Here is a 134,530-nt window from a genome sequence, read left to right as displayed (position 1 = left end):
TGTGTGACCCTGGACAAGTCACTTCACTTATCTGGGCCTCAGTTACCTCATCTGTAAAATGAGGATTAAGACTGTGAACTCCACAGGGGTCAACCTGACTACCTTGTATCTACCCCAGAGCTTAGAAGAGTGCTTGGCACATAGTAAGCGCTTAATAAATACCATAACTATTATAATTATACAAGATCATTAGGTCCCACATGGGGCTCACATTGTAAGTCGGAGGGAGAACAGGTATTGAATCCCCATTTTACAGATGAAGGAACTGAGGCGCAGAGAAATGAAGTGACTCACTCAAGGTCATACGGCAGGCAAGTGACAGAGGCAGAATTAGCGTTCAAGTGCTTTGACTCCCAGGCCCATGCTTTTTCTACTAGGCCACACTGCTTCTCATCAATATCATCGCCGATGCTACTATCAGAAGCCATTCCATAACACCAGAAATGGCTTCGGCTTCCACGATCCCCAACACCTTCCGAGTCACACCTCTGCACAGGAATCCCAGGCCTCCCGGCCCCAGAAACAATAGAAAACTCTCTCCCCACTGCTAGGAGATCAGGATGTAGGGAAGGGGGGCAGATAGGATTTCTGCAAGCTCAGCTCCTCCTGGGGGGGGACGGCTGCCAAAACTCTTCTCTGGATTAGCATCTCAGGATGCTGGGAGAAAGGGGAAGGCAGCAGTGGGGAGTAGGAGGGGGCTTCACTTTGAGCCAAAGATCTCTGGTAATTGGTCACTTGCCCCTGGACAATATTAATAATTAATAATTATGGTACTTGTCAAATGCTTACCTTGTGTCAAGCACTGTTCTAAACGCTGAGATAGATACAAGTTAATCGGGTTGGACACAGTGCCTGTCCCACATGGGGTTCATACTCTTAATCCCCATTTTAAAGATGAGGTAACTGAGGCACATGGAAGTTAAATGACTTGACCAAGGTCACACAGCAGGCAAGTGATTGAGCCGGAATTAGAACCCAAGTCCTTCTGACTCCCAGGCCCGTGCTCTTATCCGCTATGCCACACTGCTTCTCAAGGGGCTGACCTCAGGTGGGCTAGTCCAAGAGGATCAGGATTTCCTAGGGGAGTTGGGCCCATCCGCTCAGATGGGGCCGGATGAGCCCAGCCCCGTCCCAAGACCCTCACCACCACCTGGTCATCCCACTTTCGAACCCAGCAGCTCGCCGTGCCCGGGCCCCTAGACCCCTAGGCTCCCAGGTCCCTGCACCTGACTTGTGGCCACCACAAAATACATCTGTCCAAATGGAAGGGCACCTCTCTCAGTACTATATTATTATATTGTTATATCGTACTCTCCCCAGAGCTTAGTACAGTGTTCTGCACACAGTAAGCACCCAGTAAATACAGTTGACTGATTGACTGACTACTGGCAGGGCACCTCCCTCAGTCCTGGCAGGCTCCACCCTATCGGTGCACAGCGTTGACTGCTGAGGTGGGCACACAGAGTTTTTCTGATCCACTGTCCAAGCTGCACAGACCATTGTAGCTGGCTAGGAGGACGTGAGCTGGCAAGCCAAGCTGCTCCTACTTTGATACCCACATCCTTCCTCTAGCCTGGAACTTCCTCCTTTCCATATTCGCCAGACCACCACTCTCTCCACCTTCAAAGTTTTATAAAGGTCACATCTCCTCCAAGGGTCCTTCCCTGATTAAGCCCTCTTTTCCCCGGCTCCCTCTCCTTTCTGCAGTGTGTATGCACCTGGATCTGTCACCTTTGGGCATTTGATATTGATCCTCCCCCAATCCCACAGCACTTATGTACGTATCTATAAAGCATATATCATAAATTATTTATTGATATTAATATCTGTCTCCCCCTCTAGATTGTGAGCTTGTCGTGAGCGGGGAAAATGTCTACCAACTCTGTTGTACCGTACTCTGCCAAGTGTTTAGTATAGAGTTCTGTACATAGTAAGCGTTCGATAAATACCATTGACGATGATATCCCTTCCTTAGACCAAACTAAGGGTATATCACTCAGCGTCCACCTTCTCTCTGCTCAAACCCTCCCCAGTGGTGTCCAGCTGCAACCAGAGAAGGCGAAGACCTCTGACCACTGGCATGGAGGCTCTGCCTCTGCCGGTCCTACCCATCTCCCCCACCCATCTCCCCTGCCCCCATCCCACAGCTCACATTGTTTTGGTCCCTGGGACTCCCCACCTACCCAAAATCAGCCAGACCTCAGCCCTCCCCTCTTTCAAAGCTCCCAAAAACTTACATGTCCTCCAACAAGCCTCCCCACGCCCATCATCCCCAGCCACTCTTCGACCCCTGCCACGCTACATCAGCCTCCAGCACGAGGGGACTTATTGACGCCTGTCCTCAGACCTGGGGAGAAGGCATGAATATCTGACCGAACGTTCGATTTGTATTTTTCTGTTTTCAATGTTTGGGAATATTTCTAGATTCCTCCATTACGCTGTAAACTCCTCGACAGCAGGGGACATGGCTTGTGCTTCGGCTGTACTTCTCCACCTTCTCCGTACAGTGCACTGCACTACACTTGGTGGTCGCTCACTACATCCACCTCTTCCTCCTCCTCCTCCTGTCCCATCACATTCTGGATATCTTCAGCCCTGGGCAGGCCTACCAGGTGCACTCCTGAAAACTCCCCAAGGATCCTGGGGGTGGGGACCCAAAGGGCGACTCTTTGCTGCAGACAGCAGCCCAGGTCTCCCCTTCCCGACCACCCCATTCCGTCTCTCCCCCTCCCCAGCTCCTTTGTTATAGAGCCAATAGCCACACAAACAGCCACTTCATCCACCACTCCATTGACCCAAACCACGCAGGTGGCCAAGAGACCATTAGGTCCATTCCCCCGCCTCGGAGCTGGAAGTAGCAGCGTGGCTTAGTGGCAAGAGCATGGCCATGGGAGTCAGAGGATGGGGGTTCTAATCCCGGCTCCACCACTTGTCTGCTGCATGACCTTGGGCAAGCCAATTAACTTCTTTGTGCCTGGGTTACCTCATCTGTAAAATGGGAATTGAGACTGTGAGCCCCACATGGGACGATCTGAATACGCTGTGTCTACCCGAGTGCTTAGAACAGTGCTCGGCACATGGTAAGCACTTAAATGCAAAAATTATTATTATTATCATTAGTCCTGAGGCCAGAGAGACCGAAGAACCTCTCAACCGGCCCCCAGCTAGGGACCCTCAGAACAGGGGCCCTCACAGCTCTCAAGTCTACCTGAAGCATTCTGGGAAGCCCTCACCCCACCAGAGAGTCCAAGCCAGAACCCAAGCAGGCGACGCGTCCTCCGCTGTGGTGGCTCTGATGCCGGCGCTTGTCTCGACACCCCCATCGGGGCAGACGGGCAGATGGGCGGGAGGCCGCCGGGCTCCTCTCTCTCTCCCCCCACCCTCGCCGACGGCCCTTTCCAACAGGCTCTCCTTTATCGGGGCTTAATGTCCAACGTGATTTAATCGCAAACACATGGCTCATAAATAGCGGCTGTCATGTCCCATTAGCTGCATATGGAGAAGTACAAGTCAATAAACAAAGGTTGTGGCATAAATCTACCTTGAGCACATAATACCTCGAATAAGAAAATAGGACCATGTGTGTCCTCTGACCCGGAGAGCCTGGAAATGGGAACTTGGGGTATTGTCTCCTACTTTCAAAAATGTTCAAAATGTTCCTGGGGAATTACAGACCCAGGCAGGGTCCTGCTCGCACAACACCACCGCCCCCGACGCCGCCCGGCCGGCCAGTGCCCTGGGCTGGGAGATGACCGGGCACCTGCTCGTCACAGCTCAGCCTCTGGCTTGACATTAAAGGGGAGGGTCTGCCCCACAAAGACCAGACTGACCGCTTCCCTTAACAGAGCCCTCCCTAGAAGCCTCAGGTACTTACAGTTTCCTTTTTAAGAGGGAGGAGGCAGAGAGGGAAGGAGAAGAGATGGAGGAAGGGAAGGAGGGAGGGAGGGAGAGAGGGAAGGGAGAAAGAAGAGAGGGAGGGAGGAGGGAGCAAGGGAAGGAAGGAAGCTCTCCTTCTTCCATCAAATACTCCCCATCTCACCTAACAGATCTCTTCATTCCTCTGCCCCAGCAAATGTCCTTATGGTCCCCCCAACCCCCCGGGCTCTGGATTCTCCACCTCCAGGCCCTCACTCACAGATTGACAGCTTAGAATGTCTCCCTCCCTTCCACCCCCCATCCAAAAAGCCATCTTCTCCCCAGGACCAAAGCCTTCTTGAAATCCCACCTCCTCTGGGAAAATTTTCCCAGGTGTTTTTCTTGTTTTTTTAGGAGTTTTCTTAATGGTATTTGTTAAAGACTTAGTATGTACCAGAGACTGTACTAAGCGCTGGCCTGGTTACAACTTAATTACATTGAATGCAGTCCATCTCCCAAATGAGAAGCAGCATGGTCTATTGGATAGAGCACGGGTTTGGGAGTTAAAATGACCTGGGTTCTATTGCCGGCTTGCCCAGAGTCTCACAGCAGACAAGTGGGGGAGTCACTAACTTCCCTGGGCCTCAGTTAACTTCTCTGTACAATGAAGGTTAAGAGTCTGAGCCCCATGTGGGACAGGGACTGTGTCCAAACTGATTAGCTTCTATCTATCCTAGTGCTTAGTGTTTGACAATACCAACAGCATCATCATCATCATTATTATTATGGAGCTCACGATATTAATCCCCATTTTCAGATGAGGTTTCTGAGGCCCAGAGAAGTGAAGTGACTCACCCAAGGTCACATTTATTATTATTATTATTATTATTATTATATTTGTTAAACATTTACTATGTGCCAAGCACTGTTCTAAGCGCTGGGGTAGATACAAGGTAATCAAGCTGTCTGTGAGAAGACAAGTGTTGGATTTAGGATCAAAACCCAGGTTCTTCTGACTTCCAGGCCCATGGTCTATCCACTAAGCCATGCTGATTGTCTAACAGAGTTCCTGTTATAACTCCAACTCCCCATATCATTAGCGGCCCGACGACCACTCTCCAACCCTTCCAGATGGATTCGCACCTTCCCTCAACACCACTGTCTATCTGTGGAATCAATCGCACCATCGATTACCTAGCCCGCTTACTCTATTGGTCGATACTTTTACGTCTCTTCTTTCTCCTCCTTTGGAGGGTCAGCCCCTCCATGCGTCTCTCGCTCTTTGCCAAGCTCTGGGCCCAGTCCCTGCCCCCAGGAGGCACTCAATAAATACCATGACCACCAAATAGACTGTAAGGCAATCAATGGCATCTACGGAACACTTACAGTGTGCGGAGCACTATACTATGTGCTTACTAATGGCGGTACCTATTAAGCACTTACTCTGTGCCAAGCACTGAACTAAGTGGTGAGGTAGACATGCAAGACAATTAGGTCAAACACAGTCCCTGCCTCTTACGGGGCTCACGGTCCAAGTTAGAAGAGAGAACAGTTATTGAATCCCCATATTACAGATGAGGACACTGAAGCACAGAGAAGTGAAGTGATGTGATTAAGGTCAAAGAGCAGGCAAGCGGTTGAGCTGGAATTTGAACCCAGGTCCCCTGACTCCCAGGTCTGGGCTCTTCCCACTAGGCCACACTGCTTCTAAAGCGAAGTAAGCCGTGGCCCCAAGGTGCTAAATGGAGGAGACAGCAGCTCTACCATTCTTCACAAAGCCAGATGAGGAAACTGAGGACAAAAGAGGTAAAGTGACTTGCCCAAAGTTACACAGCAAGTACGGGGCAGAGCCAGGTTAGAACCCAGGTCTCCTGACACTCAGCTTCACTCTCTTCCCCCAGGCTACACTGCAGTCTGGCAGTCTTCAAGGCTCTCCATCACCTTGCCCCTTCCTACCTCTCCTCCCTTCTCTCTTTCTACCACCCACCCCGCACGCTCCGCTCCTCCGCCGCCCACCTCCTCACCGTCCCTCGGTCTCGCCTATCCCGCCGTCGACCCCCGGGTCACGTCCTCCCGCGGTCCCGGAACGCCCTCCCTCCTCACCTCCGCCAAACCGATTCTCTTTCTCTCTTCAAAACCCTACTTAAAACTCACCTCCTCCAAGAGGCGTTCCCAGACTGAGCTCTTCTTCTCCCTCTACTCCCTCTGCCATCCCCCCTTTACCTCTCCGCAGCTTAACCCTCTTTTTCCCCTTTTCCCTCTGCTCCTCCACCTCTCCCTTCCCATCCCCACAGCACTGTACTCGTCCGCTCAACTGTATATATTTTCGTTACCCTATTTATTTTGTTAATGAATTGTACATCGCCTTGATTCTATTTAGTTGCCATTGTTTTTACGAGATGTTCTTCCCCTCGACTCTATTTATTGCCATTGTTCTCGTCTGTCCGTCTCCCCCGATTAGACTGTAAGCCCGTCAAACGGCGGGGACTGTCTCTATCTGTTGCCGACTTGTTCATCCCAAGCGCTTAGTACAGTGCTCTGCACATAGTAAGCGCTCAATAAATACTATTGAATTGTGGAGAAGGTGAGGGTCCGGGGCTGGAGAGGTGGGTGTGGAAGTGCAGTCAGCCACAGTGGAGGTGTGCAGAGATAGTCATTGTACAGCGAGAAAAGTGGGAGCCCTCAACCAATCAATCCATCAATCGATCAATCATATTTATTGAGCCTTTACTGTGTGTAGAGCATTGTACTAAGCACTTGGAGAATCCAGTAGAACAGAGTTGGTTAGACACGTTCCCTGTCCACAACAAGCTTAAGTCTAGAGGAGGAGACGGAACTAATATAAAGAAATTACCAATATGGATGCAAGTGCTATGGGGCTGAGGGAGGGGTGAATAAAACGCGCAAAATAAAGTGCAAGGGGGATACAGAAGGGAGTGGGAAACGAGGAAATGAGGGCTCGGGGGGAAGGCCTCTTGGAAGTATACCTTTAATAAGGCTTTGAAGGTGGGGAGAGTGATCGTCTGCCATATATGCAGAGGGTGGGAGTTCCAGGCCAAAGGCAGGTCATAGGCGAGAGGTCCGAGGCAAGATAGATGAGATGAAGGTACAGGGAATAGATTGGCATTGGCTTTCACAGTCCTCCTTGGTGGGTCCCTCAGTGAAGGGTCCGGTCTCCCGGGAAGGTCCCAGGACCCAAACCCTTCAAGCTTCCCCTTCACACAGGGTGGGGCGAGTTGTAAGCATTCCTCCTTCGAACCCCTTTTTAAGCCATTCCCTGGAAGGTACCGCCACCACCGCTCGCCTGGAGAGAGCAGAACGGCCCCTCTCCAGTGAGCTGGGAAGGTCAGAAGGGGGTGCAGCCCCCCAGGGAGCTGTCGGTGCAGCCCCCCGGGGAGCTCTCTGGGCAGAGGCCCTCAGCACGGACAGATCCCAGGTCTCCCTCACCCATCCTCCCTGGGGCCTTGTCCTTCCAGGTCCAGAGGCTGGGCTGAGACGAGAGGCTGGCAGGGGTTTGATCTGACAAGGATGGTAAAGAGATTAAAAAAGGGAAAGTCCCTATGACCCCACAGGCCTAATCTAGTCATGACCAGAATCAACAACCCTCTCTATCCTAGGGGATTCCCCTCTTCCTATCACAGGGGCCCCTGGCTGTCTCTGGGGTCAACCAGTCAATCCATCAGTTGTATTTATTGAGCACTTAATATGTAATATGTATATTAAGCACTTGGGAGAATACAATCTAACAGACACATTCCTTGCCCACAACAAGCTTACAGTCTAAAGGGGGAGACAGATATTGATAGTAATAAATAAATTATGGATATGGACATAAGTGCTGTGGGACTGAGGGAGCTGTGGAGGGAGGTGAATAAAGGGAGCAAATCAGAACGATGCAGAAGAGAGTGGGAGAAAAGGAAATAAGGGTTTATTCAGGGAAGGCTTCTTGGAGGAGACGTGACTTCAATAAGGCTTTGAAGGTGGGGTGAGGAACTGGGGAGCCATCGAGCATCTGAGTTCCGGAGAGGTGGCCTGTGGGCAACCCCAACCACTCACCTTTCTGTCCTTCTCTTTGACTTCCTCTTCACAACCTCTGCGCTCCCAGAGAGGGCTCTCCCTCATTACCCAGGAGATTCAACACATTAATCCTGAGCCCACCTGGATAGGTGGCTGACAGGAGGTTGGGAGGCTTCTCTCCAAGTGACTTAGATAGTACATTTCTTCCCAAATCTCTCCCACCCCAAATGCATTATCCCAGGGATGGGGTTCTGGTTAACCAAAAAACAAATAAACCCTCTCCTCTCTCCATAGTATTTAAATGAACCAGTCAGTCAGGGGGGCTTTTAGTAGCTATTCAACTCCTCCCTCCCTTTCTTTGTATTGTACTAATGTATTAGTGTAGTGTATTAGTTACTCTGAATGAATAGCTCTCCCAAACCAGTCAATCTCCTTGCTTCTCTGAGTTCCAAGTTCAGGGCATTTTCAGAACAGTGTCACCTGAGACCTACACAGTTGAGAAGCAGCATGGCCTAGTGGAAAGAGTCTGGGCCTGGGAGCCCAAAGACCTAGGTTCTAATCTCGGCTCTGACACTTCTCCGCTGTGAGGCCCTGGGCAAGTCACTTAGCTTTCTTAAGTCTCTTAAATCACTTAACTTTCCTCATCTGTAAAATGGGGATTCAATAATTTCCATTCATTCATTCGTTCAGTCATATTTATTGAGCGCTCACCGTGTGCAGAGCACTGTACTAAGTACTTGGGAGAGTACACTATAACAATAAACAGACACATTCCCTGCCCATAAGCTTGCATTTAGCGGGAGAGACAGACATTAATATAAAGAAGTGACAGATATGGACATAGTTGCTGTGGGGCTGGGAGGGGGAAAGAACAGAGGGAGCAAGTCAGGGTGACAGAGAAGGGAGTTGGAGAAGAGGAAAGGGGGACTTACTCAGGGAAGGTCTCTTGGAGGAGATAGGCCTTCAATTAGGTTTTGAAGGCAAGGAAAGTAATTGTCTATCAGCAATAACTGTTCTTCCTCTTACTTAAAAGGTGGGCCCTATGTTGGACAGGGGGTTGGTCTGAACTGATCTACCCCAGGGCTTAAAGCTGTGCTTGACATATAATAAGCACTTAATAAATACCACTAATATTATGATGAGATGATAATGATAATGATTAAGTGAATGAGGTTCATTCTAAAAGTGTCCCCATTTGGAAAAGAAGCCCTGTCTCAACCCCACAGTTCTCTTCATCTCTCCCCATACCTCCCCGGCCCCATCCCCATCCAAACACCTGAAATGGGTTGCCTCCCTCTCCTCTCCTCCCTCTGAGGCCTGGCTTTCAATCCCTTGACTCCCCCAGACTGCCCCAGACTCCCCCAGGTTGCGCTCTCCAAGGCCACTGACAACCTCCTTAGAGCCAGACTCCTCTGTCCCAACCACTCCCTCCGCCTCAATACTATCAGGACTCACTTTTATGGACTCCTTTGTTGGCTGGCAGCTCCTCCTTCTTCTCCTCCTCCTCCTCCTCCTCTGGGGAGTATGAGCGGCATAATCCCCACCAGGCTCTGCTCTAGATCCTCTCTTATCCCACAGGGAGCTCATCCGCTCACACAGCTTCAGCTCCCACCTCTAAGCTGGTAACTCCCATTCGTTCGTTCATTCATTCAATCGTATTTACTGAGCGCTTACTGTGTGTAGAGCACTGAACTAGGCACTTGGGACAGTACAGTATGACAGTAAACGTACACATTTCCTGCCCGTATCGAGCTAACAGTCTGTCCAGTCTTGCCCTCTCATCTGCACTACAATCCCCTATCAACTCTTGCCTTCAAGACAACTCAGTCAGTCAGTGGTATTTCTTGACTGCTCGCAGTGTGCTGAGCACTGTGCTAAGCGCTTAAGAAAGTTCAGTACAACAGAGTTGGTAGACACGTTCTCTGTCCACAAAGGGTTCAATCTCCAGTGAGGAACACATCACCCCTTTAATGTCCTGCTTGCACCTCAAATTCACTGAGCCTAAAACAGACCTCCTCATATTTCACCCTAACTTTCCCATCTCCGTCAACCGCACCACACCATCCTTCCCATTCCAGAAGCCCACAGTTGGAGTCAACCTCAATTCTTTGCCATCATTCAACTCTCACATTCATTCTCCTCCTACACATCCTGCTGTTTTTTCCTGGCCAACTCCCAGCTCCATCCTTTCTTGCCTACCAATCTGCTGCCATGCTGGATCAAGTCCCAAGAAGCAGTCCTGAGAATCCAAAGAAGAAGCATGGCCTAGTGGATAGAGCACAGGCCTGGGAGTCAGAAGGACTTGGTTCTAATCCCAGCTCCATCACCTGTCTGTTGTGTGACTTTGAGCAAGTCACTTCACTTCTCTGGGCCTCAGTTCCTTTATCTGTAAAATGGAGACTATGACTGTGAGTCCCACATGGAAGAGGGACTGTGTTCAATCCCATTCGCTTGAATCCACCCCAGAGTTTAGTACAGTGCCTGGCACATAAGTGCTAAATACTACAAATAATATTATCATTAGTAAATTTACGACCACTGCCAGACTAAAGCATTAGCCTCCTCACTAGCCTCCCAGCCTGCAACCTCTCCCCACCTTCAAACTGTACTCCATGCTACTGCCGCTGCAAGGATCCTCTTTCCAAAGTGTTGCTCGGCCTAGCTATGTCTCTCCTCCCCCTCAAACCCTCCCCTGGTTCCCTGTGTCTCTGGATCAAATGAAAACTATCTACTTTAGGACTCTCCGCCACCTGGCCCACCCCACTATCTGCTCTCTTCACCTACTATTCCCCAAATCCCTGTGCGTCTTCCTCCCAAATCAACCTTCTAGTTGTTCCTCACTGGCAACTCTCCGGCCTCCAGTCCTTTGCCCACCTTCTTCCCCTGGCTTGGAATTCCCTCCCTCCCCACAACAGACAGACCACAGCTCTCCTCAGCTCTCCCCAATAAGCGCTCAATAGATTGGTGATTAATTGATTACCAAATACCATATATAAAAGAAGCCACAGCCAATCATTTGGTAGAACCTGAGCACACTGCCAATCTCTGTGATTTGAAATACCAAAGACTCACTAACTACACAACATGAGAAGGAGCAAAGTAATTCAGGAGAAGCAAAGTAATTCACTCTTCCGTGATGAGCTAAAACAGGGTTAGGCCACTGCCTGGTATCCAGGGGAAAGAAAAAAAACCCCTTGGTCTCTTGGTCAAAGAGTTTGCGACCCAGCAGGAGAGACTCATTCACTCATTCATTCATTCAATCGTATTTACTGAGCACTTATTCTGTGCAGAGCACTGTACTAAGCTCTTTGGAAGTACAATTCAGCAAAAGAGACAATCCCTGCCCTCAATGGGCTCACAGACTAATAGGGGGAGACAGCAAAACAAGTAAACAGACATCAGTAGCATCATTATAAATAAACAGAATTATAGCTATGTACACATCATTAATAAAAATAAATAGAATTGTAATTATAAATATGTACACATATACACAAGTGCTGTGGGGCAGGGAGGGGGGCAGACCAAAGGGAGCAAGTCGGCAGGATGGGGAGGGGAGGAGGACCAGAGGAAAAGGGGGGCTTAGTCAGAAGGCCTCCTGGAGGAGGTGAGCTTTCAGTAGGGCTTTGAAGGGGGAGAAATGTGCTAGTTTGGCAGATTTGAGAAGGGAGGACATTCCAGGCCAGAGGTAGGACGCGGGCCACAGGTCGACAGCAGGACAGGGGAGAACGAGGCACAGTGAAAAGGTTAGTACCACAGGAGCGGAGTGAGCAGGCTGGGATGGAGAAGGAGAGAAGAGAGGCGAGGTAAGAAGGGGCAAGGTGATAGAGAGCTTTGAAGCCAATGGTGAGGAGTTTTTGATTGATGTGGAGGATGATAGGCAACCACTGGAGATTTTTGAGGGGAGGGTGATATGCCCAAAACGTTTCTGTGGAAAGATAATCCAGGCAGCAGAATGGAGTATAAACTGAAACGGGGAGAGACAGGAGATTGGGATATCAGAGAGGATGCTGATGCAGTAATCCAATCAGGATACGATGAGAGATTGTACTAACGTGGTAGCGTTTTGGACTGAGAGGAAAGGGTGGATCCTGGCAATGTTGTGAAGGTGAGACTGGCAGATGATGAAGATGAGATGGATCGGATTGTGGGGTGAGTGAGAGATCGGAGTCAAGGATGACACCAAGATTGCAGGCTTGGGACACAGGAAGGATGGTAGTACCGTCCACAGTGACGGGAAAGTCAGGGAGAGGACAGGGAGAGATGGTAGATGTTGGTTCATCCATGATGAATGAGAAACAATGAGTAGCAACAGAGTACAATAGGCTCCACTCTGCTCTCCCCGTCCTTGGTTTTTCCACCACCTCCAACTGCAGAGATCTCTATTTCCTCCTCCTTGAACCTGGAAAACTTCCTTAGTCCCAGGCCCGGGACTCTCATCTGGTTCTCTTCCCACTCTTTCCCCTGTTCAGTTCCGGCCTTTTTACTCTCTCTTCTGCCATCCCACATTTCCTCTTGCCTCCAAGACCACGCCGCTTCGACGTCCCGCTGACGGCTTCAATTCAAGGAGCCCAGAACTGAACTTCTCATCTTCCTTTCTCCACCCACTCCTCCTCCTAACTCTCCCATCTCAATCAGTGGTAGTTACTGAGTGTTTACTAAACCCATCTCTCTCATTACCACCACCACTGCCACCCCTGCCCTGAGAGCCCAGCTACCACTCTGCTGGGGGGACTAGAGAAGGGGTAGGGGGCAGGGGAGCTTCTAGGATGAGAACCAAAGACTGATCCTGCGGGGAGTCATGGCGAGCTCACTCCTGGCCCCACACGCCTTGCCCCGTGGAAAAATCAAATCCAAACTCACTGTCCAGGAGGCTTGGCTTGCCCCAACTAATCAATCGATCAACAGTATTGCTGGGCAGGTACTAGCATCCTGGACAACACCCTCACCTCGCTTGCCCCACACCCTCACCTCGCTTGCCCCCCATCAGTTCCAATGCAGACCGGTGCCGCTATGTTGAGTTAAACATATGACATATATATCATATGTTTAACTCCCCAGCCCGCCTCTCCAGGCGCCCACCATCACGTGTTCTAGCCTGCCAGGCCCCTCGCGGTCCCACCTGTCTCCATTCCACACTTCACTCAGCTGCCCAGATCAATCTGGTGAAATATTCTTCTGCTCACATCGCATCATTCCTCAGGAGCCTCAAGTGGTAGCCCATTCCTCTGGCCAACAAACAGAAGGCCCTGGATCAGCTCTCACCTCCCTACTTATCCTCGCTCCTCTCCCATTCATTCATTCAGTTATATTTATTGAGTGCTTACTGTGTGCCGAGCACTATATTAAGCGCTTGGGAAGTACAATTCAACAACAAATAGAGACAATCCCTACCCAACAACCCCATCACACCCCAGCCTGCAGGTTTCCTTCCCCTCTAACACACACACACTGGTCCTCACTCTCTCACTTTCACCCGCTTGCCCGCGCCCTCCCTCTTGCCTGGGGCTTCCACCTGGCAGGTGGACCACTGCTCCGATCACCTTCAAAGCCCTTCTGAAGTCCCATCTGTTTCAGGAGGCCTTCCCCGATTCCTCTCTCTCATCTCCCCCGTCCATATCCCCTACAGAATCCTGTCAGCACCTCCAGTTCAACTGACGACTTGAGTATTTATGCCACGCCCAAAGTTTCCACTATCCCCAGCAAGTATGTCCATTTCTTTACACTTGACCGCTTACTCCTGTCTGCAGTTCATTTAGCCCAGCCTCCCCGCATTAGACCGTATGTTCCCTGAAGGCAGGGACCACGTCTACTAGCTCTGCTGTCTTCTCCCAGGCGCTCGGCACAGGAATCTATGCACACTAAGCCCAACCGTCCGATCGTGGATGAGCTGGGTGACTGTTCTCCCCCACAGCCCCACGAACTCCCAGGGTACTTCACTCGGCATCATCCCGGGGCTCGGTGTGGTTCCATCCCGTGCTGGGCAGAGCAGAGGAAGGGGCAGGCCACGAGGAGGGGGTTTTCCTCCTCTCTGCTCCACCACCACACCCTGCAATCACAAAGGTCAAATCTCCGCGTAAGCCACGGGTCCTTCTGGGGGTGAGCGATCCTGGCGCCCCGGCTCCCCTTTCTTCAGAAATCAGCGGGGAGCCACTGCCCGCGTTCCGATGCCGCTGAAAGACGCTACCTCTTCCTGCCAGAGAAATATCCGGTTTCTTAAGCCCGATGCAAGATATTTGAAACTTGTAGGCCTTCAAATGAACACCAGCTCTAGGCATCTGGCATTCCAGAGAATTAATATTTAAACTTATCATGAAAAATGGAGCTGGATGTGAGCATGAACTATTTCACAATGTGTCCGCATTAGAAAACGATTTGGCTTCGCCTGGGAAACTCTCGTGTCCTACCCCGACTCGGCATTCTGGCAAGATAGAGCGCATTCACCCAGTACAGAGCTCAGTTGAAACTGCTTCTATTTCCCCCAAGTGCCCTGGGAGTTCGATAGGTTTGGAAAGTGGAAGAGATCAAATTTCATTTCTATGCTACACTTAAAATCGTATTATCTTCCTCTGCCTTGAGGGTTGCGGACTCCAGCGCCTTTAAACCGCTGAACCTCGGCCAATTGTGTAAAAAGCCACGGATCAACCAGGTCTTCCCCCAGCCCGCTCAGCCCTGCTCGCCTCCATGAGGTCTCAGGGCGGCCCCGCCCCCTGGCCCTCACCACGGTAGGAGAGAATATTAAACTATTTGGAATAAAAATTAAGCTTCCATTTGCACCGTGGACCCTGCCCTCCTCTCCCGGCACGTGTAATTTATTTAGAGAGCCGAGAGCAGGCCGCATACATCATCTCCTGTTTTACAAACTTCTAGTAGGTATTAAATGCCAGGCCCCCGGAGACATTTCAAATAGCTCAGCCAAGTTCCAAAGAAAACCAAAGCTCCAGCCCCTCAAGAGCTTAAAACAACAATCGAGATGGGTATTAAAAAGTTAGTTTTACAATATTTGATGATGAATAGTTAAAGACTTGTTTTCTGCCAAATGGAGCCAAGAAAAAACCGAAAGAATCCTTGCGGTTGCTGAGAGGAGAAGGTGGCAGCGCGCTCTCTCCTCCTGGATCCTCCCAGCTGCGGCGGCCTTCAGCGCCGGCTCTGGCCGCGGCTCCGGTTCCAGCGCCGGCGGCTCCGAACCCTCTCCCCCAGGGCCAGGCCTCAGGCCGCAGAAGGACGGCCCAGTTGGGCCCTAGCCAGCCCCGGGGTGGCCCTGTGACGGGGCTGGCTCTCCTTGCTGTTGGACAGGTCAGTTCCTCAAAGGCTCTCTGAGCTCCGCTTGGTCCAGGAGCAGCAGCGGGGCAGTGGCAGCCACGGCCACCGTCCGCCTCTGGCGTGCAGACAGTGCCATCCCCTGCCCCAGACAGTTGGGCCGAGAGAGGTAGGACACCGTGACCTAAACGGACCCGCCGACTGAGGACGGGTCCCACTGCCCACCATTAGGACCGAGAGGAAGACTGCCCTAACAACCCGGACCCCCGGGCAGCCGTGCGTGCAGCAGAGGACAGGCTCCGTGCGGGCCCGCTGTGTGTCAGCCCTTGTACTAAGCCCTGGGGAAAGATACAACGCCATCAGGTCGGACACGGTCCCTGTCCCACATCCCCAATTTACACATGAGGAAACTGAGGTACAGAGAAGCTGAGTGACTTGCCTAAGGTAACACAGCAGTTCAGTGGCAGAGGCAAAATTAGAACCCAGGTCTCCTGATCCCCGGGATCCTTCCACTAGGTGGTCCTGTTTTGCCCTGGGGAAGAGCTAAGGGGGGGGGGGCCTTGGGTCGCAGAAGAGGCTGGTGAATTCATTCAATCATTCACCCGTATTTACTGAGCACTTACTGTGTTCAGAACACTGTACTGAGCACTTGGGAAAGTACGACACGACAATATACAGTGACGTTCCCCACCCACAGTGAGCTTACAGTCCGGAGGGATGACCCCTTGCCAGCCAGATGTCTGCGCGGGAGTGCGGTGATGAGCCCGAGGGCAGTCTGGGGGTGCTGGGATCGCTGCCCCGGTCCTTCCCAGTCCCTGGATGGGAAAACCAAAAACTCAAACTGGTCTCAGGAATGGGGACAAATCGGCCCGAGTAGCCAGGAATGGCAGCGTGGCTCAGTAGAAAGAGCCCGGGCTTGGGAGTCGGAGGTCGTGGGTTCGAATCCCGGTTCCGTCGCTTGTCAACTGTATGACTGGGCAGGTCACTTAACTTCTCTGTGCCTCAGTTACTTCATCTGTAAAATGGGGATTAAGACTGTGAGCCTCATGTGGAACAACCTGATTACCCTGTATCCACCCCAGCGCTTTTAGTGCTCTGCACATAGTAAGCACTGAAAAAATACCAACATTATTATTATTACTATTATTAACTGCCGCCTGCTCCAGCCCAAGGTAACAGCTGGTCCGGCTACTGGTCCGACTGCAGCTTCGTCTGGGCTCAGGGCTGAACAACCCTCGGCTCCACCTTAGTATCCGAGCGCTGGCTGGAGCCGGAACCGCGGCCCCACACTCGCTGGAAAACGAAGGTTTTCTCTGCCGGCAAAGTGAGGAAATACCCCGAGATGAGGGAGGATGGAGGTCGGAGAGGGAGGATGGGAGGGAGGACGAAGAGGGAGGAAGGCTGGGGGAGACGGAAGGGGGTGGACGGAGGGGAAGGAGGAAGGACAGAGGGAGGAGGGGGCGGAGAGGGAAGGGGGCCGAGGCGGGGAGGGGCGGAGGACCGGGCCCAGAGGACGGAGGATGGAGAGGAGAGGAGGGGAGGAGAGAGGAGGGGAAGGGGGTCGGAGGAGAGGGAGGCCTCAGAGGGGTGGGTGGAGGAAGGAGTAGAGGGGGAGGGAAAACAGAGCAGGGAGGATGGAAGGGAGCATTTATTACCAGCGTTTAGAACAGTGCTTGGCACATAGTAAGCGCTTAAATGCCACCATCATTACATCTATAATTCTATTGATTTATATTGATGCCTATTTACTTGTTCTGATGTCTATCTCCTCCTCCTCTACACTGTTGTGGGCAGGGATCGTCTCCCTTTATTGCTGTATTTTCTTTTCCAAGCGCTTAGTACAGTGTTCTGCACACAGTACGCGCTCAATAAATACGTGTTCTGCACACAGTAAGCGCTCAATAAATACGAATGAATGAATGAATGAATGAATGAATGAATGAATGAATGAATGAATGAATGAATGAAGGGGAGGGAGAACGGAGGGGAAGGAGAGGAAGGACCAAGGGTTCGGGGGGGGGGGGGAGGGAGAATGGAAGGGGGGGATGGAGAGGAGGAGGGACGGAGAGGGAAGGATGGAGGTCAGAGGAGAGACGGAGGGGGAGGATGGAGGGAGGAGGGGGGAGCAGAGAAGGAGGGAAAGGAAGGATGGAGGGAGGGAGGGAGGGAGGGAGGGAGGGAGGGAGGGAGGGAGGACGGCGCGGGAGGGAGGACCGAGTCGGGGGAGGCAGCGGAGAGAAGGAAAGGGGAGAAGGCGAGCCCGGGGAAAGGGAGGCAGGCGACCTCACACAGAGGAAAAGGACAGGTCCCCTGCACCGGCCCGCGGCCCCCTGCGCCCCCCTGCACCGGCCTGCCGTGACCCTGGAGTCCGGCGGCCGCCCGTTCGGCCGCAGCTGATCAGGTCCCTCCCTGGGCTGTGCGAGACGCCCCTATCTGAGCAGATCCGCTCTCTTCAGGCCCCACGCGTCGTCCCCGGGAGATGAGACGGGGCGAGGGGCTGGAACGGCACTCAGTGCTCAGCGCTTAGAACAGTGCTTGGCACATAGTAAACGCTTAACAAATGCCATTATTATCATTATTATTATTAAGAGATGGAGCGGGGGACCCGTTGTTGGTAGGAATCGTCTCTGTTGCCGATTGTACTGTCCAAGCGCGTAGTACAGTGCTCTGCACACAGTAAGCGCTCCATAAATACGATTGAATGAATGAATGAACTTCGCTCGAAATGACCCCGCGGAGACAGAGGGCAGGACGGACGGGCAAGGGACAGCTGGGCCAGTCGCCCCTCCCCAGCTCCCGGGCCCACGGCCGTGCGGGCCGACAGGCGGGCTGGTCCTCCATCCGCCACACCTCGACTCCCCCCCCCCCGGCCCCTTCCAGGGCGGAAAGGACCCTCGGGGTCTCGCACACACGGGCCCCCTCCCACCCACCTCCCCTCCACACCCACTGGGAGAGGCAGCATGGCGTAGTGGATAGGCCGCGGGTCGGAGAGTCAGAAGGTCGTGAGTTCTAATCCCGCTCTACCACTTGCTGTGACCTTGGGCAAGTCACTTCACTTCTCTGGGCCTCAGTTCCCTCATCTGTCAAATGGGGAATGAGATTGTCAGCCCCACGTGGGACAGGGACCGTGTCCGACCTGATCGGCTCGTCTCCACCCCAGCGCTTAGTCCTGTGTCCGGCACATGGTAAGCGCTTAACAAATACGATAGTTATAATAGTTATTATTATTATTACTATTACCTCTTCGTACCTGCGCTTCGGGGGTTTCGCTCCCTGCCTGGCTGCCGCCCAAACCGCAACCCCGACAGCTCTACGCGCCCTGGAAGGGTTAGGACGCGGTTTCCACGTCGTGGTCCCGGTCCCCTTCCTCCTCCTCGACTTCCCCCTCCCCTTTGTTCCGGCTGGCGGCCGTTTGCTCCAAAACCTTCAGATCCGTCACCCGGCTTCCCTCTTTCCCGCCCCCCACCCCAAACCCGAAGATCGAACGCCTCCGGTTCGGGGATCAAGAGGTGGGCCGGGTCTTGTCTGGGGGGACGGGGGTCGCCCAAAGCCCCTGACGGGGAGGGAGGGGGCTCCCCGCCCCGGCCCCACGGGCCCCGGAGAAACCCTCTCCGCTCCGGGAAATTCATTCAAGCGGGCCCCGAGAGGGGTAGGGCAACTTCCAAATAAAGACTTGAAAATCCTACCCAAAAAAGGACCGAAGAACATGTTTTAAAATTTCAGTTTCTCCCTTTTTCTAGGATGCTGGCCAAAAATCACGAAATAAAACCAAGGCAAATGATGATAATTATGCAACATTCAAACAAAGAACATTAGAAATTTTTTTAATGAGTCACGGCGCACTTATGCCTGTAATGGGGTTTTACAGCTCTGTAAAAGTGTGCAGACTTATTTATTTAGTTTTGCGCACACACACAGGCGCACACATACGCATCAGCACATACTCACGAGGCAGAGCCCGAAAGTAGAAGAGGTGGAGATCAGGCGAGGTTTTTCTACACGCAGCAAAATGTAAAAAGCAAAACCACAGCAGAGAAGAAAAAAGAAAGAAAAAAAGAAAAAAGTGACCGAAAGCGCCTGCGGAGAGAAAATGCCTATCGATTCCGCTCGGACCGTGACCGTGTCCTGCAGCCGGGAGCCCAGCGGAGGCTCGGATCTGGCCCGAATTTCTTCCTCTCCTTTGAAACTTCATTCATTTATTCAATCGTATGTATTGAGCGCTTACGAGGTGCAGACCACTGTACTAAGCGCTTGGGAAAGTACGACGCAACAATAAACGGGGACAATTCCCGACCCAAAGCGAGCTTACGGTCTAGAGGCGGGGAGACAGACATCAATCCAAATAAATAAAATTACAGCCAAAACTTCAAAGCATCTGGCGCGGAACGGTTGGGGATTGTGGACTGTAAGGAATCAAGTGCCGCACACTCCCTCCCCCGCCCTCCAAAACACATCCTACACAAGTAGTCCTGTACGTTTCGCTCAGCGAGTAGCACGACAACTGCTCGTGTCCAGTACAGCCGTTCCCCGGCCCATCAGCCGGCCTTCCTCGCTTCCCCGTTCCCGTCCCCACGAATCCCAGATCGGGAGCCTTCTCCCCATCGCCACCGGGACAGCTGTGCGTTTCCGAACTGTCCCTGCCCCTAAGACGAAACTGTATACGACAAAAAAAAAAAAGGCTGGTGGACAACTTTAAAGGCCTCTAGTCGCCTTCCCCCCCACACACACACGCCCCTGGAGCTGCGGGGGCCGATGGCGCGACCCTAACAGACGCATCGAGGCCCAGCCAACAACAGCTTCTCCTCCTTCTGCCCGGAACCCTTGCATCCTTCCATTCCAATAGCCTCTTATTCTCATTTTCATTCATTCTCATTCTCAATCTTTCAGTCTCTTTCTCCCTCACCGGCAGAGAAAAAGCGACACGGAACCTTCCACCTGGCTTTTCCCTCTCGGGGTCAGAGGGCCCGCCCGGCCCCTCGGGACCCCAGAGGCACCAGAATCTCACCGCTTAGGGATGGATGGTGGGGTTTCGTGGAACTGTGGGTTTGCCCCGGGAGCTCTCTCCATCCTTACGACCCAGACAGTAATTAATAATGATGGTGTTTGTTAAGCGTTTACTATGTTGTCAAGCACTGTTCTGAGCGCTGGAGTGGATACGGGGTAATCAGGCTGTCCCACGTGGGGCTCACAGCTTTAATCCCCATTTTATAGATGAGGTAACTGAGGCACAGAGAAGTGATTTACCCAAGGTCACACAGCCGACAAGGGGTGGAACTGGGATTAGAACACAAAACCTCTGGTGCCCTGGCCCGAGCTTTCCCCTCTAGGCCATGCTGCTTTCCTGCCGCCTCTCTGCTCGCCCGTGCCCTTCCTTGACACCCCACCGCATCAGCTCAGCACCGCGCTCTTGGGGAAGGCACGGCGAGAGTTGAAGGGGGGAAAAAAAGGGCAGCAGCTCCACCCGAACCACCTTGGCAGCCAGCGTGGAGCGAGGGGAGGCAGGTGGCAGTGCCAAGCCGGCCAAAGCAGGGATGCCTCTGCCTCAGACCTGCTGCCGCTTTGTTTAAAGACTCAGAAGATGGAGCGCGGGGAAGCCGGACTCGGTCCATTCTGGATGACGGAGAAGAATCCCTCCTTGAGGGGGAAAGAGTGGCCCGCCAAAGACGCAAAAGCTACTTTAAGTCTTGCCCAGAGCACCACTCGCCCGTGTGTTGAATGAATGTGTATCGTTGTGGTTTGGATAAATAAACTGGGGGAGTGGGGGGCAGAGCGATCCGCCTGTCCTTGCGTCATTAACGAGCTAACTTCTCCATCAGATAGATTCCGGACTGGAAGATTTGTAGTGACGGGGATGGAAATGAACACGTTTCATTCAATTGAAATTGCTTTTCAAAGCCCAGTTCTCTGCGCTCCCAAACCTCGTGAGCCGCTGGGATTTTCCTAGCTGGAAGAGGACACGTGTCTTTCATTTGCTACGACTCTAGTGTAGTAGACTCTCCCGAGCACTTAGTACAGAGCTCTGCACACAGTAAGCCCTCCGTAAATACCACGGATTGATTGACACGCTCGCACTTTCCAAATGAACACTCGCTCGGTGTCGACCACGTGGTAAAACACACACGTTCAGCCTTCTTCAAAATCGACATGTCCTCCCTCCGAGCAGAGAGTTCCCACTCACCGGCTGTCGGAGGAAGGAGCAGGGCTTAAACAGCTTAAACGCGGAGAAAGTCTTTTTCCAAGAGGCTGATTCTCTTAAGCCTCCGGTTAGTTATCTCTCAGAAATGTGGACCCGATAATTATTAACTCTGTTGGGCTAAGGTGGTTCTCTGGCATCAGGACCAGAGCACCTTCTCTCTCTGCTAAGGGCTAGTCCCGCCGGACCGATAACGACAACATAGCGCGCACAACTGAGCAGAGCACTGACAGCCAAGCAGTTTTGGACCGGGGCGCCAAACGGGCTGAATTTCCGATCCGGGACCTGGTTTCGGTGGAAACCGTCGCGGCCGAGGGGGAGAAGGGAGAGCCGAAGACGGGAAGCATCCCCTTTAGCAGACATGGAGAGGCAATCTTAGTGATAGGTGTGCGTGTGTGTGAGAGAGTGTGAGCTGCCCCACCGGGGCGATAGCTCTGCCTGCGCCCGATGCCCCCAGACCACCTCCATTCTGAGCTTACGGGCGGATCCGAAAACGTTCTTATCCCAGACAAGTTTTCTATTAACTCCCTCGGCGCCTTCCACTTTCCCAAGGGATTTGGCTGGCCGGCTTTCCGGGGAATGGGAATTGACAAAAGAGCGTTCGGAAGGAGGCTGCGGTGGCCTACGAAGAGGAGGGAATAAGCCTCAGGCGGCGGGTCCAAGCACCCCCAGCCCCCTATTCGAGGCTCCCCGCTACTCGCTGAGCGTAACCGTGTAGTCCTCTCCCCGTTGACTCTACCGAAAGGACACCTATCAGTGAGGCTCCGCCGCCAAAACGGGGGGAAGGGACAACGGGAGAGAGAGGGAGAATGGGGATAGTTTTTTGGGGTGGGGTGGGGGAAGGGGAGGGGGAAAGGAGAAGAGGCCGTCCCGGGCAGCCTCCTCGCCGGGCACTCACCCTGCCGCGCACTCACCCTTGGAGCCCGGGAGTTTGTGCTGGAAACAGTCTCTGATGCCCTTGGGGCCTTGCAACTCTGGGGCTGCGGGCATTTCCAGGGTTCGGTGCATCTTGGGGGTGCGGTGCGGCTCTGGGGCGCCGTGTAGCTCCGGGGCGCGGGGCGGCCCTCCGGGACACCTGGGTCTCGGGCCGAGCAGGGGCAGCGCCGTCTCCCTGGGGTCACCCGCCAGCTGGGACCCGCGGCCGCCGGCGCCCACCGTGATCCTGGCGGGCGGGGGGCGGTCCCGGGGGGCTCGGCCCGGGATGTCCGGGAAGGAGGCGGCGGCGGCGGCGGCACAGTGCATGGCTCAGCCCCGAGGCTCCAGCTCCTGGGGGAGCGAGGCAGAGCAGGGGGGCGTCACCCGCGGGGTCGAAGGAGCCGGCGAACCCCGACCCCCAGCACGACCCCTCTCCAGCTCTCGGGACGGGGCGGCCGGACCTTTAGTCCCCCCCCCCCCCCCCCCGCGGTTACTGCGCGCCAGGAGGAAGAGGTGTCCCCGGGAAAATCGGGGGCTCAGGCCCCCACCGGCCTCTGCCGCAACTCGACACCCCTCGGTGGGGACCCGCAGTTCCCAACCGTCCCCGGGCCCCGGCGAGGGGCATCCCCCGGTCCTTCTACCCCGCTTCCCCCGCAAACCGGTCACCCGGGACCGGTGCGCCGCACTGACTCCCCTCGGCCTGGTCAGCCCACCCCCAAAACTCCTCCAGGCTCGTCGGCGTGGTCGTTCCCGTCCCGGGCCCGGCTCTTACCTTCTAAGCGCCGGCCCCCGGCCCGTCCCCCGGCCCGTCCCCCGGCCCGTCCCCCGGCCCGTCCCCCGGCCCGTCCTGGCGGCCCTGGGCGGCTCCCGGGGGGCGGGACCTCGGCTCCGACGGGCGGGGGCGGCCACCAGTACCCGCCCGGGGCTCCCGCCCCCGGCCCGGCCCTTGGCCAATCCCCGGACCCCCCGCCCCACCCTCCCCCAACGCGCCTCTGGAGAGGGGAGGGGGCTGAACGCCCCCCACCCCCCCCACAGCCTTCCCAGCCCCGCTGCCCCTTCGAGCCGTAATAACAATAATGATAATTACGTTGATGGTCCTTGTTGATAACGATAATGATGATGGAATCTGTTAAGCGCTTACCTTGAATACAAGGTTGTCCCACGTGGGGCTCACAGTCTTAATCCCCATTTTCCAGATGAGGTCACCGAGGCCCAGAGAAGTGAAGTGACTTGCCCAAAGTCACCCAGCTGACAAGCGGCGGAGCGGGATTAGAACCCATGACCTCTGACTCCCAAGCCCGGGCTCTTTTCACTGAGCCGCGCTTGTTAAGCGACTCCTACGTGCCAAGCACCCTTCTAAGCGCCGGGGAAGACACAAGCTCATCAGGTTGGACCCAGTCCCTGTCCCTCATGGGGCTCACACTCTTAATCCCTATTTTACAGATGAGGTAACTGAGCTCATGAGGTAACTATTATCATATAATAATAACGATGATGACGGTACTTGTTAAGCGCTTATTACGCACCAAAGCACCCTTCTAGGCGCTGGGGAAGATGCAAGTTGAGTTGGACACAGTCTCTGTCCCTCATGGGGCCCACACTCAATTCCCATTTTACAGATGAGGTAATTGAGGCCCAGAGAAGTGAAGTGACTTGCCCAAAGTCACTCAGCAAGCATGGGGCAGAGTCGGAATTAGAACCCAGCTCCTTCTGACTCCCAGGCCCTTGCTCTATCCACTAAACCACGCCGCTTCCCTGTGAACCCCTTACCTTCAGCGGCGGCTGCTTCTCTCACCGCTCAGGATCACTGTTAAAACGGAGAGATTGGGGAATTAACAATAATAATAATCATTGTGGTACCTGTTAAGCGCACTGCTCTAAACGCTGGGCTAGATACCAAGTGATCAGGTTGCCCCACATGGGGCTCACAGTCTTAATCCCCATTTTCCAGATGAGGTCACCGAGGCCCAGAGAAGTGAAGTGACTTGCCCAAAGTCACCCAGCTGACAAGCGGCGGAGCGGGATTAGAACCCATGACCTCTGACTCCCAAGCCCGGGCTCTTTTCACTGAGCCGCGCTTGTTAAGCGACTCCTACGTGCCAAGCACCCTTCTAAGCGCCGGGGAAGACACAAGCTCATCAGGTTGGACCCAGTCCCTGTCCCTCATGGGGCTCACACTCTTAATCCCTATTTTACAGATGAGGTAACTGAGCTCATGAGGTAACTATTATCATATAATAATAACGATGATGACGGTACTTGTTAAGCGCTTATTACGCACCAAAGCACCCTTCTAGGCGCTGCGGAAGATGCAAGTTGAGTTGGACACAGTCTCTGTCCCTCATGGGGCCCACACTCAATTCCCATTTTACAGATGAGGTAATTGAGGCCCAGAGAAGTGAAGTGACTTGCCCAAAGTCACACAGCAAGCATGGGGCAGAGTCGGAATTAGAACCCAGCTCCTTCTGACTCCCAGGCCCTTGCTCTATCCACTAAGCCACGCCGCTTCCCTGTGAACCCCTTACCTTCAGCGGCGGCTGCTTCTCTCACCGCTCAGGATCACTGTTAAAACGGAGAGATTGGGGGATTAACAATAATAATAATCATTGTGGTACCTGTTAAGCGCACTGCTCTAAACGCTGGGCTAGATACCAAGTGATCAGGTTGCCCCACATGGGGCTCACAGTCGTAATCCCCGTTTTACAGATGAGGGAACTGAAGCACAGAGAAGTTGAGTGACTTGCTCAGGGTCACACGGGCGAGATTAGAACTCACGCCCTGACTCCCAAACCCACGCTCTTTCCACTAAGCCACGCTGGGAAGGAGTGGATAGAGGGAAGGACGGAGGGAAAGCGGGCATTTCAAGCAGGGCAGAGTCAAGGTCAGGGGCGGTAAAGACAGCAAACAGGCTGACTAAAGCGAAATACAGAGTGGGAGCTGGGGTGGAGTGGGAGAAGTGAATAAGTAGGAGCGAAGGAGCTGATGGAGACTCCAAGCCGACGGCCCGCAGGTGTGTCTGATGCGAGAAGTCAGCTGAAGTCGGTCAGTCTGTGGCTGTGGCCGCGTGTCTTGGGGAGACTGGGAGTTCAGGGAAACTGAGGAATGGCCACTAGTTTCTGCCTCCCTACACTGCGGGCAGCTGGCTCTCCCCAGCAGCACCAATTGGCCGATCATCCCCAAACCAAACTCCGGAATGGTCCACGGGACCGGTCCCTGCCGACCATCCTGTCACTTACTGGCCAGTCTGCTGCTGGGACCCACTAGGCGAGGGGGGTGGCTTGGGGGCTGGCGACAAGGTAGGAGGTGTGGACCATGGGCTGCCATAAGGCTTGGGGCCAGGGTGGAAGGTGCGGGACGAGATCGCGCGCCAAGCGTGGACCGGGGGCCCGTGGCCAAGTGGGAAATGTGAGACAAGGGGGGAAGGTGAGACAGGAAGTGTGCTTGGAGAGATAGCACGGTTACTGGCTGGACCACAGGGCTCCGTGTCAGCAGGCCCTGGGTTCTAATCCCAGCTCTATCACTTCTCTCACTCATTCAATCGTATTTATTGAGTCCTTACTGTGTGCAGAGTACCGTACTAAGTGCTTGGGAAATCATAACGATGTTGGTATTTGTTAAGTGCTTACTATGTGCCAAGCACTGTTCTAAGCGCTGGGGGGATACAAGGTAATCAGGTTGACCCACGCAGGGCTCACGGTTCTTCATCCCCATTTGAGAACTGAGGCACAGAGAAGTACAATTTAACAATAAACGGCGACATTCCCTGCCCATAATAGGCTTATAGTTGGGGGGGGACGGACGACGCTTGCCTGCTGGGTGACCTTGGGCAAGTCACTTAACTTCTCTGTGCCTCAGTTACCTTTATCTGTAAAAAGGGGATTAAGACTGAACCCCATGAGCCTGTGAACTGCGCCCAACCCGATTGGTTGTAGCTACCCCAGTGCTTAGAACAGTGCCTGGCACATAGTAAGTGCTCAACGAATACTGTTAAAAAAAAAAGTGCGGGTTGGGGGCAGGTGCAGCGACGAAGGTGAGGGGTGCACAAATCGGGGGCTGGTGGCGAGGTGGGGGCCGACGCAGGAGGTGCGGGCTGGGGGTGATGAGGACACACCCACAGCTCAATCCTCGGTGAGTCTGGGGGTACAGCCCCTCTACCGCCCGCCTAAGCCTCAGGCAAAGCTTGGGGGGGGGGGGGGCTCGTGAATCACGAGCACGTTAAACAGACGGCCCCTGGTGCTCTGCCCCATCCAGCCCCACCTCCCACATGGCCCAGGCCCTCCGGGTGGGCAGCTTCCAGAGGTCACTTGGAGCGGCGGCCGCTGTTGGACTCTGGGGCACCCCTACCCGCTCGAGCCCTTCCGGACGACACCGCAACCCACTGGCTTCACCACAAGAGCAGGAAACCTTCCTCCTCGACAGAAACAAAAGCAAACTTCCCGGAAACAGACAGCGCGGGCCAGACGTGCCTGTGAGCCGGATTTACATCTGCAAGTATTAGACACAGTTGAGGTTGAGGATTTATTTCCATTCCCGCCCTGCCAGGGTCAGAGAGTACCGAGGACCCAAAACGGTGTCACGGAGGCTTCTGTGAACAACAGGCGGGAAATAAATCCAGCAGCTGCCCTGGGGCCCCTGGCTGAGGCTGCCTCGGGGTCCCGACGGAGGTTATCCGAGGGTCCCAGGGTAGGCCGCCCAGGGGTCTTGGCCAAGGCGGCCCAGGGCCCGGCCGATGCCGCCTGGGAGCCGGGCAGGGGCTGCCCGGGGGTCTCGGTGGAGGCCGCCCGGGGCACCCGGCGGGGGCTGCCCGGGGACCCTGTTGGACGTTGCCCTGCCTACCAGGTGGTACCGCCCCCGCCTGTTAAAAGGAGACCTGGAGGTTCGTCGGCAGCGCTCACCTCTCCCTCTCCAGAAGAGGCTATTCCTCAAACCCTCGGCCCCTCTGATAACCCCACAATTCTAAAGGGATGGGGAACCTCTCTGCCCCCCGCCCCAGCCTGCCCCGGCTCGGGCCCCACCGGCCCAGGTGAAACATGGACCGGGGCAGCCGGCTAGTCGATCGCACTTCACCAGGGTGCACTTTAACCCGGCAGATTCAGACAGGACTTTCAGGGTAGGGTGTCTCTGGCCCGGGACCAACGGCAGCCGGGCGGGTGGGATCGGTGCCAGAGAAGGCCCTTGAGGCACTTTGGACCTTTAGTTTTACTGGTGGCTTGATAGCAAAAACAGTCTCTTGATCCTAAGGAATATCTTGGCCATCGCTCGGCCAGTCAGGGGGCGCCCCCCTCCCCACCCCGGGCATCACTCTGAGCACAAAGGGAGAGTTCTTTGGGCAGAGCGGCGAGAGGGCCGGGCAGCGGTGTGTCCGGAAAGCATTGTGGCCGCCTCCTGGCCGGCGTCAGACCGAAGCAAGTTCCAAACAGAGTCAAGCCTGTGGCCCGGCCCGGATGCACGAGCGGAGTTTCTCTGAGCTCTCTACTGGAGGGCTGGTGCCCGCCCCACCGGGGTGCCCGGCATCCGCCCCTCCGGACCGCCTGCCAAGCCGGAATGCGGTCGGTGCATGGACCCAACACCTCTCCGCACCACCATCTTCCGAGCCATCGCTGACTCCGCTCCCGCCGTTGGCGCTGCCCACCAGGGTCCCGTCGGGGGAAGCAGGCTCCGGGCGCCTCAGGCGGGGGAGGAGGGGCCGGGCGCGGCCGGCCCGCCCGGGGGCCCCGAATCGTCGAAACCAGGAGCTCGGTCGGGGCTCCGCTAAAGCTGAAAATGAAAATCCTCACTGGGCCGAAGGAGGCAGTCTCGTGTTACTGGGGGCTGCGGGGAATTTCTTCCCCTGATTCCTCCCATTAAAGTATAGTTTTCAAAGCAACCACCACCACAAAGGAAGCGTCTAATTGGTCCGTGCTCTCCTGATCCAGGCCCGGGGACGTCCCCCGGTCCCGTCCCGTCCCATCCGGGTAATGGACACGGTTTACATGATTGAACTACTCTTTGAACTCCAAGAACAGCTGGAGTCTCTTCTGATGTTCTGCAGATGCTTGTACGGCCCTAAGTGAGACACAAATTCAAAGCATAAGCTTATTTTTACATTAAGCGTATTAAGTGAACCACAGAGCACAGAGTCAACGTTTTCAAAACAATCAGAAATAAGTCGAACTCTTCACCGGCTTGGCGCGGATCAGAGAAGACGGAGGGGACGGCGGACGGAGGGCAGGGCGGAGAGGGGCGGAGCGGAGAATGGCAGGTGGGAAGGTGGTGTCCGGGGGAGGGCATCACTGTAGCCCTTCTGCCTTGGGGCCCGCTCCCCTCCCCCAACCCTGCAGGAGAAAGGCTCAGCCCGGGCTCTGAGCCGCTCCTTGGATTCTCGGGCCAAACCAGCTCCGACCCGGCGGCGACTCGGACGGCTCTCAGGGCACGGTTCCTTACCCAGCAGATGCCCCCAAGAACCGCTATGCACAGCGAGGAACAGGAGAGGCCCCGGGCCAGGCGCGCAAACTCACACCCGTCGGCTGTACCGGCCGAGGTCCGGACCAACCCTCCTCTTGCTCGGCCCGGCCCGGGAGTGGTACGGGCCCAGCGATGCCCACCCCTGTGGCCACGCCCATCCTGTGGCCCCAGGGAGGTTCTGGGGCTCAGAAAGCCCATCTGTAGGTGGGTCGGTTCGGGATGGGACACCCTCTCCCTGCTGTCTATCTGGGTACCGCCAGGGAGGGGAAGACGAGCCGGCTGCCCTCTCCACTGCCGGGCCTGCTCCCCAGCCGTCATAGCAGGATGGCAGCTCTTAGCCTGCTGCTCTAACCCTCCTCCTTTAGATGGGCTTTGCTCCAGTGCCCCTGCCCTCGGGAACCCCCAGGCCCAACCTTCTGCTCCACCCATGCTGGCTCAGGCAAACTCCGGTCGGTCACAGGCTCTGAACCCACCTACCCCCATTCTCGGGGCCGCTCCCCAAGAGAGCCTTTGCATGAGGCTAGCTGGCACAGCCCTCAGAGGCCCTTGGGATGCACCCATGTCTCATCACCCTCACTGCCGCCAAGCCTGGCAAGACTCGTCACAGCCGGGTGGGGAGACAGATTCCCACAATCCCGCTCCGCCGTGGGCTATAAGCGACTGTCGCCCTCAGCTCGGCCCGGGTCCGGTCCCGCCGGCTCCCAGCCCGCCTCCCAGCTGACTCCGCCCAGGCACCGACCTGGCAGTCGAGGGGGTGGGGAGGGGTGGAGGTAGGGGGTGGGGGTCCGCCGGAATCAGGACACCCTGTCTGCCCCACAGCCGGCCAGCAGGGCGCAGACCCCTCAGGGCGTCAGCAAGGACCCGACTCCGTCCCCCCCCACCCCGGGTCCACCGAGCCGGCCCCGCCACCTGGCAGGGGAGGGGCCGAGACGAGGACCTGACTGAGCGCCCCAGGGCCCCGTGGCAGCTCACGTGAGGTGCTGGCCAAACGTGGTGGTGATGCGGTACAGGGCCGTCTTCAAGGCCGCGCGCAGCGCAAACCGCAGGGACCGGAACGAGGTGTCCGCCGAGGCCCCCGCCGCCCGGGGGGGTTTGCTGGACGCGTGCGGCAGCTTGAAGTGCTTGTCCACGGCCTGCGGCGGAGAGGGGGTGGGGCAGGGTCACCGCCCGGATGAGTCTGCCGTCCTCCGGCGGACACCTCCCCCGTCCAGCCCCGCTCCCTCTGGGCCAGCACGACTCCCAGTTCCCACCCAGAGGGCACAAGCCGGCCAGACCTTCTGCAGGCACCAGAGATGTCCTCGCCTCGCTCAACCTCGGTTCCCACCCCATCAGTGCCGAGCCAGCAGCAACTCGGCTTCACTGCTCTATTTGCCAAACGGCTGCTCGCCAAATCCCCCTCCGTTGGCCAGAGGGGTCGTTCGGTCCCAGGGCCGGGGAGGGGCAGATCAAAAGGGCCGGAGGCCGGGCCCCTGAGCACATCAGAACGGGGGGGAGTTGGGAGGGGTGAGAGGCAAATAAGAGGGGCCGGGGGGCTGGGCCTCGGGGCATATCAGAGTGGACGGGGGCCGGGGGGCACATCAGAAGGGCAGGGAGTGTAGGGGGTCGGCCATACCTCCTGAAGCGTGAGCAGCGTGCTCAGAATGGCGGGCAGGCTGGTCTGGACCACGCCGAACCGGTCCTCGGTGAAGGACGCAGCCACCAGGTGCGACAGGCCTTGGGGGAAGGGGCGCCGCGTTGGCCGTGCACGACAGCGGGACGGCGCTCCGGCCTCTCCGGGCGCCTCAGGGACCCACCACCCTCTGCCCCTCCAGCATCCCCCCCCCCCCCCCCCCCCCCCCCCGGCCCAGCACCCACCCTCGCAATCTCCTCACGTGCTCCCCCACACCCACTCCCGCGGTGGGAGTTGGCCGGCCGACCGGTCAGCCTCAGCCAAGCAGTAAACGTCTACCTTCCAGTGCCCAGATATGCATCTGAGCGTCGGCGAAAGCAGCCTGGATGGAGGCCTCGGGGTGCTGGGAGGAAAAGAGAAGCAGAGGGTGGGGCGGGGAGCCGAGGGCACCTGGGGGGCCGGATCTGGCTTGGAGCAGACCGTCCTCGCAGCATCTTCCATCTCGTCCATCTCGCCGCCGACCTCCCGCCCACGCCCCGTCTCTGGCCTGGACCGCCCTCCCTCTTCAGATCCGACGGAAAATTTCTCTCCCCAACTGCAAAGCCTTACTGAAAGCACATCTCCTCCAAGAGGCCTTCCTTGACTAAGCCTTCCTTTCCTCTTCTCCCACTCTCTCCTGCGTTGCCCTGACTTGCTCCCTTTATTCATCCCCCACACGCAACCCCACAGTACTTAAGTCCAGATCTGTAATTTTAGTGATTGGCGTTACTGTCTGTCTCCCCCTCTAGACTGTAAGCTCACTGTGGGCAGTGAATGCATCCGTTACACTTTTCTCTTCCAAGCGCTTAATACGGTGTTGCGCATACAGTAAGCGCTCAGTAAATAGACCGACCGATCTTCATTGTGAAACGGGGTCTCTGCCAGACAGGACGGTGGTCGGTGACCCACCCCTCAATGGGCCAGCAAAGCCCCTGACCCTCCCCCCACCCGGAGCAAGTCCTCCCTCAGGCTCTGCGGCCACTCCAGCTCAGGGACCAGGACTGGATCCGACCCCGCTGGTCTGAGTTGCTCGGGGGAAGCCGGGGAGGGAAAGAGGAGGTCCTCATCCAGACCCGGGAGACTGAGCCCCCAAAGACTAACCGCCTCTATAGGAACAGAACGTTTCGGGCACAGCCACGCACGGCCCAGTGGCAGCCTTGGCTCCACCCGGCCAATCCCTGCCGCTGCCCACGCCAGCCCTCACCTTACTGAAGAAGTAGACGATGAGCGCCCGCTTCGACAAGAACCCCCTGACCTGGGTTGGAGAAAAATCGGCAACTGTGGGCCAGCCCCACCAGTGCTCCTGCCCCCCACCCACAGGTGACCACAGGTGCCCCGCTAACCCCGGGGAACCTGGTTGAGCCGCTCGGGCATTCGAGAAGGACAAGGGAACCCGCGGCCCCGGGCGGCCCGGTAGCGGAGAGGCCGTCGTCGAACCTGCTCTTGCTTGGTCCGGAGCCAAGTGTAGAGAGCACTGGGCCGGTGCTCCTTCTCCCCAGCGGGCACGGATGGCGGGAACGGGGGCTCCAGACTACTGCTCGCCTGCGGGTCTGGAAACAAGACACGCAAGTCCGTATCTGCCTTCCCCGTGCTCTGCCGGGGGCGAGGTGGGGTGGTGGGGTTGGGGGCTCATTCCGTGCCCCGTGTCCAAAGTGGAGAGGGATAGTTAAGGGGGCGGGTGGAGAGGCAGAACGGGATAAAGAAGAAGGGGTACTTTACCGGAGACAGACGTCCAGAGTCTGGGGGCTCTCCTGGCGAGTTGGGTGCTGCCGTCGAGGCCTCCCATCAGGCGGGTCACCACGGCGGAGCCGAAAGGAGAGCCCGGCGGGCTGACCAGCTCAGCCGGAGGGGCCAGCGGAGAGCCCTTGGCCCACACAGGCACAACGGTCCTGGGCGCCAGACTCGACCTCACGGCTCGAGGAGTCGCCGGCCCTGAGAAGGAGATTAGGGTCACCGGGACCGGAGCCGACTCGCACGGGAACCGGAGCGGACCGGCGGAGGCCAGGGCCACGCAGAAGCCGTCCGCCGGAACGGTGTTTCTAAGCCACTTCGGTCGTCGGTTGTCGAACTGGGCGAGACCCCAGAGACAAGCCATCCAGCCCAGGCCCCTGATGACGACGATGGTATCTGATAAGCGCTCATTACGTATCGAGCGCTGTTCTAAGCACTCGGGTCGGACACAGCCCCCGTCCCACGTGAGGCTTGCGGTCCTTAAAGCCCATTTTACAGATGAGGTAACCGAGGCACAGAAAAGTGAAGTGACTTGTCCAAGGACACATGGCAGAGAAGCGGCAGAGCCGGGACCAGAATCCAGGTCCTTCTGACTCCCGGGCCCACGCTCTATCCCCTAGGCCTTTCCTGCTTCCTTCCGGTCAGGGAAATGATCAACCCGCGCCCCACACCCCTCGGGGGGAGGGAGCTGGGAAAGTCCGCTTTCTGGAGCTGTCGCGGAGGTGGGAGACGGCCACCGACACTCGGGCCTCCAGTCCGGTGTGCAAATCACCCTACCGAGCAGGCGGCCCCAGGCCGGGACCGCCCGGCTGCACCGGGCCCTGCAGGGAGGGAAGCCGGGGCGCCGGGCCGCCGGCGATGGGGTCTGCGGGCTTGCAGAGAGGGAGGAAGGATGGCCTTTTGAGGAGGCTTCCCTCCCTCCCTTCCACACCGAGCCCAGAGGAGTCCGATAAGCCCAAACTGCCCCCTGCTGGCCAAGACGGGGGGGGGGGGGGGGGGGGCGCTGGTTTCAACGGGGCAGGTGGCGGAGCCGGTCTTCCCTGCCCCGCCGGCTCCCCGCCGGCTCCCCGGCCCCCTCCCCGACCCGCTCCCCGGCCCGCCTACCTGCGGGGTTCGGGGCCTGAGGCCGCTCGGGGGACGGGCGGTGTTTCACCCTCCCGTTCGTGGCCGCAGCTTCCTGGAAGCGGAGCAGTTTCTGAGCGAGGCCGTCGAGCAGGGTCAGGCACGCGGTGCAGATGGCCGTCCAGTGGTGGGGGTGACCCCCTGCCAGGAGCGCAGGAGACGCTCAGACGGGGAGAAGGGCAGAGGGCGTTCACGACCCCCACCCACCCCACCAAGCAGCTGAAGTCAGCTCCGAGCTGGGACCCTCCTGACCTCTTGGCAAGAAGGTGGTCGGAGCGGGCGTGGGAGGAGCGGGGGTGGGGAGGAGCGGGGGGAGCACAGAAGAGGGCACCGTCGGGGCGCGGCGTCTGCCGAGTCGGCGAAGCTCGGGGCCTCTCGGCCCCCGGGCCCCCCTCGAGGCCCGGCTCGGACGAGGGCGCTCGGGCCCCCCGCCTCGGACACCCCGGGGGACGGGATGGGGGGCGGGCGGGGGGCGGCGCTACCTGGCTGGCTGAGGCTGAAGACTTCTTGCCGCCGCGAAGGGGAGTATTGAGACAGCAGCATCAGATCCTGCAGGGCCAGGAACTGGGGGAATACGGGACGGGGCGGGCAGCAGACTGAGCAGAGTCCCGAGCCCACCCGGAAGCCTCCCGCGCCCGCCCGGAACCCTCCCGGGGTCCCAGGGAAGGTCTCCTCGGCCCCAGACGGGCTTCAGCGTTTCCTCCGGGAAGGTAGAGCGGCAGACCCTGAAGACCGACGACAGCGGTCGTGCCCTCTGACTCAGCCAGGCAAGCCTCTGGCTACTAACGCCAGGGAGCGTAGGGTGCCAGCTGACGCCAGGAAGTGCAGGGGTAGGCGGAACCAGCTGATGCCAGGGAGTGTCGGGGGGGGGGTGCCCCCCTCCCCTCAGCTGACACTCCCCCATCGGACTCCAGACACGATCCCAGAACCAGAGGTGGAATCAAGGGAAGACCTCCCTCCCACCCTCCCTCCTCCGGTCCGTCCTCCCTCCCGTCACCCCTCAGGGGCCCACAGGGCCCTGCTCGGCTCTGAACAGCTAAGGTGCGAGCTGGAGGACCCAACGCCAAATGCTCAGAATGGACACCTGCACACACGTACACCCAGAGGTACGTGCGCAGACACGTGCCGAAGAGACAAGCACATACACCCAGCCAGGTACATACACGTGAAGCCACGTGCACCTGCAGACCCTCCGCACTCTGGGAGCACTCCAAGGCCTTGGAGAGTCAATGAGAAGTATAGCGATGGGGTGGTGAGCCCTCCTCTCTGGCCGGGTCAGAGATGCCCACGTGCCCCCCCACTCCCCCAACACACGCACCCCTCCCCCCCCCCCGGGGGAGGGGGCTCTACCTTTACGATCAGGGGAGCATTGCTGTTCAGAACTCTAGGGAGACATTCGTCGGACTCTTCGGCAAACGCAGGCCTGACGGGAAAGATGTGCGCCTGGAAGTCAAAGGGAACGGTGAGCTAGGTCCCCGCTAAGACTCAGGGCCCAACCTGCCCAGGGGTGGCCCCTCAGAGACACCTCCCCGCCTCCCCCTCCTCTGGCAGCGGGACGGTGCTCCTGGGACTCAACACGGAAGACCGCAGCGTGACCGTCCCTCCCGCTGAGTCCTGGCGGGGGCTACTCCAACGGGGAACGGGGATCTAGATAAACCCTGCCTGGAAGGGGTGAGGCAGGCTTCTGCCGGCGGCCCGATCCCGTAAGGGGCGGGGGGAGCACCGAGGTGGGAAACCGAGTCACGGCCCCGATCGAGGCTCGGCAGAAACGGGGCAAGGCTCTTCCGTAAGTTTAAAACCTTCTGGGAACATCCAACCCGGCGCCTGTCTGTCTGTGATCCCGTCGCCACCAGGCGAATCCTACTCCCGGCCGGGCCCCGGGGGCCACCCGCCCACTCGCCCACCTACCTCTGTGGCGTAGATCTTGAAAAGCGTCCAGGCGACCCGCCACACGACCAGGAGGAAGACGCCACAGAGCCAGAGGTTAAACAGCAAGGAGAGGTCCAGGAGGCCGCTCACCGAGTCCAGGGACTGCAGCCTCCTAGGAAAGCCGGGACTGCCCATCAGGGCAGGGAAAAGGCGGCTTTCCAGGGGGGCAGGATGGGGAGGTGGGGAGGGGTGGAGGGAAGGGAGCGGAGGGGGAGGAGAAGGTGGTGGGCGGGGCGGGATGAGGCTTACGGGTCCGTCTGCAGGCCCACGGCAGCGCTCATCCAGGCCTTGGGGATGTAGCCTGTGGAGAAACACACACAGGCCCTGAGCAATCACGTGTTTACCACGGACGGATGGACGGGCAGGCAAGTGGGAAACCCATAACGAGGACAGTCAGTGACGGGTTATCCGGACACCGATCGGCTGCGGCCCGGGCCTCTGAGGCTTCCCCCAGCTTCCCCTTTCGCCTCTCCCCCAGCCCTTCCCAACCTCCACATTTGCTCTTCCCATCCTGCTCCCTTGACTCCTCCCACGCTCACCTTCTCCCTGTCCGTCGTTCAGTAGTATTAATTGAGCACTTAGTGTGCGGCGCAATGCTCTGCACACGGGGAGCACTCAATCAGTACCGTTGCCCGATTGGGCCCAGGGGTCCGGGAGTGCTGTGGGAAGAGCATCACCGAGCAGCCCTGGCTCTAAGTCGTCCTAGTGAGGCCCTTCCCAACTGAGTCTGAGTCTGTGTTTGTGGAGGGGGGTGGAGGGTGGGGGGGCAAATCCCACCCCCTTCCAGGTTCTTCTGGGCCCCCGGGGTCTCACGTCCCCGAATCCCGCTCTTCTGGGCAGAGTCGAGTTCTAAGGGCAGAAAGCCGCCGGCCAAGGGACGGAGCCGTCTGCCCCAACAGCCCCGGGGCTGCTCCACCTGAGCGGGAAATGAGCCCCTCGTGCAGGTTCCCAGGGAGGGTCTTCGCCGTGCGCTTTCTGGGGGCAGCGTACGGTGCTGAACGTGGAGTGCCAAGCACAGTGCTAAGCATCTCCCGCTACAACCCAGCCCGAAAACATCGTTCCTCTAATGCTAACCTCACTGTGCCTCGACCTCATCTGTCTCATCGCCGACCCCTCGCCCGCATCCTGCCTCTTGGCCTGGAACGCCTTCCCTCCTCAGATCCAACAATTATTCTCCTCACCTTCAAAGCCTTATCTCAATAAGGCACATCTCCTTGAAAAGGCCTTCCCTGACTAAGCCCTCCTTTCCTCTTCTCCACTCTCTTCTGCGTCACCCCGACTTGCTCCTTTTATTCATCCCTCCCCCCGTATGTACATATCTGTGATTTATTTCTTTACATTAACATCTGTCCCCCCGCAGAGCCTGTAAGTTCGTTGTTGACAGGAAATATACCAGCTCATTGTGCGGTATACTCTCCCGAACAGTTAGTATAGTGCTGTGCACACAGTAAGTGCTCAATAAATACAACTGAATGAATGAATGAATAAAGGATTGTCAAACCAGAAACAGTCCCCATGCAAAGTCTAAGGGAGAAGGAAAACAAGTCCTTTATCCCACTTCTCCAGCTGAGGAAACTGAAGCACCTGAGGTGACAGGCAGGCCGGTGGCAGAGCCAGGCCGGCAGGCCGGGACTCCCGGCTCCCCGTGCGGCCCCGCGGAGACGGACTGTGCCACAGGCACCTCCGGAGAAGACGCGCCCCGACCGCTCGGCGCTTCCAGACCGGCCGGCGGGACGACCCCCGCCTCCACGGCGGGCTGACCGAGGGACCGCGGCTCACCCAGGAAGTAGTAGAGGAAGCAGAAGTTTCGGACCAGGTAGAGCGCGTCCCCGCAGCTCTGTCTGAGCAGCTCTGCCAACGACCTCCGGAAACGCAAGAACTTGCATTGCTGCAAGGAAGCGGCGTGCCGTCAGAGAGCGGGCCCCCGCTCCCGCACCGGGCCCACCGGCCTCAGCCCCGGACCCGCCGATGGCACCGGGCACGGAGGCTGCAAGTTTGAGACGCAGCAGAGCCACAGTTCACTCACACAGTGGGGTCTCCGTCACCCTCCCACCATCCCTCCAACTGAGTGCCGGGCCGGGGGGGGGGGGGGGGTTCTCAGTTATAGTCCAGCCCCAGGGCTGCCCGAGCTGAGGCTCCCGATCTGAGGACCCCTCCCATCACCACCCTCTCGGCGCTGCCCAGGCCGCCGGGGGCCGTCCCCGGCTTCTGCCAGGTCTCCCCGGGACGGGCTGGGGCCCGACGCCAGGCGCGGTCCCGCTCAGGATGGAGGGCGGCCCCACAGCAGAGAGGAAGAAAGGGAGTGGAGAGGAGGTAGGAGGTGGTCGGCACGTGCGGGCACACGTGCACGACACGGTTCCCTGCCCGGCGTCTGCCGGAACCCCGCCAGGCCCCCACAGGTGCACTACGCCCAGATGCGCACGGCAGCTCCGGGGGGGCCGGGCCGTGGCCGACTCGATGGAAAGAGGGGGCGGGGGCGGGCGGGGATCCCGGGGCCCCGAATCCTACCTGGATGATGGGAAACGGGAGGTAGTTCGAGTTGTCCGCAAAGTAGCGCAGGCTGTAGCTGTAGCCCATGAAGGCCCCGGCCAGCAGGATCAGCAGGTGGCTCTCATTGAGGCAGGCCCGGGGGGCGGCACTGGACCGGCGGGAGCGGGAGGAGACGAGCCATTTCACCACGGGGTCGGCGGGGACGGCCGCGGGGCCTAACCTCAACCGGTTGCGGACGGGTCTCTGGGGACAGACGAGCTGCCCGCCGAACCCACCGCCCCCTGGGCTCCCGGGGCCAAACCCAGCGCCCCCCTCTCCTCCCAGGCTCCCAGTGACGAGAGCTCACCCTCTTGCACTTGATTCCCGGCCCTGGGGACGCGGCCGGTTCACCAGGGCCCCAGAATGCCTCTCTCTCCTGACCCAGGGAGAGCTCGCCCTCCTTCCTGGCTCCCCGACCTATTCAACCGCAACGGGCTCCCAGCAGCCCCCTCCCTCCTCAAACATCGGGAAAACCAGTCGACTTCTCCTGAGGGCCGAGCTCTGCGCTCGGTGGCCGGGTGGTCCCGAGACCATCCGCTCGGGCACGACCCCTGCCCCGCCCGCGGCCACAGCCCAAGGGAGTGGGAAGGTGGGCATCTTACCCCGCCTTGACAGATGCAGAAACCGAGGTCCAGGAGGGCCCCCGGTAGGCCAGAGGCAGAGCCGGGACCACAGTGTGGGGCCCTGGACCTCCAGTCCAATACGTGGTCCTTCCACGGGACCGGACGCTTCCTCTGTCTCTCGGGCTAGGGAACCTTACCCGCCCCTCCTGGCCTTTTCCTATCCATTCCACCTGTCACCTCCCCGCAACGGGGCCCTCCCCGAGGGTAGGACGGCTCTTGGCCCACCGCCGCTTGTATCCGAGGGCATTTTCCAGTAGGCAGCAGTGGCAGCACACGCCGCCCGGCGGGAAGAACCCGGGTCTGGGAGCCAGGAGACCCGAGTTCGGGTCCTTGTCCCGACCCGGCGTGTGACCCTGGACAAGTCACTCCACCTCTCCGGACCTTTGTTTCCTCTTCTGAAAAATGGAGATAAAAATCCCCGTTCTCCTTCGGGGACTGGGAGTCCCCGAGAGAAGAGGGGCCGTGTCCCATCTGATCCTCTGGGATCTACTGCCGCCCTCGCACGGGGCCCGGACCCGGGACGGAGGAAATCCAGCGACAATGACGATAACGTACCACGGGCACACACCCGCCGCACAGAGAGACGGAAGGGCAGATGGAAAGACGGTTACCTTTCCGGGGCCGTGCAGGGCACGGAGAGGAAGCGGTAGCGGCGGCCGGCCAGGACGGCGGCGCACCAGGCGACCAGGACGCCCATCGCCGCGTGGGCCAGCGAGTGCAGCACCTGCTGCGGGAGCAGCATCTTCCCCAGCAGCGTCAGCCGGGAACAGGGCGGAGAAGGCACCACTGCGGACCCACGGCAGCGGGGTCACCGCCTGCCCCGGCCCCTCCCCGGGCTCCAGATCCTCCCACCGGCCAGAGTCCTGGTCCCGGAGGTGTGCGTCGGGGGTGGGAGAGGATGCGTTACTGCAGACGCCGAGGAACAGGGTCACTGCCCACCCCGGCCTCTCCCACCGGGCCCAAGGGGAGAGAGGGCGGCAGGTCGTGCGTGTGAGGATGGGGAAGGGGGAGCCGACCGACAGGGAGAAGGAACCGCGTGAGCTGGAGAGCCCCGGCCCGTTCCGGCTGCCCCGGGGACCAGGGTGCCCGGGGAAGAGTCGGTTCCCGACCTGGGAAGCGGAGCCGGCGTCGCCCACCCGCCCGAGCCAGGCGCAGTGTCCGGCCACGGGCGGAGGCCTGACGGTCCGACCCACCTGCGTAGAACTCCACGTTGAAGACGCTGATCGCCAGCGTCACCCCCGACAGCAGCAAGACGCAGAAGATGACGTAGGAACTGTACAGGTCGTGGAAGGAATCTGAAACCGGCCAAGAAGAGACGAATCGGTGCCCCGCCAGGCCCACCTCCCCGCCGCCCGCCTGGATCAGAAGGCCGGCGACCGGGAAGGAGGCCGCGGGCCGTGGTCCGGCGCGGGGCCGGGAGCCGGTCCTGACGGCACCGGGTTTCGGTCATCCCCACCGCCCCGCAGCCGCGTGCCCGCCTCGGTGTCAGACCCGCTCCCGCCCTCGGGGGGAACCGAGACCCCCGGGAGGCCCGATGCCTTCTTCTCCATCAACCGCAGCCCTACGAAAGGTGGGCCCGGCTGGCCACGTCTGTTCCCGCCCCAGTGGGCGCGGAGGCTCCTCCCCCTCTTCCGAGGCGCCTCGTCGTCGGCCTTCGGGTGGACAGGCTGGGTGGGTGCCAAGGTGGGGTCCGGGAGACCCCCTCCGCCGAGGACTTTTCGGCCCCCGGGGAACCAACCTTTGGGGCAGGTTGATCTGCCTCGTCCACTATTTACCTTTTTGCTCCTTTACCCATCTCCTTCTGTTCCCTTCTTCCTCCCATCTGTCACCTCCGCTGGGTCGATCCCCTTGCCAGACCAAAAGGTCCCAGAGAGCGGGTAGGGAGTCTCTAAACTCCCTTGTGTTCTCCCACCCCTTGGGCACGGTTGGCATCTACTGAGCATCCACTGGGTTTTGCGGGGGGGAGTTTTTTATGGTATTTGTTAAGCACTTGCTATGCGCCAAGCACCGTAAGGAGCACTGGGATAGAAACAAGTTTCTCAGATTGAACACAGTCCATATCTCACAGATGAGGGAACTGAGGCCCAGAGAAGTGAAGTGACTTGCCAACAGTCACCCAGCAGACAAATAATGGAGCCAGGATTCGAACCCAGGTTCTTCTGACTCCCAGGTCCGTGCTCTACCCACAAGGCCATGTGGGGTGCTTTACAAAGTTCCTGGGAAGTACCAAAGAGAGACGCCTCCAAGGCCCGTCCCACGAACCGCGTTGCGGGTGTGCACAGAGCCTGTCGGTGACGGGCTGGCGATTCTCTATTGCCTCGTTCTGGCCCAAGCGTTTAGTACGGTGCTCTGCACACGGTAGGCGCTGGATAAATACCATTTCCCGATTGGAGCATCCGTGCTGTTTTCCCGCCTCATCCCTCCGGCCACCCGACCCTAGATGACTCCCGCCCTGAACGGCCCCCACGTCCACCCCAGCCCGAGGGTCCGGAGCCAGTCCTTCCCCTGGCACCGAGATCACGGGGCGGGTTCCCCGATCTTCCGTTCCGCAGCCCCCCACAGGAAATCCGCCGGGCGGGGAGGGACGGAGAGGCACGGCCGCCCACCGGACACCCTCCGGGAGGGGAGGGGCAGAGGGACTCGGCCGCCTACCTGAAATCCACTTGATGGGGTGGAACGGATCGATGCCGCTGAAGACGACGAAAGCCGCGGTCCAGCCGGGCAGAAGCAGCACCGACCACGCCACGCTCGTGGCCACCCGCCAGCCCAGAACCTGGTGCGGGGGTACAAACCGGACGGATGGAGGAGTGAGGGTGACAGCTGCAGAGGCCCCGGGCCGGAGCGGACCCTGGGGACAGCTCGACGGGTGCGCGGGGCCCGTTTCCTGCCCGCCAGGACCCCACACTCCAGCGGGGGACACGGGCGGTCGGACACAGACCGACCGACCGTGTCGGCGGGAGGAACCGCGAGGACGCGACGGGAAGTAGCACGAACGTGTCCACGTGAAAGTGAAAATAAGCGGCCCGAGGACCAGCCTGAGGACACTGGGCTCGGCCTCGAGTGGCTCTCTGGGGACCGAGCACAGGAGCCTTGCTCCGCCCAATTGGTCCGAGTGCACAGCGGTGACAGACCCAGCACCACCCTGCTTTCCGTAATGCTTTTTTTCGTTGCTTCTCCAGACCACTTGCTTTGTACAGCGCTCCGCACATAGTAAGCGCTCAAATACTACTGAACGAATGAACATCGAGAACCTCCTTTCATCCCCCCAGCATCTTCTGCCTGCTAGGGAGAGGTTGGCACGGTTACCCTCATTTTACAGCTGGGGCTCAGAGAGGTGGAGCGACAAGCCAGCGGGACAGGGACTGAGCCGAGACCGGAACCCGGGCCTTCCGCCTCCCGGCCCCGGGGTCCCGCCGGTAGCTCAAGCTGCCTTGGGAGCTCAGTGAGCACCGCTAACTGACCGACCGATCGATCGATCACTTAGCACAGCGCTCCGCACACGGTAAGCGCTCGACCCTCAGCTCAGTAAGCACTCGATAAATAGAATTGAATGAATGAACGGATCCCATCGACTGATGGGTCTGGGGCCGCAGCGTGGCCCGGTGGATGCATCCCGGGCTTGAGAAACAGAAGGACCTGGGTTCTGATCCCACTTCCCCTTTTTGTCTGCTGCGTGACCTTAGGCAAGTCACTTACCTTCTCCGTGCCTCATATAAAATGGGGATTCAGCACCCAGTCTCCCCTCCGACTTCGACTGTGTACCCTGTATGGGACGGGACTCCGTCTGTCCTCTTATCTTGCGTCCACCCCAGGGCTTGGCACATAGTTAGCCCTTGCTAAATATCACAATTATCATTAGTACAGCTCTCTGCACACAAATAGCCGCTGAGAAAGAGTGTGCCTTAGCCGCGGGCTTGGGAGGCTGTGGGTTCCCAAGTAAATAAATAAATAAGTAAATAAATACTATTGAAAAATCTGGGTTCTAATCCCAGCTCCGCCACTCAGCTGGGTGACTTCAGGCAGGTCACTTCACTTCTCCGTGCCTCATCTGTAAAATGGGGATGCCGACCCTGAGCCCCACGTGGGGCGACCTGATCACCTTGTATTCCCCCCTCCAGCTCTTAGAACAGCGCTCAGTACACAGTAAGCACTTATCAAATACCAACATTACTATTATTATTACCCCAGCGCTTAAAACAGTGCCTAGCACATAGAAAGGGCTTAACAAATACCATCATCATTGTTATTACTGTGGCCGGTTAAGCCTGGGGTTTCCAGCGGCGTGGCTCAGCCTGGGCTTGGGACTCAGGGGTCATGGGTTCGAATCCCGGACTCTGCCCCTGGTAAGCCGGGTGACTGTGGGCAAGTCACTTCACTTAGAGAAGCAGCGTGGCTCAGTGGAAAGAGCCCTGGCTGGGGAGTCAGAGGTCGTGGGTTCGAATCCCGACTCTGCCCCTTGTCAGCTGGGTGACTGTGGGCAAGTCACTTCACTTCTCGGTGCCTCAGTTCCCTCATCTGCAAAATGGGGGGGGAGGAGACCGTGAGCCTCACGTGGGACGACCTGGTGACCCCGCATCTCCCCCAGCGCTTAGAACAGTGCTCGGCACATAGTAAGCCCTTAACAAATACCGACATTATTATCATCTCATCTGTAAAATGGGATTAAAAGTGTGAGCCCCACGCGGGACCACCTGATGACCCTGTATCTCCCCCAGCGCTGAGAAAAGTGCTCGGCACATAGGAACCCCTTACCAAATACCAACATTATTATTATTTATTATTATCTCATCTGTAAAATGGGGATGAAGACGGTGAGCCCCACATGGGACCACCTGATGCCCCCGTCTCTCCCCCAGCGCTTAGAACGGTGCTCGGCACTGTTCTTAGCTTAGCGAATACCATCATCATCATTATTATCTCATCTGCGCTTAACGAATACCAATATTATTATTATTATTGCCTCATCTGCAAAATGAGGATGAAGACCGTGAGCCTCACGTGGGACGACCTGATGACCCCCTATCTGCCCCAGCGCTTAGAACAGTGCTCGGCGCCTAGTAAGCGCTTAACACATACCAACATTATTAGTATTATCGTCTCCTCTGGAAAACGGGGATGAAAAGTGTGATCCCCACGTGGGACCACTCGATGCCCCCGTCTCTCCCCCAGCGCTTAGAACAGTGCTCGGCACCTAGTAAGCGCTTAGCAGATACCAACGTTATTAGTATTATCGTCTCCTCTGGAAAATGGGGATGAAAAGTGTGAGCCCCACGTGGGCCCACCTGATGCCCCCCCGTCTCCCCCAGCGCTTAGAACAGTGCTCGGCGCAGAGTAAGCGCTTAAAAGATACCAACATTATTAGGGTTATTGTCTCATCTGTAAAATGGGGATGAAGACTGTGAGTCCCACGTGGGCCCACCTGATGCCCCCCCGTCTCCCCCAGCGCTTAGAACAGTGCTCGGCGCAGAGGAGGCGCTTAAAAGATACCAACATTATTAGGGTTATTGTCTCATCTGTAAAATGGGGATGAAGACTGTGAGTCCCACGTGGGACCACTCGATGCCCCCGTGTCTCCCCCAGCGCTTAGAACAGTGCTCGGCGCCTAGTAAGCGCTTAACACATACCAACGTTATTAGTATTATCGTCTCCTCTGGAAAACGGGGATGAAAAGTGTGAGCCCCACGTGGGCCCACCTGATGCCCCCCCTGTCTCCCCCAGCGCTTAGAACAGTGCTCGGCGCAGAGGAGGCGCTTAACACATACCAACATTATTAGTATTATCGTCTCCTCTGGAAAACGGGGATGAAAAGTGTGAGCCCCACGTGGGCCCACCTGATGCCCCCCCCGTCTCCCCCAGCGCTTAGAACAGTGCTCGGCGCAGAGGAGGCGCTTAACGAATCCCGATATTATGACTGTTATTATCGTCGGCGCTGAGGTGGGGGGGGGGGGGGGAGGGAGGGGATAACCCGGGGTCCCGAGCCGCAGCGCGGCGCATAAGGTGGTTGTCCCGGGAGCCCCCGCGCGCGCCCCGGCTCCACTCACCCGCCACAGGATGTCCCGCTCGGAGCCGGCGGGCTGGGGCGGGGACGGGCTCGGGCTCGGGCTCGGGCTCGGGCTCGGAGCCGGGACGGCGGCCATGGCCACGCCGGGATTCCCGCTCCCCCCTTGGAAGCGCCCGGTCGCCCGTTCGCCCGCCACCGGCGTTCAAAGGAGGGGCCTCTGGGGGAAGGCCCCCGCCCGCCGGGCTGCCCGCCCTCACGCCCGCGTCGCCCGCCCGCCTCCACCTCCCGCCAGCCGCCGCCTCGCCCGCCCGGCTCCGCTCGGGGCAGCCCCCGCCCGCGCGGCACGCTGGGACTTGTAGTCCTCCCGCCCGGCTCCGCAGGGAGGGAGAGCGAGGCCCGCTGGGAGTTGTAGTCCGGCACCCGGCTCCGCAGGGAGGGAGAGCGAGGCCCGCTGGGAGTTGTAGTCCTGCTCCCGGCTCCGCAGGGAGGGAGAGCGAGGCCCGCTGGGAGTTGTAGTCCTCCCGCCCGGCTCCACAAGGAGGGAGAGCGAGGCCCGCTGGGAGTCGTAATCATAATCATGTTGCTATTTGTTAAGCGCTTACTGTGTGCGGAGCACTGTTCTAAGCGCTGGGGGAGATACAGGGTCATCACGTTGTCCCCCGTGAGGCTCACAGTCTTCATCCCCATTTGACAGATGAGGGAACTGAGGGCCAGAGAAGTGAAGTGACTTGCCCAAAGTCACCCAGCGGACAAGTGGCAGGGCCGGCATTCGCACCCATGACCTCTGACTCCCAAGCCCGGGCTCTTTCCACTGAGCCACGCTGCTTCTCATTGTAGTCCCCGGGGCCTTGAAATTTGCCCGCTGGGAGCTGGAATTTTCATCTCTCCTTATGGGAGGCGCTCGAGGCCCGCAAGACGCAGCGTGGTTCAGTGGGAAAAGGGCAGGCCTGGGAGTCAGGGGTCATGGGTTCTAATCCCCACTCCGCCCCTTGTCAGCTGTGTGACTTTGGGCCGGCCACTTCACTTCTCTGGGTCTTAGTTCCCTCATCTGGAAAATGGGGATGAAGACCGTGAGCCCCACGTGCAACAACCTCACCTTGTATCCCCCCAGCGCTTAGAACAATGCTTGGCACATAATAAGCACTTAACAGGTGCCATCATTATTATTAGTATTATCTCTCGTCTGGGCACCTTTTGCCAATCACCCTCCCTTCAGCGATCGCGGCCACTCGAGTTTGGTTGGTGGCTCAGATCAGACAGTGCCCACCTCTCCTGCCTCCGCACCCCGGGGAAGCCGGGGAACCATCACACCGCTAACCCCAACCCTCGAGTCTGCCGGCTGCTTTCTGGGCGTGGGATTCCGGCCCGGGCAGGCCCCAGCCCAGTCCCGCGAGCAACGTGTTACTAACTTTATGTCCCGCATTTTCATTGTCAGCCCCCGGTCTCCCTCAGCCATTGGCTCCATACCCCGAGTCCTGCAGTTCGGACGCGGCGCCCATGCTCAGGGGGCCTGAGAGGGAATGGCAACAGCCCTGGGGAATGGCAGGAGCCAAGGCACCCCCCCGAAGAAATACTCTGATTCTAATGGGCTCCTGCGTGATGCTGCATGGTGAGGGGGTTCATTATTATTACTATTACATATAACATAATAATATTATATAATAATAAGCACTTACTATGCGCTTATCAAATGCCATAATTCGGTGCCAAGTTCTGTACTAAGCGCTGGGACAGGCAGAATGATGGTAATAACAATGACAGTAATTTTAGGCGCTTACTATGCACCGTTCTAAGCACCGGGCTAGATACAAGCTAAACAAGTTGGACGTAGTCCCTGTCCCATGTGGAGCTGTCTTATTGCCCCTTTTACAGACGAGGTAACTGGGACACGTAGAAATTAAGTGACTTGCCTAAGGTCAAACGGAACCCAGGTCCTTCCAACTCCCAGGCAAGTACTCTATCCGCTAGGCCATGCTGTTTCCCACACGATGACCCCCCCACCTCCCCACCATAGCCCAATCTTCTGGAACGGTGTTCCGCACCCATCTCTCCGCTCGTCTTCAACCTTCCATCATCCGCCACCTCCCTCAGGAATCAAAAGCTCCTTAGGGCCGACTCCTCAGCTCTCCGCCGGGCTCTCTGGCCCATCCACATCAAGCTCTCCTCATCCCCGGACCCGTATTCCCCGGCTCCCGCCCCTTGCCCGACCTCCCAGATGTGGCTGGTCTCCACCTGATCTCCTCTGTGACTTTGCCCCTGCTGTTCCCCAGCCTGGAATGATGATGATGGCATTTAAGTAATTAAACAATCACACTTTCCCCCTTCAAAGCCCTACTGAAGCCTCACCTCCTCCAAGAGGCCTTCCCAGACTAAGCCCCCCTTTTCCTCAGCTCCCCCTCCCTTCCGCGTCACCTCGACCGGCTCCCTTTGCTCTACCCGCCCCCCCCCCACCCCCGCCATTGCACTTGTGCACATAGGTAACATATCTATAATTCTATGTATTTGTATTGTTTCCTGCTTCCTTGTTTTGATGTCTGTCTCCCCCCTTCTAGACTATAAGCCCGGGGTGGGCAGAGATTGTCTCTCTTTGTTGCTGAATTGTACTTTCCAAGCGCTTGGTACAGTCCTCTGCACACCGTAAGCGCTCAGTAAATACAATTGAATGAATAAATGAAGTGCTTACTGTGTGTCAAGCACTGTTATAAGTGATGGGGTAGATACAAGCTAATCAGGTTGGACACAGTCCCTGTCCCACGTGGGGCTCACTGTCCTAATCCCCATTTTATAGATGAGGTACCTGAGGCACAGAGAAGTTAAGCGACTTGCCCAAGGTCACCCAGCAGATGTGGCGGAGCCGGGATTGGAACCCAGGTCCCTCTGACACCCAGCCCGGGCTCTATCCACTAGACTGTGCTGCTTCTCCTGGGCTCTGGAAAAAAAAAAAATCCCACCTCCTCATCCAGGAAGTCTTCCCTGATTGATTCATGGCAGCCACCCACCTGCCATCTCTAGCTCTGCTAGATCTGTTTAATAATAATAACGATTATGGTATTTAAATGCTTACTATGTCGTTTCCAACCAGTGGCCTCATTCTATACATTTTGATGGATTTATTCTGATGCCCCTGTTGGTATTTCTATATCCTCCCCCCCTTATATGTAAACTCCTCTGGGCCAGAGAATGTGTTTTGTCTTTCTGATGTGGTATAACTACACTGTTTTGCCCCAAGGGTTCAGTGCGATGCTCGGCCACCACCCAGTGTTACAGCACTGACTCTATCTCCCCAGTGCTTAGTATCGTGCATCGGAGCCAGCGCACAAAAGGTAAACACTCCTACTGGGGGTGACCGGGGGGGGGGGGGGGGGACACCAGTCACCCCTGCAGAAAGTGGCAGAAAGTGGCAGGGAGCGGGAGGGGCACAAAGCGGGGACGCCCCAGTTCTCTTGGACCTGAGTCGTGCCAGGAGTGAAGGACGGGGAGGCGGCTCCCAAGCTCGGGCCCGTAATCTGCCAGCAGGAAACAGGAAGGTGGAGGACGGCCACGGGGCCGAGACGCGCTCCGAGATGAGCTCCCACCCTTAGGCCCGGAGGCCTGGACCGGACCGGTAAGATTGAAATTGGCGGCTCTCAGCTCCTGGGGCTGGAGCTGGGCCAGGGCCACCCCCCGCCTCCCAGCCCCCTTCCAGGGATACGGGGAGAAGAGCCCAGGGGCCGCGGGCTCAGCCACGGACGGGCCGCGGGGTTCAGAGGCTCCTTCTCCGGCCGTGCAGGATGGCGGCTGAGCCCTTCCGGCGAGGACTGAATGGCCGGGCTCGGGCGGGGGGCGGGGGGACCCCAGGGGAGCAGCGCGCGGCCGCGGGGGGGGGGGACGTGGCGGGGCCTAGGTCCGCAGGTTGGGGAAGTCGGCGCGGAGGGGGGCGAGGGGGTGGCCCCCTGCCCGAGAGACGAAGGGCGCCGCGCCGTCCGCTGCATTTTATTCGGAAACCAGGCCCGACCCGGTTCCGGCTCCCCGTTGGAGAGCGGAGGACTGGAGAGGCCCGCGTGGCCCGCGGTCCCCCTTCCAGTCCGGCCTGCCTCTTCTCTCCTCTCTTTCAGGGCCCAGCTTTCTCCTTGGCAGGAGAGGAGCCCAGAGGGCAGAGCGGTCTCTGACGGGCAGCGGTCTGAAACACAAGCCCGGCGGTCAGGACATGGCTTCCCACGGCAGGCGAGGGGGCCTTGTGGGGACTCCTCAACTCCCCCAGTCCCACATGGGGCTCCTTCCACCCTGCCTGATCCCTTGGGGGTCAGGGGAGGGAGGCAAGAGCAGGGGAAGAGGAGGGAGGAAGGAAAGGGGACCGACTCGGGGGGGGGGGAAGGAGACCCACTTTCTACAGTAACCCCCTCTGACCTCAGAGACCCCAGGTTCTCCCAGAAGCTCCGTTAGGGGCCCCAATGGCACCACCAAACCCACCCACACACCGGCACGTCCGGCTCCCTAGTCGGGGCCGAGACCCACCTTCCACCCACAGCACTCGGAGGCGGAGAGAGTGAGCCAGGCACCTTACCTCACCTCTCCTAGCCGGCCACCGTGGTCAGCGCACCTAGCGTGTGGTTCGACCCCATCGCCAGCCCTGCCATTGGGGGCGGGGGCAGAAAGTCCATCTCGGGGGCGTCAAAGAAGTAGGCCTGAGGGGTGGAGAGGAGGGGAAAACGATGAGGATCGAGCCTCCGCGCATCTCTGACCAAGCCCTCCAGCTCGCCCCGCAGAGAAGCAGAGCACGGGCCTGGGAGTCGGAAGGAGCTGGATTCTAATCTCGGCTCTGCCACCTGCCCGCTGGGTGACCTTGGGCAAGTCACTTCGTTTCTCTGGGCCCCAGTTACCTCAGCTGTAAAATGGGGATTAAGACTGTAAGCCCTATGTGGGACATAGACTGTCCAACTCGATTCGCTTGTATTTACCCCAGGGCTTAGTAGCGCCTGGCACACGGTAAGCACTTAGCAAATATGATTCATTGTTTAAAAAGACAGGGGCGGGGGCTGAACGGACATTCAGACTGGCAGGCGTCAGAGCGAGGGCCCGTGCTCCTGTCAGTGAGCGGGGCTGTTCGGAGAATGGTCGGACCCAAACATCTTCCCGGCTCATCTTCCTGCAGAAACGATCTGGGCATGTCACTCCCCTTCTTAAACAACTCCAGTGGTTGCCCATCGACCTCCGCTCCAAACAAAAACTCCTCACTCTAGGCTTCGAGGCTCTCCATCACCTTGCCCCTTCCTACCTCTCCTCCCTTCTCTCTCTCTACCGCCCACCCCGCACGCTCCGCTCCTCTGCCGCCCACCTGCTCACCGTCCCTCGGTCTCGCCCGTCCCGCCGTCGACCCCCGGGCCACGTCCTCCCGCGGTCCCGGAACGCCCTCCCTCCTCACCTCCGCCAAACCGATTCTCTTCCCCTCTTCAAAACCCTACTTAAAACTCACCTCCTCCGAGAGGCCTTCCCAGACTGAGCTCCTCTTCTCCCTCTACTCCCTCTGCCACCCCCCCTCCACTTCTCCACAGCTTAACCCTCTTTTCCCCCCATTTCCCTCTGCTCCTCCCCCTCTCCCTTCCCATCCCCTCGGCACCGTACTCGTCCGCTCGACTGTATATATTTTCATCACCCTATTTATTTTGTTAATGAAATGTACATCGCCTCGATTCTATTTAGTCGCCATTGTTTTTACGGGATGTTCTTCCCCTTGACTCTATTTATTGCCATCGTTCTTGTCTGTCCATCCCCCCCGATCAGACCGTAAGCCCGTCAAACGGCAGGGACCGTCTCTATCTGTTGCCGACTTGTTCATTCCAAGCGCTTAGTACAGTGCTCTGCACATAGTAAGCGCTCAATAAATACTATTGAATGAATGAATGAATGAATGAACATCGTGGATCCTCCCAACCTCCCTACCCCAGTGTAAGGGGCGGAGTTCCCGCCGCCACAGCCCACCCTCCGACGCCTGACACACCAAACCCGGGGCCGCTCTTACGGCTGGGGAAGACCGTTTCCGTCCAGGCACCCCCGGCCCTGGACACTGCCAGGCTACCCACTCAGGGAAAATGAAAATCGCTCTGTCCCAGGCACTTAACGCCCCACGGGTGCCCAGCCTGGCACTCTACACCCAGCAGGTGACCAGCCCGGTGCCCCGCACCCTGCAGGCACCCAGTCCGGCACTCCACACCTGCGGGCTCCCGGCGTGGAGGTCCCTCCGCAGCCTGCAGGTGCCCCTCCCCGTGCTCCATACCCAGCCCGGTGCTCCGCACGTGGCGGACTCCGAGACCAGCGCAGCAGCTCGGCACAAAGAAGGAAGCAGAGGTCTCCTACCCTCCCTCCCGCCCTTCCTCTCTCCCCGCCCAGGTCTGCGGCGCCCCGGGGTCGGGAAGGAGGCCCCAGAGCGGCCTACCAGGCAACCCACGGCCAGGAGGGAGTGCAGCAGGACGATGGCGCCCACGGTGGCCAGGGCGACCCTCCGGTTGTCATCCCGGACCGCCGGCCAGAAGGTCATCACCAGCACGGACCCCGAGAGGCCCAGGGCCATGAATAGTAGGATCCATCGGATGGCTTTCTGTGGGATGATCCAGAGAATCTGGAGAGGAAAGGGAGGGGACATGGGAGAGGGGGATTGGGAGAAGGAAGGGGGAGAGAGAAAGAAAGAGACAGAGAGAGATATGAGAGCGGGAAGAGAAGCAGCATGGCCTAGTGAAGAGCCCGGGCCTGGGAGTCAGAGGACTTGGGTTCCAATCTTGGCTCTGCCACTTGGCCGCTGTGTGCCCTGAGGCAAGTCACTTTACATCTATATGCCTCAGTTTCCTCATCTTTAAAATAGGGGTTAAGTGCTCATTCTCCCTCCTGCTTAGACTGGGACCCTACGTGGCACAGGGACCGTGGCGACCTGATTATCTTGTATCCACCCCGGGGCTTAGCACATAACGAACACTTAAATACCACCCTAATGCACCCCGGCCGAGGACTGTCGGTCACTAGGCCTCACCATTGGCTTTAAAGCAGTCCGTCACCTTGCCCCCTTCCTACCTCACCTCACTACTCTCCTACAACCCAACCCTCACACTTCACTCCTCCAATGCCACCCTCCTCAGTGTACCTCTATCTCGTCTATCTCGCTGCCGACATTTGCTCACATCCTGCCACTGGCCTGGAACTCCATCCCTCTTCAAATCTGACAGATGATCCCTCTCCCTTCCCTCGAACCTTGTTGAAGGCATGTCTCCTCCAGGAGGCCTTCCCTGATTAAGTCCCCATCTCCTCCCGTCCCACTCCCTTTTGTGTCACCCTTGCACTTCCTCCCTTTATTCACCCCTCCCTTAGCCCCGCAACACTCAGGAACACACCCACAAGTTGTTTATATTCATGTCTACCTACCCCTCGAGACTATAAGCTCACTGTGGGCAGGTAACCAACTCTCTTTCGTTGTACTCTCTCAAATGCTTAGTACAGCGCTCTCTACACAGAAAGCGTTCAATAAATACGATTGGTTGATTGACTCCTAGGCCCAGCTGCATCGTGGGGGTCGGGGCTGCTCTCTCCATGGGCCGGGCAGCGCGGCCACCTGTGGCAAAACCTGAGGTGGCCAAAACAGTGGCCAGAAAATTGAGCACGGACTCTCCACACGGCATCAACAGACTCCAGAGCCGGCGAGAGGGGCCCCGCATCCTCAGGGGCACTGGGCACCACCCCCAGGCCCCGGGCCCTCTGGGCTCACAGCCGGTACTCACGGCGGTGGGGATGTAGATGAAGAGGGAGTAGCCGTAGACGCACACGATCTCCAGGAAGGAGTAGGAGACGAGGCTGACCACTCTGCTGTTCCTCCACACCAGGAAGCCCCACAGGGCCAGGGGGACCAGCCAGGCGTAGGTGTAGATGGCGGTCGCTGCAATGGACACTGTCCGGGCACAGCAGAGATAGACAGGTGAGGGCTTCTGGCCATGCCCCACCTATTGCCACCTCGCTCGGGGACCAGAGGCGTAAGCCGGTCCACCGGCAGGTTGTGGGGAGAGGGGGCCCGGGGGGAGCGATGGGGACAGAGACCCCCTTAGAGCCTCTAGACTGTAAGCTTGTGGGCAATTAGTCTGTTTATTGTTATACTGCACACTCCCAAGCATTTAGTTCGGTTCTGTGCACACAGTAAGCACTCAATAAGAAGTACCACCGGTTTGACTGATCGATGGACTGCACAAAGTAAGAGCTCAGTAAATAGGACGGACTGATTCCTGGATGAGCAGACTTGCAGCGCCTTCCCCCCCCCAAAGAGGCTGCATGGTCAGAGGTTCCCCGCGACTTCCACCCAGCAGGCCTCACAGACCGTCTTGGCCCTAATCCCCTTCCATCTTTCTGCTGCTTCTGACCCCAGCGACCACTCATTCATTCGTTCGTTCAATCGTGTTTATTGAGCACTTACTGTGTGCAGAGCACTGTACTAAGCGGTTGGGAGAATACAATACGATGATAAACAGGCACATTCCCTGCCCTCAACGAGCTTACAGTCTAGAGGCGGGGAAACAGACATGTATGTAAGTGCGGTAGGACTGGGAGGGGGAAGAACAAAGGGAGCTATGCGGGGAGATGCAGAAGGGAGTGGGAGAAGAGGAAAGAGGGGGGTTTAGTCAGGGAAGGCTCCTTGGAGGAGATGTGCTTTCAATAAGGCTCTGAAGGTGAGGAAGAGTCACTGTCGGTCGGATCTGGGGGAGGAAAGCGTTCCAGGCCAGAGGCAGGACGTGGGGGGTCGGTGGCGAGAGAGACGAGATCTCGCTCCTCCCTGAATCAGTTCGGGAGACGTGGTTCTTTCTTGGTTCTCCTCTTAGCTCTCTGACAAACGTTCATCCTCGTTCCCTGCCCTGTTGACAGAGTAATCTCCCGTTTCTCCTCCTAGCTCTCCGACAACTGCTCAGCCTCGCTCCTTCTCTTGCCGATGCGGTACTCCCCTGGTTCTAGCTCTCTCACGCCTGCTCGACTTCGTTCCTTATGCTGCCGATGTGGTTCTGCTCTGGTTCTCCTCCTAGCTCTCCGACTGCTCAGTCTTATTCCTTACCCTGCTGATGTAGTACTCTCCCGGTACCCCTCCTAGCTCTAACTGATCAGCCTCGTTACTTTCCCTGCAGCCGTGCTACTCCCCTCCTCCTCCTCCTAACTCTCTGGCAACTGCTCACCCTCATGCTCCGGCAGTTCCTTCTCCATCTCTCCTCTTCTGACCGTGAGTGGGACGGCCCCCCCCAGGCTCTGCTCTAGGCCCTCTCCTCTCCTCTCTCCATAGTCCCTCTCTGGGGAAGCTCAGCCTTTCACACCCCTTCGGCTCCTCCCTCTGGGCCGATGACTCCCGAATCTTTCATTCATTCATTCAATAGTATTTACTGAGCGCTTACTATGTGCAGAGCACTGTACTAAGCGCTTGGGATGAACAAGTCGGCAACAGATAGAGACGGTCCCTGCCGTCTGACGGGCTTACGGTCTAATCGGGGGAGATGGACAGACAAGAACGATGGCAATAAATAGAGTCAAGGGGAAGAACATCTCGTAAAAACAATGGCAACTAAATAGAATCGAGGCGACGTACAATTCATTAAATCTCCCTCTCAGGCCCCGACCTCTAGCCTGACGCGCCATCCCGCATCCCTTCTTGCCCCCAGGCCAACGCTCAAACTCCCAACTTTGCCAGCTCGGCCGATGCCAGCATCGTCTTCCCTGTCCCGGAATCCTACCCGCTCAGGAACATCCTCCACGCCCCGCTGACTGTCGGCTGTCAGGTTTCACTGACGGCCAGATTCTGCCATTTCTTCCTGCACGGCGTCTCCCAGATCCGCCCTTAGCCGAGCCCTGCCCGTCACGTCACGGGGAGACTCCCCTTGCCATTCTTCCAGGCTCCCGCCCCTCCTACATCCGTCAGACCGCCGCCCTCCCCTTACTCAAATTCCTCCTGAAAGCCCACCTCCTCCAACACACCTTCCCTGTTCACTGCCAGCCTAACCCATCAGCCACTTCCTTTAGCCCCTGGAAGCGGCCTGGATGAATGAAAGGAGCCTGGGCCCGGAAAGTCAGGGATCCTGGGCTCTAATACTCAGGCTGTCAACTCGTTATGGGGCAGGGAACACGTCTACTAATTCTGTTGTACTATACTCTCCCAAGCACTGAGTGCACTGTTCTGCTCAATAAATATCATTAATTAATCCCAGCTTCACCACATTGCTTGCTATGTGACCCTGAATCAAGTCACTTCACTTCTCTGAGACTCAGTTCCCTCGTCTGTAAAATGGGGATTCAATACCCGTTCTCCCTCCCACTTAGACTGCAAGCCCCGTATGGGACCATCAGACACAGTCCCCGATGATCTTGAATCCACTCCAGAATCAGAACAGCGCTTGGCCGACAGGAACGAATACCCAAATGATTACTTATCGTCATCAACGGTCATGACACCCATCCTCAGCACTTCATGTATTTCTGACTTTTCCATTTGGACATTAAAATCTTTATTTTGATCGGCCCTCTCGGAAATACCCTCCCGTCTCTCTGCCAGGTTACCGTGGCGGCGCCAAGTAAGCGGGGCTGAGTAGGTTTCCAAGCACTCGGTACAGTGCTCTGCAACCGGGGACCCTGGGAAAATGCCACTTTCGCCACCAGACGCAACTGCAGTCTGACTCTCTTCTGTGGCCCGAAGCTCCCCGGGGGGTCCAAGGCCCGCAGGGCCAGCAGGGCCGGTTGGGTAAAGTGCGGCGGGTGCCCCCTGGCCTCCGGAGAGGAGCGATCACTGACCTTTGCGGAACTCGGGGACGTAGTGGTACGTCTGCTTGCCTAGGTGCAGGAAGAAGTTGGCCAGGTTCCCGCTGATGGCGATGGCAAATACCAGCGTGGCACAGATCCAGAAGGGGCCTGCGGACACCACGGAGAGATGAGCACCAGCCCCGAGGCTCGTGCCCCCTCCCCCGGGTGCCCACCGCCCTCGGCCGCCCTCACGCCAGGGCGAGCTCTGGGCCCTGGCACCCGGCGGTGTGGCGGGGCGAATCTTCTATCGCAGTTAAAATCCAGATCGGCTCCGCTGCCCTCCTCCCCCACCTTGGAGTCGGGGGACCGGGACGTGTCCGGGCAAAATGAAACGTAGCTCGCCTCTCCAAATGCGAGGGAGAACCCTTAGGAGGCCTCAGCTCCCGTGAGCCGGGGCCGCCCCATAATACAAAAGACCACTGGGCTCAGAGCAGGACGAGGAGCTCCTTCTAGACCTGGGGGGCAGCGGGACACGCTTCTTCCACTGGGTGAGGTGAGGTGAGGTGAGGTGAGGTGAGGTGAGGTGAGGTGAGCCCTGGGGAATCTGTCCCCACCGCCGATAACACCAGCAGGGCCAGAGAGGTTGGGACAGATCCACAGGTGAGGGTTTATGCTGGGTCACGAGGAGGAGTCGGGGGCAGAGAGGGGAGAGTGGAGGGTGTGGGGTGCTTCGTGGAAAGTCAGGGGTATCAGATAATCTGGCCTGCGTCACTGGGGGGATTCAGGGATGGAGAGGGGAGTCAGGGCTCGGGGAGAGTCAGGGGTGCCAGATGGTCTGTACCGCCTCACTGGGGAGAGTCAGGGGTGGAGAGGGAAGGCAGAGGTGTTGGACGGTCCATGCTCGGTCACTGGGCAACACTCAGGGACGGAGAGGAGGGAGTCAGGGGTGGGAGACGGTCTGTGCTGCGTCACTGGGGAGAGTCAGGGACGGAGAAGGGAGGGTGAGGGGTGTTGGACGGTCCACGCTGGGTCACCGTGAGAGTGTCAGGGATGGAGGGGGAGAGTCGGGGGGGGTTGGTCAGCGCTGGGTCACTGGAGGAGAGTCAGGGATGGAGAGGGAAGAGCCAGGGGTATGAGAAGGTCCACAGGGGTGGGTGTCCAGGAGAACAACCAGCACAAGTTCCCTCCAATGCCCTGCTGTCGCTTTCGGAGAAAGAGCTCTGGGTCGGGTGGATCGTGGGGCTGACCCAGGAGCCACCCCCTACCCCCCACCCCACTAAGTTCCCTGTGGGAAAGAATGATCTCTTCATCCTGTGGTACCTTCCCAAACACTCAGTACAGCGCTCTGCACCAATAAGCCCTCGATAAATACCACCGGTTGGTGGGTCGATCTCTCCCGCGCTCAGGCGCAGGCACTCGGTAGATACCACCCTCCCGATGGCAGACTCCATCGTCGGTAACTCTTTCAAGGCCACCAGTGAACTGGACCCAAGGTTTTCAAAAAGGTCCGTCGCGGGACCGGCAGCAGCGGGGGGCCTCAGACCCGGCGCCGGACTGACCAAACCTCACGGTCCGCCCCCTCTCACCCGACGCCCCCACCCCCTCCCGGTCAGCGCGGTCAAGCCTCCGGCCGGGGCGGGGGCGCGGGGGGCGGGCCGCGGCGGGCCGAGGACGCACCGTAGAGGTCCGGATTGCTGCGGATGTACAGTCGCACGAAGTTCTTCCCCGGGATGGGCAAAACGGAGCCTTTGATGCGGTCCAGGACCTAGGACACAGCCGGCGGGAGTCAGGGAGAGCGAGGCGAGCCCCGAGCCTCCACCCCACCCCACCGCCACGGCGGGAGGGGTCTGATCTGTCCCAGGTTGGGTGTCACGCACCTGATAAGTGTCCACGTCAAAGAAAGTTTGGTAGTACTCAAATGTCCAGAAGGGGGCACTTTTCTTCTGGCCGGCAAGTAACTGTGGGAGAAAACCAGGTTCGGAGGGTGGCCGGGCCGGCAGGGAGCCAGCCAGCCAGCCAGCCAGCCAGCCTCCCCCTAGCCTGCGGGTCCCGAGGCGGGCGGCGATCATGTCCCGACCGACTGGACCGTGTCTCCCCCGCTCCCCGGCCCCCGACACGGAAAAGAAGACTGCGACGGAGGGACCTGCACCTCCAGACGGCCTCTTTCCCTTGGAAGCCTCCCGCTTTCCCGCCCTCCTGGACTCCGCCGTTCTCGACTTCTCCCTCCCCGTCCAGGGCGGCTCCCTCCGCCCTGCCCGAAGCATCGCTCGCCTCGCGTCCCCTGGCTCCTCCAACCCTTCCGGTGGTTCCCCGTCTCCCTCTGGACCCGGCGGAAACCCCCGAGGGTAGGCTCCCCGGCTCACCGCCCCCGGCTCTCCCCACCTTACAGATCCGCTCTCTTCCCCGACTCCCCAGCCCGCCGGCTCCCATTCTTCACTCTGCCCCTGCTCCCCTCCTCACGGTCCCTCACTCTCGACCCTCCCTCCTCCGGCCCTCCGTTCTGGCCGTTCCCGAACCGGGAACTCCCTCCCTCCCTCTTCGGATCTACCGGGTTCCGGCTCATCCTCGACTCCGGACCCCCTCCCGAAAGCCCCCCCTCCTCCGGGAAGTCTTCCCCGATTAGTTACCCACACCTACATCGTGTGAACCGGCAGCCCCCGCTTCGGCACAGCGTATACGACTCAGACGTCGACATCACCAATGGTATTTATTAAGCACTCGCCGTCCGCCGAGCATCGTAGCGAGCGCTTGGGAGAGCACAACACAACAGTCGACGGACGCGTTCCTCGATCACGACGAGTTTACGGTCGGGAGATGGACGCTGATATAGACTGTAAACTCGTCGTGGGCAGAGAATCCGTCCCTCCGTCGTTATATACCGTCCTCTCCCAAGCACTCGGTACGGTTTCCGCACGCGGTAAATGCTCGATAATACGACCAACCGACTGACTGACCGATTTATGATACAGGACATCACGCAGCCCCGCGCCGAGATCTCCCAGGAGGAATCCATCGATCGGCGAAGTCACCCCACCCGAAACGAGCCCCCGTGTGAGTTTTCGGACGGTACGCCTCCCTGGGGAGCGGCGGCACCTTGCCCCGCGCCCGCCGATCTCTCCGCGGCGCTCAGCGCGGCGCCGTGAGCTCGGCGCACCCGCCCCCGACCGGGCCACCGAACCGAGAAGCGTCACCTCCGTTTGATCCGAGTCATCGTGGCCCAGCAGCTCCTCGTCCTCCTCCCGCCCGGAGCCCCGGAGGAGCCCGTGCCGGCCCTGGGTCCTCCGGCCGCCGGGCCCGGGCTCGTCGACGCTTATCGTCGTGGCGTCGGGGGTTTCCGCCAGCAGGCGGGCGGCATCGTCCGACTCTGCGGAGACAACGGCGCCGAGCACGGGTGTTTACTCACCCCTATTCACCTGCTCTCCCCGCCCCGAACCGGGGGGGCCGGTCCCAACCCGATCACGTCGGCTCTCCCCCCCCGGCGCTCGGCACGAGGTGAGCGCTGAAAGAACACCCCTCCGCCACCATCGTTATCGGCATTTACTACTCGGCCAAATGCCAAACCGGGAGAGCCCGGAATCCCAACACGAGACGCGACGTGGCCCGGCGGAAAGGGCCCGGGCCCGGGATCCGGAACGGCCGGGGTCCCGGCGCCGGCTCCGCCGCTCTTCCGCCGCGTGACCTCGGGCGAGTCCCTCCGCTCCTCCGGGCCTCGGTCCCCTCGTCTGTAAAACGACCGTGAGCCCCACGTGGGGCGAGGACCGCGTCCGACCCCGTCAGGGTACGTCCACCCCGGTGCTCGGTCCGGTGGCCGGCACGTACCGGGCGCTTAAAGACCGCCGGAAAACAGGAGGAAAGCGATCTCGGCTACCTTGGAACTTGAGCTCGTCCGCGGAGGCCATTCATTCGAGGGCCCCGCTCCTGGAGGGTCCGGACGGGGTCCGGGCGGCGTGGGAGCGGAGGCGGGCGGAACCTGCGAACGCAGCCCGGGACGGCCGTCAGGGGCACAGCCCTCCCGGACCCGCGCGCGTCCCTTCCGGGGGTCCGACCCCCATCGCTTCTGAGGGTCCCGCACCCATCCCTTGCGAGGGTCCCACGGCATCCTTCCCGAGGGCCCCGCACCCATCCCTTGCGAGGGTCCCACGGCATCCTTCCCGAGGGCCCCGCACCCATCCCTTGCGAGGGTCCCACGGCATCCTTCCCGAGGGCCCCGCACCCATCCCTTGCGAGGGTCCCACGGCATCCTTCCCGAGGGCCCCGCACCCATCCTTTGCGAGGGTCCCACGGCATCCTTCCCGAGGGCCCCGCACCCATCCTTTGCGAGGGTCCCACGGCATCCTTTCCGAGGGCCCCGCACCCATCTTTTGCGAGGGTCCCACGGCCACCTTCCCGAGGGTCCCGCACCCATCCCTTGCGAGGGTCCCACGGCATCCTTTCCGAGGGCCTCGCACCCATCCTTCGCGAGGGTCCCACAGCATCGTTCCCCGGGGTCCCTCCCTCCCTCCCTCCTTCCCTCCGGTCCCCTCCCCGCTGCCGGGGCCCGGCCCGCGCCGCCCGCTGAGCCCCACCCCGACCCCCGACCCCCGACCCCCGACCCCGAGCTGCCCTGGCGGAGGACACAGACACACACACACACACACACACACACACACAGAGACACACACACACGCCCCGCCCCTCCCCTCCCCTCCCCTCCCCCCCGCCCCCGGAGCCCAACCGACCCCAAGCCCGCTCCCGGCGGGTCCCGGCGGGTCCCGGCAAAGGGCGGCGGGGGGCGGGGGGCGGGGCGGGACGGGTGGGGGATGGGCAAGGACAAGGGGAGGGGCCGATAACGGAAGTGACGACACGACCGGCCCCGCCCTCGAAGACTCTTAAAGAGACAGGAGCTCCGCCGCCGCCGCCGCCGCCGCCGCTCCGGTCCTCCTCCGGCCTCGCCTTCCCTCCCATCTCTCCCATCCCATCTCTCCCATCCCCCCCATTTTCCCATCCTCCCCCATCCCTCCCCATCCCTCCCCCATCCTTCTCCCCTCCCTCCCCATCCTTCCTATCCCCCATTCCTCCCCATCCCCCTATTCCCCCATCCCTCCCATCCTCCTACCCCCCCATCCCTCCCATCCCTCCCATCCCTCCCATTCCTCCCATTCCCCCATCCCTCATCCCTCCCATTCCCCCATCCCTCATCCCTCCCATCCCCCCAGTCCCCCATCCCCCCATCCCTCCCCATCTCCCCCATCCCTCCCCATCCCTCCCCATCCTCCCCCATTCTCCGCTGTCAAATGGGGATGAAGACTGTGAGGCCCAAGTGGGACAACCCGAAAACCTTGTACCTATCCCAGCGCTCAGAACAGTGCTTGGCACTTAGTAAGCGTTTAACGAATGCCGTGATGATGATGATGATGATGATGATGATGATCCTCCCCCACGCCCCACCTCCAGACCGGGGCGAGGACCATCGAGGGTCCTCATTCAGGACTTGCCCACCCCCACCAACCTCATTCGATCATTCATCGGTCAGTCATATTTAGCCAGCGCTTGCTGGGTGCAGAGCACTGTACTAAGGGCTCACCAAGTGCCTTCGAGTCGTTTCTGATTCCTAGCGACTCCATGGATCCACTCTCTCCAGAACGTCCGGGCCGCTGCCGCAATCCGCCGCCTTTCTAACGGTTCTTCCCTTATCGTTGTAACGGTCTCTCTCCATCTTAACTGCCGGTCCGCCTCTGCCACCTTTTCCCTGGACTTTTCCTAGCATTAGCGTCCTCTCCAGAGAATTAGTCCTCCTGATGAGGGATCCGAAATATGCTCGTCTAAGTCGAGTCATTCGGCCTTCCAAAGACCACTTTGGTTTAATTTGCTCCGAAAGCCATTTGTTTGTTTGGTTTTCAGACAGTCCGCGGTGTTGGCGGAAGCCTTCCCCAACACCACATTTCGAAAGAATCGATGTTCTTTCTATACTGTTAACTCATTGTCCAGTTTTCGGATCCGTACATCGTCTGTATTTTAGTGGCGATTGTTACATCAGCACGTTTCATGACTCTTTCCTGGCTCTTCGCAGCAAATCTTCCTTAACATTGATCTTCGGCATATTTCTTGGCTACTGGTTCCTTTATTATGGATTATCGATCCCAGGAGAGAAAAATCGTCAACTATTTCAATCTCTTCTCCGTCCGCTACGAATGTGTTAAAACTTCCAATTGTCACGCTCTTTGTTTTCCTGACATTTAAATATAGGCCCATCTTTTTACTCTGTTCCTTAACTTTTAATAATAAGCCCTTCAAATCTTCTTCACTTTCTGGTAGTAGCGTTGTATCATCAGCATGACGAAGGTTTATAGTCCTTCCTCCAAGCTTTACTCCCTGTTCATCTTCTTCCAATCCGGCTTCTCTCAGCGCTTGGGAGAGGACAAAACAGCGATAAACAGGCACATTCCTTGCCCGCAAGGAGTTTACACATCCCCTACTGTCAGACCAGGGCGAGGACCATCGAGGCAAGGCTCCCCCATTGCCCTTCCACACTGCCAGACCAGGCAGCCAGTCAGTCAGTGGGTCAGTCAATCAATCGTATTTACTGAGCACTTACTGGATGCAGAGTACTGTGCTGAGGGCTTGGAATAATACAATTCAACAATGAACAGGCACATTCCCTGCCTACAACAAGCTTACAGTCTAGAAGTTGGGAAGACAGACATTAATACAGATAAATAAGTTACAGATATTTACATAAGTGCTGTGGGTCTGGGAAGGGGGACGAACAAAGGGAGAAAGGCAGGGCGATAAAGAAGGGAGTAGGAGAATAGGAAAGAAGGGAGTGGGAAAACAGGAAATAAAGACTTGTCAGGGAAGGCCTCTTGGAGAAGCTGGGCCTTCAAAAAGACTCTGAAGAGGGGGAGAGTAATTATCTGTCAGATTTGAGGAGGGAGGGCATTCCAGGCCGGAGGCAGGACATGTGCGAGGAGTGGGTGGCGAGGCAGAAGAGAACGAGGCACAGTGAGAAGGTTAGCATTAGAAGAGCAAAGTGTGCAGGCTGGGTTGTAGTAGGAGGTGAGGTGGGAGGGGGCAAGGCGATTGAATGCTTTAAAGTCAATGGCGAGGACTTTTTGTTCGATGCGAAGGTGGATGGGCAACCACTGGAGTTTCTTGAGGAGTGGGGAAACATGTCCTGAGCGTTTATGTAGAAAAATCATCAAGGCAGCAGCGTGAAGTATGGACCAAAGTGGGGAGAGATAAGACGCTTAGGAGGTCAGCGAGGAGGCTGATGCAGTAATCTAGGCAGGCTAGGACGAGTGATTGTAGCAGTTTGGATAGAGGGGAAAAGGTGAATTTTAGCGAGGCGGTGAAGGTGGGACCGACAGGATTTAGTGACGGATTGAATAGGTGGGTTCAGTGAGAGAGAGGAGTCAAAGATAATAATAATAATGATGCCATTTGTTATCCGCTTACTATGTGCAAAGCACTGTTCTAAGCGCTGGGGGGATACAAGGTGATCAGGTTGTCCCACATGGGGTTCACAGTCTTAAACCCCATTTTACAGATGAGGTAACTGAGGCACAGAGAAGTTAAGTGACTTGCCCAAAGTCACACAGCTGACAAGCGGCAGAGCCGGGATTAGAACCCACGACCTCTGACTCCCACGCCCGGGCTCTTGCCACTGAGCCACGCTGCTTCCAATGCATAAGTAATAATAATGTTGGTATTTGTTAAGCGCTTACTATGTGCCGAGCACTGTTCTAAGCGCTGGGGTAGACACGGGGCAATCAGGTTGTCCCACGTGGGGCTCACAGTCTTAATCCCCATTTTACAGATGAGGGAACTGAGGCACCGAGAAGTTAAGTGACTTGCCCAAAGTCACACAGCTGGCAAGTGGCAGAGCCGGGGTTCGAACCCATGACTTCTGACTCCAAAGCCCGTGCTCTTTCCAGTGAGCCACGCTGCTTCAACACCAAGTATAACACCTAGGTTATGGGCTTGTGAGACAGGAAAGGGCGGTGGTGCCATCTATAGTGATGGGAAAGTCAGGGGGAGGACAAGGTTCGGGCGGGAAGATAAGAAGTTCTGTTTCGGACACGATAAGGTCCAAGTAGAGATGTCTCGAAGGCGGGAAATGTGAGGAAATGTGAGACTGCTGAGAGGGAGAGAGATCAAGGCTGGAGATGTAGATTCGTGTACCATCTGCATAGAGGTGGTGGTTGAAGCCATGAGGAGCGCATGAGTTCTCCGAGGGAGTGGATGTAGATGGAAAATAGAAGGGGACCCAGAACTGAACCTTGAGGGCCCCCCCCCCAAAGTCAGGGGGTGGGAGGCAGAGGAGAAACCAGCAAAGGAGAATGAGAATGAGCGGCCAGGGAGATGAGGGGAACCAGGAGAGGGTGGTGTCAGTGAAGGCAGGGTTGGTTAATACTTGCAGGAGAAGGGGGTGGTCCACAAGGTCGAAGGCAGCTGAGAGGTCGAGGAGGATTAGGATGGAGTAGGGGCCATTGGATTTGGCAAGCAGGAGATCTCTGGTGACCTTTGAGAGGGTGGTTCCTGTGGAGTGAAGGGGACAGAAGCCAAATTAGAGGGGGTCAAAGAGAAAAGTGGAGGAGAGGAATTGGAGGAGAAGGAGTTTGGAGAGGAAAGCAGGAGGGAGATGGGGCGGCAACCGGAGGGAGCCGAGGAATCGAGGAAGGGTTTTTTTTAGGATGGGGAGACGTGAGCATGTTTAAAAACAGTGGGGAATAAGCCACTGTAGAGCAAACGGTTGAAGACGGTTGTTAGGGAGGGAAGAAGGAAGGAGACAAGTGGTTTGATAAGGTGTGCAGGAATAGGGTCGGATGCCCAGGTGGAGCAGGTGGATTTTGAGAGGAGGCAGAAGATCTCCTCTAGAGATACTGCTGGGAAAGACTGGAAAGGTGTCGATGAGGGGGCGGGAAGGCGGGGCGGGGGACTGAAGAAGGGGGTTAAATGCCTGGAACAGCTGGTGAGGGTGATAGACATGGATATCAGTAAGGGGTGGAGAAATGATTTCGCCAGGCAGAGGAGAGGGCAGAGTTAAAGCAGGCAAGGATGAACTTGAAGTGGACCAAGTCGGCCTGATGTTTACGGAGGCCAGAGGCTCCTCTTTCCCATCCCCCTTCCCCGACTGCCAGACCAGGCAAAGACCATCGAGACAAGGCTCCCCGGCCCCTTTCCCCCTCCCCCGTTGCCAGGCCAGGGTGAGGGCCATCGCCGGACAAGGTACCCCCACCTCTCACAGCAGCCTGGAGGGGTCTCGGAGCACTGCGGGAGCTCAACCGCACATATCTCTGCACATAGTAAGCGCTCAATAAACACTACAGATTGCTTGATTGGAGCTGAGGGAAGGGTGAATAAAGGGTGTAAATCCAAATGCAAGGATGACCCCGAAGGGAGTGGGAGAAGAGGCAATGAGGGCTTAGTCAAGGAAGGCCTCTGGGAGGAGATGTGCCTTCGATAAGGCTTTGAAGATGGAGAGAGTGACCGTCCGTCAGAAATGAAAAGGGAGGACTGTCCAGACTCGTGGGCTGGGGCCGAGTCCGGGGCTAGTCCAGGGAGGATGCCAACCCAGGGGCCGGGGCCGGGGCCGGGGCGGAGGGCCAGAGGACCTCGGTCCTCCCAGCCTGGGATTCTCGGTTTAGCAAAGTCTAGGGTTCGGGCTCCCGCCGATCCCTGGGACATGGGGTTCCCGGCTCGGGGCCTGGGACGCCTGGCACCTCGCCCCCGCCACGCCCAGTCAATCAATCAAACGAGGCTTCACTCGCCACCCACGGTACCGCCTGAAGCTCCGGCCCCACCCAGCTCACCTTCCCGCTCCGTCCGGCAGCTCCCCAGAATTTCTAGTGGGAGGGGGCGGGCGGGCGGGCGGGCGGGCCCCGTTCGCCCCCTTCTCCTTCCCCACCTTCTCTTTCCTACCTCTTCCCCATTGCCCTCCCCATCCCCTCTCCCGCCCCCCTCCCCCTCCTCTCTCCCCTTCGCCTTGCCCTCTCGGGGCTCTTCCCCCCCTCCCCCCCCCGCCCCATCCCTCCCCCCGACCTCACCCCCTCCCCTCTCCCATCCTCTGACCCTTCTTTCTCGCCGCCCTCCCCCTCCCCTCTCCTTTCCCCCGTCCTCTCCCGTTCACTCGATTCAGTCGCATTTTTTGAGAGCTTACTGTTTGCAGAGCGTCGCACTAAGCGCTCGGGAAAGTGCGACGTAACAATAAAGGGCGAAACTCCCGGTCTCTACGTCCGTCACAGCCACGCAGGTTTCATACAGTCCTACCTCTGGCCTGGAGCCCGGGCCCTCCCTCCTCGAATCCGCCGGACAAGGCCTCCTCCCCGCTTCGAAGCCCTACCGAAGGCACACCTCCTCCAAGAGGCCTTCCCGGACTAAGCCCCGCTTTTCCTTATCATCTCCCACTCCCTCCTGCCTCACCCCGACTCGCCGCCTTTACTCTTGCCCCCTCTCCCCGCCCCACAGCACTTATGTATATATAATTGTATTTCTTTCTATTGATTCCTGTTTAGCTGGATCGGCGTCTGTCTCTCCCCGCCCCCCCCCCCCCCCCCCCTCCAGACTGCGAGCTCGTCGCGGGCCGGATTTGTCTCTAACGCCGTACTGTACTGTCGACGCGCCGAGTAGGGTGCTCTGAACCCAGTAAGCCCTCGATTAAATACGACCGAATCGAATCGGATCCGGGCGATCGGGAAAAGTCCACACTAGTTGCGGAAAAAAAGAGAGGAATCTGGGGTCAGACGTCGTTAGCGGGTCGCCTGTAACTTCAACGGAGGACTGGCGGTATCCCCTTCCAAGTTCAGTTCACTTTCGGGGGATGCTCGCCCCCACCCGTGACCCCGGTCCCCCCGACCGCCGGCCTCCGTGTCGTCGTCCCCCCCGGTGTCCCCTCTCTCTCCCCTCCCCGGGCGGAGGCCTTTCGCACGGGCCTTTGATGTCGGTGTTTGTGAAGCGCTTACTACGTGCAGAGCACTGTTCTAAGCGCTGGGGCGGATAGGGGGTAATCGGTTTGTCCCACGTGAGGCTCACGGATAATCCCCGTTTGACAGATGAGGTGACTGAGGCACAGAGAAGTGAAGCGACTCGCCCACGGTCACACGGCCGACAAGCGGCAGAGCCGGTGACCTCCGATTGCGAAGTCCACGCTCTTTTCCCTGAGCCGCACCGCGGGCCTTCTGTACTTCCCAAGCGCTCAGTCCAGCGCCGTGCACATAGTGAGCGCTCCGTAAATGCTCCCGGACGCGTGAGGGAGGGAGGCCCGGGGGGGGGCGGGCGTCGGGGGGCGGAGCTCCCGCCCCCCCCCCCCCCCAGCCCGGGCCCCTCCTCCCTCCGGGCCCCGCCCCCGTCGCCCCCGTCCCGTCCCGTCGCCCCGCCGGCCGGCCCGGGAGTCGTCCGGTCCCGGGCCCGGGGTGCGGGGGTGGGGGCGCATGGCGGGTCCCGGCCTGTGGCTGCGCCGGGCCTGGACGCTGCTGCAGGTGTCGGTGCACGTGTTGCTGGGCAAGGCGCTGCGCCGCCTCTTCCCCGCCGCCTCTCGCCGCCGCCTCCTGGACCGGGGCCGGGCCGGGGGCGTCGCCGGGAACCCCCGCTTCGCCTACGAAGACTGGGGCCCCACTTTCTTCAGCCGCCAGTACTTCCGCTTCGTCCTGAAGGCCCAGTGGCAGCGGCTGGAGGACCGGGCGCTGCTGGGGGAAGGCGCCCCCGACTGCCCCGTGGTGGACCTCCGAGGCCGAGCGCGCCGCATCGGGGACTTCGCCCGAGGTCAGCGGCCGGGGGTCGGCGGGAGGGGGGCGGGGACCCGACCCCGAGAATCCGCCCGAAGATCAGCGGCTTCCTACGAGCCGAGCTCCGTCCCGAGCCCCGCGGGGTTCGTTCGTCGCGCCGTCTTGGTCGTGCGGAGCACCGGACCCGAGCGCTCGGAACGGACAGGTGGGCGACGGAGAGAGACCGCCCCTGCCCCACGTCGGGCCCGCGGTCTAACTCGGCACATAGTGAGCGCTTAAAACAAATACCAACATTATTGTTATGATTATTATTATTATTAAACGGGGGAGACGGACGGCAGAGCGAAAGGGGGGGGGGGCGGAGCCAAACCAGACGACATCGGCGAGGTGGCTAGACTGGAGGAGACCGACACCCCGTTCCCAAAATAAATAGGGGGAGACGTGATATATACAGACGAGCAGTGCCGAGGGGAGGGGAAGGGGGGAGAGCGGAGGGTGGGAGGGGAGGGGGAGCAGAGGGAGAGGGAGGCTCGGTCTGGGAGGGCCTCCTGGAGGAGGTGAGCTCTCAGTAGGGGGAGAGGCGAGGTCCTCAGGTTGTCCCCCGTGGGGCCCGCGGGCTTCATCCCCGTTTGACGGATGAGGTACCCGGGGGTCAGGCCGCTGAGGCGGCTTGCCCAAGGTCACCTGGCCGAGCCGGGGTTGGAACCCACGGCCTCTGACTCCCCAGCCCGGGCTCTTTCCACTAAGGCACGCTGCTTCTCCCGGCTTGAAGGCGGGGAAGGAGGGGGGGGGGGCTCCGGGGGAGGGGGTCGGGGGTCGTGGAAGTGGAGCTGGAGGTCAAGCTGCTTCCTCCAGCTCGCCGCGGGCCCGGTGTCGGAGGGAAGTCTCGGGGGCTAAGGGGGTGGGGGCTGGGTCCTTCCCCTCCCCCGTCCCGTCCTGCCGGACGGCCGGGACCCCGAGCCCACGGAGCCTCCGCGGACTCTACGACGTCAAAGCTCGGGGCCCGGGGCCGGAGAGAGGAGATGGGTGTGATGGCACCGGCGTCCATCCCCCCCCACCCCAGCCCGTTTTTTGGAGGCCGGAGAGAACCGGGACAGGGTGACCCCCTCCCCTCCAAAATCCCCCCCCCCGGCATCCCCCCCCGCCCACGGTTCTGAGAGCAGAGACGGTGGGCAGCGGGTGTGCCCGCTGGATCTCACGTGTCCCCCGTGAGCCCCATATGTGCGGCAGGTGGATGAGGGTGGGGCGACGCCTTTTATATTCTTTCGCCTCTCCGGAGGAACGTCTACGTCGGGCCGGGGTCAGGGGCCCAAAGATAGGCCGGTTTGGACTTTGCCAGTCCCTATCCTGTGGACTTTAGCATTAAATCGCCAGCAGCGTTTACAAAGAAAATGTGCCAGGAGTCCCGGGCGGGCGCCCAGGGGCCCCGATCCCGTGGGGCGGGGAGTCACTGCCCTCCGGCAGCCTTGCTGGGAACCACCCCCTCCCACCCCGGCGCCTCCTCGCTGACCACTACTCCCCACGGCCCTACCTCGAGGTCCGTGAGGCCCGGAGACTGTTCCCGATCTGATTATACTACATCCACCCTAGTGTTTAGCAGCGGGCTTGGCACATAGAGAGCGCTCCATAAACTCCACAGTCGCGATTATTAGAACACTGACTGCCTCCCAGGCCTGAGATCCGGCAGGGTCTGCCCTAGGCTTCCGTCCCCTGAACCAGCCCCCGTTTCCCACCCTCGTTCCCAACCACCCCCCTCCCAACCTGGCTTCGGTCCCGTCCCCGGCCTGCATCGATCGATCGATCGGTGGTATTTATTGAGCACTAGCTGTGCGCTAGACGAAGCGCTTGGGAGAGTATAGTTAAAAAAAAAAAAAAAAAAAAAAGGTTGGTAGGTGCGTCCCCTGCCCACAAGGAGCTTCCAGTCCGGAAGGGAAGACAGACATTAAAACAAATTACCGATATGGACACCAAGTGCCGAGGGGCCGAGGCCGGGCTGACTATCGGGTGCTTAAAGTGTTCAGATCCGGGGGCGAGGGTGACACAGAAGGGAGAAGGAGCAGGAGAAACGAGGGCTTAGAGAAGGAAGGCTGCTTAGAGGAGATGTGATTTCAGTAAGGCTTTGAAGGTGGGGAGAGGAGTGGTCTGTCACGTAGGAAGCGGGGAAGGAGGTCCGGGCCAAAGGAAGGATGTTGACAAGGGGTCAGTGGCGAGAGAGTTGAGGTCGAGATTTAGTGAGTAGGTTCGAACTGGGGAGCAAAGTGAGTGGGCTAGACAACCTAGCAGATCATCCAGGGAAGATGGGGGGGGGGCGGGGGGGGTGGGAGCTGATTTGAGTGCTTTAAAGCCAAGGGTGAGGAGTTTCTTTCTGATGCGGCGGTGGATGGACAACCACTGGAGGTTCCTGAGGAGTCAGGAGATGTGGGCTGAACCAGTTTTGTAAAAAAAAATGATCCGGGCAGCAGAGAGAAGGATGGACTAGAGTGCGGAGAGACAGGAGGCAGGGAGGTCAGAGAGGAGGCTGATGCAGTAATAAAAGCCCACCTCCTCCCTCTGAAGCTAGCCTGGCTCAGCCCCCCGTCCGCCGCCACCTCCCATTCCGCTCGCAGCCCCCACCCCAGGCCCTGAAGCCAGCCTGGTGCCAACCCATGCCCAGACTGACCCCAGCCCCCAGTCCCGACCCCCCCTTCCCCAACCCAGCCCAGGTCCTGGTCCTCAGACCCGCCCCAGCCCCCATCCCCATCCCGGCCCCTGGGTCTCGGTCTCGTTGCAGGGAGCAGGCCGCTGGTCCTGACCTTCGGGAGTTGCACCTGACCTTCGTTTCTCTTCAAATTCGACCAGTTCAACCAACTCGTCCAGGACTTCAACTCCATAGCTGATTTTCTCATCATCTACATCGAAGAAGCTCACCCCACAGGTAGAGCGGGCCAGTGCCAGCGGCTCCGGGGGGTGCCCATCTCCCGCACCCGCACGTACACACGCCCAACAGTGCAAAAGTAATTCCGCCCCTCTGAGAACAGGTTAGCTCCGCTGCTAACCGAAAACCACGACGACCCTCCCGACGAGGAAATCAGCCGGGAGCCCCGGTCTGAGGGGGCAGACGGGGCGGGGGCCGGGGAGTGCAGATCAGGGACTGAATGTGCCCTGATCCCGAACCGGCTGGGGATCTCAGCCCCTCCCTCATACAGCGGTCTCTCCCCCCATCATCAAAGTCTTCCTGAAATCGCGTCTCCCGGCCCCCTCAAAGCCGACGGCACCAGTGGCACCGGGGGTGGGGGGGGGGCCGACGGGCCCAGGGCGTTTTTCCGAGCACCGAGCCAGAAACGGCAGTGCCGGCCCCTCCGTTGGCTTCTCTCCAGATGGCTGGGCTTTCGCCAACAACGTGGACATCCCAAGCCACCGGAGCCTGCAAGAGCGGCAGGAGGCGGCCCGGCGGCTGCTGGCCAGGGGCCCCCGCTGCCCGGTGGTGGTGGACACCATGGATAACGCCAGCAGCCGGCAGTACGCCGCCCTGCCCGAGAGGCTCTACCTGCTGCGGGAAGGGAAGGTCGTCTACAAGGTAAACTCGAGGCCCGGGGACGTACGTGGTCATCGGGGCCGCTGGAAGACTGGGCTCAGGGCCTTGGGGGAGGCCGGGACCCAGGGTCCCTCACCTGGCGCCATCCTCTTGCGTCCTGGATCAGCCCCACCTCTCCCGGGGCAGGACCCACCCTGGCTCGGGGAGCGAAGGGGAGGGAAGCCGGGGCTGGGGGGGGGGGGTCACTGGGGGCGAGTCAGAGGCGGAGAGGGGAGCACTGGGGGTCCGGGCTGGGGTCACGGCAGCGGGGGTCAGGTCCGTGGGAGGGTCCGGCCTGTGGCACCGGGGAGAGACGGGATGGAGAAGGGAGAATTCCTGGTGACTGGTCAGACCCCTCCTCCCCCAGCCGGAGGGCGACAGACGGGGCCCTTGGCAGAGGGTCCTGTCTCCTGGGCAGTTCCCAACGCCCCCGCCACCCCCGAGGTGGCCCCTCACACAGGGGTGGGGAGAGTCATAGGCGCCCTCCCACCGAGCCCCCTTTCGAGTCAGCCTCCCGCGGTCACCATCACCATCGCCGCCTCAAGAGCGCGGAGCTGGAGGGGTCAGAGAGGGGGTGCGGGCCCCCAGGCCCAGGCCATCGGCGTGGAGGGGTTGAGGGTCTCCCTTGTCCTCCCTCCCTGGGTCAAGGTCCCTCTGAAGCTCGGCCTGCCGCCCCGGCCCCCTGACCAGCCGGGGTCAGGGAGCCGGGGAGGGTTTAAACCGACCAGGGCAGGGAATGCGAAAAGGCGCCTACATAAATACAGGCCAAACCACTAGGCTAGAATTGCCCAGTTCCAGCTCTCCGGGCCCTAAAACCGGGGTTGCTACATTACCTCCCACACTAGGGCCCCCCACCCCCTTCCACCATGTAGGATCCGAGCAGGAGGCGATCAGCTAGCAGGTGGTCCCGAGATCTCGTTTGCTCCCTCTTTTCCACACTTGCCTTTTCTAAACCACAGCGCCGTTTCCTCCATCCCGGGACGAATGATCCCAACAGGGCTCCGAAGGCTACTCGTCCACCACACGCTCTCACCCACTAGTTTGGGCGGGGAGGGGGTCTGCCAGGCTGAGAGTTCAGGCAATTCTCCCCCTGCAGCTCCCGCCTCCTAATCGCATCCCTGCCGCCGGGCAAGCCGGTTCCCAGACAGACGCACGTCAGCCCGCTTTGCACCCTCCCGGGTGTCCCCAATCCAGCTGGCCTGTCACGGCAGTCCTTCCCAGGGACCTCGCTTCTCCCTCTTTCTCCGATGATATCGGTGGAAGAAACTTTCAGGCGAGCTAGAGGCGCGGGGCCCGCCGGGCTTTGGGAGACTTCCGCTTCCTCCCTGTGCCCACGGGTCGGGGGGGCCTGGGTGTTTCACCGGCCAGGACAATCACTGACCGAGGAAGGGTGGGTGTCCAGACAGGAGGGCGACCAGCGCCCGGTGGCCCCGTCGGGGTCGGAATCCCGGGCCGGGAACGGGCGGTCTCACCCCAAGGTCCGGATAACGGAGGGCGACCCCGGCCGGGGCCCGCGGTCCAGTGGGAGGAGGAGGCCACCGCCCAGGCTGGCATTCAGCTTGACCCATGTCGGGTGAGGAGGCCCGACGGGCTGGCATTCAGCTTGACCGTTTTCGGGCGAGGAGGCCCGACGGGTCTCGGTTTCTCTTTCAGGGCGGGCCGGGCCCGTGGAACTACAACCCGGGCGAAGTCCGGGCGGTCCTGGAGAAGCTCAGCTAAGGGTCAGGCCGCAGCCCCCGCCGCCTGGGACTCAGGGGTCCCCCATCCACCGTGCCCCGTTCCCATCCCGCCGGGAGCCCCGTCAGAAACGCGGCTTGGGCAACGGGGAGGGGGATCCCCGTCCCTCAGGCCGGCACCCCACGCGACCGAGCCCACCAGAGGAGTGGCCTGGGACGGGTGTTGGTTGCCGGCCGGGGGGGCACAGGGAGAGGTGGGAGGGGACAGGGAGCCCGCATCACACCCGAGCATCACACCTTCCCATTTCCCCAGCCGAGGGAATGAGGCCCTCAGAAAGTAGGTATCTGATTAACAGCTTCCCCGCCGCACCGCGTCCCCGAGGAACCGAGGAACCCGGCGGTTGGGTCGGGAGTCTGGTCCGCTCGGCCGCCCGGCCCTCCCCGGCCCTCCGGCCGCAGATGCCCGGGTTGGTTTTTCAACATCTCCTTCTCGGATGCAGTGCGTCGCCTGTTGGCCCTGAGAACCCTGGACACCCGCCCTCCCCTTCTTCCCGGGGCCACCCCCCTCCGCTCCCCCCGCGACGGGGCCCGGCCCGGCCGGATCCCGGCCGAGCGGTCACCCTGCTCCCGCACCGCAGCCGAGGCGAGAGGCCCGCCCCGGATCCGGTTCCGTGAATATTGGTTTATGAGGGTCACAGTGTAAAGCGCATGCAGCTGTGACTTGATCTGAGAAAATATTTCTGCGGCAGGGATCTGAGGCACGGGATTAAAACTCATCAAAGGCCCGGTGGCGTCCCACCCGTCGGCGTGCTTCCTCGCAACAGCTACACCGGCTGACCGCTGGGCTCCCCGCCGGGGAGTTGGGGGAGGCTGGGGCCCTGCGAGTGGGGGGCGGTCGGGCCAGCGGATCCACCGCGTGGATGTCGGCCTCCGCGGGGAGCCAGGAGGCCAGGGGGCCGGGAGGACGGCACCGCTGAAACGGCTCCTTGGATTGGTCAGTGTGCGGCCACTCTGTCCCGAGAGGCAGGGACACGAGAGGAAATAATAGAAACCCGGGGGGCGTGCAGCAACTGGCCCAAGGTCACCCACAGCCGGCAGGGGCACAAGCGGGCAGAAGCGGGCCTCTCCCCTGGGCCGGGCTGCCACATCAGCGGGCCGCGGTCCTTCCTCCTCTCACAAGGAAGCGCTTAATGAGGAAAGACCGCAAACGAAGGAACGCTACAGAGGTCCAGAGACGGAGCGAGCCCCCATCCTGGGAGCCAGAAGGGCGCCCTGCCCAGTGTTTGATGGCTTCCTCTCCTCTCGGCAGAGAAGGAGGGGAAGGGGCTGCCTCCAGCCCTCTTCCACTGACTTCCTTCCCTCCCCCAAGGGGCCAGGTTGGTGCCAGCCTCAGTTCCCGCCCCCCGCAGCCAGGGGCTCCACCCTCTTGGAAGAGGCTGGCCGGAGCAGGTAGAGAAGGGAGGAGGCCGGCAGAGGCATTCAAACCCGAGTTGATGTCGGTACCGGTGGCCGGCAATGGGAGATTCTCGTTCTCTGGTCTCACCCGGTGGATCCCCGGGAGAGCCCAGGGCACGAGAGACGAGTCAACGGGCAGGGGGCGGCACGAGGCCAAGGGCCAGGGCTGCCGCCGGGCCGGGACACCGTCTTCGTCCCTCCGCCTGCCGCCCATCCGTCGGGAGTCCCGCCGGACCTGTCATCCTCGCGGAATGCCCTGGAGGTCCTCCGCCCGGAAACCGTACCGACTAACGGATGGCACGGCCCAGAGGCAGGAGCGGGACCAGAACCCGCGAGTCCCAGTTTCCAGAGGCCCCGTGGTCTTTCCACTGGGCCCACGGCAGGACTCGATTCTTCGGGAAATTAGGCAGAGAGCGTGAGCTGCTCCTGGGGGCGATCCGCACTGTCCAGGGACGGCCGGGATCGCCCACTCCACAACCAGAGAGCCGCTCACGACCCCGTCAGATCCCTGGTTCAGATTACCAACTTCACCCCCAAACCCAGAAGGGCCTCAAGGGAAGGTGGAAGGGCCGGGCCGGGCCCATCCCACAGAGCCAAACCATCCTAGGGACAGGACCAATTCTGCAGGGGGCTGGTTTAGGGGCAGACAGATTTACACCTGAACTCTAGGCGCATCAACCCACGCATCAGTCGATGGCGGTTACTAAACGCCTCCTGTGTGCAGAGAACCGTGCCATACACTTGGGAGCAGGAAACAGTTAAAAGGCAGAATTCCGGTCCTACGGGAGGTCACGTATCCAACCGAGCCTCCGATTATTGATTCGGCTAACTGAGGCGGACGGGATGGGACTCCCGCTTGTCACATCCTCATTTTTCCCTCGGCTCCTCGGGTCGATGAATACGTCCTATCTCCTCCCCGTTAGATGGTAACCTCCTGGAGGGCGGAGCACGGGCAATCTTGCTCCTGTGGGACTCTCCCAAGACCTCAGTCTTCTGCCTTGGGAAGGTCCACCCCATCGGCTGCCGGAGAGCCCAGGGAGAGGGAAGGGAAGAAACGGGAAGGGTCCAGAAGGGTCCCACCTCCCTTAGTTGATGGTGGGGGTGGGGGTGGGGGCAGCCATCAGGGGATTAAAGGAAGACTCCAGAGAGAACGAGCACCGCTCAAGAAGGGGCGGGAGCAAAATAGCAACTCATTTTAATCCAAAGCCAAAGCCTTCGGCGGGACCCGAGGGACCTCCGTCCACTCGCACGACAGACCAGGCCACTTCAGGCCGGAGGCGAGTCGGCCGTCCCTTCTGCCGACACCCTGTACACCGACACAAAGTTGTCAAAGGCGGACTGGATGATGAACCGCAGGAAGGTGGCTTGGGCTCCGGGGAACTGTGGGAGAGGCCAGAGAGCTCGGACCCGGCCCTCGGAAGCCGGCCTGCCGCGCCCCGGACACCCATCGCCCTGCCGGGGGCCGGCGTGGCCGGGGGTCCGGGCTGCGGCCTCTCCTCCGCTTCTGGACCCTGGGCCGGCGCCTAGAGGCGCCCCGGCCGGCCAGTGCTTCGGCTCCGTTTCCGAATGAGGGCGGCCCGTCCGCGGGGAAGCCGGGGGGAGGTCGATGCCTTCCAACGGGGCCTTTCCCTCTTCCCTATCCCCGCCCAGAGAGGGCCCGGGTGCAGCGAGGCCAGCCGGGGGACCAGCGCTCGGGCCAGAGGCCGTGGTGGAGGCCCGGGCCGAGCGCTTGGCTGCGTGGAGCCTGCCGGGGCTGACTGCCGACCCCGGGCCCGCCTCGTATGGGCCTGCTGTTGGGGCCCCCGCCCCCGGGCCCTCGCCTCCCTCACCCCCATTCTGCAGAGACATAGAGAAGCAGCGTGGCTCAGGGGAAAGAGCACGGGCTTTGGAGTCAGAGGTCATGGGTTTGAATCCCGGCTTGGCCACTTGTCAGCTGTGTGACTTTGGGCAAGTCACTTAACTTCTCGGTGCCTCAGTTACCTCATCTGTAAAATGGGGATTAAGACTGTGAGCCCCATGTGGGACAACCTGATTCCCCTGTGTCTACCCCAGCGCTTAGAACAGTGCTCGGCACATAGTAAGCGCTTAACAAATACCAACATTATTATTATTATCTGTGGCCACTAAGCCTCCGACGCCCAGAGGGCGGAGGAGGAAACCTGGTGTGGGATTCCCGTTTCCCACGGCAAGATCAGCCCGTAAGCAAAGGGCAGGACTGCCGGCCGTCTCCACGGTGGCCCGAGCCGGGACCAGGCAGGGAACTCCGGGCTGGGCAGACTTCGACTGAGAGCCCAGGGTGGGACGGGGCTGAGTCCCACCTCATTAGCTACCCCAGGGCTTGCAACAGTGCTTGGCACAGAGGGAGCGCTTAACAGAGAACCCCGTGACGATTACTGGTTTGGGGCAGAGAGCAGCACTCTCCCCGTCAGGCCCAGGATGGCCATTAGGTTAATAATAATCATTGTGATATTTCTTAAGCGCCAACTACGTGACCAGCACTGTACTAAGCACTGGGGTAGTTTCAAGATCACCGGTCCCTGTCCCACCTGGAGCTCACGGTCTAAGTAGGAGGGAAAACAGGTATTGAATCCCCATTTTATAATTGAGGAAACTGAGGCCCAGGGAAGTGAAGTGACTTGCCCAAAGTCACCCAGCAGGCAAGTGGTGGAGGTGCTCTTTCCGGCAGGCCACACGTCTGTGGCCACATCCTCCCCTCATCCCCAACCCATCTCTCGCTTCCAGCCCTTCCTTATTCTATCCAGCGACTCCCCTGCCTCTCCCTTCTTTCCTCTCTCCCTCCTTAATCCAGAGCCCTCCCGGCCCCTTCCCTACCCGACCCAGAGACCTGCGGTCTGACCCTGTCCGGAGTCCCTCCCTACCCAGTTCGGAGACCCCCGGCCCACCCCGCCCTCCTTCCCCCCTAATCCAGAGTCCCCATCGCCCCATCGAGCTCAGCCAAAGGGCCCTCTCCAACTCCGGCCCCGAGCTCCCCTGGCCTTCCGTTCCTGACCCGGAATTCTCTAGTGAACACCCGCAAACCTCACCCACGGACGGCCAAAACAACTGGGTATCAGGGGAGGGGGCAGGGTCGAGGCGGTCTGAGGTGCCGGGGCCGCTAAGGCCGGGGAGAAGCATGGCCTTCGAGCGGTGGCGAGATCCCGGCTCACCGGGGAGCCCCCGCGAAGGCACCCGCAACACCTGCTGAGCAACACGGCGCCTGAGGCCACGCTCCCCGCCCGAGGGAAATACCCACCTGTCACAAGGGACAAGCACCCGGTTCACAGCGTATACTTACAATAAACTCTTCCGTCTGGAGCTGACCCTCTGTATGTGTCAGATCTAAATCACAAAAAGCAGCAGCAGGGGAGTCAGCACCCGCTCCACGCCCCGGTCTCAGGAGAAGAGCGGCGGCAGCGTGTCCGGCGGCGGCGGCGGCGGACGAGGAACGTCGGCCCCCGCCACTGTGCTTACTGGGACAGCCCGTCCGACCCACTGCTCCGGACGGTTTTCAAAGTCAGTACAGGGAATAGGCAGTGGGAAGGGAGGGGGGCGCGGACCGAGAGCCGACCGAGAGCCGCGCGTGACTCCGAGTCGACGGAACTAGACTCAGCCTCCCGTTAATGACGGCTGGACCTCCCGGCCCCCCTCCATCTGGCCCCCGCCCCACCTCGGCGCCCCGCGGCCTCCTGACAGAACGAAGCCGACGGGACTTCGGTTCCCACCTCTCCATTCCCTGGCCGCCGGGTGAGCGTTGAGCTGAACTGAGCTCCCGCTGGGTGCGGCGCACTGTGCCGAGCGCGTGCAAGAACGCGACCGACCCCCTTCGCTGCCCTTAAGGAGCTTACAGTCGGGGGAGGGAGGCAGGGATGGAGTCACTCCCACACGGAGTGGTCACCCGCTCACCTTTCTCCACCAAGCTCTCCAAATCCCACGGCTCCTCGGTGACGCTCTTTTCGATCTTGATGCTCCTCACTGTCATTGGAGACGGACAGACAGAGAGTCGGACAGACAGACAGGTGTTGAACGAGGGGCCGGTGGCGAGCGGGGCTGAGCCTGACCCTCCTGGTGCCATAGTCAAATTCCCTCCTTTGCCCCCGTTCCCAGGGGCTCTCCTCAATGCTGCTGTTGCCAACCTGGAAGACTCTCTGTAGGAGTAACAGCATTTACTAAGGGCCTACAGGGTGCTGAGCTGTGCGCTAAGGGCTGGAAATTGGACCCGGTCCATCAAAGAAGCATCGTGACCCAGTCGACAGAGCACGGGTCCGGGAGTCAGAAAGACCTGGGTTCTGATCCCGGCTCCGCCACTTGTCTGCTGGGTGAACCTGGGCAGGTCACTTCGCCTCTCTGGGCCTCAGTTCCCTCATCTGTAAAAAGGGGATGAAGACTGTGAGCCCCAGGTGGGAGATGGTCTGTGTCCAATCTGATTAGCTTATAACTACTCCGGCGCTTAGTACAGTGCCTGGCATAATAAGTGCTTAAATACCATTAGAAAAAAAAATGAAGAGGGGAGGAGAGACGGGCGACAGACATTTAGGAAAACATGAAGCGATAAAAACACAAAACCAGTATAACGACGAGAGGGACGAGGCACCGGTGCCAGAGGAGCAGAGTTTCGGGTTCCTCGCGGCCAAGAGTCCGGCAGCCGTGGCCCCTCCTGGCCGCGGCTCCCTCGCCCTCCCGGCTGGAGACGGGGGGGGCTGACGCGAGTTCACGAAGGGAGCATGGGGCCTCTCTCCCGGGCAGCTCGGCCTCTGATCCGTGGCCCATCCCAAAGATCCCAGCTAATGGCTGGCTTAATTAATTAAGCCCCCAGAACCAATGGACCCAGGGGAGCCCACTGGCCCCATTAGAAATTGCACCAAAATGCGGAATGTAGGAAACGGCAAGCTGAAGATAGGTTGGGTTCATTCAGGGTGAGATGCACTCATTCAGGAGTAATAACTGAGCATCTCTTGCGGGCAGAGCCTTGCACTGGGCAGTGACTTGGGGTAGAGGGCTCTCCCGGGGGCCTATGAGACTCTGACTGTGGGCAGAAAACCAGGGCACGGTACCGACTGAGTGCAGAAAGCAGAAAGCTGGACTGAGCACCTACTGAGGCCAGGGTGCTGAACTGGGTGCCTGTCCTGTGGGGACTGCTGTATGAAACAGTTGGGACAAGTTTCAGAGAAGGAAAAACACGATCCCACGTTCTCGAGGGATTTACGTGCTAATGGGGAGATGTAAATTGTATCCAGAGAGAGCAGGAGGAAAAACAGAGAAACAGCTGGGAAGACACAGACTACGGGAACAATGAATACTAAAGGGGTGATCTAGGTGAATCACATAGAGAGCAGTAAAGGGGGGGGGGGGGGGGGGGGGGGGGCGTGCTATCAGGTGACATGACCAAGAGTGGTGAGATTCTGGTGAGGAGCGAGTGCCTCCGGGAGGGCTTTCGACAGAGGTCCGTGACGAAAAACTCGAGGGAGAGTCAGGGACGGAGACGAGAATCAGGGGTATGGGACGGTCCGTGCTGGGTCACTGGGGGTCGAGCGGGAAGAGTCAGGGGTGTGAGATGGTCCGTAACGGGTGACTGGAAAGAAAGTCGAGGACGGAGAGGGGAGAGGCAGGGGTGTGGGTCTGTCTGTGCCGAGTCGGGGCGGAGAGGAGAGTCGGAGGTGTTGAGTGTTCCATCCCTGACCGTGAGGGTGGGCGTCCACAGAGGCGAGCGACCCAAGGCCCCTCCGAGAGCCCGGAGGCCGCTGGAGCCCTGGTCTTGGCGGGGCGGGGGCCCGCAGGGCTTAGCCACCGGAGAGGTGCCGTTCACGGTCCGCTAGGCTAAAGATGCCTTCGTCGCCGGCAGCGGTTAACCCGCCGGTCCCTCGCGATAGGTTCGGCCTAAACTTCGTCCCCGGGAAACGTGCAGACGCTAGGGTTGGGGGAAAAGTTCAGCTCGAGGAAAGGCACCGGGTCGCGTCCTCACCAAAGTAGCACTGGAGTGTGAGCTTGTAGATCTTGACCTGTTTGCGGAAGCCGATGAGGAACTCCTGGGGAAACATCCCAGTAGTGATCCAGAATGTTTTCGAATTCCTGTCGGGAAATCAGAGCAGAGCCCTCTAAGTGGACAGGGCAGGGCAGGGCAGCAGCAGTGCCCGTCCTCACCCCTCAGCACCTTCCTGGCAGAGCAGCAAAGGGAACCAGTGACCTGACAAGCCCTTGGTCCGTCCCCTGAGGAGGTCGGACCGGTCGGCTCCAGCTCCCTCGCAGGATGACGCTTCCGGCTGCCACTCGGAGTCCCGCTCCCCGTCCCGACGGAGGTCTGCCCGCCTGGGGCGCTTCCGCACCGACCCCCCGAAACACCTGCTGCAAGCCCCAGCCAAGCACCTGACTCCTTCAACCCGACCCGACCCGCAGCCCTCGGGGGTGGGGGGAGATGACAAATTCGTATGTGAATTAATTTTGAGTTTTTGAATAGCCTGATTAACCGTTCACCATCTCATCCTGCCGCATTCGACCGGCTCCCTGCTTTACCCTCATGCTCTCCCCCGCTCCCATCTCTGACAGTAATTTCCATCTGTCAAATCCCCCACTGGATTGAAATCCCTTTAAGGGCAGGGAACGTGTCTGGTTCCTGTTCTACTTTCCCTAAGCATCTGATAGAGTGCCTAGAGCTCGGTACATGCGATCGATCGACGGAGGTTTTGGGATCACTGGCGTTCCGGCTTCTCCCTTGGGGGATTTTGGTCTTCCACTCGGCTTTCGGTCATTTTGACCTGGGGGATTCTAAAGCCTGCCTTCCCGTTCCTTCCGCCAGAATGCATTTCCGTTCCCACCGTTTGGCTCTCGGGGGCTCATGTGCCCGTCTATACCGGCATCCATCACCCAGTGGGTGAGGTGGGCAGCTCTCTGGGTGGAAGGATGGTGAGTATTTAAGTTTGGATGTGTCTGTGCTTGGGGGAGTAGGCGGCCTTTTATCTGAGTCCATGAATGCCAAGAGGAGTCACCTCAACCCAATGCCTCTAGCCCAGTCACCGTCAACCCCAGGGGAAAGTGAGCATGTCGGGAGCCACGAGGGGAAGCGTGACTGGAAGCACGGTGGCGAGACGAGGCCGGAGCCATGAGGGGGAAGAGTGCCCAGAGCCATGATGGAGAGGTGGAGAGATGGAGAGGACTACTGTGTCAGCCTTCTCTCTGACCTCCCTTCCTCCTCTCTCGCCCCGCTCCAGTCTATTCTTCACTCCGCTGCCCGGCTCATCTTCCTGCAAAAACGATCTGGGCATGTCACTCCCCTTCTTAAACAACTCCAGTGGCTGCCTATCGACCTCCGCTCCAAACAAAAACTCCTCACTCTAGGCTTCGAGGCTCTCCATCACCTTGCCCCTTCCTACCTCTCCTCCCTTCTCTCTTTCTACCGCCCACCCCGCACGCTCCGCTCCTCCGCCGCCCACCTCCTCACCGTCCCTCGGTCTCGCCTATCCCGCCGTCGACCCCCGGGTCACGTCCTCCCGCGGTCCCGGAACGCCCTCCCTCCTCACCTCCGCCAAACCGATTCTCTTTCCCTCTTCAAAACCCTACTTAAAACTCACCTCCTCCAAGAGGCCTTCCCAGACTGAGCTCCTCTTCTCCCTCTACTCCCTCTGCCATCCCCCCTTTACCTCTCCGCAGCTAAACCCTTCATTTTCCCCTTTTCCCTCTGCTCCTCCACCTCTCCCTTCCCATCCCCACAGCACCGTACTCGTCCGCTCAACTGTATATATTTTCGTTACCCTATTTATTTTGTTAATGAATTGTACATCGCCTCGATTCTATTTAGTTGCCATCGGTTTTTACGAGATGTTCTTCCCCTTGACTCTGTTTATTGCCATCGTTCTCGTCCGTCCGTCTCCCCCGATTAGACCGTAAGCCCGTCAAACGGCAGGGACTGTCTCTGTTGCCGACTTGTTTCATCCCAAGCGCTTAGTACAGTGCTCTGCACATAGTAAGCGCTCAATAAATACTATTGAATGAAAGGTGTGCCCGGATCCATGACGTGGTGTGCCCGGAGCCATGGGGACCAGGGCCCAGTGTATAGGAAGCCATCGGGGAGGTGACATGGCTCAGGCTTTCCTTTGGAGGCTGCCACAAGGCAGAGAGGACCTGCCTTGGAGACCAGCCCCAAGGAGAAAGGCCCAGGATGACTGCCTGATGTCTGGGGAGAGACAACGGGAGCTGAATAAAGGGGACAGTGTGGGACTCACAGACCATCCACCAGGGAGATGAACTGATTTTGTGTGTATGGGTGTGTGAGAGAGAGAGAGTGTGTGTGTGAGAGAGAGAAGAAGAAGAAATGTTTGGCTGGCTATTTGGGCAGAAAGAGAGAGAAAAGAGAAAGAAGAAGAGGAGGAGGAGGAGGAAGAGAAAGAAGAAGAAATGCTTAGCTGGCTACAGGGGAAGAGGAAACCCCGCTGGGTGAGCCTGCAATTTCACAACCCCAGCTCCTCTCCTCAGATCATATCATATCCCCTTCACCGATCGCCTCAGCACTTCTGTTCCAATTAAGCCCTTGTGACTCCACCAGTCCACCCTCACACACCCTATTAGTTAAGCACTAATCAACGGTATTTCTAGTAAGCACGTAACAAATACCATAAAACAAGGGGTGCAGAGGCAAGTATATATAGGAGGTAGAAAGGAGAAGTCGGTCAGGGAAGGCTTCTGGAGGAGATGTTATTTTAGAAGGGCTTTGAAGATGGGGAGAATGGGGTTCTCTCTGAACGGAAGAGGGAGGGAGTTCCAGGCCGGGGAGGGAGGATGCGAGCGAGAAAGACGGGTACAGTGAATTCGTCAGCATGAGAGTAATCAGGTGTGCGGGCTGCGTTCATTCAATTGTATTTATTGAGCGCTTACCGTGTGCAGAGCACCGTCCTATTGAGAGAACAATAAACAGACATATTCCCTACCCACGACGAGCTTACAGTCTAGAGGGGTTGCAGGGGCCTAGGCTAAGTAGGAGGAGGAGAGCCTACGTGAGCCTTCGAGCAGGTGATGAGGAGTTCGTTTAATGCGGAAGCTCACTGGGGGCCGGGAACGTGTCTACCAACTGTTGATCTGTACTCTCCCACGTGCTTAGCACAATGCAGTTGCACACGGTAAGCAGTCAATCGTTACCATGCATTGATCGAGATGGACGGGCAACCACTGGAGCTCGGCGAGGAGTGGGGAGACCTATCGGTCCCTTTTCCTTCTCCCTCCTGTTTGGAACGTTTTTTGTTAAGTGCTTACTATACGCCTGCCACCACACTAAGCACTGAGGTGGACACAAGGTACTCAGTCCATGTCCCTCTTGGGGCTCACAGAAACACAGAGAATTTAAGTGATTCGGCCCGAGGTCACACAGCTCATAATGGCACGGGCAGGATCAGAACCCAGACCTTCTAACACCCAGGCCTGTGTTGCATCCACTAGACCGAGCTGCTTCTGAGTTTAATAATAATAATGGTATTTGTTAAGCTCTTACTCTGTGCCAGGCACTGTACTAAGCGCTGGGCTGGGGGGGGGGGGGGGGCAGCATGGCTGAGAAGCAGCGTGGCTTAGTGGAAAGAGCCCGGGCTTGGGAGTTGGAAGTCGTGGGTTCCAATCCCAGATCCGCCACCTGTCAGCTGTGTGATTTTGGGCCAGAAACTTCACTTCTCTGTGCCTCAGTGACCTCATCTGTAAAACAGGGATAGAGAAGCAGCGTGGCTAGAGAAGCAGCGTGGCTCAGTGGAAAGAGCACGGGCTTTGGAGTCAGAGTTCATGGGTTCGAATCCCGCCTCGGCCACTTGTCAGCTGTGTGACTTTGGGCAAGTCACTTAACTTCTCTGTGCCTCAGTTACCTCATCTGTAAAATGGGGATGAAGACTGTGAGCCCCACGTGGGACAACCCGATTCCCCTGTGTCTACCCCAGCGCTTAGAACAGTGCTCGGCACATAGTAAGCGCTTAACAAATACCAACATTATTATTATTACAGGGATCAAGACTGCGAGCCCCAAGTGGGGACGACCTAATAACCTTTATCTATCCCAGCGCTTAGAACAGTGCTTGGCACATAGTAAGTGCTAAACAAATACCAACATTATGACAAGCCAGTCGGGTTGCACAGAGTCTCTGTCCCGCATGGGGCTCCCAGTCTGAATCCTCATTTTCCAGATGAGGTCACCGAAGCCCAAAGAAGTGAAGTGACTCGTCCAAAGTCACACTGCTGACAAGCGGCGGAGGCGGGATTAGAACCCACGACCTCGGACACCCGAGCCCGGGCTCATTCCACTGAGCCACGCTGCTTCTCACGCTTGTATTCCCCCCCCCCGGCGCTTAGAACAGTGCTTCGTCCATAGTAAGCGCTTAACTAATGATAATAATGTTGGTATTTGTTAAGGGCTTACTCTGTGACGAGCACCGTTCTAAGCGCTGGGGGAGATACGGGGTCATCAGGTTGTCCCATGTGAGGTTCACGCTTTTAATCCCCATTTCACAGGTGAGGTAATACTAATAATGTTGGTATTTGTTAAGGGCTTACTACGCGCCTAGCACTGTTCTAAGCGCTGGGGTACATACAGGGTAATCGGGTTGTCCCACGTGAGGCTCACAGTCTTCATCCCCATTTTCCAGATGGGGTCACTGAGGTCCCGAGAAGTGAAGTGACTTGCCCCAAGCCACACGGCTGCCAGGCGGTGGGGCCGGGATTCGAACCCACCACCTCTGACTCTTAAGCCCTGGAGTCAGCTCCTAAGCTCTTTCCACTGAGCCAAGCAGCGTGGCTCAGCGGAAAGAGCCCGGGCTTGGGAGTCGGCGGTCATGGGTTCAAATCCCGGCTCTGCCCCCTGTCAGCTGTGTGACTGTGGGCAGGTCACTCCTCTGGGCCTCAGTGCCCTCCTCTGTAAAATGGGGATGAAGACTGTGAGCCTCCCGTGGGACAACCTGATCACCCTGTATCTCCCCCAGCGCTTAGAACTGTGCTCGGCACACAGTAGCAGTGTGGCTCAGTGGCAAGAGCCCGGGCTTGGGAGTCAGATGTCATGGGTTCGAATCCCGGCTCTGCCACTTGTCAGCTGGGTGACTGTGGGCGAGTCACTTAACGACAACAACAATAACAATGTTGGTATTGGTTAAGCGCTTCCTCTGTGCCGAGCACTGTTCTAAGCGCTGGGGGAGATCCAGGGTCATCAGGTGGTCCCATGTGAGGCTCACAATCTAAATCCCCATTTGACAGATGAGGTGACCGAGGCCCAGAGAAGCGAAGTGACTGGCCCACAGTCGCCCAGCTGACACGTGGCAGCGGCGGAATTCGAACCCATGACCTCTGACTCCCAAGCCTGTGCTCTTTCCACTGAGCCACGCCGCTTCTCGGGGCCTCGGTTCTCTCATCGGTCAAATGGGGACGAAGACCGTGAGCCTCCCGTGGGACCACCTGATGCCCCCGTATTCTCCCCCGGCGCTGGGAACGGTGCTCGGCACCTAGGAAGCGCTTAACAAATACCAACATGATGATGATGATGATGATTAGATGGAGGCCACGACGCCCGCCCCGCCCCGCCCCCAGGGGCTCCGAGCGGCGGAGCGGGGATTGGAAGGCCCGAGCTCGGGGCTTCGGCGTCCCCCGGCCCCGCGGCCCCGGCGTTGGGAGGATTCGTCCTCAGACCCCGCCGGCGAGGGGCTCCTCACCCGTCGAGGATGTTTTCCGGGGGGTGCTTCTGGTCGAAGGAGGTGGCGAAGACGAGGCGGGCGCCCTCGGAGGACCGGCACAGGTCGGCGGCGCCCATGATGGCGGGGCCCCGCAGGCCCGACCGGAAGCCACCCTGCCCCGACCGGAAGCGCCCCTGCCCCGAGAGGGACCACACACCCTCCCTTCCCCCCCCCACCGCTTCCCGCGCGCCGCCGACAACGGCCCCCCCCGGACCCGCGGGCCCCGCTCCCTTCGTTCCGCCCCCCCCCGAAGGGCCCCGGGGGCGGCGGGAAGAGGAGGGGGAAGGGTGAGGCGGGGACGCCGCCCTGGCCCGACCCTGCCTCGCCCCGCCCCGCCCCGTGCGCAGGCGCCAGCCGGGCCTCGCGCGCAGGCGCCCTGCCGGCCGCTCCCCGCCCCTCCCCCTCCGCGGGGCGAGTGCGGCCCCGCCCCGTCTCCCGCGCCGACGCCCCCGCGCCCCGGGACCCAGGTAGGGGGGAGGGGGGGGGAGGGGGGAAGGCAGCTTCGGCCCGAGGAGCAATTCCAAAAAGAAAAATAAAAGAGTATTGGGATTCGTTAAGAGCAGCGGCGAGGCTCAGTGGAGATAATCCTAATGTTGGTAGGTGTTAAGCGCTTCCTCTGTGCAGAGCACTGTACTAAGCGCTGCGGGAGATCCAGGGTCATCAGGGGGTCCCACGTGGGGCTCAGCCTTCAGCCCCATTTTAACATAATCATAATGTTATGTTCCCCTGTGTCTCCCCCAGCGCTTAGAACAGTGCTCTGCACATAGTAAGCGCTTAACAAATACCAACATTATTATTAGTATGAATGTTGGTATTTGTTAAGGGTTTACTCTGGGCAGAGCACTGTACTGAGCGCTGCGGGAGATACGGGGGTCATCAGGGGGTCCCACGTGGGGCTCACAGTCTTCATCCCCATTTTAATATCATCACGATGTTGGTATTTAAGCGCTTCCTCTGTGCCGGGCACTGTTCTAAGCGCTGGGGGAGAGACGGGGTCATCAGGGGGTCCCACGAGAGGCTCACAGTCTTCATCCCCAGTTGACAGATGAGGAAACTGAGGCCCAGAGATGTGACTTGGCCACGGTCACACAGCTGACACGGGCAGAGCCGGGCCTGGGAGGCAGGCGTCGTGGGTTCGAATGCCGGCTCCGCCACCCGTCAGCCTTGCGACTTGAGGCGAGTTCACTTCTCGGGGCCTCAGCGACCTCATCCGGAAAATGGGGGTTCGGATTGGGAGCCACCCGGGGGACAACCTGTTGACCCTCTATCCACCCCGGCGCTTAGAACGGTGCTCGGCCTGCAGGAAGCACTCGACAAATACCGATATTATTATTATTAAGTGCTTACTGTGTGCCAAGCACCGTTCTAAGCAGTGGGGGGATACAAGGGGATCAGGTGGTCCCACGCGGGGCTCACAGTTTTCAATCCCCATTTGACAGAGGAGGTCACTGAGGCCCAGAGAATTCATTCATTCATTCGTTCAATAGTATTTATTGAGCGCTTACTATGTGCAGAGCACTGTGCGAAGCGCTTGGAACGAACAAGTCGGCAACAGATAGAGACGGTCCCTGCCGTTTGACGGGCGCACGGTCTGATCGGGGGAGACGGACAGACGAGAACAAGGGCAGCGAAGTGACTTGGCCAAATCCCTCAGCTGACAAGCGGCGGGGGCGGGATTCGAACCCGTGACCCCGGACTCCCAAGCCCGGGTTCTTTCCACCGAGCCCCGCTGCCTCTCTAGAGAAGGAAAGTGACTTGACCGAAGGGACTTCCAGGCCCGTGTTCTTCCCGCCCGGCCAAGCCGCCTCTAAAATGGGGAGGGGCGGGGGAGCGACCCCACCCAATCGCGGTGCTTATGGAGCACTCCGTGTGTGCAGAGCACCGTACTGAGCGACTGGGTGAGTTCGGAATGACAGCTGGGAGACGTGCTCTCTGCCCCTATGGAGTTTAGGGTCTAGGAGCTTGCATTTTAGAGGTTTGAGAGCAGATTGGTGGGAGAAGGCTGGAGCTGAGCAATTGGGAGAGCAGGGGTGGAGGTGGGGGGCGGAGGCGACCCCCCCCCCCCAGGAGCGGACCGCTCACCACCAGTGATGACGACGAGGCCACCCCGCCGCCCCAGGGACCATTCATTCATTCATTTGATAGTATTTATTGAGCCCTTACTACGTGCGGGGCACCGTACTAAGCGTTTGAGACTGAGTCGACCGTAGACTCAGTAACCGCCCGCAGTTGCGGGACTGATTGATTTACGTCCGCTCTGCCCTACACGGTGGAAACCTGAAGCTGCTTTCCTTTTGGGGGGATTAAGAATTCATTCATTCAATCGTATTTATTGAGCGCTTACTGCGTGCACAGCACTGGACTGAGCGCTTGGGCAGGACAGTCGGGCAACGGATAGAGATAATCCTTACCCAACGGTGGGCTCACCGTCTAGAAGGGGGAGACGGACAACAAATCAAATCAAGTAGACGGGCGTCACTACCCTCAAAATAGATAAATGGAACCGTAGATAAATGTACATCGTTAATAAAGTAGAGCGATAAATATGTATAAATAGGCACAAGTGCTGTGGGCAGGGGAAGGGGGTAGAGCAGAGGGAGGGAGTCGGGGCGATGGGGAGGGGGGGAGGAGCGGAGGGAAAGGGAGGGCTCGGTGTGGGAAGGCCTCCTGGAGGAGGCGAGCTCTCAGTAGGGCTTTGAAGAGGAGTCAGTTTGGCGGGAAAAATACGGAACGCTTCACGAAGAAGGGAGAGTCAGAGGAGTCCGCTGGTCCTCGCTGGGTCACGGAGGGCGAGTCGGGGATGTCGGATGCTCGGGGCCGGCTCGTGGGAGGAGAGTCGGGGATGGAGAAGGGAGAGTCAGAGGTGTCGGATGGTCCGGGCTGGGTCACCGGGGGAGAGTCGGGGACGGAAAGGGGGGAATCGGGGATGTGGGATGGTCTGCTGAGTCACTGGGGGAGAGTCTGGGATGGAGAGGGGAGAGTCGGGGCGTCGCTGGGCCACCCGGGGAGAGGCAAAGGGTGTCGGTCTGTGCTGGGTCACCCGGGGAGGGGCGGGGGGGTGTCAGTCCGTCCCAGCCGTGAGGGCGGGGATCCCGGAAGGTAACCGGCACAAGGTCCCCGCCGGCGTCCTAGAGCCAGAGCCCCGGGCTGGATGGTTCAAATCGCGGGGCTTTCGCTGGGCCCGGGCAGCGGGGGGCCGCCGAACCTTTCCGTCCGGGTTCATTCCTCTCTCCGGGCCCTTCTTTGGCAGGCGCCGCTGGGGCGATGCCGTTCGACCTCCCGTCCGGAGACCCCGCGGACCCCGGGCCAGTGTACGTGCGCGAGAACGGGCGGCTGCTCCCGGTGGCGGTCCCCGGCGGCCCGCGGGCCGTCCAGCGGCCGCGGCCCCTCCGCCTGTTCCCCAAGAGCTTCTGCGTGGAGCTGCGGCTGAGCCGGGAGGACCGGCCGGCCCGCCAGGCCAGGACCGACCACTTCATCTTCACCTACACGCGCGAGGGCAGCCTGCGCTACTCGGCCAAGCCCCTGTTCAGCCTCGCTCTGGCCTTCATCTCCGACAACATCGACCACGTGGACTCGCTCGTCGGCTTCCCCGCCCTGATCGCCGAGAAGCTGTTCTCGGCCGCCGAGGCCCGGCAGAAGTTCTCGGAGCCGGGCGCCGGCCTGCGGGCCCTGCGCAAGTTCACCGAGGCCTACGGGAGTCTGGTCCTCTGCTCGCTGTGTCTGCGCAACAGGCAGGCGTTTCCGGGGCGGGCCGGGCCGGGATGGGCACGAGGGAGGGTCCGGGGTACCTTGGGCGCTTCCATCCGGGGCTCCCTCCGCTTCCCGGCCACCGCCAGCACCCCGGGACACGGCTTCGCCCTCTCCCCGGCCGGAGCCCTCTTCACGCGGCTCATCGAGCGCTGCCCTCCCAGCCGCCCGGGAGCCAGGGAGAGGCAAGCGGGATTATCCCCGTAATTCGGAGGAGGAAACTGAGGCCCGGAGAGGTTAAGGGACTTGCCCGAGGTCACTTTAATTTTAGAAATTAATCCGCTGCTGGACCTAGCTCTCGTTCCCGGCCATAAGAGCTCAGAGACGGATCCGCGGTGGGCAAGGCCGGAGGGCAGGTGGGGGGCCGGATTCCAGAATCCGCGGAGTCGCCGTGGCTCTCTGGGGGGTGCCCGGATGCCGCGGCAGCAGCGAGAGGGGGAGAAGGGGGCCGGGCCCCGCCGAGCCGTCGCTGATCCCTGCCCCGCCCTCCAGGTACCTGGTGATCGCCGAGAAACTGGAAGAGGTCAAGTCTTTCCGGGAGCTGGCGTGCCTGGACCTGTCCTGCTGCCACCTGGGGGACGAACACCAACTCCTCGAACACATCACCAAGGACGCCCTGTCCAGGTACGGACTCCCGGAGGCCCAGCTGGCCACATCGGGGGCAGAGGTCTCCCACAGAAGGCCACCGTCCAGCCACTCCCCGACTCAGTTCAGGGTCCTCTCGGCCACTCGCTCGCCCGTTCGGTCCGCTCCTCTCCCTGTTCCCAGTGGCATCCCCTCCAAAGCTCGGGAGCAGGGACGGATGGCCCCAAGGGATTGAGGGGGGAGCTCCGGGAGAGTGGGGGGTATCTTTGGCCCTTGACATCTCGCTCGCTCTGTGGGTAGACCACTCGTGCGGGTTTCCCTCGGTCCCCCAGGTTTCTCTGTGACGACCAGGCAGCTGGGGGATCAGGGGATGACCAGCTGCACAGGCGGAGAAGCCCCAGGGACTCTCCAAGTGCCCCGGCCCTCCCTTGTGCCGGCCGAATTGGCGGGCAGGGGGGTCACGGCGCCTAGCGAAGGGTCCGCCCCGGCCGCAGAAGCCTCCCCCGGCTCCTCTGCGGCGACTGTTCTCGCGAGGAACCTGGCAGTCGGGGTCCGGCTGCCGCCGCTGCCGCCATCCCCGCGGTCCCCGTCGTGCCCGCCGCCACGGCAACTCGGGCCGAACACGCCATCCGCCCCGCAGAAATAGGGATGAATTCATGGATGAGACATTCTGCCCCAGTTCGCTAGGGGAAAGTTAGAGATATTAGCCTCGAGAGAGGTTAGTTTAACCTTAACCTTTAATGGGTAGGTGGGGGGATTTGGATTATGTGAAAAACTAGTCATGGAGTAGGGAGAATCAGTGGTGTTGGCTGGTCTGTGCTGGGTCACTGTGAGAGTCGGTCGGAGAGGAGAGAGTCAGGAGCGTTGAAAGGTCCGTGCTGGGTCACGGGGGGAGTTTGGGATGGAGAGGGGAGGGTCGGGGGTGTCGGATAGTCCATGCTAAGTCCCCGGGAAAGAGTCAGAGACGGAGAGGAGAGAGTCGGGTGTGGGGTGGTCCGTGCTGGTCGCTGGGGGACAGGCAGTGGTGTTGGACGGTCTGTGCTGAGTCACTAGGGGACAGTGAGGGACGGAGAGGGGAGAGTCAGGGGTGTTAAGGGGTCCGTGCTGGTCACTGGGCAAGAGGCAGGGGTATTAGGTGGTCTGTTCTGGGTCACTGGGGGGAGAGTGAGGAACGGAGAGGGGAGAGTCAGAGGTGTTGAGCGGTCCACGCTGATACGCTAGGGGAGAGTCCGTCGGGTTGGGTAGCGCAGCCCCAACCACGTAGTGGGTTGCGGGGCTCGACCGGCGCGCGGTTTCTGCCGGCGTCCTAACCGAGACCGAGGCCCGGGCTGGCCGGCCGCTGCGGCTGCTGCCGGAGGCCGCCGCTGGTTTACGTCGCCAGCGGTACGGGAAAGGCCTCACTCACCACTGAGAGCGAGGTCCCCCCTGCCGTCGGCGCGGGTTGCCGGGCCAGGGGCCGGGTTCCCCGTCGGCGGCGCGGATTGCCGGGCCAGGGTGCCTTTGGGATCCGCTCGCAGACCGTCCCGGAGACCCTAGGATGCAGCTGGCAGAGCCCCGGCTCTGGTCCGTGCGCCCGGGAACGAGACACGGGCGGGGGCGGGGAACCTCGGTTCTCTCCTTCCGAAAGTCGCTCTTCCAAGCGCCGTTCAGCGCCCCGACCCCGGGTCTCTCCTTCTCCGTTCCCCGGGGACCCCGTCGGCCCTCTTAGCGTGACCCGGCTCCACCTGAAGGATAACTGCCTGTCTGACGCCGGCATCCGGAAGATGACCGCGCCGGTCCGAGTGATGAGACGAGGCCTTGAGAATCTGATGCTGCTGGACTTGTCTTGTAAGTGATCTCCGGGCACGGGGCCCCCGTCGGAGCTGGGGGCGGCGGGGGCCCCGGGGGGGCAGTCACGGACGGAGAAGGGAGAGTCGGGGGTGTCGGATGGTCCGTGCTGGGACACTGGGGGAGGGTCGGGGATGGAGAACGTAAGCTCGTTACGAGCGGGGAACGTGTGTGCTAATTCTGCTCGGTCGTACTCTCCAGAGCACTTAGGCCAGCGCTCTGCACATAGTAAGTGCTCAATACATACCGTTAGTTGATTGATTGATTGAAGGAGAGGGGAGAGTCAAGGGTTTTTGAGTCGTCCGTGCTGGGTCGCCGGGGAGAGTCAGGGACGGAGAGGTGAGTGTCGCAGGTGTGGGATGGTCTGTGCTGGGTCACGGGGGGAGAGGCGGGGACAAAGAGGAGAGTCGGGGGCGTCGACGATCCCCGCTGGGTCACTGGAGAAAGTCAAGGGTTTTTGAGAGGTCTATACTGGCGAGAGTCAGGGGTTTGGGAACGGCTTATACTGGGTCACTGGGGAGAGTCAGGGGTGTTGATGATCGGTGCCGGATCAGTAGGGGAGAGTCAGGGATAGAGAGGGAAGAGTCAGGGGTGTGGGATGCTCCATCCCCAACCGTAAGGGTGGCCGTCCGGGATGGGCGAACGGCGCCCGTTCCTCCCGGGGTCCCGGGACCGCTGTCTGTCGGAGACGGAAGCTTGGGCTGGTCTGGCGTGACCCAGGACGGCTTCGCTTCTCCCCTCCGACTCCCGACGTAGTTGGACGTTCCCTTCGTGTTCAGGGCTCGCTCTGCCATGTACACGCAGAGGGTACCGCCACTCTCCCCCCGCCCCTCCCGTCACCCCGGTTCTTGTCGTGTCCCACGCTCCCCAGCCCAACTCCGGGCGCGAGCGGTTGGCCACCCCGGGCTCCGGTCCGTGAGGTCCGAACGGAGCGTCCGTGGACCGACAGACTTTTCCCGGTCGGCCCCGATCGGCGGGGCGCTCTTCCCGGCTCCGGCCCCTCGGGTTCCTAGGGCTGCTCGCCGATGTGCCTTTTCGGCCGCCCGCCTTTCCCGCCGAGCACTGCGGCGGCAGACGGGCGAGCTGAGCCCGACTCCGTTGCCGGCCTCTGGTCGGGAGTCCCCTCCAACCGGCCCCCCCTCACCCCTTTGCCTCCCCTGCACCTCGGGTCTCACTGCTGCCGACGCTCACCCGCACTAGGTAACCCGGACATCACCGACACGGGGATCGGGTACCTCTTCGCTTTGCGAAAGCTGCAGTGCCTGGACATCTCTGGGGCCGGCCTCAAGGTGAGAACTGCAGCCACTCCCCTGGGCCCGCCCAGCCCTGCTCTCCACGGCCCCGGGCTCCGTGGGGAGGGGAGGGACGGTGCGCTTCTTCTCGGTTTCCTGACCCTGACCCTCCCGGTCACGGTTCCGCTACCCGTCCCTCTCCTTCCCGCCCAGGACGTCCGAGCCGTGAAACGCCGGATCCGAGCCCGGCTGGGCCTCGCTCACTCCAAGGTGCCTCTGAGGGAGTTTGACCACAGCAACTGCAGGACCGAGGGCTGGGCCGACCAGGTACCGCTGCCCGCCTCTCCCCGGCCCCCGCCGTCCCTTCCCCTGGAGCCGACCGGCCTTCCCCTCCCTCAGCCGTGTCCCTCGAGCTCCCTGGAACTGACGGGCTCCGGGTGACGGAGCCCGGTTCAGCGCCATCCGGGAGTTGAGTGCCCAGAGTTTCTCCATCCCAACCCGAGTCCGAGCCGCCCCTCCCCTCCCCGGGCTGAGGTCTCCCCGGCGTTCCCGGTCCCGACGGCCAGAGCGGAGATTTCCCTCGGCGACGGACCCCTTGGCGAAGCCGGGCGTCCCGGGCCCCCCGTGGCTTTGTCGGGGAAGATCCCGAGACCGCCCCCGCCCCCGTGCGTGTGGCATCGGGACTGTGAGCCCGTTGTTGGGCAGGGGTTGTCTCTGTAGCCGAACTGGACATTCCAAGCGCTTAGTACAGTGCTCTGCACAGAGTAAGCGCTCAATAAATATGATTGAATGACACGCCCTCAGGAGGGTAAAGCCCCACCTTGTGGGCGCGGCCCACGCAGCGGCACCGATTCCCAGTGTTGCAGCTCCCGCGCAGTTGGGTACGGCAGCCGTCTTCCATCCGGACAAGCGGGGAGAGTCGTGAGCTGGGGGCTCAGATTCGATTCGTTTCCTCCCTCCGCCGGCTCTGTTGCAGGTGGTTCTGCAGTGGGAGCGCGTGACGGCGGAGGCCGTGAGAGCTCGAGAAAACGCCGCCTCCGGGACCGCGGCTCGGCGCTTCTGTACGTGAGCCGGACTCTCCGACCGACGCGAGGGAGGGGACGGGCCACCCCGGGAGGCGGCTGGCCCCGGGGCGGGCAGAACTGGACCCGCGGGCACAGCTGTGGGGAGCCACCCGAGACCCCTCTCACCCATTCACCCCAGGCCCGGCAGTGCCTCGAGGAAGCAGTCCGGGGCCCGCTGTCGGCGGGGACCAGCTTGGCACCCGGACGCCAGGGCCGGCCCGGGCAGGACTGGTCTGCTCGGGCCTCCACCACGATCCCACCTTTGGTCCTTCCCGACAGCCGGGGGGTGGTGCCCGCCGCCTTCCCAAAGCGTAGACTCACCGTGTGTCTCTCGCCCCCACCGGCAGATGGGAAGCGAGCCCGAGCAGGTGCCGTGGTCCGGGGGCTGCCTTCAGGCTCCTGCCCAGAGTCCTCCGGGGAGCTCCAGTTCTACCGTGAGGAGACCCGGGACCCCCCGTCGGAAACCGAGTCGGTCGGGAGCGGCGGGTTCCGGACGAACAAGAAGAGAGCTGTGGAGGAAGAGGTGGACAAGGGACTGACCGCCGCGCCGCCTCGGGCTCCAGAACAGAAGTCCACGTGCTTGACCCTGGGGGACTGGGACCTGTTAAATTCCTACTGACCCGGGGGTCGCGGCGGGGGCCGTCGCAACCCGGGCGACGGGTTGCCGTGGCTTCGGCAGAGAAAACCCTTTTTCTACTTGGGCAATGGGGGGGGGGTGGCAGTGTCAGAGGTGAGGGCAGCGGTGTCAGAGGTGTCACGGCAGGGGCACCTCTGTTGTAGATTTTTAGGATGGGATGATTTTTCCAATAAACCTTTCGGCCGTCTTTCGGGAATCGGGGCACCGCGGGGGGCGCGGCGGGTCTTGCGGGGGCCGATCAGCGAGGCACCGGGGCCCGGCGGATCCCCGAGTCTTTGTGAGTCCCGTGGCCGAGCTTCGATCCGCAGAAGGACCGGAGCCAGATTGGGGGGTCAGTCCCCTGCCCGTGCCCGGCTCGGTCGGGGAGGCAGAGGCCAAGGGGGCGAGGCAGGCAGCGGTGTTCTGGACAGGTGGTGGGTCAGCTGGCTTCACAGACTCAGAACTTGTGCTGCCGCCGCCTCCTCCCTCCTCTTCCGTCCAGTTGGCAGGAACCAGCGTCTGGGCCTGCTGCCGCTGCTGTTCAGTGAACCCTCGCCCGGAAATCAGAGGGCCCTGGGCTAGGCGCCCTCCTTGTGCCCTGCCTCCCGTTCCGCAGTCTCTCCGGGATTCCCTCCGAAGCCCCCACCCAGCTGGCCGCACGTTCTGCCGGGCCAGTGCCCCTGGACCGGTGACCCAGAACAGGTCTAGCGGCCAAGGTGCTGACGCTGCTTGCCCCCTCCGGTCCCACCATCGGCCACGGGGCTTGGGTCGGACGTGGTTCGCCCCGGCCTCCGGCCTGCTCTCTTCCATCGTGGGCTGCCTCCTTCTTCGGCCCAGCCTTCACGCTGAGGTGGGGGCGAATGGGGCCCCCGGACCCGTTCCGGGAAAACTGCCGGGCTGTCTGTCCACTGGCGGGACCGGGCCTCAAACCGGCGACCCAGGAAAGATGAAGCCTTCGGTGTCCCAAGTTGAGCTGCTTCTGATGGGTGGGCTTGGGAGCGGGAGGGAGGGTCCACGGAGCCCCGTACCCAGGAAAAGGGCTGTGCGCCTAAAGAGTGTGCCCCGGGTCCAGGGAGAGAGCCGTATGCCCAGGAAGTGGGGCCCAGGTACAGAGAGAGCTGTGTATCCCCAGAGCGGGCCCAGAGGGAAAACTACGTAACCAAAGAGAGGCAATCAGTGGTACTTACAGAGCATTTATTGGGTGCAGAGTACTGTTCTGAGCTCCCGGGAGAGTACAGAACACCGAGTTGATAGGCAAAATCCCTCACCTCAAGTAGTTTATACTGGGGGAGACAGACCTAAAAATAAATTATCGTTAGGGGGAGCGGCAGAGTATAAGGCTAAAGGCGTGGGCGCCACAAGGGCCGAAGGAGTATCGGATGCTTACGGGGTACGCGGCCAAGTGCAGAGCCGATGCAGAAGGGAAAGCGAATAGTGTGGGGGAAATGAGGGAGACGTGAAGGGGGAGGGAATTCCCGGCAAGAGGGAGGACGCGGGCCAAGGGGTCGACGGTGAGAATGAGGAGACGGAAGCAACGAGCGGGTTGGGAGGGACTTGCGTAGGGCGGCCGGGATGCAGAGAGGTGTGTGTGAGTGGGTGTGTGTCAAGGCAGGACCTGGTTTGGTGCAAACAGGGAGGGCTCCCTGGAGGGTATGGACTTTGGAAGTGGGGGAGGGAGAGGTTCCCACAGGGGGGGCGGGGAAGGCGAGCCCTCATGATCAACGGTATTGAATGCTCGCTCCGCAGAGCACCGTACCAACCGCTTGGGAGAATACGGTTATCTCGTTACCTACGGTCCTCCCCTCAAGATATGCAACTTCAGGGAAGTCCCCAGCCACTCTAGCGTCTCCCACCGCTGCCGTGACCTGGGGCAGCCAGACCGTGGTTAAACTCAGAGGGGACGGGACCGGGGGTCCAGGAAGGCCCTGAGAACCCCGGGCTCGTGGAAGGAGGCTGGAGAGGTTCGAGCGGGTGGGGTCGGTTGGTGAAAACGGGGACCTCGGTGGCAAGAGGGGGGTTGACCCGCTGGATTAAGGACTAGCAGGTGAACCCTGACCAAACTCTTCATTAAAGAGATTAGACCTTTAAACTGGAGTCTGGGAGGATAACAGGTCACTGTCCACCGAGGGCCGGCGCGCCGACTGGGGGAGTGGCACCCTCTTCCCTGGCAGGAGCTCCGGGGGCCAGCTGAGCCTCTCGCTCAGTCAGCCGTGATGGGTCACTCGGGAAAGAATGGTCCTTGCTGGGTCACTAGGGGAGAGTGAGGGGTGGACAGAGGAGTCTCAGAGGTGTGGGGTGGTCTGTGCCGGGTCACAAGGGGGGAGTCAGGGATGGAGAGGGGAAGAGTCAAGGATTTCGAATGGCCTCGGCTGGGTCACTACAGAAGCCCCCTAGACTCAGTTCAGGGTGGGTAGGGAACTCGTCTCCCTGCTCTCGTATGGTACTCTCCCAAGTAATCATAATGATTGTAGCATTTGTTAAGCGCTTTCTACGTGCCAGGCACTGTGCTGAGCGTTGGGGTAGATACAAGATAATCAGGTCCCTGTTGGGGCTCACAGTCTAAGTAGGAGGGAGAACGGTTGTTGAGTCCCCATTTTGCTGAGAGGGAACTGAGGCACAAGAGAAGGTGAGTAACTTGCCCACTGAGTAGAGTGCTCTGCGGCCAGTAAGGGCTCAATAAATACCACGGATGGAAGGAGAGGGGAGAGTCAGCCGTGTCGGTCTACCCCTGACCCTGAGGTTGACCGGCACTCAGTTCCTCCAACCGTCCTGGTGACGACGACACCCGTGGGCCGGACAGGTGGGGTTGTACTGCCGAGGGCCGTCACGCGCGGGTGCAGACGAACTCGTCCGACCAGTCGCTGCAGTGCTGGACTTGGTCCCGGCACAGGTGTCGGGGGACACACCCGCAGAACTGGTAGAAGGTGGAGGGGCAGGGCCACCCCTGAGGCCCACAGGGTGGACAGTCGGCACCTGGAGGGGGGAAGGGGGCTGAGCTGGAGGGGGGCAGGCAAGGGGAGGGGCCCAGCCGAGACACGGGAGGGAGGGGCTCCTCCTCCGAGCCCTCGCTCTTGGCTCCCTGGTCATTCGGGCCCGCCCCCCCCCCCCGGGCTCTGCAGGGGCTTCTGTTATTTGTCCCCGAGGTCCCCCTCCTCCTGCTACACGGCCACGTTCCGCCGGTCTCTTGCTGCGTCCCGGAACCGGCCCGTACTCTCCCGGGAGCCCGGGGCACGGAGGCCTATTCCCCTTGCGCCCCCGCCTCCGGGGGGCCCGAGACTCACGGGGTCCGAGCTCATCGGAGCAGTCCCCGCAGTGGTTGACGCCATCGCAGCGCTGGTCGGCGTACACCCAGCCACCAGGGCGGCCGCACGAGAAAAGCAGGAACCCGGGGAGGCTGCGCGGAGGGTCGTCTGTGGGAAACGGAGGCGGGGGGCCTGCGCCGAAAAGCCCGGGCCAGGCCCCGAGACACACCCCTGCCCCTCAGGCCTTCAGACGCCCCCGCGGCGGCCCCCGGCCCTCACCACAGGGCGCCACGTCCTGGTCCTCCCAGCGGGCCCGGTCCCCCGACCCTACAGCTCCCGTCCCCCACCCCCCAGGCTCCCCCGGCGTCCTCGACCCTCACTGCACAGCGCGTGGGCCTCGTCCTCCCCGCGGGCACAGTGTCGGAGGCGGTCGCAGACCTTCCGGGCCGGGATGCAGGTCTCCCGGTCATCGCACAGAAAGCCCGTCCGGTTCTCCCTGCTCACGCAGGCCCGGGGCCCTGGAAGGGAGGGTCAGAGGTCACCGAGCCCCGGGCCCCCACAGTGGAGATCAGAGGTCACCCAGGTCGAGGCACCGGGGCTGCGCAGGCAGGGTTTGGCCGGGGAGGGGGAACGACACGGGCCCTTCCCCTCGGCCGGGAAACGACCTCCCATCTCCCGGGCGGGCCGGCGGGCCGGCTCCTGTCACGGGGTCAGGGGAGGGAGGAAGGGAGGGGGGCTGTGGATCTAGAGAGGCGGCCAGGGCCCAGCAGGGTTAAATGAGAAGCGGCACGGCCTAGTGCAGAGAACACAGACCTGGGAGTCGGAAGGACCAGTGTTCTAATCCAGGCTCTGCCGACTGCTTGCTGCGTGACCTCAAGCAGGTCACTTAACTTCACCGTGCCCCAGTTTCCCCAACTGTAAAACGGGGACTCGCTACCTGTTCTAGTTCCTACTTAGACTGTGAGCCCCATGCGGGTCAAGGACTGTATCCGACCTGATTGACCTGTACCTACCCCAGTGCTCAGAACAGTGTCTGACACACAGTAAGCGCTTAACGTGAACCCTTGAAGACGGAGAGACAAAAAACGAGGCCGGCCTGGCTCCGTCCCCACCCCGTCCGGCTGTGCAGGGTCGGGGCCGGGGGCACAGGGGTCGAGGTGGGAGGCGGCAGCGGGGCCTGACCTGGATCCGGGGTGGGGAGCCCGAAGCTGGCGAAGAGCACGGTGGCGGCGGCGATGACCCCCAGCAGCAGCCCGGCGGCGGTAACGACGCCCGCGCCTTTGCGGCTGCAGCAGGCCGGGAGCCGGGGCTCCCTCCGACGGTCTGCCCCCGGACACGACGCGAGGGAGAGGTCACCCCGGGCAGCGCGGCGTCGGGCCTCTGGCTCGACGCGGGCCCCGTCCCCTGCCCCCCGGGACCCCCGGCCTCCCAGGAGGATGGGCAGGGTGAGGCCACCGTAGTCCCTTAAGGCTGTCAGCTCCTCGTGAGCAGGAATTGTATCTACCGACTCTGCTACATCAGACTCTCCCAAGAGCTTAGTACAGTGCTCTGCACAGTCAACACTCAATAAATACCACTGATTGATTGGACTGCTCTATTGGCTGCGGAGTGAGGGGGCAGAGGTTGGGAAAGAGGATGAGGGGAGATGGTGGAGAATCAGTCGATATTTATTGAGCCCTGGCTGGATGAAGCATTGTACTAAGCCCTTGGGAAAATACAAGGGAACGGAGTTAGTAATAGTAACAGACCCAAACGTGCCCACGAGGAGCTTACTACCTAGAGGGATCTTGTGACTTGGGGGAAAGGGCTGGACAAGGGGAGCAGGGAGTGAAAGGAAGGGAGGAGCTGCAGGGGGTGAGGGGAGGGGGCTCGGAGGGCGAAGGGAGGGGCGGGGCCCACCCCAGAGGGGCAAGGGATGGGCAGAGGTCAGGACAGGGCAGCGGCGGGAGCATGGAGGGCCAGGGCAGATGTTTGAGGGGATGGGGTGTTACCTCCTTCCCCGCGCAAGGGCGGGGCGGGACCCCCCAACTCTCCATCCAGCCGCTGCTGTGACGCGAGTAGAAGCCGTGGGCTACTCCGGCTGGCCCCCTCCGCCGGGCCCGGGCATACCCCAGCCCGTGCCCCCGCACGTACCCCCGTCCCATCGTACCCCAGCCCGTGCCCCTGCGCCGTCCCCTCCAAGCCTTTACGCGTCCCACCCCCAGCGGTGACCGCCTCCCGCCCCCAGCCCGCGCCCCGGTCCGGATTCCCTTGGGAACTAGATTTGCGGGTGGGGCTTCCCGAGGGTCCTGGTCTCGACCCTGCTCGCTTTACCTGTGGAGAAACCCTGGTCATGGGCAGGCCCCGATCTTGCGGCCGCTTCGTGCCCGTCCCCAAGGGCGGCACACGGCCGGTCGGGTTGCCGGTATGTTTCGGGGTGTGTTCTGGGGTGGGCGGGCAGGAGGGGCCGTTGCTAGAGTGGCGGGGGGGTTGGGGGGGAAGGCGGGAGATGCACGGACAGCGTTAACCCCCTCAGTACCCAAGTCGACATCCAAGGAATGGTGGTTTTGCGGGGCCGGGGTGGGGGAGACAAGGAGATAGGGGTGGCCACCTGAGCTCACACCTCTCCCCGTGTCCAGCAGAGTGGCTTAGTGGAAAGAGCATGGGCTTGGCGGTCAGAGGACCTGGGCTCTAATCCCAGCGCCGCCACTTGTCTGCTATGTGACCTAGGGCAAGCTGCTTCGCTTCTCTGTCCCTGTTACCTCATCTATAAAATGGTGATTAAGACTGTGAGCCCCATGTGGGACCACCTCATTGCCTTGTATATTCCCCAACACTTAGAACAGTGCTTGGCACATTGCGAGCGCTTAACAAATACCATAATTATCAGCACCGGGCCGGGTCAAGGGAGACGAGACGTGACCGCAACTCGCCCGCCCAAGCCCCGACACCCCTTTCCCCAGGATTTTTAACTACGAGTTTCAGTAGGATCCACAGCTGGGTGATGACGGCGGGGAGCCCCGGTGACGGCCCCGCGGCCCGCCGGCCTGCCGCCCTCGGTTCCGTCCTGGCCGGATGCGGCCCGCCTGCTGCCGCGGCCCTCGGCCCAGCGGTCCTCTACCCTCAGCCGCCCGGGCCCGCCGCTCCGAGGCGGCTCCCGGGATGGCGGGCCCCAGAGGGGCAGGGATCCCACCCGAGACGCCCCTGTGGACCTGAGGGTTCCGCCCGCCCTGTACCCTAATACCTCGACTTGCTCCAGGGCTTTGGCTCCGCCGGTGCTGGCCCACGTCCCTTAGGGGTCATTCGGGTCCTCACGGCACCCCCGCCGGCACACGGTTTTATCCCCTGTACCACTGAGGAAACTGAAGCCCAGACAGAAGACCACCAAGGCCAGGGCCAGCACCAGGTCTGGAAAGGGAGTTTCCCACCTGGGCTGAAGAGACCCCCAAATGGGGTGGTCTTTGGATGGTCCTTCCCAGTCCTCGTTCTCCCCCTCCTCTAAAGCCCCTGGCCCTTCTGACTCCGTTCTCAATGACAGGAACACTTAAGATGACTCTAAGCTTGTGAAATCGCTCAACCTAAATCACAGAGCACTCCTGGGACCTCAAGGCAAGCCTCCACTCCCCCCAACCCACTACAACATATCCAACTGCTTCTTTAACACATTCTCTCTCACACACACACACACACACACACACACACACACACACATTCAATCATATTTACTGAGCGCTCACTTTATGCAAAGCACTGTACTAAACACTCGCAGTAGCACAATAAACACACACACCCTGCCCACGATGACAACCTCTCGCTCTCTCCCTCACCAGAGACAGACACTACTATAGTGACATTTGTAAACCATCTCTCCTAGAAGCCCACCCCATCCCCTCACAACCGCCACTTCAACACTTCCACCTCACCTGACCACTCACTCACACCCCCAGGCCCTCGCACTTCTATCATTTAGACCCACGGCTTCCTCGTACCCGAAAATGATTTTAATGCCCGTCTCTCCCTGCCAGACTGCCAGGTCCCCGGGGGCAGGGAGATCCTATCTACTAATCCTGTTGTACTCACCCGCTGCTCAGACGATCGTTGAGCGACGAGGGCAGCAGACTGACCCAGATAGTCCGATCCTTCAGGGGCCGCCTGCTCTGCCCCCATCCCCACCCTCCGCGGCAGCCCCCGCGCTTCCTCCCAACCCGTCCACCGCTCCGGGACCCCGTGGCCGGCGATGTCACGCGGGCCGGTCCTCTCCTGGGCCGGCTGGGGGGGGGGGCCCGGCGGGTCCGGCTACGCGGCGAAGCATTCCGGGGAGCGGGCGAGGACCTCGGAGGGGAGGCGGGCAAAGCCCACGGGAAGTCGGGATTTAACAGGATAGCGGTCACAGCCGGCGGACACCCGGGCGACGGGACACGGCAGACATCCCGCCACGAGGGGACAGAGGTCGAGGAGTGGACCGCCTGGGGCCCGGACCTTTCGCGTGCAGGGGGGGAGGTCACCTGTCCAGGTCCCACATCGAGGCGGAAGGTCGGATAAGACGACGTGGCGTTATGCCTTCCTCCCCGAGCCCCCCACGATAGGTGCTGGGCCACACGTGGCTTTATCCGGATGCCGATTGCACTTTTCTTTCTCTTCCTCCCTCGACGGAAGCCGGCGGCCCGACCCCGCCCGGACCGCACTGGCGGCAAGGTGCCCTGCCCGTCGGCACCCGACGGCCAAACGGCATCTGCGCCGCCCACCCATTATGAGAGTCAGCGGGGCCGGAGAGGACCCCTCCCCTCAGCGTCCCCCTCCCGTTCCCTCTCCACCCAGAGGGGCGCGGTCCCCAAGGGAGCCGCCGGGGCCGAGGCCTGACGCCGACACGGAGAGACGGCGGGTCTCCCTCGCCTTCCCTCCGCAGATCGGTCCGCGGGACCGGCCACCCGACCGATGCCCGGGTCGGGGAGCCGGCGAGGGTTTGAGCCGACCGAGGTGGGAAAGAGATTAAATGGGGGAGAGGTCTGTCCGGCCACTAAGGGCCCAACTCAAGATGCGATCACCGGCCCATTCCTGGTTCCTGGCCAGGAAGGCCCCCCAACCCTTCCAAACCCCTGCTTTGCTCCAAGGGACTCCGGAGCATCGAAGCCCTGGGAGGTGCCAAGCAGGCCAGAGCGGGAAGAGAGGCCGCGGCCGCCGCCCCTGAAGGGGCCGGGCGAGGGCGGAGAGAGCCCCCTCCGACCCGACCGCGCGGGAGCAAGCTCGGTTCCTCGCCGGGCCCGGGAAAGAGTTTCTGCACACCGCGTGGGACAGACACCGCTTTAATGATTTCCGTTTTCAGCTCAAGCTAGCCCCCCTTCAGTGGCCAATCTCAGATTTGGGGAGCCCCGATGGAGCTGCAACATCACCCCCGGCCCGCCTTTTTTTTTTTTTTAACCCCCTGTGGGCCGGCAGCCCGCCAGGACCACGTGCTTACGGTCTCGGCAGACAGCAGAAAGAGAAAGCGCGGTCGCAGGCACCCGCGACAAGCGGCTACAGCTACGGCGGATGAGACGGCGGATGGCCGCCGCCCCACCTCCCGGCCGTGGCCGGAGGGCGCGGAGGGCCCCGAGGCGGCGGCCGTCCCCGTCCCCGCGGGGCGCCTCCCCCCCAACCCGAACCCCGCCACACCCCAGAGGATCCCCCCCGCCCCTCCCACCGCCCGCAACGCAGAGTCACGATCTGTCGAAATGAACTCCGGCCCCTGTGAAGCAAACTTAGATTTCCGAGCGAGCCAGATCGACTTTGGCGGGGAGGGGCCCCGCTTCCCCCGGCTCCTCGGCCTGGCAGCGCACCACCAGCAGGGCCGACGCCGGGTACCGGCTCAGCTTGGGCGAGTTGGCCGCCTCCCAGTCTCCGTAGATGCTCAGCTTCTGCAAGACAGCGAGGGGGTGGCGGCCGTCGCACCGGCCGGCCCTCCCCGGGGGCGGCTCCCGTGCCCGAGGTCCGCCTCGATCTTCGGGGGGGTTCGAGGTTTCAGGCCCCCGCCCAGGAGCGTCCCCCACACAGCGCTCTGCGCACCGTGGGCCTCTGCGTGCGGCAGAACCATCACCACCACCACCGGGAATGGCAACGCCACCCCGGACTTCCCACTCAGCTGGGCGGGACCGACGGGACCCGGCGCCCGGGGCCCGCGGACGCCCAATCGGAAACCTGGGTCCCAGCGGACGCCCGGCCCCAACCCGAATCCCAGGGCCCGTCTCTCCGGGTTGGGACACGGCCCCAGCCCGTCTCCAGCACCACCGGCACGCCGGCCTTCAACGGACACAGCGGCTGGAGCCCCGTTACAGGCAGCGTTCCGACGGGGCCGGGGAGACGGGCGCCCCCGCTCCCAAGGAGGACAAACGCACACCCCTCCGGGAGCCAGAATCGGCACCTCGGAGCCGACTGCCGAGCCTCGCCCTCGGGTCCCCCCGCCGGCTCACCTCCGTCGGCACGTACTGTTCCACCGCGGTGGCGACGGTGGCGCAGCAGATCCACAGCAGCACCAGGACGGACAGGACCAGTGTCGTGGTCAGGATCCAGCCGGAATTTCTGCATCGGGGGCAGACGCAGTCACCAGAGGCTGGCTCGGCTGAGCTGGGAAATGGGAGGCCGCCATACCCCGGGGGCACCCACCCACCCGCCCACTCACTCGCGCACCCACACGTGCGCAACGCTGCCCGGCCCCCATCTTGGAGCAGATCGCCCTAAGCCACCAGGGTGGCGCCAGCGGAGGTCCTCAAGGGCCAGGACGCCCAGCCCAAGGCTCGGTCGATGCCGGGGAGGGGGTGGGATCGTCTGGTCTTCTCTATGAGAGAACCAAGGTGGCCCCGTGATCTCAGCCCACGCCCTCCGGCCCTCCAGCGGGGCGCCAGTGGGGGACTGCCGCTCCTCGGAGGGAAAACGCTCCGCTTTTCCTCCACTGGGAGAGCAGGCAGTCCGCCCCACCGGTGCCCGGGGTTGCCCGGTCACGTCAGGCCAGGTTTACGGCCCGCAGTGGCTCCCTCTCGCTGCTCCGTCCCCGGCAGTTCACAGCAAAAATCCCTTCCTCACGGACCAAGATAGGCCCGGGTCCAACCCCCCGCGCGGCCCCCTGATCTCCACCATCCCCGGTAGGCTACGGAGGCACAGCGTGTGGTGGTATTGGCTGGGATGAGCTACGGCACAATAAGCCCCAGCGGGCCACGGGACACCACGGGCCAGTCACGGCATTTCCCGCTCGGAGGACCAGTCACGGGGACCTCGGCCTCGCGCTCAAGCCCCCCTCCACTGCACCGCCGACCCGCGGGGGCTACGTACATCGAGAGGCATTTGAAAAAGCTGCCGCCGTTTTCCCCGTCTTCCCAGGAGCCTCTGCGCGTCTGCGAGCTTCCCGGCTGCGGTGCTGCGGGACCCGAGAAGGCGTGCTCCGGTCGGCGCTCTCTACCGAGCGCCCGCTGAGCACCGGGCGTGAGGCCGAGCTCTTGGAAAGGCTTGGCAGAACCAAGAAAGGAACCCTCTGTCCGCCCTCCAGGAGCTGCCGCTCTAAGCCTCGGGGAGTCTAACAAAAGCTGGGCTCAAAGTCGACTTCGGGAAGGGCGGGGGAAAAAGGTTACACGTTTCCCGCCGAATTCGGGCCATTCTGCCGAAACCGGAGCGACACGCCGGCAGACGCCGTACCGACTTCGGACAAAGAGACCAGATTTACCTGCCGCCTTGTCTGCAGAGGAGTCGCGCAAATCTGAGGTTTCCTCATCGAAAGATGGGGCAAACTGGACCTCGGGCTTCGACTGAAAAATAAGGCAGTCGGGCAGTCCCTCCTAACGCCCGACTCCCTGCAGGCCGCGGGCCGAGAGCCCCGGGAAGGGCCCGCCGGCCGGGAGGACTGCCCGAGCGGCCCCGACGGGCCGGGGGGGCCCTCCCCGGCCACCAAGAGGGTCCCTGAGGCCGACTCCTGGAGATATCAGGCCAAACTCGTCCACTTCAACTTGATCCTTGTGTGCTTTAACTCTGCTCCCTCCTCTGCCTGGCAAAATTATTTCTCCATCTTTGACCCTCGTGCCCACCGCCCTCGCCAGTTGTTCCAGATTCTTAACTACCTCCTCAAACTCCGTCCCCCCGCCTCCCCCATCTCTTGCCCCAATGACCCGGCCACTTACTTTATTGAGAAAACCTAATCTATCAGGTATGATCTCCCTAAAATCTCCCCCGCCGCTCCATCTCTCCCATCGTTCCCAGCAGTATCTTAAAAAGAGATGATAATAATAAACGGTATTTATTAAGCACTTATTACGTGCCTGGGACCGTACTAAGGACTAGGGTGGATACAAGCAAATCGGGTCGGACGTAGACCCTCTTCCACCTGGGGCTCACAGTCTTCATCCCCATTTTACAGATGAGGGAACTGAGGCACAGAGAAGTTAAGTGACGTGCCCAAGGTCACGCAGCAGGCAAGTGGCAGAACCAGGATTGGAACCCAGGTCCTCGTGACTCTCAGATCCGTGCTTTATCCAGTAGGCCACGCCGCTTCTCTCAAAGTCCACCCCCTCCGTCCGCACACCCGACCCCCGTCCCTTCTCAATCTGTCGAATCACTTGCCCCCCCGAACTGCCCCCTTCGACCGTTCACTCTCCGATGGCTCCTTGCCCACTGCTTTCAAACACATCCGAGTCTCCCCTATCCCAAAAAACCCTCCCTTGACCCCACCGGTTCCCTCACCGTCTCATCTCCCGCTACCATTCCATCACTAAATCCTGTCGGTTCAACCGTCACCAAAATCCACCCTATCCTCTCCACACCAACTGCCACCACGATAAGCCGAGCACTCATCCTAGCGCACCTCCATTTCTGTGTCGGCCACCTCGCTGACCTCCCAGCCTCCTGTCTCTCCCCGTTCTAGTCCAGACCAACCTCTGCTCCTTGGGTCATTTTTCTACAAAAACGCTCAGCAGTACCTCACCTCGCTACTCTCCTACTCGTGCCGACCCACTTACCGCACCTCGATCTCATCTACCTCACCCCGACCTCTCGCCCCCGTCCCGCTTCTGGCCTGGAACGCCCTCCCTCTTCGTATCCGACGGACGACTGCTCTCCCCCTGTTGGAAGCCTTACCGGAGGTACACGTCCTCCAAGAGGCCTTCCCTGACTAAGCCCCCCTTTCCTCTTCTCCCTCCTTTTCACGCTGTCTCGCTCCCCGTATTCGTCCCCACTCCCGGCCCCAGGGCATTTACGCGCCTATCCGTTATTGCTTTATTTCTGTTAATGTCTGTCTCCCTCTCTAGATCGTAAGCTAACTGTGGCCAAGGGAAGTGTCTGTTATACTGTACTCTCCTCAGCACTTACTTAGTACCGCGCTCTGCACAGAGTAAGCTCTCAGTAAATAGGACCGGCTGACTGTTAGAAAAATGGATTCACCCCGGTACCAGGGACCAAGGCGGCCGGCGTGGGGTCCCGGTGACCCTCCCCTTCGGAGGGGGCGGCCAGAGGCGGCCGGCGGGGCAGGAGCCCCAGGCCCCGACGTCCCTTCTTTCCACACGCCAAAGGGCCGGCAGGGGAGCCGCCCGTCGACTGGCTGCCTCCCTGGGACGAGGCAAACGCCCGCCTTTCCGAGAGCCTCTCTGCGGCCCCGTGACCACCGCTGATGCCCGGGGGTCCCGGCCACCCCGGCCGGGGGCAGAGTGGGGGCCGGGTCCCAGTCACGCCACGGGGGGTGATGGAGGGGAAGGCTGAGGCCACCCTTGGCCTCCCGGGTGAAGCTCTAGGGCGGCCAAGGAGGGGACGATTTCGCCTGCAAGGTGGGAGGCGGCAGAAAGAAAGGAACGGCCTCGGCTTGTCCGGGGGGGCCGGGTTGGGGGCCTCGGGGGGTCACCTGGAAGATGACGATCTTGCCGTCGTCTGCTTGAAGGTAGAACGTCCAGGAAGAGGAGATGAGACTCTGGGCCGAGTCCATGACGTCGCTCCAGAAGGATCTGACCAGCGTCAGAGGGAAGAGGAGGTGCATCCTGGGCGTCAGGGACATCAGCTGGAGGACCAAAGGGGAGGGGACAGGGCATCGGTGGCCCGGCCCGCGCGCAGCTTGCCCAAGGGCTTCCGGCCCCCGCGTTGCCTTCCCCGCTCCCCCGGGGCTCTCGCCCCCGATTCCCCGCCGCCGCGCCCGAGCCGGTGCTCCCGGTCCGGCCCCGGCCTCGCCCCGGGGCCTCACTTGCTCTTTCCTCAGCTCGGCGGAGGGCAGCTGGTTCTGGCAGCCGAGGTGGCAGGCGAACTGCTCGTCGGCCGGGGGGTAGGCTTCGGCGCACGCTGTAAGGAGGACCTCGCCCGTCAGCGTCCCCTCCGCCCTGTGGCCCCGGGGGTCTCCCTTCCCGGCCCGGACCGCCCGCTGGCCCTCTGGCCGGCCGGTCACCTCTGGCGACGGCGGGGGCCCCCCCGGACCCACCACCCCAGCAGAGGCCGCGCTGGGGCAACCCTGTTACGGCCCAGCGGGCTCAAGGCCTCGCCGGGCGAAGGGCCGTGCCCCGCCCCCGAGCCCAGCGCCCCCCGCCCCTCGAAGGGCAACCTTCCCTTGTCGAGGCGCTGACCGGGAGCTCGGCCCAAGGCGTCTCGTTTCCTCGGATTACTGGGGAGATTCCATTTTGGTGGAGCAGAAGCTGGGAGCGGGAGGGGTGTCGCGGGAAGGGGCCCGGAGGCCGACCGGCATCCCCCCGGCCCGCAGACCGAGTCCCGGAGACAGGAGAGGTCTGGAGGGCAGCCGCGGGGGCCCCCCCGAGACCGTGTGCCGGCGGCGGGCCGGCAGCCAGGTGGCTCCGGGGTCCGGCCCCCAGGCCCCAGACCGGCCTCCTTACCGGATTCACACTCCCGTTTGGTCCGATTCAAGTCGCTTCCGTCATCCACAAACTGGCAGATGGAGAAGAGGCGGCAGCCCCTCTGACACGCAAACAGCTCCTCCTCCTGACGGCGGAGGCGGAGGGAGGTCTGCTCAGGTGGACGCTCTCTCCCGCGCCCTGGGGCCGCCCGGGGTCGGGGGAGGACCGAGTCGGTCAGACCCCCCCTCGGCCGGGGTCGGCCCTCTCCTCCCGCCGGACTCCCGGCCCCACCTCCCACCACACCGCAGCTTCTGGTCATGGCTGAAGAGACCGCGTAGGGCGGCTCTCTGGTCTCCCTGTTCCTCCGAGCCCCACCTTCACCTCCCCTAACCCCTGCCCCCTCACCATTCCCATTTCCCCACACGGTCCCCGCCTCTGCCCGACCCCAGTTCCTGCTGGCACTATCCTAGCCTACGGTGGGCACACGGGAAAACTGGTCAGGAAAGGACGGAATTCAACCTTCCCACTGCCCCTTCGAGGAAAAGCTGCTGGCCGGACCAAGGAGGGAGACGGCAGAGGGGTCGGTGTCCCCCTCGGGGAGACCAAGAGGCCCGGTCAGCGCAGATAATAATAATAATAACGCTGGTATTTGTTAAGCGCTTCCTATGTGCAGAGGACTGTTCTCAGCGCCGGGGTAGATACAGGGTAATCAAGTTGTCCCTCGTGAGGCTCACAGTCTCCATCCCCATGTTACAGATGAGGTCACTGAGGCCCAGTGAAGTGCCTTGCCCACAGTCACATAGCTGACAAGTGGCAGGGCCAGGATTCGAACCCATGACCTCTGACTCCCAAGCCCGGGCTCTTTCCAATGAGCCACGCTGCTTCTCTGGGCAGATGGCTGAGCCCCGTTCGAAGGGCGGCACAGATGCCCGGCCCGAGCCTTCCGTGGCCGTGGGCACGAGAAGCAGCGCGGCTTAACGGAACCGGCCCGGGCCTGGGAGATGGGAGGACCTGGGTTCTAATCCCAGCTCTGCCACTTGCCTGCTGTTTGACCTTCCTCATCTGTTCTCCCTCTTACTTAATAATAATAATAATGTTGGTATTTGTTAAGCGCTTACTATGTGGGGAGCACTGTTCTAAGCGCTGGGGGAGATACAGGGTCATCGGGTTGTCCCACATGAGGCTCCTGGTTAATCCCCACTTTACAGATGAGATAACTGAGGCACAGAGCGGCGAAGTGACTCGCCCACAGTCACCCAGCTGACAAGTGGCAGAGCCGGGAGTGGAACCCGTGACCTCTGACTCCGAGGCCCGGGCTCTTTCCACTGAGCCACGCTGCTTCCCCGAAGTGGTACTTGGTGGTTGCACACGGTCCCTGCCCAACACGGGCCTCGCAGCCTATCTTGTATCTCCCCAAGCGCTCAGTACAGTGCTTGGCACACGGTAAGCACTTAACACATGCCACCACCATCAAGGAGGGGTAAGCGTCTCCAGCGTTACTCCGCCCACTGAGCAGTGCCCCGGCCCGATCGAGTGCGGGAGAACTAGTCATCATAATGAAGGAATCTAGTGAGCGCTTAGTGGGTGCTAAACGCAGTGCTCAGGGCCGGGATAGATCTAGGGGGTCAAGGTCCACAGAGAAAAAAGAAGAGGTAATAATAATAAAAATAACAACGACGGTATGTGTTAAACACTTACTCTGCACCTAGCACTGTTCCAGGGGCTAGGGTAGATACAAGATTAGCAGGTCCCACCAGGGGCTCCCATTCTAAGTAGAGGGAGAACGGGCATTGAGTCCCCATTTTACAGATGAGGAAACCGAGGCACAGAGAAGTAATAATAATAATAATGTTGGTATTTGTTAAGCGCTCACTATGTGCCGAGCACCATTCTAAGCGCTGGGGGAGATACAGGGGAATTAGGTTGTCCCACGTGAGGCTCACAGTCTTCTTCCCCATTTTACAGATGAGGGAACTGAGGCCCAGAGAAGCCAAGTGACTTGCCCACAGTCACACAGCTGCCAAGTGGTAGAGCGGGGATTCGAACCCTTGACCTCTGACTCCAAAGCCCGGGCTCTTTCCACTGAGCCGCGCTGCTCCTCTGAAGAGAAGTGAAGCGACTTGCCCCAGGACACGCACAGAAGGCAAGTGGCGGAGGCGGGACTTGACCCAGATACTCTGACTCCCAGTCGCGAGCTCTTTCCACTAGGCCACACTGCTTCACAGGCACCTCATTCACTCATTCGATAGCACTTATTGAGCGCTTATATGTGCGGAGCACTGGACTAAGCGCTTGGAACGGACCATTCGGCAACAGATAGAGACCATCCCTGCCCAATGACGGGCTCACCTTATCCCCATCCTACAGACGAAGGAATGGGAGAAACTGAGCCGGCAGGCACGACCCCTGCCCGCCGAGAGCTCCCGGTCTACTGTGTGCAGAGGGCTGTACTGAGTGCTCGGGGAGAAGACAGTCAGCGGGAGCAATTCCTGCCCTCGAGGGGCTTCCGGCCTACCCCGGCTCTGCCACTCGTCAGCCGGGTGACCGTGGGCCAGTCCCTTAACCTCTCTGTGCCTCAGTCACCTCATCCGTCAAATGGGGATTTAGATTGTGAGCCTCACGTGGGACAACCCGATGACCCCGTATCTCCCCCCGGCGCTCAGAACGGTGCTCGGCACACAGTGAGCGCTTAACAGATGCCAACACTGTCGGTACTTGTGTGCAAAATGCTGTACTGGGCCCTTGGGAGAGGACAGAAGGGTTCGTCAACACCAGCCCTGCCCTGAAGGAGCAACAGGCTCAATGAAACACTGAGTCACTGAAATCAATAAGAGGAAGAGGGAAGGAACAGAGACGGTATAAGGAACATGTACACAAAGGGGAGGGGCAGGAAGCCCGGCACAGAACTGCTCAAGTGCCAGTAGGAGAACAGGTCGGGGAAGTGAGGGGGTAGTCGAGGAAGGCTTCCTGGGGGAGACGGGATCGGTTTTTTCCAAAAAAGAAGGTTTGGAAGGCGAAGAGAGCGACGGCCTGTCGGATATTATGGGGGGAGGGAGGCAGGATGTGGGCGAGGAGTCGAAGAAGAGATAGAGGAGAAGTTGGAGGAGCAGCGTGGCTCAAGCCCGGGCGTGGGAGTCAGAGGTCGTGGGTCCGAATTCCCGGCTCTGCCACTCGGCAGCTGTGTGACTGTGGGCGAGTCACTTCACTTCTCTGGTGGGCGTCCCCTCGATTCTATTTATCGTGATTAAGCTGTCTTGCTTCTGTCCGTCCGTCTCCCCCGATCAGGCCGTGAGCCCGTCGGTGGGCAGGGATGGTCTCTATCTGTTGCCCAATTGTACATTCCAAGCGCTTAGTACAGTGCTCTGCACAAAGTAAGCGCTCAATAAATACTACTGACTGATTGATACTCTGTGCCTCAGTGACCTCATCTGGAAAATGCAGATTAACTGGGAGGCTCACGTGGAACAACCTAATTCCCCTGTATCTCCCCCAGCGCTTAGAACAGTGCTCTGCGCATAGTGAGCGCTTAACAAATACCAACAGCAACAACAAAGCAGCGTTGCTCAGTTGCTCAGCGTTGGGAAGCAGCGTGGCTCAGTGGAAAAGAGCCCGGGCTTCGGAGTCAGAGGTCATGGGTTCGACTCCCGGCTCTGCCACTTGTCAGCCGTGTGACCGTGGGCGAGTCACTTCACTTCTCTGTGCCTCAGTTCCCTCATCTGTAAAATGGGGATTAACTGTGAGCCTCACGTGGGACGACCTGATGACCTTGTATCTACCCCAGTGCTTAGAACAGTGCTCTGCCCATAGTAAGCACTTAACAAATACCAACATTACTAACAAAAAGAGATAGACAAGGTGGAGGTACAAAGAGTAGGCTGTATGCACCATGGCCTAGTGGCAAGAGCCCGGGCTTGGGTGTCAGGGGATGTGGGTTCTAATCCCAGCTCTGCCACGTGTCTGCTGTGTGACCTTGGGCGAGTCAGTTCATTTCTCTGGGCCTCCGTTACCTCATCTGTAAAAGGGGGATTATTATTATTATTAATAATAACAATAATAATAATACTAGCGGTATTTATTAGCACTTACCGTGTGCCAGGCACTTTACTAAGCACTGGATGACGACCGCGAGCCCCATGAAAGACAGGGATTGGGTCCAACCTCATTACTTCTATCTACCCCAGCGCTCGGAACAGCGCTTGGCACATAGCAAGCACGAATTACTATTATTCTCAGACTGGAGGGAGAGGAGCCGAGGGGGCAGGCGGGGCCGTAGAAGGGGCTGGGGGCGGGGGAGGAGCCGGGAACTGACCGGGGAAAAGAGGTGATCAATAACGGTCAGCAGCGTGGCCTAGTGGCAAGAGCCCGGCCGTCAGAGGTCGTGGGTTCTAATCCGGGCTACGCCACTCAGTGATAAGAATCAGAATAGTGTTGGGATGTGTTAAGCGCTTACTATGTGCAGAGCACTGTTCTAAGCGCTGGGGGAGATACAGGGTCATCGGGTTGTCCCCTGTGGGGCTCACAGTCTTCATTTTCCAGATAAGGTCACTGAGGCACCGAGAAGTGACCTGCCCAAGGTCACAAAGCTGATACGTGGCGGAGCCGGGATTAGAACCCACGACCTCTGACTCCTAAACCCGGGCTCTTTCCACTGAGCCACGCTGCTTCTCTAATAAGAACGTTAGTATTTGTTGAGCGCCGACTATATGTCAAGCGCCGAGATAGATACGAGGTGATCAGGTCGCCCCGGGGGGGGGGGGGGGGCTCACGGTCTTCATCCCCATTTGACAGAGGAGGTCACCGAGGCCCAGAGAAGCGAAGTGACTCGCCCAAAGTCACACAGCAGACAAGCGGCGGAGGCGGGACGAGAACCCATGACCTTCTGCCTCCCAGGTCCGGCCTCTAGCCACGACGCCGGGCTGCTTCCTCTCCGCTTCACTCGTCTGCCGTGTGACCCGGGGCAAGTCATTTCACTTCTCTGGGCCTCAGTCGCCCCATCTGCAAAAGGGGAGATGGAGCCTGCGAGCCCCGGGTGCGACAGGGACCGGCTCCCTCCCCATTACCAGAAGCAGCGTGGCTCAGGGGAAGGAGCCCGGGCTCGGCCGTCCGAGGTCACGGGTTCCAATTCCAGCTCTGCCACTTATCAGCTGGGTGACTTTGGGCCAGTCACTTAGCTTCTCTGGGCCTCAGTGACCTTATCTGTAAAATGGGGATGAAGACCGCGAGCCCCGCATGGGGCAAGCCGATGACCTCGTATCTACCCCAGGGCTTAGAACAGGGCTTGGCACACGGCAAGCGCTTGAATGCCATCATTTGAGAAGCAGTGTGGCTCGGCGGCAAGAGCCCGGGCTAGGGAGTCAGAGGTGGTGGGTTCTAGTCCCGGCTCCGCCCCCCGCCAGCCGGGTGACTTCGGCCAAGTCGCTTCACTTCTCTGGGCCTCGGTGACCTCCTCTGTCAAATGGGGATGAAGACCGGGAGCCCCACGGGGGCCCACCTCATCACCTCGTATCTCCCCCAGCGCTCAGAACAGTCCTCGGCACATAGTGGGCGCCTAACAAATACCAACATTATGATTATTCTTCTCTGGTCCTCAGTTCCCTCATCTGGAAAACGGGGGTGAAGACTGCGCGCCCCAAGTGGGACCGCCTGATGACCTTGTATCTACCCAGCGCTTAGAAAGGGGCTCGGCACACAGTAAGTGCTCAATAAATAGCAGCGTTATTATTATTACCATCTTGTTTGCACCCCCCCCCCAGCAAGGCTCGAGAAGCAGCGCGGCTCAGTGGCAAGGGCCCGGGCTGGGCAGTCAGAGGTGGTGGGTTCTAATCCCGCCTCCGCCCCTCGCCAGCCGGGTGACTTCGGCCAAGTCGCTTCCCTTCCCTGGGCCTCAGTCCCCTCCTCTGTCAAATGGGGATGAAGACCGGGAGCCCCACGGGGGGACCACCTCATCACCTCGTACCTCCCCCAGCGCTCAGAACAGTGCTTTGCCCATAGTAAGCGCTTAATAACAATAATGTCGGTATTTGTTAAGCGCTTACTGTGTGCAGAGCACTGTTCGAAGCGCTGGGATGGACACAGGGTCATCAATCAGGTCGTCTCCCGTGCGGCTCACAAAGGAACAAAAACCATTATCAGGCGGAAAACGGGGATGAAGACCGCGCGCCCCAAAGGGGACCATCCGATGACCTTCCATCTCCTCGGCGCACAGTAGTACGTGCTTAACAAATACCGGCATTCTTTATTATAATAAGCCACTGTAATTCGATCTCGTTTCGTCTAACAATGATAATAACGCTATCGTAGGTGGTTTGGCGCTCCCCGCCCCCCCGCAGAGGCCGGGCCGAGCAGATGTCGGGGTGTCGGCGGCGGTTGGTCCCTCTTGCCGGAGGGGCGGGGGGCGGGGGGCGGGCGCTGGAGGGGGGCCCTACCTTGGGGTAGGTGTGCAGCGGGTAGGTGAGCTGGCAGCCCCGATGACACGACGCCGTGTCGCCCAGGAGCGAGCCGAAGGCGGCGGCGGCGGCGGCGGCGGCAGACCCTCCCGCCACGACGGCCAGCAGCAAGGCCAGCCGCGCCCCGGGCCCCGACATCTTGCAGGCCTCGGCCCGAACCGCTGTTTACTGGCGGCGGCGGCGAAGCGCCCCCCCCGCCCCCGCGCCTCCTCCTTCTCCTCCTTCTCCGCCTCCCGCCTCGCTTCCGGCCGCCGCCAGGGGGCAGCGCCACCTGCTGGCTGGTCAATGGGCCGCCGCCGAAGGCGCGCTTTGCCCTCTGGGGGTTGTAGTTCTGGCGCCCCCGGGGCGCCGAAGGGGAGAAAGGGGGGGGAACCCACTCATCGCGAGATGTGGTCTGACCAAAAGGCCGCCGCCGGGGCGCGCTTTGCCTTCTGGGGGTTGTAGTTCTGGGGGCTTCCGGGATGCCGAAGGGGGGGACCCACTCATCGCGAGATGTGGTCTGGCCAATCGGGCCGCCGGGGGAGCGCTTTGCCTTGTGGGGGATGTAGTTCTGAGGGCTTCCGGGCTGCCCGCCCGCCCGCCCGCCCCGCGGCCACTCCGTCTAAGGACCGGCCGGCGACCACCGGCACCGACGGAGTAAGTGAGCGAGTGAGTGCCCGAAAGGTCCGGCCTCACCGGCCGTCAGCGGCCCGGGACCCGGGTCCTCGTCGATGGTCATTCATTCATGCATGCATGCATTCATTCAGTCGTATTTATTGGGCGCTTACTATGTGCCGGGCACCGTCCTAAGCGCTTGGGATGGACATTTCGGCAACAGAGAGAGACCATCCCTACCCAACGACGGGCTCACAGTCTAGAAGGGGGAGACAGACAATAATTATAATAACGTTGGTATTTGCTGAGCGCTCACTAGGTGCCGAGCACTGTTCTAAGCGCTGGGGGAGACACAGGGGAATCAGGTGGTCCCACTTGGGGCTCACGGTCTTCATCCCCATTTGACAGAGGAGGTCACCGAGGCACCGAGAAGTGAAGTGACTCGCCCAAAGTCACCCAGCTGACAGGTGGCAGGGCCGGGATTCGAACCCATGACCTCCGACCCCAAAGCCCGGGCTCTTTCCACTGAGCCAGACATCGATAGCATCAAAATAAATAATAATAGTCACGGTGGTATTGGTTAAGCGCTATGTGGCGAGCGCTCACTCTGCAACGGATAGAGACCATCCCTGCCCAACGACAGGCTCACAGTCTAGAAGGGAGGGAGACTGAGCCAGAACAAGTAGACGGGCGCCAGTGGCATCAAAATAAATAAAAATAGTAATGGTGGTGTTTGTTAAGCGCTTATAATGTGCCGAGCACTGTTCCAAGCGCCGGGGTGGGTATCGTGATAATGGTGTCCTGTTTTCGTTTCGTTCTGTTTCGCTCTGCCGGCCGTCTCCCCCGATTAGACCGTGAGCCCGTCACTGGGCAGGGATGGTCTCTCTCTGTTGCCGAATTGTACATTCCAAGCGCTGAGTACAGTGCTCTGCACATAGTAAGCGCTCAATAAATACCATTGAATGAGTGAGTGAACGAATACAAGATCAACAGGTTGTCCCACGTGGGGCTCACAGTCGCAATCGCTTAGAACGGTGCTCGGCACAGAGTAAGCGCTTAACAGATAGCAACGCCGTCGTTATTATGATCATTGGCCTCCATTTTATCGACGAGGTAACTGAGGCCCTGAGAAGTGAAGCGACTTGCCCAAAGTCACCCGGCAGACAAGTGGCGGAGCCGGGATTAGAACCCTCGACCTCTGACTCCCAAGCCCGGGCTCTGTCCACCAAACAGAGGGTGCTTAGTAGCCCTGCGGGTGGTGAGATGCCCGGGGCGGAATCTCTGTCGTCACGACGACGGGTCAGGTGCCCGGGGCCAGCCTCCTTGCCCCCACAGGTGGTCGGATGTCCGGAGCCCGGGCCCTTGTCCCCGCTGGTGGTTGGATGTCCGGGGCAGAAGCGAGCCGACAGATGCCCAAGGCCGGGGGTCCTTGCCCCCGCAGATGGGCGGATGTCCGAGATCCGGATCTTTGTCCCTGCGGGTGGTTGTATGCCTGGGGCGGAACTCTTTGTCCCTGCTAGTGGTCGGATGCCCAGGGCTGGGCGTCCTTGCCCCCACACAGGGTCTGATGCTTTTCACACAGTAAGTGCTCAAAGAATACAATTGGGAAAGGACCTGGAGATTCCCGTTCCTGGAGGAGGTCAGATGCCGGGACCCGTGAGGCCCCCTTCCCACCCCCCGCCCTACCCCTCAGATGCCTCCGCTTTTTGTTTTTTCAAATGGTACTTGTTAAACGCTTACAATGCGTTAAGCACCGTGGCGGGCACTGGGGTGGGGGCGATACAAGCTGAGCAGGTTAGACACGGTCCGTGACCCACATGGGGTTCCCAAGCCTAAATCTCCCTTTTGCCGAAGAGGGAAGTGAGGCCCAGAGAAGTTAAGAGACTTGCCCAAGGGCGCAGAGCAGACAGATGGCAGCTGCAGGATTAGAACCCAGGTCCTTCTGACTCCCGGGCCCGTGTTCTCTCCACTAGGCCGCCCCCAGGACTAGCGAATCCGCCACCGGCGAGCAGCCGGCCGGATGGATAAGTTTGTCATCCGAAAGCCTCGGGGGCGGGAGAGTCCCCAGAAGAGAGCGCCCGAAGAAAAGGTTTACAGGCAAGCCACCCTGGAATCGCTGAAGGTGAGTGAGATGAGACCCCGCCCAGAGGAGATCGGATCCCCAGGGGGCCAGGGCTGGGGCCAGGAGGGTGTCCTCACCGGTCGTAATAATAATAATGTTGGTATTTGTTAAGCGCTTACTATGTGCAGAGCACTGTTCTAAGCGCTGGGGTAAACACAGGGGAATCAGGTTGTCCCACGTGGGGCTCACAGTCTTAATCCCCATTTTACAGATGAGGGAACTGAGGCACAGAGAAGTTAAGTGACTTGCCCACTCGTACCTGGGTGGGTGCCCCTCCCCCTTCGTCGGTGCGGGCCCCGGGCAGGGCGAGGCCTTCCGACCGAAAATGGCCCCTCCTACCCAAAGTGACCGCTCCTCTTTCCAGAGGGTTGTGGTCGTGGAGGACGTAAAGAGATGGAAGTCAATGTTGGAGCTCCCCGGCCAGAGCGAGGAGGTCCTCACGGAAGCCTTGAGGGAGCTGAGGAAGAAGATCCCCTCCAAAGAGGTGCTCCAGTCCACCCAGATAGGTGCGGTCCATCGTGCCCGTCCCTAAAATGATGTGGGGGGGTGGGGGGGGGAGGAAGGGGAGGTGGGCTGAGCCGGAGCCCCGCCCCCACCCCGGGTGGACAGAGGGCCCGAGGGGTCGGTCCACCGGGCTCCCCCGTCTGTCCTCCTGCGCTCAGAACCGAGATCCGGGGGTTTTCCAGCCGGCGGCCGGCCCCTCCCTCCCCCCTGGAATGAGGGCGAGTCTCCGCTTGACCCGGGACTCCATGATACCTCCGGGTCAAGGACCCCGCCGGGCCCGAAGCCCGTGAACAGACTGGGGCTGCGGCTGAAGGCCGGGTCCAGAGGTCCCCGCGGGCCCCCTCAGTCCTGGGCCTCGCACCCTCGACCCTCACGGGCCCCGGCCGGCTCCCCGTGGCCCGGGAACGGGAGCTGACGCGAGCGACTCGGGCGCCGTCTCCCAGGTGACGCCGTGAGCGCGATGCGTGGCCACCCAGCCCCGGCGGTGGCCAGCCTGGCGCACGAGGTCCTCGCCGCCTGGGAAGCATTCCTGGCCCATCACGCCAACAAGCCTTGCATCGAGGTGCGGAGCGATTCCGGGACGGAGGGCCTCCGCCAGAAGGCCCGGGAAATGCTCTCCCGAGCCCTGGAGCTGGAGGTACCGGCGGGGAGGCCGGCGGGGAAGCCGACGGGTGGGCGGGCGGGCGGGCGGGCCGGGGGTCGAGACCGGTCTGCCGGGGCCCTGCCGCCTGCGTAAACTGGAGGTGTTGCCGTGGTGCAGGAAGCTGACCCGTTGGCCGAAAGCGTCGAGCGAGAAGCCTTCCACCTGTGCTCCCGCCTGGTCAGGGGCCCGTACCGGCGGACCGTCCGAGCCCTGGTCTTCGCGCTCAAGCACCGGCCCCAGCTCCGAGCGCAGCTGCGGAGCGGATCGCTGACCGTCGGCGCCTTGGTGCGGGACCACCGCAAGTGACAGCGGGCCGCCCTTCCCCTCCCCACCTTCCAACCAGACAGGCGGAAGGGCCTGTGGATCTTCTCCCCGCGGTGGCTCGGTCTCCGACCGGGGGAATCCCTGAGAGCAGAGGTCCGGCCCGGCCCGGCTCCCCGCCTCGGACTCCGGGACGGTCCGGGCGCGGGCCGTCGCCGAGCGGCGGGGAGGGTGCGGCGGAGAGGGAGGGGAGGTCCCCGGGATCGGCCGGGGCCCCGGGGGAGAGGCCGGGCATCGAATCTCACACTCCCGCCCTGGTTCCACAGCTGTCTCAGGCCCAAGGACGCAGCCCACGGGGAACACGCCCGGGATTTTAGGGATGGGACCTCACTGCTTTTGAAAATAAATGGGGCCTTGTGAATTCCTAGGCCGGAGAGACCACGTCTCTCCCTGGAAAGGAGTCGCTGCCACTTAGAGCATAACCGGGGAGCGGCTGAATCCCCGAATCCCTGGTCCCGACTTGTTTTACGCTCCACTCCGCCCCATCCAGGGGTGTTGAGGCTGACCGAACAATCACCATTCCTGCACCGTGGCTCCTGCGGCTAGTAGAATACAGTGCTTGGCACAGAGTAAACATTTAATAAATACCACAATACCGGGCCGTAAGATGACAGCTGGTTGGCCAGGGCGGGAGCCGGGGAAGCAGGAAGTGCTCAGGTGAGACCACTGAACAAATAAGTGGTTAGTACAGTGCTTTCCACACAGCAAGCGCTCAATAAATACCATCGAATGAAAGTCTCTGAGTTTGAGATACTCTTTGAGCGGGGGATAAACCCAGCACATCTGTGCACGCATGCCAAGGAAACGATACGCTTCTCGGTCACCTTATCAACAGACACCTCGTGTTGGGCACACAGTAAGTTTTCAGTAAATACCACCCGATTGACCGGATTGATCCTTGAGGGTGAAACGGCCGAACGGATACCGTCCGGCAATCCAGGTTCGAGGCCCGGATCTGACCCTTCCCATCGGAAGGGTGCGGCTGCAGGTCTGCACGGATAAAGAATAACGGTCACTGGAGTGGTGCTACGTGCCGAACGCTGTCCTAAACGCTGGAGCGGAGGAAAGTTAATCAGGTGCGACACAGACTGGTGCACGGGCCTCCCTTGGGTCTGACCTCGAGGAGGGGGGTCCGCTGTCTGTGTCTTCTTGGCCCACGGCTCCCGCGCCGGTCACCGCCTGAGGGAACGGGCCGTCCTCTAGGTCCCCGACCCAGCTCCCCTGCTGTCCCCCCTTGCCGTCCCCACCTCCTTCATTATTATTATCATTATTAAGGTATTTGTTAAGCGCTTACTACATGTCAAGCACTTTTCTAAGCGCCGGGGTGGAAACAAGCATATCAAGTTGCACGCGGTCCCTAACCCACGTGAGGCTCACAGTCTCAATTCCCATTTTACAGATGAGGTAACAGAGGCGTGGAGAAGAAGTCACTTGTCCAAAGTCACACAGCAGATAAGTGACGGAAGGAGATTAGAAACCGTGACCTTCTGACCTCCAGGCCCATGCTCTATCCGCTAGGCTCTGCTGCTGCGTCCCCCTGCCATCCCCGCCATCCCCGCCGCGCCCTGCCTGGGCCTGCCCCAACCTGCCCTGACCCGCTCCCGGCTCCTCTTACCAACCGGCACCCAACGCAGGGGGTGAGGGGTGGAGGAGCGGGGACGTGACCCCCAAAGTCATCACCACCCAACAGATCCCACGGTTTGGCCACTTCAGAGCCGGGGCGGGGGGTTGGGGGCGTCTCAAAGTAGTGGGGGTGTGAAGAGAGAGTGACCGCCGGACGCTGGAGTCCAGCCCGAAGCCACACCAGCCCGGCAGCCTAACGCCGAACGGGGGCCCGCGTGCCCGCCGAACACGACCCCGGGACGAGGTGCCCGTTTCTAAACCAACTTTCCCTTCCCGGCCTGTGGTCAGGGTACATGTTACGCTCTTATTAGGTGCTTAATAATAATACTAATAATAAAGGCGATATTTGTTCACTGTTTACCCTGTGTCAAGCAGTGTTCTAAGGTTTGGGGTAGATAATAATAATAATAATAATAATAATAATAATAATGTTGGTATTTGTTAAGCACTTACTATGTGCCGAGCACTGTTCTAAGCGCTGGGGTAGACATAGGGGAATCAGGTTGTCCCACGTGGGGCTCACAGTCTCGATCCCCATTTTACAGATGAGGGAACTGAGGCACAGAGAAGTTAAGTGACTTGCCCACAGTCACCCAGCCGACGAGTGGCAGAGCTGGGATTCGAACTCATGAGCCCTGACTCCAAAGCCCGTGCTCTTTCCACTGAGCCACGCTGCTTCTCAAAATACAAAATAATCAGGTTGGACACAGTTCCCGTCCCCCGTGGGGTTCACGGTCTTTATCCCCATTGCACAGATGAGGTAACTGAGGCACAGAGAAGTTAAGTGACTCAGCCAAAGTCACACGGCAGACTAGTGGCAGAGCCGGGATTAGAACCCAGATCCTTCTGACTCCCAGGCTTCTGCTCTATCCACTAAGCTACGCTGCTTCTCATTATGGGGGCAATGGGGGCTGCCGGGGGGCCGTCAGGGGGAGTGGATGGGCAGGGCCAGGAGTGAGAGGGGAGGGGTGGAAGGGCTCAGAAACCCGCCGGTCTGGGGTCTCTCCGGCCACTCACGGGTTCTCAGGTCCGACGGTCGACCTGGCTTCGGCAAGCCCGGGAGGGGAGTGCGGCCCAGACAGCCGTGGGACCTTGGTAGCCTCAGAGAGGCCTGCCCACCCCCAGCCCCCTCGAACAACTAATCAGCCAATCAATCAACCGATCGCAGATATTTACTCAACTCACAAGAGGCTGAACGGGGTGGCGGGGGAGCTGGCGGTCCGGACTGACCGTCAGTGGCTTGCCCGCCCCGCCTCCGAGGCAGACCGTGCTCCTTCCCTCGGGCCCCTCCCCTCCGTGGGGGCCCCGGGCAGGCGGGGGGAGGAGGGGTCCGGCCTCTAGAGCAGCGCCAACCCCACGACGGCCGTGACCACGAGGACCCCCGCCAGGACGCAGACACCCACGAAGACGACGTCGCTGGCGTCCCGGAGGCCCGCGCCGGGCCTTCCCCCGGCCGGGCCTCCGCCCGGGCCTCCTCCCGGACCACCCCCGGCCTGGCGCGGGCCCCCACCCCGGGACTCGGACGGTCGCCGGGGCTCCCCGGGGCCCGAGAGCGGGGCCACGGACGTCTCCTTCCGGTGCGGCTCGCACTGCACCTCGTAGCGCTGCACGTCCTCCCGCCGCCCGGCCGAGAAGTCGATGTGCAGAATGCCGACCGTCACCGACCGGTTCTTCCTCCTCTGGGCGCCGGGGGACGGACGGCGTGAGACCCCCGAGGGGCCGCGGCCCGCGGGCGTCCGGCCCGGGGCCCCGGCCGGAGCGGGGAAGGATCCGAGGGAGGGGATGCTGGGGCGGGACTGGAACCCGGGGCTCCGCCGCCTCCCCAGGGACCCCCGAGGCCACACCGGACACCCAGTTGGGAAGGGCGGGGGTAACTCGGGGGCCCGGGATCTGGGCTGAGAGGCACCGGAAGGGGATGGGGAGCGGTCTCACCTGGGCCTCGGTGCCACAGGCGTCGATGCGGGTCTGGAGTTCGAAGGTGGCGCCGGCCAGCTGGGCGGCACAGCCGGGGTTGCCCAGGTAGATGTGGCTCCGGTCCAGGTGGGCCAGCGCCCGCTGCGCGATCACGATCCGGAAGTCGGTGCGAGTGCAGCTGACGTTCATGGGCACCACTGCGGGCGGGTGGGTAGGCGTGAGACCCAGACAGGGACGGGCCGCCCCGCCAGGGCGGACGACCGGCCCCCCGGGCCCGGATCACCTCTCCCAAATATCCATCTGGACACATCCTCCTGCTCGACACCTTCCACTGGCTGTTCATTCATCTCCACTCGATCGATCGATCTATCAGTGGAATTTATTGGTGCTTACTGGGTGTCGAGCATCACCTCATCAAACAGAAACTCATCATCCCCCTTAAGACAGTCCTACCGGACCCGTGCCCTCTCCCACTACACTCCAGCTCGCACACTTTGCCTCCCCTCACGCCAACCTCCCTCCCATCCTCCCTCCCTGGAACTCCCTCCCCATTGAGGAACAGCTTGGCTTAGTAGATATCAGTAGTAGTAGATTGGGAAGCAGCATGGCTCAGTGGAAAGAGCCTGGGCTTCGGAGACAGAGGTCATGGGTTCGAGTCCCAGCTCTACCACTTGTCAGCTGTGTGACCGTGGGCGAGTCGCTTCACTTCTCTGTGCCTCAGTTACCTCATCTGTAAAATGGGGATTAACCGTGAGCCTCACGTGGGACGACCTGATGACCCCGTATCTACCCTGGGACGACCTGATGACCTTGTATCTACCCCAGCGCTTAGAACAGTGCTCTGCACATAGTAAGCGCTTAACAAATAACATTATTATTATTATTAGATAATGTGCACCGTGTGACCTTGGGTAAGCCACTTGAGTCCTCTGGGCCCCAGATTCCTCATCTGTAAAATGGGGATTAAAGAGTGTGTGCCCCATGTGGGACGGGGGCTGTGTTCAACCTGATTAACTCGTTTTGACTCCAGCGCTTAGAACAGGCTTGACGCATAGTAAGCACTTAATGAGTACCATAATTATTATTACTAACTATTACTCAAAGTTTTCAACAGATGACCCCCACTCTCCATCTTCAAAGCACTCCTAAAATCACTTGGCTTCTAGGAAGCCTTCCCTGAATTCTCTCTCCCCTCTCTTCCCTACGTTCTCACCTACGGTCACTTGAGCGTCACCTAAGCAGTTGGAGACTCACAGTCTCGGCACCTCCCGTGTCCGGCCACGTCTTTATACTCCTTCGCTTTTCCCCTACCTGAAATCTCTCTCGGGGCCTGCCTCCACCACTACGCCGGAAGCTCCCCGGGGGCAGGGGCCTCGTCTCCTAAGTCTACTGTCCTCTCCCAAGTGCTCCGTTCGGTGCTCTGCACAGCCTAAACCCTCAATCGATAGAATGAATCGACTGACTTGGGGAGCAGAAAAGGGAAAGCATGTGTCTGGAAAACAGCCCCAGGGCCCCCATCTGCCCCTAGCCCAGTTCCAGGTCCACCTCTTGCCCCCCTCCCGGCGGTTCCCGGCCAGTCCCGGCCCACCTCCCACGTAGGCCAGGGAGAAGCCGCGGCGGGCCGTGCTGCGGTCCGTGCTCAGGACGAGCAGGAGCTGGTTCTGGCTGGACGTGACGGGCCCCGGGGTCTCGCGCCCGCACCACTTCCCCAGCGGCGGGGCCGCCCGGTCTCCCCCATCAAACGCGGCCAGCTGGTCGAAGTCGCAGCCTCCGGTCAGGGCGTCGCGTCCCTCCAGATCCAGGTCCAGGAAGAAGATCCGGATGTGGTAGCCGGGCGGGAGCCGGACGGTCCAGTGGCACCTGATGTCGTTGGGGTAGGAGCTGGGGTACTGGGGGCTGGAGAAGTTGCCCTTCACCGCCGTGAATACTTTCTGGCACTGCCCTGGAGAGGTGGGGGGGACGGGGAGCAGAGGGAAGATGGTGGTACTGGAGAGCGGGGCAGAGAATGGGCAGAGAGCATCATTGGCCTCCCGGGAGAAACTCTTCACATTGGCTCTCCCCAGTCAATTGAATCAATTCAATCTTTCCTACTGACCGGTGGGCACCAGTCCCTGGAGAAGGGGTAGTAAGGATGGGCGTTCAGTGAGTGTGAACGGTCAGATGGGGAGTATTCGGGGGGAGGGGGCTCCCTTGGGTCCCTGATGGGCAAAATCAGCTTCCTTTCATTCAATAGTATTTATTGAGCGCTTACTATGTGCAGAGCACTGTACTAAGCGCTCGGAATGAACAAGTCAGCAACAGATAGGGACAGTCCCTGCCGTTTGACGGGCTTACGGTCTAATCGGGGGAGACGGACAGACAAGAACGATGGCAATAAATAGAGTCAAGGCGCGTTGAAGAGGGTCTGGAACCCGCTCCCCGCGTGCCTGAACCTGAGCGGCGACGTCGGCCATTGACATACTAAATGCCCGTCGCGTAATCCTGGTATCGGTTCGGTGCTTACTGGGTGCCGAGCACTGTACTAAGAGCTTGGGGAGATACAAGATAACCAGGTCCCACACGGGACTCTTCATCTAAGTGGGAGGGAAAAGAAATTCTGCCGACAAGGGAAGTGAGTTACGGGAAAGTGAAGTGACGTGCCCAAGGTCCCGCAGCAGCAGACCTGTGGTAGAGCCGGGATTATTCATTCATTCATTCATTCATTCATCCAATCGTATTTATTGAGCGCTTACCGACTGCAGAGCATCATACTAAGCGCTTGGAAAGTACAATTCGGCAACAGGTAGACAATCCCTACCCAACAACGGGCTCGCAGTCTAGAAGATTAGAACCCCAGGTCCTCTGACTCCCAGGCCTGGGTTCTTTCCACTAGGCCCCTTGGCTGTCACACACCTCTTGACTGACCAGGCGTCCACCTCATCCCAAACAACCAACTCCCTGAGGATGGGAATCAGTGTGGTAAGAACCAGGGCAAAGGGAGGGAGGCCTGCCTTGGGTGTGGGGGGCTTCTTGATGCCCCCTGCCCAATCAGAACAGCCAGTAGAGTGTGTGGGGAAATCGGGGGAAGAGCTGGGAGAGGAGAGAGGAAGAACGGGGGACGAATGGGCAGAGAGTAGGTGGAAAATGGAGGGGGAGCGGGCAAAGCGGGCAAAGCGGGCAGAGAATGGAGGGAGAGTGGACAGAATGGACGGAGAAGAGGTGGAGAACGGGCAGAGAGTAAGGAGAGCAGACGGAGGGCAGGGGGTGGGCGGAGAGTGGACGGAGAGCAGGCGGAGGGCGGGCGGGAACAGCCCCGTCGTCCTACCGGAGAAGTAGTAGGCCTTGAAGCCGCGGCCCCCTATGTTGAAGTCCGACTTGAAGACCACGAGCAACTCGTGGCCCCGGGAGACCACGTCGGCGGGCCGGACGTGGCCGCAATGGCGGGGGGGCGGACCGGGGCCGGGGGCGGACCCGTCCAGCACGGCCACGTAGTCGAAGGTGCAGCCCGCGTCGGTCTCCACCTGGAAGTCGGCGAACACCAGCTTGACGGGGGCGGGCGGCGCCGGGCGGATGGTCCAGCGGCACTCGGCGTCGTTGGGGTAGTCCTCGGGGTACCCGGGGCTGGCGATCACCCCCGAGAGGCTGCTGAGCACCCCGCCACAGACATCTGCAACACCCGGGCGGCGGCGGTCAGCCTCTCCGGGCCGGGTGGGCCAGGCGGTCCCGGAGGGGAGGGGGCATCTGCCCGGCGATCTCGCTCGCCTCCCTCCACCGTCAGGAGGGGCTCCGGGCACCCGGCTGCAGTCGCTCGTTCTCCGCCAAACTGGGTGGAACCGTCCCGGGCCGAGGGACCAGCCGACCGCCGAGGGTCTCGCCACCCGCCAACCCCCCCCGGCCCCGGGGATCCTGGGGCGAAGCCGGCGACCGACCCCCACCCGGGGGCAGGGCTTGCTGGGCGGGCAGACCGCCGTGGGCAGGCGGGAGGGAACGGGCGGACGCGGGGCTGGAGGACACCCTGCGGTCAGCGTCCGCCGGACGGTAGGGCACGGGAGGCAGGGAAGAAGGGTTAGGGACCCTCCACCTCCCCCCCAACCCCAATCCGCCGGTCCCCCTCCCCGAATCGGCCCGAAGGGACGAGCGGGGCCGGGGGGTGGTCGACGATCCCGGCCCCCGGGGCCCGGCCCCTGACCTTGGCGGTACGTGGCAGCAAAGCCCCGCCCGGCCACGTGCTTGTCGGAGCGGAAGCGCACGGCCAGGACGTGCCAGGCGGAGGCCAGCGGGGGCGGCGGGCCGCGGCCGCAGAAGCGTCCGATGAGGTTTCCCGGGTCTCCGGCCTCCCCTCTGTAGACCTCGACGGCGTCGAAGCGGCAGGTGGCGTGGAACTCCAGGTCCACGTGCAGGAAGCGGAGGAGCAGGGAGGAGCCCGGCGGCCCCACCACCAGCCACAGGCACCGCGTGTCGTACGGGTACCGCCCGGGGAAGTTGGGGCTCGACAGGTTTCCCGCCGGGGCCGACAGCACCCCCCCGCACTTGACCCCTGACCCCGGTGCGGGGCCGGTGGGCGGAGGGCAGCGACCGGTCACTGGAGAAGGAGCTGGGGCCGGGCGGGGGGGGGGGGGACGGTCCCCGAAGCGGAGGCCGCCCCCCACCCTCTCCCTAGAGCCCTACCCCAGCTCCACCCTGCACTGGCCAGGTTGGGGGATGGGGCCCTGAGGAAGGGGTATCCTCCCCACCCCTGCCCCTTTCACCTCCACACCATCTCCCCTACCAGCAGCAGTCCCCCACCACTCCCCCCGGGCCCCGCTCCTCCCAAGTAGACCCTGTCCTTGGGTCGGCCCCCTCCCCACCGCGGGCTTTACCTTGCTTGGCCCGGAGGCGGGGCAGGACACACAGCCGCGCCAGGACCAAGAGCCAGGTGGCCGGAGCCCAGTCCATCACGGCGACTCCGGCCCCCACACGGGGCCACGGGGCCGAAGGGCACGGAAAGTGGGCGAGGGGTGAGGGGCACAAAGCGGAGAGGTGGAGAGTGGGCAGGGGGCGGAGAACGGGGGCAGAGAAAGCGGGCGCGGGGCAGGGGGCGGGGGTCCGCAGCTCGAGGAGGGCACGACGGGTAGCGGGAGGCCCGGGGCGAGGCCTGAATAATTCACCACCCGCATTGCGCCACGCCCCGGGGGAGCGGGAAACCGATCCGGGCCCGGCCACGACGGGATCCGGTGTCCCGGCCGCCCGCCTCCCCCTCCCTCCTCCGGGTCCAGGAGGCTCCGGGAGCGAGGGAGACGTCGTCCAGAGTCCAGTTTCACAGCGGATGGGGACGAGGTCAAGGTCGCCTGTCCATGTTCCACGGGGCCGAAACTCATCACGGAGGCGGCTCGGGGAGGAGACGTGTGCACTGGAGAGTCACCGCCGCCACACCCAGCAGTCCCACCTACATTTATTGAGCGCTGGCTGAACTGGACGCTCGCTGTTATTCCGAGCACCGTACCGGGACCCCACCGTTACCAGAGGCAGAGCCGGGATTCGAACCCATGATCTCTGACTCCCGAGCCCAGGCTCTTTCCATTGAGCCACGCCGCTTCTGGGAGAGAACGATACAAGAGTCGGTAGTCACATTCCCTGCCACGATGAACTTACAGGCTACAAGGGGAGACAGATATCAATATGAATAAATAATTTACAGCTATGTACCTAAGGGGTGTGGGGAATATCAGATGACCCAAGGGTACAGATCCGAGTTCAGGTTTACTTCGGGCAGAGCGCTGTACTGGGCAACTGCTTCGGTCCGAGTGCTGTACTGAGCAGTCCCTGCCCTTGAGTAACTTCCTACCCAGCCCCAGCCCCCCACTCCAGCCCCAGCGCCCCGGCTCCGACACATCGTGGGTTTTACCGCCGTCACTGTTCATGCCTACGCATCATTTGTTTTGTGTTTTTGAAGAAAAAAACATTTGTACAGTCCCGATCACCAGGGGGAGGGCGAGAAACAGCATGGCGTAGTGGAGAGAGCACAGGCCTGGGAGCCAGAAGGACCCGGGTTCTAATTCTGGCTCCACCACATGTCTGCTGGGTGACCTTGGGCAAGTGGCTTTACTCCTCTGGGCCTCAATTACTTCACGTGTAAAATGGGGATTAAGAGTCTGAGACAGGGACTGTGTCCAACCCGATTAACTTGCATCTACCCCAGTGCTTAGTGGTGCTTAGCGTTTAGAACGGTGCTTGACACACAATAAGCGCTTAACAAATACCATCATCATCATCACACGGTAAGGGCTTAAAGAGTACCATAATTATTATGATGATTATTATAATTATTACCCCACACCTGCCCACTCCAGCCTCCACCACAGTCCCCAACTACAGCCGTGAGAAGACTCAAAACGGCAGCTACAGAGCCTGCCCCTCCTCTACAGCTTCTCCGTTAGAGAAGCGGCGTGACTCGGTGGAAAGAGCCCGGGCTTGGGAGTTGGAGGTCATGAGTTCGAATCCTGGCTCCGCCACGCGTCAGGTATGCGACTGTGGGCAAGTCACTTAACTTCTCTGTGCCTCAGTTCCCTCATCTGTAAAATGGGGATGAAGACTGTGAGCCTCACGTGGGGCAACCTGTATCTCCCCCAGCACTAAAAACAGTGCTCGGCGCATAGTAAACACTTTACAAATACCAAGCTTTTTATCACGTACAGCCTCCGCCTCCTGCACCCACCAGCGCAGGCTCTTCAGCGGCGGCCTGGCCCCCTGCGGAGCGTTTCCCCAGGGGAGGCGTCCCAGCCGGTTCGGCCTCTCCCCGGGGGACGGGGATGGGGAGGAGCTGGGGGTGGCAGGGAGGCAGACCCCCCGGGCAGGGCCGCTCCTGCAGGGCTCTTGGTCACCTCTGGGAACACGGGAGCCGACAGGGCGACCAGGGCGGAGGGGGCTCCCACCCGGGACCGGGTCGGGCAAGGACCCTGTGAGTGAGTGCTTCTGTGGGGGTAGGTGTGTCCTCTAGGCCAGGAGGCAGAGGACCCCGTGACGGAGGTCGGTGTGGGTGGGACGGACTAGCTGCGGGGGGCACCGGCCCGGGGTGGGTTGACTGCGGGGGGGCTCTGGGTCGGGGCAGGATGGCTGTGGGGGGAACTGGGTCGGGGCGGGCTGGGCATGGGGGGGGTACTGGGTGGGGGTGGCCGGAAGTGGGGCGGGGGGGCTGGATGAGACGGGCTGGCTGCGGGGGGCATTGGGTGGGGTGGGCCGGTGAGGGGAGCAGGGACCGGGCCGGAAGGACAGTCCAGCTGCTGTGCCCACCCCCTGCAGCAGAGAGGTTTTCCTAGTGAGCGGTGGCAGAGAAGGGGGCTCGGGCCGGTGGGGGCCGTGGCCTAGGGCCCAGCGTCTACCGGCTAACCGACTGGCCCGGGGTTCTGGGGCAGTGGGCCGCCTCTAGAAAGCCCGCGGCATCCTCCTAGGGATGAGGGAGACGTCGTCCCAAGTCTAGTTCGACAGCGGACAGGGACGAGATCGAGGTCACCCGTCCACGTTCCGCGGGGCTGAAACTCGCCAGAGGCCGCAGGGAGAGGAGACGAGGGGTGGGGCGGGCTGGGACTCCGCACCTCTTCCTGGGGTCGCCAGGAACTGTCCTGCTCTGAATTCGTGGGGCGGCACAGGAGGAGCCTGGTGTTGGTCCGTCGCGGCCCACCGCCCCCGCCATCTCGCCGGTCGCCCCCAGGGTGACGACCAAACCTCGACCTCCAGATGATTCCCGGGGAGATGCGGGCCCTGCCCCCAAACCCTTCGTCCAAGGGAGGGGCGCCCAGGGCTGGGGGCCGAAGTCACGAAGCCGCCTCCGCGGTCAGGAAGGTGAGGCCAAGGGGGTCGGGGCGGGAGGCCGGGGGGCACTGGGCCGTCCAGTCTGCCACCTCCCGGGGGGTGAACGGCCGGATGGATTTGGGGCTTGGGAAGAAATTCCCTCCTTCCCAGCCCCCGGACCTTTGCTGGGCCCCCCGAGACCTCTGGCCACCCTACGATGACACTGGCCTGACCGGACCTCCCTGGGCTAGGCTGCCGTCCGTCAGGGGGTTGGGCGGGGGGGGTCGGCCCTTGGCCCTCGGTCACTCCATGGGGAGGCAGGGACGGGAGAGGGGGTGGGGTCTCGGCCCAGCTCCAACCCACCGGCCTCTGCAGTTCCTCTCCAAGAGGAGGGGCTGAGGAGGGCAGAGGTCGTGGGTTCTAATCCCGGCTCCGCCGCTTGACAGCTGTGTGACTTCAGGCGAGTCACTTAACTTCTCTGGGCCTCGGTGACCTCATCTGTAAAATGGGAATTAAGACGGTGAGCCCCAAGTGGGACAACCCGATCACCTTGTTTCTACCCCAGTGCTTAGAACAAAGGAAGCGCTTAACGAATGCCATCTTTATTATTATTCCCATCCCCGTCTCCTTCCCCAGGGTCCACCGACTGGGAGGGGGGCGGGAGGAGGATCCCAGGTGAGGGAGAGGCCGGCGGTCCACACCCTGCCCGCCCCCTGAACCCCGCAGGGCAGTCTCTGATGGGGTCCAAACCGGGACCTCCTCTCTCCCGCCCGCTCCATGCCGTTTGCCACCTCTCAGGCCCCAGGGGCGCCGGTTCCACAGCGACTCTCCCCGTCGGCTCCCCTGCCCGGACGGGCCCCAGGTCTTCCAGCCAGACCCCCGGGGGCCCCCCGCTTCAGCCTGAGAGGGCTGCTCGCCGCTCAGAGGGTCACCAAGGAGCTGAAGGTACGGGGCCGGGGGTGGGGATGGGGGCTGGGGGACCCGAAGCCCATTCTTCCTTCTCTTCCTACCGCCCACCATCTACATTCATTCAATCCTAATTATCGAGCGCTCACTGTGAGCAGAGCGCTGTATTGAGCTCTTGAGAGGGTTCAGTAGAACAATAGAACAGATACAGTCCCTGCCCACAACGAGCTTACAGTCTAGAGGGTCCCAGCCACCGTCCCAGCCTCCCTGCGGCCCCCTCCCCGGCCCCACCGGCCCAGGGCTCTGGGGAAGGGCGGATTTCACGTTCTCCATTCCCCCGCAGAACCGGGCAGCGCAGAAGACCCGTTCCAGGCTGCAGCCCCCGCCGCGCTCTGCGCCCGTGACGCTGGTCCGTGAGCTGGTGAGCAAGGCCAGGGCGGACCCCAGGGTGGGCAGGGGAAAGGCCGGGTCCAAAAAGAGGTCTCATGGAGAGGGGCCTGGTGGGGCCGGGGCTTCGTCTGGCCTCCTCGGGGCGGGTCCAATCCCAGGAAGCCCGGGGACAAGGGGAACAGGGGGCGAGCAGCAGCCAAGGCCGTACCTTGCCCTGGAGGTTTCAGCTTTGAAAACCTCAGGCCCACCGGCAGGGTGCCGAAGCAGCCTGGTGTAATGGACAGAGCGCGGGCCTGGGAGTCAGAAGGTCATGGGTTCTAATCCCGGCTCCGCCACTCGTCTGCTGGGAGGCCTTCGACAAGTCACTTCACCTCTCTGGGCCTCAGCGACCTCATCTGTAATACGGGGATTAAGACTGTGAGCCCTATGCAGGACAGGGACTGTGTCCAACCCGATTTGCTTGGATCTACCCCAGTGCTTAGTAAAGGGCCTGGCACATAGTAAGGGCTTAACGAACACCCCAGTTATTATGAGCCCCAAGTGGGGCAGGGACCGTGTCTTACCCTATTTACTTGTATCCACTCCAGTGCTCAGTACAGTGCCTGGCACAGAGTAAGCGCTTAACAAATACCATAATTATTATGACTATTATTATCATAACGAGTGCCGCGGGCCCCGCCCCTCCGCGGCCCTCCCCGCTCCCGGACCACGCCTCTCGGGTGGGGCGGGGGATGCCCGCCCTTTGGCATCTGGTCGGTGCCACCCCTTTGGTGCCTCATGTCTTCCCCCTACTTCCTCCCTCTGCTCTACCCCCTTCCCCTCCCCACAGCACTTCTGTATATTTGTATGTATTATTTATTACTCTATTTTATTAATGATGTGTGTATAGCTATGATTCTATTTACCTATTTTGATGGAATCGATGCCTGACTGCTTGTTTTGTTTGGCTGTCTGTCTCCCCCTTTGGACCGTGAGCCCGTTGTTGGGCAGGGATTGCCTCTATCTGCGGCCGAGTTATATATTCCAAGCGCTTAGTACAGTGCTCTGCACTCAGTAAGCACTCAATAAATTCGACTGAATGAATGAATGAATGAAGACCTCCTGCTGCCCAGAACTGTAACAGCAGAATCTACTGAGCAGTCTTGCAACCTTTCAGCCCTGCAACTGCGCAGCTCTGCAACTGTGCCGCCACACAACCCTGCAGCCCTAAAATCGATCAACGAATGGCATTTTTTGAGCCATTATTGCATGCAGAGCACAATACTAAGCACGTGAGGGAGGGAGAACGACCGAACAGAGTCGGTAGACACCTTCCCTGTCCACGAGAGGCTTACGGTCTAGGAGGGGAGAGAGACATGGACGTCAGTGCAGTGAAGCTGAGGGTGGGCTGACTATCAAGTCCTTAAAGGGTAGAGATCCACCCTGTCACCCCACGGCTCCGCAAGAGCCAGCCCCACAGCCGCCCGGCCCTCCACCCACGCGACCCTGCAACGGCCAGTCCCACAACCACGCAGCCCTGCAACCCTACGGCAGCCAACCCCACAACCTTGCAGTCCTGCAACAGCCAGCCTCAGAATCACACAGGCCCACACCATGACCACACTGCGGTCCGGCACACCGCTCCGCCTCATAGGGCCATGGCCACCGGGACTCTTGGAGGAACCGAGACCGGTCGCCCTCCTGGACACCCACCCTCAAGGTCAGGGTTGGACCCTCCAACCTCCCCGACTCTCCTCCAGCGACTCAGCGTGGACCGTCCGACTCCCCGACTCTCCCCCAGTGACCCGGTACGGAGCAGCCGACACTCCTGACCCTCCCCTCCCCATCCATGACTCTCCCCCAGTGACCCACTACAGACCATCAAACCCCCAACTCTCTCTCCTCCATCCCCGACTCTCCCCCGGTGACCCAGCACGGATCGTCCAGCATCTTTGACTCTCTCCTCTCTGCCCCAATCTCTGCTGGGCAGGAGGGTGCTGGGCATGGCCTCGCTCAGACCCCAGAAGGGTGGTGGGGGTCACGGTTAGGGGTGACCCCACGGTCTGCCTACGTAGTACAGTCTCCTCCATTTGACTTCCGACGCTGTCTTTGCTCCACTTCCCCGAGGCCGGGGGTGGAGCCATGAGTTATGTCCAGAGACGAACCTCAGAGGGGGACGACGGGGAGGGGGAGTCGAGTTTACTAAGGAAAGCTTCGGCTGGCCGCCCCTCCTCCGGCCCCACCCGCACCCTGGGCCTGTGGCCACCGTAGCCGGAGTCAAGTCAGAGGTTTCACTGGTGCCGGCAGTGAGGCTCGCCAGGGCCAGCACGCCGTGTCCAGAGCCGAGGCGGGCGCTGGAGCGGCCCGACCTCCTCTGCCCATCTGTCTCCCCCAGGTGCCCGCCTGGGCGGCCAGCCCCGAGGAGAGGTTCCCCCGCGGCCTGGTGGAAGAGCTGGTCCGGGCACACCTGCGGGCCAGATTGACCGGCGTCACCTACCGCCCGGCCGAGGGGGCCCGGCTGGCCACGGCCCTCAGCGACGAGATCCGGGCCCGGGCCAAGGCGGTCGCTCCCCCGCGCTACAAGCTGGTCTGCCACGTCAGCGTGGGCAGCGGCCCCGGACTCGCCGTCACCAGCCGGTGCCTGTGGGACGTCCATTCGGACTGCTTCGCCGCCGCCCGGTTTGCCAACGCCTCGCTCTTCTGCGTCGGACTGGTGTTTGCCATCTACATCGAGTGAGATGGGGTTAGGGGTGGCCGCGAGCGCCGACCGGAAGCGCTGCCTTGAGCCCTGACCGGGATCACCGGCCGTGGGGACCGGTGGTGAGCGCCGCCTGGGACCACCGGTCCAGCTATAACACAGTGCTAGCCCTGGTGGAAGGACCGGATCGCCCGGCCTACATCCTGCTCTTGTTGCCTGTGCCCCCTGCCTCCCCACCCTCGCACACAACCCCACCCACCCCCGGCAGAACGCCTTTGCCTTTTGCTTCCCTAAATCCCCTAATAAATTCCTCAATCGTTCAATCGTATATCATTCGGTCGTATTTATTGAGCACTTACTGTGTGCAAGGCACTGTACTAAGCGCTGGGAGAGTACATTTTAGCAATAAAGATAATCCCTCCCCACGACAGGCAGGTCCCTGTTCCTGCTCAGGTCCCTCCTCTCCACTCCCCGCCCGTCCCCCCAGCCAGCCCTGACCTCGGCCAGACCTTGGGCAA

The 134,530-nt window shown here is 60.5% G+C and overlaps 10 protein-coding genes across 16 annotated transcripts; 4 read left to right on the top strand and 6 right to left on the bottom strand.

Moving 5' to 3' along the window:
• Positions 1-26,744: 26,744 nt before the first annotated feature.
• On the bottom strand, positions 26,745-44,520 carry NDC1 (NDC1 transmembrane nucleoporin). Of its 2 annotated transcripts, none has more exons than XM_029046707.2 (18): positions 44,308-44,520; positions 40,919-41,039; positions 39,460-39,561; positions 38,878-39,052; positions 37,623-37,752; positions 36,894-37,002; positions 35,364-35,415; positions 35,094-35,241; positions 34,536-34,628; positions 33,668-33,749; positions 33,168-33,326; positions 32,052-32,264; positions 31,770-31,882; positions 31,537-31,587; positions 30,633-30,696; positions 30,297-30,397; positions 29,657-29,817; positions 26,745-28,285 (listed from the first exon to the last, which is right to left on the bottom strand). In XM_029046707.2, exons 1-18 carry the CDS (start codon positions 44,401-44,403, stop codon positions 28,222-28,224), a joined length of 2,034 nt encoding a protein of 677 aa, XP_028902540.1. In that variant the 5' UTR covers positions 44,404-44,520; the 3' UTR covers positions 26,745-28,221. The 2 variants fall into 2 exon arrangements, with proteins under 2 accessions (XP_028902540.1, XP_028902541.1); XM_029046708.2 differs by having other exon boundaries at positions 35,094-35,226; positions 44,308-44,518.
• A 3,703-nt stretch (positions 44,521-48,223) lies between these two features.
• YIPF1 (Yip1 domain family member 1) lies at positions 48,224-60,657 on the bottom strand. Of its 3 annotated transcripts, none has more exons than XM_029046674.2 (10): positions 60,553-60,657; positions 58,858-58,959; positions 58,181-58,353; positions 56,867-56,947; positions 56,667-56,754; positions 55,041-55,157; positions 52,010-52,176; positions 50,680-50,862; positions 48,811-48,931; positions 48,224-48,426 (listed from the first exon to the last, which is right to left on the bottom strand). In XM_029046674.2, exons 2-9 carry the CDS (start codon positions 58,886-58,888, stop codon positions 48,821-48,823), a joined length of 951 nt encoding a protein of 316 aa, XP_028902507.1. In that variant the 5' UTR covers positions 58,889-58,959; positions 60,553-60,657; the 3' UTR covers positions 48,224-48,426; positions 48,811-48,820. The 3 variants fall into 3 exon arrangements, with proteins under 3 accessions (XP_028902507.1, XP_028902506.1, XP_028902508.1); XM_029046673.1 differs by lacking the exon at positions 60,553-60,657 and adding an exon at positions 59,708-59,765; XM_029046675.1 differs by lacking the exon at positions 60,553-60,657 and adding an exon at positions 59,708-59,765 and having other exon boundaries at positions 48,816-48,931.
• A 5,699-nt stretch (positions 60,658-66,356) lies between these two features.
• On the top strand, positions 66,357-72,718 carry DIO1 (iodothyronine deiodinase 1). 2 transcript variants are annotated; one of them, XM_029046488.1, is made up of 4 exons: positions 66,357-66,728; positions 69,462-69,605; positions 70,048-70,247; positions 71,898-72,718. In XM_029046488.1, exons 1-4 carry the CDS (start codon positions 66,398-66,400, stop codon positions 71,961-71,963), a joined length of 741 nt encoding a protein of 246 aa, XP_028902321.1. In that variant the 5' UTR covers positions 66,357-66,397; the 3' UTR covers positions 71,964-72,718. The 2 variants fall into 2 exon arrangements, with proteins under 2 accessions (XP_028902321.1, XP_028902320.1); XM_029046487.1 differs by lacking the exon at positions 71,898-72,718 and adding an exon at positions 71,341-71,734.
• Positions 72,719-74,553: 1,835 nt separating this feature from the next.
• Positions 74,554-85,172, bottom strand: HSPB11 (heat shock protein family B (small) member 11). The gene is made up of 5 exons (XM_029046489.2): positions 85,033-85,172; positions 79,335-79,441; positions 77,279-77,347; positions 76,671-76,714; positions 74,554-74,755 (listed from the first exon to the last, which is right to left on the bottom strand). The coding sequence occupies exons 1-5, from the start codon at positions 85,128-85,130 to the stop codon at positions 74,642-74,644; spliced, it is 432 nt and encodes a 143-aa protein (XP_028902322.1). The 5' UTR covers positions 85,131-85,172; the 3' UTR covers positions 74,554-74,641.
• A 298-nt stretch (positions 85,173-85,470) lies between these two features.
• LRRC42 (leucine rich repeat containing 42) lies at positions 85,471-94,332 on the top strand. The gene is made up of 8 exons (XM_029046747.2): positions 85,471-85,520; positions 88,304-88,784; positions 89,293-89,424; positions 91,094-91,212; positions 92,413-92,501; positions 92,658-92,771; positions 93,421-93,505; positions 93,856-94,332. The coding sequence occupies exons 2-8, from the start codon at positions 88,318-88,320 to the stop codon at positions 94,125-94,127; spliced, it is 1,278 nt and encodes a 425-aa protein (XP_028902580.1). The 5' UTR covers positions 85,471-85,520; positions 88,304-88,317; the 3' UTR covers positions 94,128-94,332.
• Positions 94,333-96,781: 2,449 nt separating this feature from the next.
• On the bottom strand, positions 96,782-101,512 carry LDLRAD1 (low density lipoprotein receptor class A domain containing 1). The gene is made up of 6 exons (XM_039914640.1): positions 101,426-101,512; positions 99,680-99,818; positions 98,549-98,689; positions 97,747-97,887; positions 97,406-97,534; positions 96,782-97,097 (listed from the first exon to the last, which is right to left on the bottom strand). The coding sequence occupies exons 1-6, from the start codon at positions 101,510-101,512 to the stop codon at positions 96,949-96,951; spliced, it is 786 nt and encodes a 261-aa protein (XP_039770574.1). The 3' UTR covers positions 96,782-96,948.
• A 1,561-nt stretch (positions 101,513-103,073) lies between these two features.
• TMEM59 (transmembrane protein 59) lies at positions 103,074-114,784 on the bottom strand. Its single transcript, XM_029046726.1, has 8 exons — positions 114,552-114,784; positions 108,166-108,271; positions 107,529-107,623; positions 107,196-107,348; positions 105,036-105,117; positions 104,648-104,732; positions 103,792-103,900; positions 103,074-103,239 (listed from the first exon to the last, which is right to left on the bottom strand). Exons 1-8 carry the CDS (start codon positions 114,708-114,710, stop codon positions 103,084-103,086), a joined length of 945 nt encoding a protein of 314 aa, XP_028902559.1. The 5' UTR covers positions 114,711-114,784; the 3' UTR covers positions 103,074-103,083.
• Positions 114,785-115,148: 364 nt separating this feature from the next.
• TCEANC2 (transcription elongation factor A N-terminal and central domain containing 2) lies at positions 115,149-119,491 on the top strand. Of its 3 annotated transcripts, none has more exons than XM_029083003.1 (5): positions 115,149-115,208; positions 117,140-117,288; positions 117,653-117,794; positions 118,236-118,354; positions 118,553-119,491. In XM_029083003.1, the coding sequence occupies exons 2-5, from the start codon at positions 117,187-117,189 to the stop codon at positions 118,739-118,741; spliced, it is 552 nt and encodes a 183-aa protein (XP_028938836.1). In that variant the 5' UTR covers positions 115,149-115,208; positions 117,140-117,186; the 3' UTR covers positions 118,742-119,491. The 3 variants fall into 3 exon arrangements, with proteins under 3 accessions (XP_028938836.1, XP_028938834.1, XP_028938835.1); XM_029083001.1 differs by having other exon boundaries at positions 118,236-118,429; XM_029083002.2 differs by having other exon boundaries at positions 115,173-115,220; positions 118,236-118,429.
• A 2,225-nt stretch (positions 119,492-121,716) lies between these two features.
• CDCP2 (CUB domain containing protein 2) lies at positions 121,717-127,207 on the bottom strand. The gene is made up of 6 exons (XM_029083279.1): positions 127,132-127,207; positions 126,462-126,866; positions 125,598-125,939; positions 123,882-124,235; positions 122,312-122,490; positions 121,717-122,058 (listed from the first exon to the last, which is right to left on the bottom strand). Exons 1-6 carry the CDS (start codon positions 127,205-127,207, stop codon positions 121,717-121,719), a joined length of 1,698 nt encoding a protein of 565 aa, XP_028939112.1.
• Positions 127,208-130,000: 2,793 nt separating this feature from the next.
• LOC120638971 (dynein light chain Tctex-type 4-like) lies at positions 130,001-134,051 on the top strand. The gene is made up of 4 exons (XM_039914639.1): positions 130,001-130,090; positions 130,862-130,984; positions 131,289-131,393; positions 133,710-134,051. Exons 1-4 carry the CDS (start codon positions 130,001-130,003, stop codon positions 134,049-134,051), a joined length of 660 nt encoding a protein of 219 aa, XP_039770573.1.
• The last annotated feature ends 479 nt before the right edge of the window (positions 134,052-134,530 follow it).

The sequence above is a fragment of the Ornithorhynchus anatinus genome, chromosome 18 (assembly GCF_004115215.2).
Source record: "Ornithorhynchus anatinus isolate Pmale09 chromosome 18, mOrnAna1.pri.v4, whole genome shotgun sequence".
NCBI lineage: Eukaryota > Metazoa > Chordata > Mammalia > Monotremata > Ornithorhynchidae > Ornithorhynchus > Ornithorhynchus anatinus.
This window is presented reverse-complemented; position numbering and strand designations above follow the sequence as displayed.

Excerpts from the sequence above, each read along its gene's own strand:
- NDC1 (XM_029046707.2), bottom strand. The coding sequence starts at position 44,403 with ATGGCCGCCGTCCCGGCTCCGAGCCCGAGCCCGAGCCCGAGCCCGAGC. Across the intron at positions 29,818-30,296 it reads CGCTGCTCACGCTTCAGGAG|GCCGTGGACAAGCACTTCAA; the intron begins GTATGGCCGACC and ends TCTCCGCCGCAG. Across the intron at positions 28,286-29,656 it reads ACGTTTGGCCAGCACCTCAC|GGCCGTACAAGCATCTGCAG; the intron begins GTGAGCTGCCAC and ends TGTCTCACTTAG.
- YIPF1 (XM_029046674.2), bottom strand. The coding sequence starts at position 58,888 with ATGGCCTCCGCGGACGAGCTCAAGTTCCAAG. Across the intron at positions 52,177-55,040 it reads CGTCCCCGAGTTCCGCAAAG|TGTCCATTGCAGCGACCGCC; the intron begins GTCAGTGATCGC and ends GTGCCCGGACAG. Across the intron at positions 50,863-52,009 it reads TCATCTACATCCCCACCGCC|ATTCTCTGGATCATCCCACA; the intron begins GTGAGTACCGGC and ends TTTCCTCTCCAG.
- HSPB11 (XM_029046489.2), bottom strand. The coding sequence starts at position 85,130 with ATGGGCGCCGCCGACCTGTGCCGGTCCTCCGAGGGCGCCCGCCTCGTC. Across the intron at positions 79,442-85,032 it reads CCGGAAAACATCCTCGACGG|GAATTCGAAAACATTCTGGA; the intron begins GTGAGGAGCCCC and ends ATTTCCCGACAG. Across the intron at positions 74,756-76,670 it reads TCCAGACGGAAGAGTTTATT|TTCCCCGGAGCCCAAGCCAC; the intron begins GTAAGTATACGC and ends CCTCTCCCACAG.
- LRRC42 (XM_029046747.2), top strand. The coding sequence starts at position 88,318 with ATGCCGTTCGACCTCCCGTCCGGAGACCCCGCGGACCCCGGGCCAGTG. Across the intron at positions 89,425-91,093 it reads ACCAAGGACGCCCTGTCCAG|CGTGACCCGGCTCCACCTGA; the intron begins GTACGGACTCCC and ends CGGCCCTCTTAG. Across the intron at positions 93,506-93,855 it reads GACCGCGGCTCGGCGCTTCT|ATGGGAAGCGAGCCCGAGCA; the intron begins GTACGTGAGCCG and ends CCCCACCGGCAG.
- LDLRAD1 (XM_039914640.1), bottom strand. The coding sequence starts at position 101,512 with ATGGGGGCAGAGCAGGCGGCCCCTGAAGGATCGGACTATCTGGGTCAG. Across the intron at positions 99,819-101,425 it reads AACGATCGTCTGAGCAGCGG|CAACGGCCCCTCCTGCCCGC; the intron begins GTGAGTACAACA and ends CCGCCACTCTAG. Across the intron at positions 97,098-97,405 it reads CTCCGATGAGCTCGGACCCC|GTGCCGACTGTCCACCCTGT; the intron begins GTGAGTCTCGGG and ends TCCCCCCTCCAG.
- TMEM59 (XM_029046726.1), bottom strand. The coding sequence starts at position 114,710 with ATGTCGGGGCCCGGGGCGCGGCTGGCCTTGCTGCTGGCCGTCGTGGCG. Across the intron at positions 107,624-108,165 it reads CAAACGGGAGTGTGAATCCG|CGTGCGCCGAAGCCTACCCC; the intron begins GTAAGGAGGCCG and ends TCCTCCTTACAG. Across the intron at positions 103,240-103,791 it reads AACAGTACGTGCCGACGGAG|AAGCTGAGCATCTACGGAGA; the intron begins GTGAGCCGGCGG and ends GCTGTCTTGCAG.
- TCEANC2 (XM_029083001.1), top strand. The coding sequence starts at position 117,187 with ATGGATAAGTTTGTCATCCGAAAGCCTCGGGGGCGGGAGAGTCCCCAG. Across the intron at positions 117,289-117,652 it reads CCACCCTGGAATCGCTGAAG|AGGGTTGTGGTCGTGGAGGA; the intron begins GTGAGTGAGATG and ends TCCTCTTTCCAG. Across the intron at positions 118,430-118,552 it reads CCCGAGCCCTGGAGCTGGAG|GAAGCTGACCCGTTGGCCGA; the intron begins GTACCGGCGGGG and ends GCCGTGGTGCAG.
- CDCP2 (XM_029083279.1), bottom strand. The coding sequence starts at position 127,207 with ATGGACTGGGCTCCGGCCACCTGGCTCTTGGTCCTGGCGCGGCTGTGT. Across the intron at positions 126,867-127,131 it reads CCGCCTCCGGGCCAAGCAAG|CTCCTTCTCCAGTGACCGGT; the intron begins GTAAAGCCCGCG and ends GCCCGGCCCCAG. Across the intron at positions 122,491-123,881 it reads CTCCCTGGCCTACGTGGGAG|TGGTGCCCATGAACGTCAGC; the intron begins GTGGGCCGGGAC and ends ACCCGCCCGCAG.
- LOC120638971 (XM_039914639.1), top strand. The coding sequence starts at position 130,001 with ATGCGGGCCCTGCCCCCAAACCCTTCGTCCAAGGGAGGGGCGCCCAGG. Across the intron at positions 130,091-130,861 it reads CCGCCTCCGCGGTCAGGAAG|CGACTCTCCCCGTCGGCTCC; the intron begins GTGAGGCCAAGG and ends CCGGTTCCACAG. Across the intron at positions 130,985-131,288 it reads GGGTCACCAAGGAGCTGAAG|AACCGGGCAGCGCAGAAGAC; the intron begins GTACGGGGCCGG and ends ATTCCCCCGCAG.